Here is a 144179-nt window from a genome sequence, read left to right as displayed (position 1 = left end):
TGACGCATCCAGACTGTGGGCCATGAGTTTGACACCCCTGTATTAAGGCTTGCTCAGATGTAGGGTTTTAAAGAAAAAGAGAGAGAGACAACCTCTAAATGTGCTAACCATACTCCCTATTTTTTGTCCTACATATGAGAACAGAAAACCAAGGCAGCCACCCATGGTTGAGAATCCTGTGCAAGATACCCTCAAGGAATGCTCTTGTCACCCTAAAGTATCTCTGGACCACACCTTTTTAGAGACAACCATCACCGGTGCCACCCACCCACAAGCACATGTAAAACAAAGGAAAATGTATTTTGTCTCCAAGATACTGTCTCTAAGCACAGACATTATCAGAACATGGCAGCAAGCAGGAGCAACATCAGAGTCAAGAGGATTTTAGAAACGGCATACATGGGTCTTGGCAGATGCTCCAGCTGACCTTATGTCAGCCCTGAAGCTACTAATGCTTCTCTTTGCAGCCAAGTGGGCCTCTAAAATCCATTCTAGGTTATCATATAATTATAACAGTATGAAACTATTAAACAATGTCAGATTTGAAGACCCTCCACCCTCTGTGTCCTTGCAGTGCCATGTGGTTAGGAAATCTTAACTTGTTTCAATCTTTCTGTATGATCTCCAGCAACTTCCATTTGTAGGAAGTTCTACCATACCTTGCATTTCTGCTCTTGGATTGCTCCATTACCTAAGAGCAGAGCTGGGGAACTATAGCCCCTTTATGACTTGTGGTCTTCAACTCCCAGAATTCCTGAGCCAGCCAGCCAATCTACAAGTCAAAAAAAGGGCCATAGTTTCCTACCCCTACCTAAGGAACTATGGCTCCCACTGTTTTCCTTTTAGGCTTTCTTACTGCTTTTTTTATTGTTTTAATTGTTTTTAACCTGTAAAAATGAAGTGTTTTAATATTGTGTGTGACCAACCATACGCTAAATAAATAAATAAATATGGCTCCCACTCCTCCCCTCCCCCATATTCCCAGGCTTTTAGTGATGCTTGAAAAGGTAAAACTGCCCCTCCTCTGCATGGCTGCCTATTTATTTCCTTGCTGCAAAACAGCCAAGTAAGGAAATGAAGAGAATCATGATGGACTCCTGGTTAAAATATCCATTGTTCTACTCTTCCATTGGCCAACTAGATAATCCTTCCTTCCTTCTTCTTCTCTCTCTCTCTCTTCTAAATCCCCTAGAGCCACAAGATACAGTCATTCACACAGCAGCACAAAAGAGAAAAAGATGTGTGAGGCCAATGACTGTGTGGAAATGTCCCAAAATCATATTCGCTTTCCTAGATTGAATGGCAAAACCTACCTAGTTGAGCATTCCACTTTAACAACAAATATGGCGATTGGTTAATTCCATCTGCATATTAAGAAGCCGCAGCTTGTGGCTCTGCAGTTGTGTTGAGAGTATGATGGGCCAGGAAAATACACAACATATTTGGTATTCTGAACTGAATCATGAAATGAGCAGCAATCAAAAAATGTGCTTTAAAATGTGTGAGAGGCAGCCCAGATTTTTTGCTGTCACTGAAACAATTGGAGCTGTGTTTGCCCAACATGTTCTATGCAGAGCATTCCAGAAAGATACAGCAAATAATTATGACTACGCAGCAGTTGACTGAGATTATGATGCGTAGAGCTCCCACATGAGGAAATTGAGGTTTCCAAGTCCTCCTTCCCTACATGACATGATCAATGTTGTTCCCATATTTGTGCCACCTGGGTATCCCTTCCTGCAGCACAGCACAACATATTGATTTTGTCAGGGTAAGCAAGAATCTCTCTGCTGAATAACACCTGCTGGTCCTTCTAGCAGTTAAAAAGTCTCTTTGGATTCAAGACACTCACCAACATCTGATAAGGCTGATGGGAGCTAGCACTCAAACAGCTTTTAAATTTAAAAAAAAAAAATGTGTTCCAAACCATAGTTCATGACTGAAGAGGGGGACCGGGTGACGGTTTGGTGATGATGAGGCTGTATAAAAGTGACATTAACAGGGAAGGGACACCACCATATTATGATTTTCATTCATTGTACCAAAGGAATATCTTGCCTTGTCTTGGTGTAGCTGAGTTGCGTTCTATCCAAGCTAGGTAGATTTTGGAGATATCTATAATGCCTAATCCAAATTGGAGCAGATTGAGAGTTATCCAGTTATTCACTTGCTTCCCACTCTTTATGACTTAAAAGACATAATGTCAGTTGCTCCTTTGAGTTCTTGTAAATTCCTGCTTGTATCATCAGTGATAAATCTAGTCACCTTTTGTCTTCTGGCAGCCTCTGACTTTATTCCAAAGTGAATAGCTAAAAGTCTATGGAGATTCTCAGTCATCCAGGTCATGGTTGTCCCAAAGGTGCTTTTTTGCAATTGGATTTTCTTGGGTTTTGTTTTGTTTTTGAAGACGTTTCACTTCTCATCCAATCAGAGCTGAAGGAGCTTCTTAAATGAGAAGTGAAACATCTTCAAAGAAAAAACAAAGTCCAGTTGCCTCCTGAAAAAGCATCTTTGGGACTCTGACTTTATTGGGACTCTCATTTTTCCAAACAAGGGTCTTCTCCACTAACCCTTGCTTTCACATTCTGTGTCCAAAATATTTTAGGCTTTAGCTTCGTCAAGTGTTTCTAGTGAGATGTCTGGTTTTACTTTAGCTAGTATTGAATGATTTGCTCTTTTTTGTAATCCATGATATTCCCAACAATTTTCTTTAGCAACACAATGCAAAGCCATAATTTTTCTTTGTTCAACTTTTCTGACTTTCTAGCTTTCATAGCTATACTGTAGATCAGAAGTCTTCAAACTTGGCAGCTTTAAGACTTGTGGACTTCAGCTATGCTGGCTGGAGAATTCTGGGAGTTGAAGTCCACAAGTCTTAAAGTCCACAAATTTAAAGCTGCCAAGTTTGGGGACCCCTGCTGTAGATAGTCCCAAGTCATGTGCTACCCATTGGATTCAGTGGTCACCATTCATAAAAAAGGAAAAACACTCCTTTTGATGTCTGGTTGCAGCCAGTCCAATGTCAGCTCAAACAGGGCTTACCCATTTTCTATACATGAAAACTGGGCTGGCTGTCTCATGAAACTAAATATTGAGTTAATTATAGTAACTTGGATGGTTTAATGATATTTCTACAGACTCTTTAGAAGTTTCTGTTTCAAGAGCAGTAAATAAACAAACATACATATCAGTTGAATGTATTATAGCTGTCTACTAATTGTGGACAAGAGGCACAACCAGGTAAGACCTTTTAAATTCTGTAAGGGTACATCAACAATTCATTCTAACAACTGCCTTCATGACTGCAGGTATATTACCTGCAAATCAGAGATTCCAAAATAGTGGTGATGATTAAAGACTTACCCTGAATCATTATCCAGGATCAATTCTCATTATTCAGTCATGTAGAAGTGCTATGACACCAGGCATTGCTTTTCTCCTGCATGTTTTCTCAATAGGATAATTACCTGCTGCTTATCTCAGAAGAAGCTTGTCTTCATTAACTCTATGTGGATTGCTAAATAGGATCAAAGTTTCAAGTGAAGACAAATGGTTGGTGAGGCTTAATAATGAGAAGTCATTCATTTACTTGTCTTTCCTTGAACTGAAGTGACAGTGTATGGATGGCTATGTGTTAAGTTGGGCTGTAGAGAAAAAGCTAGAAATCCTGTGGGGGTACTAGCTGCCCTGCGAGCCCATCAGAACCTTTTTCTGGACTTCTAGACATGGCTGCTTGGCTTCTGGCGGAGATTTCAGTCTCCATCTGATGGGTGATGGGGTCCAGCTAAGATCAGAACTTCATAGCTCACATAGCAATTATGGGCTTATCTCAGGTTATCATGGCCCTAAGGTGACACACATGATTGGACACTTGTTAGATCTTTTACTTCAGAAGCTGCTATGTGGTCTAGAGGTAAAGGCAGTGATTGGGAACAGAGGCAACCAGGGCAGGGTCGGAGTCTGCAATGGGATGGTGTAGGTAGGATATGCAGGCATTGTTTTGGGCCAACTCAAGGTAGGTGGCTAGAAATTCAATCAAGAGGGAAAGGTCATCAGCCACAAAGTAGCTGGGTAGATGGGACTGACATTATCACAGCTGCCATTAAAACAGCAGGATGTCAGAAATCAGATCCTGCTCATATCAATTGCCAGTCATTCAGATATCTCCCTGCCATATCCTGCTGTAAATGGTTGCTTACTGCTCTTGCATTCCCATAATTCACTGGTATAAAGATGAGCTTCCCTCTCTCCCACTTCCTTCAAAGAGTAGTTAAAGGACATGATTGTTCTAATTTGCATTAGTGGGTGTGATAAAAGTGACTCAGTATTAATTAATCCAGATGCCCAACTGTATAGTTTGAAATGCAACCATAAATCGAAGAGGGAAAAACATTTTTGTCTCCTGTGGTGGCAAAATTATAACCTGTACCTATTAGAGGGAGGGAGGGACCGCAAAGAAGCTAGCTCAGCCCTTCCTTCCCCATGCTCACTGGTAATCCCTGTGGGAGCCCTTGTTCCTAAATTCCTCCAGGGTGAAGATTGTTGACTTTCTTTTACTGCAGCCCATTCATTTAAACCCATGTGATGTCTTTTCAAGAGAGGCTGCATTGGCCAAAGATTTGTTATGCAGGGCCAGCACCCCCAAAAATGGTGTTCTCCATCCAAGACCCCAAGACTATTCACTCCATGTTGACTTAAGGCAGGGGTCCCCAAACTTGGCAACTTTAAGACTTGTGGACTTCAATGCCCAGAATTTTCTGGGAGTTGGCTGGAGAATTCTGGAAGTTGAAGTCCACAAGTCTTAAAACTGCCAAGTTTGAAGACCTCTGACTTAAGGCCTTCCTGACTTTTGCCTTCTGTTGTCTGATTCCATTCTGAAATCCATGCTACCATGTCTCTTGCTCTTGAGGTTATTCTTACCCTGGATCTGAATGCTGCAGTCAAAACTTGAGGGAGATGGGCAGCCTAAAAACATGAACTATAACTAAGTACATACGTAAGTGGATGGATGGATAGATAGATAGATAGATAGATAGATGATAGATAGATAGATAGATAGTTAGATGGATAGATGGACGGATGGACGGATGGACAGACAGACAGACAGACAGACAGACAGATGTTTTGATCCTCTTTTATGTCCTGCTGTGGGATTTTTATGGTTGTAATGACCAGGGGTAGTAAATTTCATAAATAAACTTTTGGAACCTATTGTTCAATCAAATATTTGGGGGGGGGGGTGGACAGGTGGGAGGAGAAAGGTTGTTTTGTCATGGAGGTTACAGCAGCTACTTAAGGTATAATATGGGAGAAAATTACAAGCATTCAGATTGATTCATTGATTGATTAATTGCATTTATAGCCTGCTGAATTTAATTAGATTTTAGGTGGGTACATGCAAATGAAGTTCTACTCAGCCTTCCCCAACTTGGCCATCATCCAGCTGAGTAGGGATAGCAATTCCCAAATTCTCAGGCAGGAGGAACTAGAATAGTCTTGGGAAGATAATTCTACTTGAGGCTGTAAATTGCTTCTAGGATACAATCAGATTCTGCATGAAGGAAACTAAGCTCTCTGTCTGATTGCTGGGGACTGTCTTTAGCTAGATTTGGTTCAGTGGGGAACATCCTCAATTCAAGGGCTCATTTCTTGTCCTGCAAGGCTTCATAATCATACCTAATTATGCCTTAGGAGTACTGAGATGAAGAAAGAAACATGCAATGGTCGATCCCCTATTTTAAAAATACATATAAAATTCAAGAGTTACTCAACCTACTAGCTTTCTTTGGTGAATCACACAAATTCTTTGACAGTGGAAAACAGAAGTGGAGAGAGAAAAAAAGATCATTTTTATATGAGCGATGCTAGAGATAATGTTAATATGCCAAGGAAAAAGGCAACAGAATACAAATTAGGTGCCTTTACCTAACAGTAAATAGAGAGGCTAATGTAGTATTTTTTTTTCCATGTTATAATGTAGATACTTCTAAGGAGGGATGGGAGATAAATTCTCTATAATGGAACAGAAATAACTTGACATTCAAAACAAATGGAACAAACGGGGGAAAGCAAAATGGACACATTTATCCTGCCAATACTGAGAATGTCGACTTTTACATTTACAAATATGGAGTCTCTTTGCAATAAGATTGCCACTTTTTTTTTCTTTTTTTGTGAAGCTTCGTGACTGACAGACACTCAGATACTGCAGCCCCAAGCTGATTGACTACTGGGCATAAACCATCTGGAAATGAAGCCAGTTTAAGAAATCCATTTCTGAATTTCAATTCCTTCCTCAACTGGATCATAATGATGTACTTATCATGCCATTCCCCCCCCCCTCACAATTGGTGGGTTCCTTGCCTTTCTACACCTTGCATGCTTTCCTGTAGATGAGTCTTGAATAGTCTTTCTCAACCTTGGCAGCTTTCAAGATGGGTGGACTCCAATTCCCAGAATTCCCCATTCTACCCCTTTGAAAGCTGCCAAGATTAAGAGTCCATCTGTCTGTCGTCATCCCCCCTACCCCCACCCCGCATTGAATAAGAAGGATTTGTAATCCCAAGCAATATGATTGATTCTCTGCTGGATTGCCTCGGTGGAATGTTTGGATTACTTGTCTCATATTTTAGCCTCCCCAAAGAACTAGAGAGTGCTGTTAATTGATCTTAACAAGGGACAGATGTGACAAAATTAGACTTGTGTCCTCCAATGCGATGAGCCGGTTCATAGAGGCAACAAACTCCTGAGCCATGTTCAATCCCTCTCCTAAGGAAGGCAAACTGAAATCCATTGCCCCAGCCTTATAATCCTGGGCAGATCTACAGTTAAGTCCGTGATGAGATCAGAAGCTCAGGAAGAGTTGCCACTGGGCAATGGGGAGGGTACAATGAGGATTTCAATTTCACAAAGAAGGCCTTACATCCAAGGGTTCCATTATTTGGTTCCTGAGGGCCAACAAGGGCCAATTTGTTTACTAGGTGGGGTCCATATTAACCTTAAGAATGGGAGCTTTGGACTCACACAAAGCAGCAGGCTTCTCCTGTTCAAGAGATCTTGAGGCTTGACTTTTAGAGTTAGGCCCAGAAGGAGACTTTTTTGAATAAAGTATTACTTGCCAACTTCAAAGACAACCATTTGTCTATGATAAATTACAAACTAGGATCAAAAGAAAGCTCAATTCTTATGAGAACGAATACCAAAAAAAGAGCCCCAGAGGGATTAATATTTGGGAGAAGAGAAAGAGAGAGAGAATTGAAAAGAGAAAGGCTTAGCCTGCAGTCCCAGAAATATGCAATCACCACCTCAGGCCTGAGATGGCTCCTCCAAATGCTTTTTCACGAATTCCAAGCATTGACATGACAAAGAGTGAAAGCTCTTAAATGTGTAATCAGCCATCCTATTAAATTAAATCAAATTAAGCCCAGTTTTTGTCCTGTCTATAGCCACTTTTTGGAGCACTGCCTTTGGTATGTCATTCAAAGTACAAAGTTTTTCTGCCTGAAAATCAAAATGTTGTACGTTCCTAATTTAAAACAAATACCTTACAAGATTTAGATTTTCTGCCAGCATTAAAAAAGCATGCACAAAAACTGAAATACACATGCAGTTATATTTATTAAGCAGGGATATTATTTTAATACAGATTTGAAGGAAGAGAGATTCTTAACAGCCTCCTTCAAATTGATCTTTTATTGCCTACAAAATAACTGACAGCATTTGACATGTCTACCCTGCTATATAGCTAAGATTTTTGGTAGCCCCAGCTTAAGACACCAGATCTCTTCTGTCTTCTTTTCTCAGCTGTTTCCCAGGGCTGCTCCCTGATTTCATTGAAGTGGCCTGAAATAATATAATCTGAAGATCTGGCTGGTTGCCATTACAATAGTGGGGACTATGGAACTATGGAAAAGAATAAGAGGAACAATATGTTTATCATAGGTTGGGAAACCTGTAAGCCTCCTGATGTTGTTGGACCTTTAGTCACATCAGTCATGAACCCTGGCCACATGCTGAGGACCCAGAGAGATGTCTCCAACCATGTATGAAAAAGCGCAAATTCCTTTTAATCTACTTTTTGCAGATCTGGCAGTCCTCACCTGTCAATTCTCCTGTTCCTCCCTATACTCCTTACTACAACTCCCATCTCTCCTCTGCCACCAGCACAAGTGCTCAAACCCATATCTGACCCTCATGTAGCTAGCTAGCTCTCTCTCTCTCTCTTCCTCTCTCTCCCCCTCCCCCTCTCCCTCCCTCCCTTTAATCAGTCAGACTAGACTAGACTGGACTAGACTAGATCGGGTTGGGTTGGGTTGGGTTGGGTTGGGTTGGGTTGGGTTGGGTTGGGATGGGATGGGATAGAATAGAATAGAATAGAATAGAATAGAATAGAATAGAATAGAATAGAATAGAATAGAATAGAATAGAATAGAATAACAAAATTGGAAGGGACCTTCTAGTCCAACCCCCTGCTCAGGCAGGAAACCCTATAAACCCATTTCAGACAAATGGTTGTCCAATTTCTTCTTAAAAACTTCCAGTGTTGGAGCATTACAACTTCGGGAGGCAAGTTGTTTCACTGATTAATTGTTCTAACTATCAAGAAATTTCTTCTTAGTTCTAGTTGCTTCTCTCCTTGATTAGTTTCCATCCATTGCTTCTTGTCCTGTCCTCAGGTACTTAACTCCTGGCAACTGCCTGATCAAGTCCCTGAAATTTTCTTGGCAACATTTCCAGAAGTGGTTCACCATTGCTATCTTCCTAGGGCTCAGAGACAGAGACAGAGACAGACAGAGACAAAGAGAGAGACTATATACCAAACTGACTCTCCTTCCCTCTTAGACTTTAATATTCTGTTCTTTGTAAAAGTTAAAAATGCTCTTTGAACCTGAACTCCATTTCCAGTATTTGGGATCCTTGCTTCTATAATTCTTCTGAATACATGGGTGATTCACAAAGCCTAAGAGTTGCACAGCACCATCAGATCAATCCATCCTTTTGCTTGACTTGCTCAGAGCGATGCCGAGATATTCTTTTCATATATTTTTCTTTCTTCTTTCAATTGCATCCAATTCTCCGAGACTGCCTGAACAACCCCCGCAGTTTTCTTAGCAAAGTTTTTCAGAGTGGTTTGCCATTGCCTTCTTCTTAGGGCTGAGAGAAAGTGATTGGCCCATGGTTATCCAGCCCAAGATGGAACAAAAACTCATAGTCTACGGCAGTGGTGGGTTCCTCCCAGTTCGGCCCGGTTCTCCCGAGCCGGTAGCGGTGACGATATGATGTCACCGAACCGGTTCTGCCCCCCCGCATGCCCCGCACTCCCCCACCTCCCCCCCACGTTATTCTTACCTTTTATTTGGCCCCACCCCCAATTTATTGCTGCCTCCTGAATCCCAGCTGATGGCTAGAGGGGAAAAAACTGTTTAAACTCTTGCCGCCGGGCTTCAAAGGGCCGCCCTACAGCTGATCAGTGTTAAAAGAAAACAAATGAGTAGACCAGTGCCTACAAAAATAAATGGGTAGACCAGTGCCTGCAAAAATACATGAGTAGATCAGTGCCTGCAAAAATAAACGGGTAGATCGGTACAGCTCTGCAAGCAGTTAAAAGCCTGGTAGACCAGTACCTCTGCTAAATTCTAAATAATTGTCACATGACCATCAAGCCATGCCCACAAAATAAGCCACGCCCACAGAACCTGTAGTAAAAAAAAATAGAACCCACCCCTGGTCTACAGGTTTCTTGCGTGGGGCATTAACCACTACATCAATCTGGCTCTTTTCAAATGTTAAGAGAGTTGATTTGCTGGTTTGGCAAGCTTGCCACTTTTGTCAATTTCCCAGTGACGCTTGCATTTGTTTTGCAAAACTATTTCGTTTAAGGAAATCCAAATGGATCCTTTTCCCCCCTTTATTTTGTTTCCAGTGTAAACTGAAGATCTGGTCTCTGGAAAAGAGGAAGCCAATTATTTGCACATTCATTCAGGTCAGATGTTAGGCAGGAACAGGGAAGGAAGATAATGAAAATCATTCCTCATCTGACAAACCAGATTATTCTTTTTATAACACACCACCCAAAAATGTGTAGCTAGCTAGAATGAGTCAGCTGCCTAAGTACCTTGAGGGCAGCTAGTAGGAACAAGGGAACTGGAGGAGAGAGAGAAATGCACAGGACAACAGGGGGGACCCCATTCTTGTGAAGCTGGCTTTACGTAACGGGGAGGATGTTTTTTCCATTGCTAATGATCGAGTCCAATTCAATTTCAGGCCCAGGCAGCTTCCGGGTTTGGATCTGGAAAAAATGGCATGTCTTTTTTTTTTCTTTTCTTTTCTTTTCCCAGTAACAAAATATCTTTTGTCAGCTCTGCAGTAGTTAAACCCTGCCTTTTTGTGAAAAGTTATGTGTTTGGCTTTCCTGGAGATTGTCAAGGTTGCCATGGTAGTGACCTTTTAAATACCAAGGAAAGTTCAAAGATTTGGCAGCCTGCCTTGCTATTTCTAGGTGGCTGCAAGGCAACTCCATAAAAGTTAGGAAGATATTTGGTGTTTCTTTTTTCTATGTTTAGCATCACAGAAGGAGAATCCCTCCAAGTGTAACAATTGATCTTCCATTGGATCTCGTGTAACGCCAATGTCACCTAATAGAAGTTTGCTGACCCCCTCAGTTGGAAACAGCCTTTCTTGGAAGTATCCCACAACTCTGCAGGCTGTGTATTCTGCCGCTGGCACATTGTTTAATATGAATTTACTTTGTCCCACTGGTTTAAATCTCTTGGTTTTTTGTCTTTTGTCCAGTTGCTAGGTCAATAATCGCTCAAGTGCCCTTCTGGTGGCCTTAAAAAACGTAAAACCGTTCTCTATTCCTTCTTATCTTTTGTGCAAGATACATCCAGTTCTTTCAGGCTTAATCTAGTGCTATCAGCAATTGACTGAATCTAATCAGCTAGCTGGTCTCCTTCTTCAACTCTAAGGCTACACCTAGGATTGCAAGTGGCATTTCCTAAGTCAAGGTTATGGCTAATTACACATTGGAAATAAATGCAGATAAAATGGTCTTCTGCAGAGTTTTTGATTCCAGTTTAGTCCTTTAATGAATCTCTTAATCTTTCTCTATCCTTTAATCCTCCGTTTGAAACTATATCTCACCCCTTTCCTTGCCTCATTGAGTTCATATATTCAAACGTATGTGTGATTTTAATACTGCATATGGAATTCAGGCATAGAAGGTGAGGAAAAATTTAGCACGTTTCATCTTCCTAATTGCATAAAGGCTCCCATAATACTTATTTGAAATAGAAATACAGGTAATAGAAATACTCAACTTACAACCACAACTGAACCCAAATTTATGTTGTTATGTGATTTGTTTAATGAGTTTTGCCCCATTTTACAACCTTTTTGTCACATTTGTTAAGTGAATCAGTGCAGTTAAATTAGTAACATGGTTAAGTGAATCTGGTTTCCCCATTGACTTTGCTTGTCAGATGGCCACAAAAGGGGATCACAACCGCCATAAAAGTGAGTCAGTTGTCAAGCATATAAATGTAAATCATATGACCGTGAGGATGCTACAATGGTCATAAGTGTGAAAAATAGTCATAGGTCACTTTTTTTAATTGTTACTTTGAATAATCACCAAACGAACTGTTGTAAGTCAAGGATTACCTGTATTATTGTTATTAATTCTTTTAGTATACTATTATGTTTTGTACATAGTTCAGGTGGACAACTCTTGTTACTCCCAGCAATGGAGACTGTAGTTCTGCTTAAACACCAAGCCAACCCTAAAGAGTACCAAGTTTGGGAAGGTTGAATTAATATATCTGACAGTAATTATATGGTTAATGTTGCTAATATTATTTAATGGTATTATTAACTGTATTTAAGTAAATTGATTCATAAATGTAAATTAAATTGAGCTGGGTATCCATGTGGAACACATGATGAAATATTTGTGATGAGGTCATCATGCAAATAACTGTCAGATATCAGGACTGAGGTATAAGAGGTGTTTATGTTATGACATCACCATGCACCTAATCATTCAGATATCTTTTGGGTCCTTGGTGGTCTCCGAGCTTGGTTGTTTTCTTGCAGACATTTCATCGCCAAACTAGGTAACATTATCAGTGCTAGAAGAGAGAGGGGTTTGTTCTCATTTTATATAATAGTGGCTTGCCCTGTCAGTGTTGGTGAGCGAACCTTGGTGGTTTCTTGATTAGGCTATTACATATTGTTATTTGTCTGAGATGGTAATTCCTTGATTGGGGTATTGTTTACTTCTTAATTGTTGATCTAACATTAATCTTGGTATTAATCTCTGCTAAACTGGGTGTTGATTGGTGGTGAGGAAGTGTTTTGATCTTTTGGTTTCCTCTTTGGCTTTTTTGATTGTCTCTTTTGAATGGCATGTAGATGTTTATCTCTATGTGTCTGTTGATGGCTGATTTGCCTGAGTTCCAGGCTTCTAGGAATTGTCTAGAGGTTTTGGCCTTGGCCTTGGCCTTGGCCTATGGTGCTCACAGTTTCCCAGTTGAAAGTATGGTTTAGTCTGCATGTGTTGTGAAATTAAGGAGTTTTCATCCTATCTTCTGACTGCTAGTTGGTGTGCTCTGCTAGTCTTCTGCCCATTTGTCCTACCTCGTGACTGTTATAGTCCTTATGCTGTATGATGTAACTGATTCCTGTTTTTTTTCTTCTTCTTGGGTAACAGCGTCTTTTGGTTTACATAGGACATTTTGAGGGGCTTTAGTTGATTTGTGTGCTGCTGTGATGCCATGTGGTTGTTGGTTTCTGAGATAGTTTTGATGTATGGCAATGTTATGTTTTTCACAGCTTGTGTTGGTTGCACTATATTGGGTGGAGTAGTCAGGCACGTTTTGATAAAGTTCATGGGTATTCATTTTGTTGGAAGATGTTGTGTAGACAATCTGTTTCCTTTTTCTGATGTTTAGGGTTGCTGCAGTATGTTTGTGCTTGTCTAAATAGTGTTCTTGCGCAGCTTCTCTTGTGGGAAGTATTCAGACATCATTGCTATGAACCTTGTAGGGTATCCCCATTTTTGGGTGTTCGCCATTGTTACGCTACTAAGAGATTTATATATCTATCTATACATATCATGTCAAAGTTAAGCCATCCAATAACCTCTGGATGATGTAGTGTATAAAAGATCTAAAAGCATCAAGTTGCCTTTTCCTGCATTATGCATTGTAGTGCTTTAGGGCTATGCCCTCCCCTCCCCTCCTCCCCTCCACCAAGAACAGAGCTGCCTAGCTCAGCTAGGATGCTTCCTTTCCTGATCTCCTTCAACCGTATACACCATATGACTCACAAAGCCTAAGAACTGCACAGCACCATCAAATCAATCCATCCTTTTGCTTGACTTGCTCAGAGCTGTGCTGAGATACCCTTTTCATATATATATATTTTTCTTCCTTCCTTCAAATGTATCCAATTATCAGACACTGCCTGGACAATCCCTGCAGTTTTCTTTGCAAGGTTTTTCAGAAGTGGTTTGCCTTTGTCTCCTTCCTAGGGCTGAAAGAAAGTGTAAACTCACCCAGCTGGCTTTTTGCCTAGAGCAAAACTAGAACACACTGTCTCCCAGTTTCTAGTCTGATGCTTTAACCACTACACCAAACTTGCTCTAGGCTTCTTCTTAATACTATTCAATAAGCCACTGTGAGATGAATAAGGGCAACACACTATAATTAAACACAGAGAGCTCCCATAACTGCGACACAGGTACTCTTTATTAAGAACTCAATGTCCCTCTTTAAGTCTAAAAGCCATACAATAATCTTATTACCACAGTTTATTTTCTTAACTAGTTTCCAAAGCGGAACTTCAGACAGAATGTAAATAATCACTAATCCTTTCCTCCACTTCTAGCCTGAGTTTAAAGCTTGGAAAACTCAGGAAAATGTTGCTATGAGCCTCCCAATGGATAAATATGCATAAGCAGCATATTCAAAACAGAGGCAAAAGAACAGCATGATGGTGTCCAATTATTTAGACAGAAAGACAATTATACCTCATCAATTCCAGGGTTTATTAGGTCTTAATTAATTAGGTAGTGTTTGGATACCATGGCTGTGTTGTGGAGTTAAAAATAATGATGTAAATACGTACAGGTAGTCCTCGACTTACAACCAGCATTGAGCCCAAAATTTCTGTTGCTAAGTGAAACATTTGTTGAGTTTTGTCTCGTAACTGTTTCTCACAACAGTTGTTAAGTGAATCACTGCAGTTGTTAAGTTAGTAGCATGGTTGTTAAGTGAATCTGGCTTCCCCATTGACTTTGGGTGTCAGAAAGTCAGAAAAGATGGTCGCATTGATTCCGGGACACTGCAGCTGTCATAAATATCAATCAGTTGCAAAGCATCCTAATTTTAATCACGTGACCAAGAGGAGTGACTGCAACATTCGTAAGTGTGAAAAACGGTCATCAGTCACTTTTTTCAGTGCCGTTGTAACTTGGAACGGTCACTAAATGAACTGTTGTAAGTTGAGGACTACCTATATTATATTTTTAAATAACCTACTTTTCTTTCAGGATGGATCCCATGATGGCATACAAGTGATGTCCAGGTACTCTGCCTTTCACTGGACAGGTTCAAGATCACTTAGCATTTATAGGGTGCATGCTGATCCATGTGGCTTGACTCCTTCTTAGATTCTGAGACTGTGCTTAGGAACAAGGATTGTGTTTGAGGAGTCTAGAGACATTAAAAGGATGGGTTCTTGCTCAAATTCCCTGCTCTTGGTTGGGTCCTCAGGGAAGCTATAATTAATGTCCACTTCAATACCAGCTTCAATCATCTTCAGTGTATTACCTGAGTTGTCCAGGGTGATCACAACAGGTTGTATTTGCATCGTGTAAGAAAAGGTCATCACCACTCGAGAGGTGGTGAAAATGTAAGAGGCAACCTAAGACTAATTCATGCAAGGAAATCACATTCTTGAACACTGAAGCAAGTATGGTAGTCCTACTCCAAATATTTAGATCCAGGCAAGCTCTAACAAGCATAAACTGTAAGTCTTAGTAGTTCACCACTGATTCAACAGTTGAAAAAATATCCTCTAATATCTTTTTCCTCAGAAGTTATTTTATTTCAGCCCAGCACCTCCACGTTCAGAGAAAGAGTATCAAAACCAAACTTAATGCTCCTCACTAACCAGATTTGAAAAGTCCACAAGTGTTTTTTTAAACCTTTTAACAAAATGAGAGTTAATTTTAAAAAGAGTTTTACCAGAGAATGACCTTTTAACAATTTTTATATGAGAACATTAAATGTTTTCATTTGTAAGAAACTTCCTCAAAAGCATATTCTGAACTTCAGTAGCCATCATGCTTGGAAAGAGTGGGTGGAATATTATTTGTTTTCAGGTTTATGAACCTGACAGATTTGTGATTATCATATTTGCAACAGCCTTGACAGTTAAAAATGAAAGTTAATTTTAGAAGGTCAAATTTCAGCATGTAAATTAAACTTTTAAGCAATACTAAAATACTTCAGGGCCCAATTTCAATCTTTCTTAAAATAGAGAAATATCTGTTTAAAGAAGCTGAGTTTTCAGCACCTATGAACTTCTACTCTAGATTCACTCATTAGGGAGTTGAAAATCAGAACATTATATACAGTTATTCTATATAGCTCATCATTATATACAGCTCATCACCACATTATGTAAGCTGAAAGCACCAAAGGTAGCTAGCATGGCTATAGCACACAAATACTGTAAGAATGAAGTCCAAAATGAAGAAGAAAACCAAGTGAATTCAAATAGGCTGTTTGAGAAATGACAGTTGTGCCCTTGTAGCAATTCATGCCCATCTCTTACTTAAAAGACTTTGTGTATTGATCATAGCTAATAAGAAGTATTAGCTATAATTAATATGCAAAGTGATTTCAAGGAAAGATCATGTCTGTCAGGTGGAACTTTGATGAGGATAATAAATATACGTACCGTGTTTCCCCAAAAATGAGATCCTGTCTAATATTTTTTTGAACCCTGAAATAAGCGCTTGACTTTATTGCCATGCACTCAAAAGCCCGATTGGGCTTATTATCAGGGGATGTCTTGTTTTGGGGAAAACGGTATTTATTCAGCAATCTTATCAAACTTGATATCTCTCAGAGATGTTTGATCAACTTCCATAACTCCTAATCAGGCTGATATGGGCTGAATCAAGACAATAGTGCAGCACATTTTGCCAAAAAAGGCATTGGTCATTAAAAGAAGTAAAATGTGCACCTAAATTTGTGAAATTATGCATTTTGGATACCAACTGTAAAAGAAGAAGCTACTGTATATGTTAGGAAGAACTTTCCACAGAAAAGACATAGTATGTAAATTGCAAATGACAATAGAATGAAGTTTCTAGAAGATAGATAGACGAGAGATAACAGAAGAGATAGAGAGATGATAGATTAGATATAGATAGATGATAGACAGACAGATAGATGATAGATGATAGATAGATAGATAGATAGATAGATAGATAGATAGATAGATAGAATAATGATGAAGAAGAAGAAGAGGAGGAGGAGGAGGAGAGGAAGAAGAAGAAGAAGAAGAAGAAGAAGAAGAAGAAGAAGAAGAAGAAGAAGAAGAAGAAGAAGAAGAAGAAGAAGAAGAAGAAGAAAAAGAAGAAGAGGAGGAGGAGGAGGAGGAGGAAGAAGAAGAAGGAAGAAGAGGAAGAGGAGGAAGAAGAAGGAGAAGGAGAAGGAGAAGGAGGAGAAGGAGTAGGAGAAGGAGAAAAGAGAGAAATATAGGGGGGAAAGAGAGAGAGAGAGAGAGATTCCTACTTGATCATCTCTCCCAGTTCCTTGAGCTGGATCAGAAGTTGTATAAGTTTGCCCAGATAGCCTTTCAGAGAGCTGAATGAAAAGGAGACATTCTCTCTAGTGTAACTTGTTTTTAATCAGAAAAAGGACCATTTAAATCCTCCACAAATGTGGAACTTAGGTTCCCAATAGGGACATGGGCAGAGATGATATAGCTAGCTAGCTAAGCCAAATTTTAATTGGTTTTACACACTGTGCAGTTTGTCCTTTTGTTTCTGGATTTTTCCATTATGTTTTGTGACAAAGAGCCTCATTTTCATTAGCATGCATGCCCACGTGAAGAGCTGCTTTATAAGCAGAACATTTCTCTCTCCCCTTACATGAATTTTGCTGGATTCAGTCATTGTTGACTCAACCTTTTGCACCATAATTAACACAAAGCAGGGTTAGGGTGAGGAAAAGAGGATCTTAGGTACAAACACAATAGAATGGAGTGTCAGCTTCCGTGACCTCTCCTGTAAAGTAAGAATCTTCAGGACCATGCATGGAAATGTTATTTAAAGGACTGCATTTAGTTTTTAAATTATTTTTATACTGCAGCTCTGCTCACAGGACCATAAGGAAATTTTTAAACATAATAATGAAAACCAAAAGGTGGAACCCACTATTAGCTTTGTTAGATGTAAATGCCTTATTCTCTAATGTGTAAATAGTGTATATAAGAACATCAAGGGTTAATTCATTCTTTGATTCCTAATGTATTCATGACTCATCACTTATTCTCATGACTCCACCCCCTGTGTATATAAGGAGCTACCCTCCACAGTTTCCCTGCTTCTATCTGTGAATATTCAGTGAATATAGAATGCCTTTATGTAAATAAAAAGAGTTGTATTTGAACTCTTAATTCTCTAATGATTTATTGAGTCCGATCCAGAAAAACATCGCAACAATCTGGTAGCAGAGGATGGTTTGATTGACTCAATAAGAACTTAAACATGTCTAAAAGAGATAGGCCCAACACCAGGGCATACAGCAAAGAGATGGAAGAAGATCAAGAAATAATAGATGAACAAAAAGAAAAGGAATTGAAAAGCAGTCCTCTCGGGTCTGAGATATTAAAACTGCTAAGACTCAAAGCAAAAATCAAAAACGTCATAAAAAGCGAAGGAATGACAAAAGGAAAAGAAATTCACGCAAATGAAAATAAGGACTCGAAAACGACTTCCAAGATGAGCGAAACTGAACCAATCAAAGGACAAAATTCAAAATCTCTGGCGCGAAAAGATCCTCTCAATGCTGAAAACAAAAAAGAAAGACTTTATAACTCAGAAGAATCAGACACGGAAATTGAAGAAACACCAACAGAGATACAAATAGAATCAGCAATAAAAACACTCCTTAATATATTTGGGCCAAAACTAAAAATCACCAGGGAATCGCCGAAGAAGCAAGCGAACGAACCGATGCCTCAGGACCTGCACGCCTACACCCCAACTTCAAGAGCGACGACACCAGAGCCCAGAGAACCTTGCCGATTCCGCCCTACACCAAGGACAGAAGCAAGCGACATAGCTCACAAGAGAAAGAAAAGAACAGCCGTCGTCACCAGGACCCCAAAGACCGAGCCAGAAACCGACTCATCCGAAGAGGAGACGAGCGAGCAAGCGGCGGTGGAGAGAACCTTCCACGACGGAGACAAAGAAAGAATGAGCAACGCGCATGCGCGAAGTCAAGAAAACAACCCGGGAAGATTCGAACTCATGAGGGAACCACACAGACTCGTTGCTGACATCCCTACACCATTCTGCAATTTTCTGCATTTGCAAGACCACGAGCTGCCTCAGGTTGTAAGTAACGGCCAAAGTAATATAGGAAACTTGCCTAGTGACTTCCCAAAGTTAAGGGTTGATGGTATTAATCTACAAGAATGGTATCAGCAGCTTCAGGTTATTTTCATGAAAGAGAACTTATTATTTTTTATCACTAATCCTCCAAGAAGACCTTGGACTTTAAAAATAGATAGATTACACCATAGAGCCTTTTTTCTAATAATAGCCAGTATATCTCCTGCAATGTATTATAGCATCAAATCAAATCTGACTGTTTCAGAAATTATTCAATGTATGTTTAATTTGTTCCACAGCGACAGTGTAGCCACTACAACAAGAATGTCCAAAGAATTCTTTTCATCTAGAGTAAAACCAGGGGTTTCTATAAGTGAGCATTTAATATGTTTAAACAAAATAAGGGCTGAACTGCATTTAAGGGGAGAAGTTATTTCAGACCAAACAATGAAAAGTGTTATTATTAACTCACTTGACTCATCATGGGACAATTTCATGTCACATCTTGATACCATTAACTTAGGATATTTATCCATAGAAAGTCTATCCAACAAATTGATAGCTGAAGACAATTCGAGAAAAAATCGATCTAACAATCACACAGAACATAGACCTGTTAGGAAAATAGCTTTCCAAGAAAAATATAATGAAACATATAGATGCCATAATTGTGGGTCCAAAGAACATAATAGAAGAGATTGCCCCAGATTTTCAAAAGAAAGGCACAGACCAGAATACATGGACAGACACAATCATAGACAGCCTTCTATAGAAAGGCATAGATATAGGAGTCCACCAAATTATAGAGAAAATAGAGGGGGCAGAGAAAGCTCAAGAGATAAAAAATCTGATTCACTGAATGGACTAAATAAACATGACAATACAAAACCCCAGCAAAGTGAAAATAATAATTGGCTCATCGATTCTGGAGCTACAAACCATACCACTAACAATAAAGATATATTGTCTTCTTTTACAGAAGATAAGTTTGTAATAAAAGTAGCCAATCAAGAAAAGGTTCAAGTACTAGGCAGAGGGAATGTAATTTTGTCTGGTTTAGGAAAAATAGAGGGGGTATTGTTAATACCCGAAATACCTCATAACATATTGAGTGCCATAAAACTAAGTAGGGACTCTGGTATTAATATAACTTTCTCAAAGGGAGAAGCAATCCTAGAGAAAAACAAAAGTAAAATAGGTACTGTGATAATTAAAGGGGGCTTGCCCTACCTCATAACAAAAGAAGAATGGCTACATAATATTGATTCAAATGTTGAAGAATGTATAGAAATAGATGATGAAAATATTAGCAATAGTGACGATGATGATTGTATAATATCACATGATCAGAATGATGCACCCAACATAAAAAAACCAAAGATAGGTAAACCAATCCATGATGAGTGTGCTCACATCTTACATAGGAAGTTAGGCCATGCCAGCTTTCCTGTAGTACAAAAAATGACTGAACACGCAGAAGGTGTCAAAATAAAAAATTGTGAAAACTATTTGGAATGCTCAGTATGTAAGTCTACAAAACTAAAAACTAGCCCCAGACCAAAAAAATCTGCCAGATCGACTAACAAAATTTTTGACTTAGTACACATGGACCTAGTAGGACCACTTACTCCATCAATCACATATAGAAAACGTTATTTTCTAACAATAGTGGATGATTATAGCCGTTATGGTTTTGTTTACACATTGAAACATAAAGATGAGACTTTTCAAAAATTTAAGGAATTTTATAAACGCATAGAGACACAACATAATATTAGAATAAAGCAAATTATGACAGATAGAAGATGTGAATTCATGTCTAAAGAATTCTCTCAATGGCTAAAGGATAGAGGAATGCTACATTACACTTCCAGTCCATTTTCTGCGTTCCAGAACGGAATTGCAGAAAGGAAAAATTCCACACTACAAACTATGATTAGATGTACATTAGAGGATGCTGGCTTAAGTAAACAATTTTGGTCAGAGGCATTACACTATTCAAATTATACACAAAATAGGACCTGGTCCAGTATTATAAATAAAACACCATACGAAGTGATGTATAATAGAAAACCAAAATTGGCACATATGCATATTTTTGGAGTCACTGCAGACGTACACATACCCAAACAATTGAGAAGAAAGGGAGAAAATGTATCCAGAAGACTTAGATTCATGGGATATGAAACTGGTACAAAAGGATATAGATTCATTGATGGCAATAATAAATTTATAGTTTCCAGAACAGCCGTGTTCCATGAACAGGCCAACTGGTCTAAATTACATTTAAATGAAATATTCCCAAATAAACACATAGAAACAAAATATCATAAGGAAGGAACTGTAGATAAACAAAATATTAACAAACATGAAAACAAGACCAAAACCTGGACAAATAGCCAGTACAAAATAAAAACTGATACACTAACAAAAAAGGAGGCAAGATATATGCATGACAACAATAGTAAACCAGAAAGAACAATTAGGAACAACAGGAACAAGATGCCAGATAAATATAAAGATTACGTAATGAATGTAAATAGTGAACCAATAACACCTAATACGTACGAGGAAGTACTGAAGCTTCCTCGCGAAGAAAAAGAGAAATGGGAACTAGCCATGAAAAAGGAAATGGAAAGTTTGAAAGGATTAAATGTGTTTACTCCCACAACTGCACCTAAGGACAAAACTATTATTGGTACCAGGTGGATATATAAAATTAAAAATTTGGAAGGAGGCAATAACCTGTACAAAGCTAGATTAGTTGCCCAAGGTTACGCACAAAAATATCCAGAGGACTATACAGACACATATTCCCCTACTGTGAGGACAGAGAGTGTCAAAACAGCTTTGGTGGTAGCATCAGCACTTAACCTTGATGTATTTCAATATGATATACAGACTGCATACCTACACGCAGAGTTAGATAAAGAAATCTATGTAAGGGCCCCTCACAGCCAATACACAAATAAAAATGAAACTTGGTTGTTAAACAAAAGCTTATATGGATTGAAACAATCCGGTAAAAGATGGTATGATTGTTTGGTAAAGGTGCTCAAGACTATGGATTTTAACACCACATCTGCTGATAATTGTTTTTTTGTCAAAAAGAATGATGACTGTATTGAGTTTGTATTGATTTATGTAGACGATATTTTATATATTGGAAAACATAAAGGAAGAAGAGAAATTTTTGTGAACAAGCTGAATGAACATTTTTCACTAAAATCTTTAGGTAAAGTAAATAAGTATCTTGGTGTACAGATCAGTAAAACAAAAAAAGGGTTCCAGCTTACTCAAAAGGATAAAATTGTAGAACTTCTAAACAAATGTAATTTGAACAATGCTAAAACATGTGATACCCCCATGCAAACTGACTTTCTCAGAAATACTGATGAATCATCTCCTGAATTTAAGGATAACACATTTTATAGATCAATCATAGGTTCACTTCTTTATATATCTAATTGGACTAGGCCAGATATAGCCTTACCACTTAATTTACTGTCCAGATATGTCAGTAAACCAACAATGTACCATTGGGAAGCTGTCAAAAGGATTTTGAGGTACCTGAAAGGCACTTTAGATTTTTGCCTTATATTAGAACCAAATGGCAACAAGGAACCAAGACTCATATGTTATGCAGATGCGGATTGGGCAGGAGACACATCTTGCAGAAAAAGTACATCAGGTTATATTTTCTTTTTAAATGATTGTCCAATTTATTGGTACACCGGCAAACAAGAACTGGTAGCTACTTCAACTACAGAAGCAGAATATGTCTGTTTATCCAAATCTGCAAATAACCTTGTGTGGTTTAATGACTTAATTTCAGAAGTTTGGAAGAAACCTATTTTACCTTTTATCATAAATGAGGATAACAAAGCAGCCATTGAAATCTCCAGATCTGATGCTATTGGACAAAGGTCCAGACATATAGATATAAAGTTTAAACATGTAAGACAATTATCTCAAGACGGTTTTATAAAAGCTGTGCATTGTGATACTTCGGAACAGATAGCTGACATTTTAACAAAGCCTTTACCATCCAAACAACATAAATATTTAACTTCCAAATTGCATGTATTGTATTGTCCCGAATCTGAATGTAATTGGTGTTGTGTAAATAATCGGCATTTAGAGGGGGATTTGTTAGATGTAAATGCCTTATTCTCTAATGTGTAAATAGTGTATATAAGAACATCAAGGGTTAATTCATTCTTTGATTCCTAATGTATTCATGACTCATCACTTATTCTCATGACTCCACCCCCTGTGTATATAAGGAGCTACCCTCCACAGTTTCCCTGCTTCTATCTGTGAATATTCAGTGAATATAGAATGCCTTTATGTAAATAAAAAGAGTTGTATTTGAACTCTTAATTCTCTAATGATTTATTGAGTCTGATCCAGAAAAACATCGCAACAAGCTTATCATAAACCATAATTAAATAAAAATAAAGATATTTTGCTACATACCAAATAATGAACAGAATAGCCTAATCTCTTTGTAGGCTCCTATCAAAAAGACCATGTGTTGTGTTCAATCTAGCTCGATGACGATGATAATGATGATGATGATGATGATACATTACAAATCCTTAGAAACAAATAATAAATCACCATCTGGTGTCTTCCAGGTGTCCTGAACTACAATTTCTATAATTCCATCCAAGGCCAGCTTGGTGATCATCGGTTGGGGTCATTGTCATAAAAAATGTAGGTTCATATCAAAATAGGTGGTTTCATATAAGCTTGTCCATATTAGAATCTCAAATTGGGCCTGGAAGCAAATGTGTAACCAGTGTAACTAAGATGGGTATAATAATGTCTGCAGAATTTACAGTAGACAAACCTGCACTTGTTGAAGTTCTGGCTTCAATGACAGATGCATGCAGTGCATGTTGCAGACATCTGAATAAGTATTAACCATGGCATGAATCAGTGTAGCTAGATTAGTTTACTCAAGGATGTGATACAGTTGTCATTCAAGCCAAAATTGGGCCAAAGGACTTCTGATCATAGCTGCCACTTTCACTTCCAGGAGCAATGCCTGTTATAGAACACTTGAATTTCATACTCACATTTTCAGAAATGCAGAAAAACTGAGTCCCAGACCCAGACTTAGGCTGCCTATAGTTCAGCAGAATTTTTGCCTTTTCAAGACTGAGGAAATTCTCCTGGCCTACATTTCCATTGCTATCTTTAAGTTCTCACATCATAAAATCTTATCTTGGTTGGCTTTGGTTTATCATTTGTATGAATCCATCTACTGTGGCATGTAAAGCATGATTTTTGATTTAGCACTATATATGAATTCAGTCATAGTTGCTTATTCAAGAATGTATGATAAATGTAAAACATGAATGAGGAGACAATGAGCCCAGCCAAATTTTCCACCGCTATTTGTCATCAATTGAAAATAAGACTGAAAACACTGCCTAATGATAAAATTTTATTCAATCCTTGGAATAATATCTCTCTTGCCTTCTTGTTGCTGATTTTAAAAAAAACCAAGAGAACTAAAACAGATGTTTGAGGTATGCAGCCATGCTGTAGGCCAATAGCCCAAGAGATCAACCACCATCTGGACTGGCTATTAAAAGGACAGTATAAATGCAAAAGGCTATTTTAGTTCCATTGGAACTAATTATATAAAATAAATAGCTTTTTGTGGAAACCAAAATTATTGTGTCTACTGTAAATCATAACAACGGTTAGAGATTTTATTATTTAAATTGGACATTAGTGGGGACTAAAGATTCCAGGCATAATTTAAAAAATGCTTTTGGTTTTTATTAGGATTGGGATTTAGGAAATGACATAAAACACGATAACTTTTGAAATATTTGAAAGGAGAAATATTTGAGGAAGGGGGCCAGAAATGAGTAGCCACAATATGAACAATATTAGTAATGAAGTCCGCTACTTTGGATAGACTATGTCTAAAGGATATTAATGAAGAAATAATAGATATGAAAAAAATCTTCCTTGATGAAGAAATAATAGAATCAGAAATATTGAATTTAAAAAGTATGGATTACAAGACAGAGAAGACAATTAAACTGGGAATGCAAGTGACAGAGCAAGAGAATGGTCTGAATAAGGACTCTTTACTGAACATCCTAAAAAAAAAGCTGGTTGAAGTTTTAAAAATTAAAGGGGAAATACAAAAGATAAACCAAGTCAATTTCCTGGATAATGTGTTTTTACTGGATTTACAAAAGAGGCTCATTGGTCTCAAAGAAGCCTTTGTGATGGGACAAAGAATTGAAGAGAGATCAAAATCCTACAATATTTGAATGAATTAAAGAGTAAGATTTTTAGAAGTAAAGGAAATATAAAGATAATTCATTTGATCAAGGTTGGACATATTTTTATGATATGAAAATCATGCATCTTATGGATTTCCTTATGGATAAGGGATGGGTTATGGGAAAAAAAATCTCTATTTATAAGTTTAATGAGGGTGACGACCTAGCAAATTTGTTTATACTGTTGTGATAAAGTTTGGAAGTCACTTCTTTATATGTTTCTTTTCTTTTTCTTCAACTCATGCTTTCTGGGGTTTTTTTTTTTTCTTTTTTAAAAAAATTGCTTTCACTTTTTCACCTTTTACTCTCTTTTTACTTTCCTTTCTCTCTGAGTTTAGTTTTAGTTTTTGTTACGAAACTGTAATTAAATGTTCAAATACATAGGGGAAAAACAAGTTATATTATGATAGATTTGCACAGCATTGCTGCTACTTTTCCCTTGCCTTATTTATTTATTTATTTATTTATTTATTTATTTATTTATTTATTTATTTATTTATTTATTGGTTCGATTTATATGCCGCCCTTCTCCGGAGACTCAGGGCGGCTTACAATGCGTTAAGCAATAGCCTTCATACTTTTGTATATATCTGCTTGGTACCGCTTTCGGCCCCCCTAAGCAGTGTTCTTTTTATACAAAGTCAGCTTATTGCCCCCACAATCCGGGTCCTCATTTTACCTACCTTGGAAGGATGGAAGGCTGAGTCAACCTTGAGCCTGGTGAGATTTGAACTTGCAGTAATTACAGGCAGCTGGCAGCTAAGTGCTACTTAACAGCACTTTAGTCTGCTGCGCCACCAAGGCTCCTAAAGGAAACCCAACTCCTTAAAGGAAACCCAAATGTGTTCTCTCCAGAACAGATGCTTAGGCATTTATTTGTGTTTTCTATTAAAGCTCTAGTAGGAGGGAGAAACTAGATGTTTTAATTTCTTAGAAAAACACTCAGATCCTGCATCTGCTTACTGACACAAGTATGCAAGAAATATGCAAAACCGCTCCTATGTTCAGAAGATATTATGAAGATCCCATATTACTTCAGAAGCTTAGCTCTCGGGTTTATTTTTCTGAAATGTTTGTCTGGAAATCCCAAGATGGCCCCTTTGCAGGAGAATTTACATCCTATGGTGAAAAAGTATATTCATGGGATGCCAAAATGAAACAGTTGGCCTTCTGACAGCTCATGTAACAAGAGGAGTCTGCATATAGATCTGGTTGCCATTCCACCATCTAGTTAGGTAAGATCTTTGGGGGACCATCTGCACCATCTTTGTGAAGGATAAATGATTCAGCAATGCAAGATGGAACTTAGCTGGCTTCCTGTGAGCTGCTCCTAGAAGATTTATGAGTTTGCTGAGGGACCACATGTAAAACACAATCCCGAGTCCTGCTCATTAAAAGCATGTAACACTTTCCAGACTGTGTAAAGCAGCCCCCAATACACCGCAAAATGTTGCTACAATAGCCAAAGTGCTAAACTGATGCATGAACCTTTTCCTACAGCAACTCTAGTGCTTGCCCATTTCTGATGCTGGTTGTAAGGATCCCTAAACAGTTGAGAGCTAGGCTGCTTGTAAGATTTTTTTTTTTCTAGGTGAAGGTACCACCATCCTTTAAGATAAGTTGCAGAGCTTCTCTTTTGTGGGCCAGGACCTGCTGCTCTGAATGCTTTGCTCCTTTTTTTTAAGTCATCCATTCATGAAAGTTGGGCAGGTAAAGAAAAGAAGAATGAATAAAAATAGGGAGGCTTTGGAAGGGCAGTTGCTTTATCATCTGTTAAAAATATGTTTACCAAAAAAAAAAACTTGTAGTGGCCCAAGGGCTCTCTTGTAGCATCTTTCAAAGAATCATTAAAAGAGCATTCATCTTTGTGTTCCTTGATCTCTCACTATCATCAACCAAAGACTGTGGTTAGGGGACACTGACTTATGATAGTTCTTCTCATTGTGGCCAGTTTCAGTCAATGTTGACTGGCGAAGAGATCATTTACTCAGTCTCTCTTCTGTGGGGTGCCACAGGGTCCTACTCAGTGGTGGGCTTCAAAACTTTTTACTACCGGTTCTGTAGGTGTGGCTTGGTGGGCGTGGCATGACTTGGTGGGCATGGCTTGGGCATGGCAGAGGAAGGATACTATAAAATCTCCATTCCCATTCCACTCCAGGGGAAGGTTATTGCAAAATCCCCATTTCCTCCCTATCAGCTGGGACTTGGGAGGCAGAGAATAGATGGGGGTGGGGCCAGCCAGAATATTTACTACCAGTTCTCCGAACTACTCAAAATTTCGGCTACCGGTTCTCCAGAACCTGCTGAAACCCACTTCTGGTCTTCCCATTTTTATCCAACTCCTACATGAAACCACTAGGTGAAATCATCTGCCAGTTTGGGCTTCTATATAATCGGTATACTGATGATACCCAAGTAAATCTTTCAACCCTGGGCCAACCAAGTGAGGCTGTTGAGGTTCTTTCCCAGGAGGCTGTGCAGGTTTGGGTGGAAAACTATCTCCAACTCAATCTTATCAAGAGCGAGTGACTATGGTTGTTTGAGCCATCTAGATCTGGGGATGTTCCAAATGTAACTTGGCTCCAGAATTCTGGAGCTGAAGTCCACAGGTCGTAAAGTTGCCATAGTTGCCCAACCCTGGTATAGATTATCTTTGTCTTGCTTTCCAGCTCTAAAATTTTATGATTCTTTGTTTTTATTGTTCCATGATTAACAGCAATGAGAAAGAAAGCATGACCTGTCAGAATTTCCTGCACCGAGGGTAAAGATAATCTCCTTCTTGACCTGCAGTCTATCAGTAACTAAAAATACCTCTATTAAATGTGCTTCAGGCTGCTAAATTTCACCTTCTGATTGCTGGTCTTGGTCATTTGTCAGACTCAATGCTTTTAGAGGGTTGTTAATTTATTTTATAATGTAGCTTTAATAGATTTATGCTTTTTGTCTCCAGCGTTCAATGTCTTCTTGTTATTATTATAAATAATCATGAAATAAAGATGGTGATGATAATAAAGATGATGATAAAGATGATAATAAATAAGGAGATCAGGCTTGGTACAGTAATAGCCATATTGTTGAAAAATAAAATTCCCCTACTGCAAGAGGCAGTCCATCTATTTGTTTCACCTTTTCTATTTGTTTCCTTTCTGTTGTCTATTGTCCTTTCTATTTGTTTCATCTTACAACCTTATGCTTAGAGAGGGCAGGCTACAGCATCAATGCATGGAAAAGTTGGTGCAATAGGAAACAGGAAATCTGGCCAGAGAATTTCAGAGAGCAACCAGGCAGATCCACACAATGTTCTTGGCTTTCACAAAAAGAAGCACCATTACTGATTGCCTCATATACTTAATGGCTCTGACATAACCAATAAGACATTTAAAAACCTATCCTTCCCCCATGTTACTTTTTAACAGTCAAGTTAGCTAAGGTACATAACTCCACTGTAGAAACCTATGATCCCTAAGTAGTACCCTAAGAGGCAGCCAGCAAAGAAGTCTCCCTATTGTTTCATACAACCTGTATAACAGGAGTTGTGAGGTTCTTCATCTCTAGAGATTTGTAAGAAAGGAATGGACAATTACCTCTAGAAATGTGTTTTGCTTTCTCTGCACATTGCAGTATCTTGGATGATTGATTGATTCCCAGTGACTCTGGTCCATTCCAATTGCAAAATTCTACAATTTCTACAAATTTTGAAACTCAATAGTAGGTGGCCATATCCATACCTGGTTTATGCTTGGATGGGAGGTCTGAAGAAAACACTTTAGGCTTCAGAAGAAAGCAATGGGAAACCACTTCTATAGAGTTGTCAAAGAAAACACTTCATGGTTGTATCTTGGAATTACCAAGAATAATGATAATTCCTCTCTTTAAAACTTTAAAAGATTGTGATATTTTATTCATCCTTTTAGAGGACACAAATACCTGCAACTTCTCAAACAACTGCAGAGGGTATTTATCTCAATAGAAAAGCTAGAGAGAAACATGCCACAATACTGTACTAATTTTCTGAGTTTCAAGCACAAGCTTTTCTCTGTCAATTATATGTGAGTTGAAATAGCAACTTTTGAAATGTGGGCATTTGTTGTACAGGAGGGTGAAGTATTGCAAGTAACTTGTAATAATATAGTTTAATATACAATGTGTTCCATAAATGACTGAATGGACTCTGTCTAATTTGAATGCCTCGTGCAATTAAGTGCCCTCCTAAGTACTTAGATTGCCCATTTGTGCCTTCTACCTAAACTTCTGACTGGGGGAAAACTTGAACCATAATTTGTTGAATAGATTGAGACCAGCTGGACTTAAATAGCATGCTAAGCCAAAACCAAACAAACCACATTTTGCTTGAGCACACAGCATGTGATCCCTGCAGCCTTCAGTCTTCTGAGAGAGTGATCCAAAAAGCAGAAATACAGGCTGCCTTCAGCCAACACCAAGCTAATATTGCCAGGCATAGTAGAGAGCGATGCATTCTAATTTAGGGATACAAAGAGGCAGAGCCAGCAAATGAAGGTGGCATGTTGTGTACAAAACCGTAAGAGTGCCATCTCGTGTTCAACAAGCTGAGAAGTAGCTGCAACAGCTCAGATGGTTTTTTCCCTTGTATCCTTTTGTTGCCCACAGAATCTCAATTCTTTTGCACTAGTACCAACAACACACTTATACAAAGGCAAGGTGAAAGAAAGGTTTCAGTCCATTGGTGGCTTACTGGCAATTTTAAGGTGAGCACCTGATATTTAGTCAAAGGATTAGGAATTGTCAGCCTTACAAGGTAGACCAGACCAAGAAATAGATGCTACATAGATCTAAAACTATCTTTATTAAGATTGGCTATAAACCTTCCAATCTGAATATGCTTCTCCTCCTTCCTCTTTTATATTCATGTGAAATAGGGGCGGGGGCATCTGGTTGTTTTTGTAACTCTTCCCCCACCCCCACCCCAGTGCCTGGGCTTTTGCAATGTTTATCTGCCCATTGCCTTGGTAATAGATCTTCCAACTTTCTATCAAAGTCGTCTTCTTTACTCTATAATTGAATCAACAGGATCTTAGCTGGTTTTTACTATATTTAGATATTTAGAATTGCCAATAACTTAATATGGAGTATTTAAGACAACACATCTGCTTGCTTCATAATTTGGGGAGAAATGTTTAATACAGATTTATTATTTTTTTAAAAAAAGCAAAATTGGGCAGCCTACTTTTGTCCTAACAAAACTGTAAATTTAATTGGCGGGGGAGGCCATTCCGTGAGAAAGGCAGTTGTACAGATACTATTTCTAAAATTCAAAGGAACATTATTACTATCATTGTTTATAGACTGCTTCCCATTTCTTTGTAATATTTAGTAAAATTGCATACCAAATTTAATGCGATGAAGGACGAAAGCCAAAGCAAAATGAAAAGGATTCTTACAGAAAGAACACCTGGATCATTAGAAGTTGGTAATCATATTTCCCTTGAATATTTGAGCAATCCTTCACCTAGGTTTAATGGTGATTAGCTTTAATTTGATTTGTGTACCTATTTTTGTAAACACTAGTATATGTATGTAAGTGGGGTAAGAGAGAGAAAGAGAGATCATATTAAGTCAATTCTCAGAGGCATTTGGCTGGTAAACCAAATGTAGACATGGTATGTCATTCAGAAATTATAGTGCCCCATATAGAAAACACAGAAATTACCAAGTAAGATTATTGTATGCACTTGGAAATGGCTAAACTGCTCAGTTTGATGAGGAAAAAAAACCAATGTAGGTTGTTTTGTTTTTTTTACAAGAGTGGAATCCTTTTATGGAGTTTTTGTTCAAAGAAGAAAAGATGAAATCAATGATTTATGGATTTGGGGATTAAAAGGGTCAAAGAAGAAGGGGAATAAGCTGGCATTTCTTTCTTGATAGAAAGGCAGAAGTCATAAGTCTGTTTTCTTTTTCCTACTTTCTATTTTTTAAAAAAATATTTTAATTTAGATACAGAGTGGTGTGATTGAAGCTTCGCTATTTTTATGTCCTACCAATATGCAGTGCAAGTTCAAAACCAGAGGTATTATATAAATTAGGCAACAAATGGTCCCAACAATCCATCAAGTAAGCCAGGGGTGGGTTCTACTTACCTTTACTACTGGTTCGCAACGGGGCCGTGTGTGCTTCTACGCATGCACAGAAGCTTCTGCACATGTGCAGAAGCTTCCTGATGATGTCAGGGTCGGTGGGCAGAGCCTCCCGCTGGTTTTGCTACCGGTTCTATAGAACTAGTCCGAACCGGGGGCAACCCACCACTGAAGTAAGCCCTTCAAAATGAAAAATACCTGAATAGGTAATAATGAGGGCATATTAATTTATCTTCAAAAAGTTGCACTATTTTAAGAGCAAAAATACTAATAGTCATAATAATGCCAATAAGATATAGAGATAAGATAGCGATTCTTAAACTTTGCAGTGCCACAAACCACAAAAATTTGTAACTGATATTCTTCCCTACCTTGATATCACAAATTCACGTATCTCCCCGAAATTATTCTATTTAAAGTTAAACCAAAAATGTGGTTTGGAATGTGAGACTGACAAGAAAAACCTTCCATAAAAATAATTTGCTTAGAGCTGGCTAGCATTTCTTGATCAGAAAAGGTCAAATTACATGGTCTGGATGAGTTTACTTGCCAAACTGAAAAAGGATGATGAATGTGTATTTAGAAAGACTCCTCCCCCCCCTTATTTTACTTCTCCCTTTCTCTTTTTGACATTGTGAAAGTGGTACATGGATAATTTCAGCAATGTGAAGCAATGTTTTCCTAATTAACAGGCACTGGCTGCAGTCCTAATTATATCAGCTCCACTTCTCCTTAGAAGTGAGTTGATCTAATGCAGCTTGAATCTCTAAATAGGCATATTTGTACTCTACAAAAATCTGGGGGGAACATTCATTTATTAACTTCAATTATGCATATCAATTTGTTTTGATGCACACATTTCTCTCTGTGTTGATACTTGTTTCGGTGCTTAACTTCTGTACTTTCAATATATTTAGAACTAAGATATAAACTAATGCCTTGCCTAGAGAAGCTGGTTGCCACAAAGCCTGGTGTGGTCCCATTAAGGGCTTTGATTTAGCCTGTGTACACAAAGCCCGATCCCTGTCAGATGTGCTCCAGGTTTTCCTGGCTGTTCTCATCCTAGTCAAACACTTAATTACTATGCCTACCCCACACGTTGCCCAACAAACCATGTCATAATGGGCAGACTTAGCCTAAAAGATACTGCTTAAGATGGCTCTGGAGCCCTTTAGAATTGAAGGGCTGAAGTCTGTTCAGCGTATACCAGGCTGTGCACCTCCCAGTTTCCAGGAATTCCTTAAATACAGGGTAGTCATCGCAGGCAAGACTCAGCTGCTTTCAAGGACTTCTGACAAGATATCTAGCTGTGTCCCACCTACCCACTTTTAATCTTAAAAAGACATTTTTGAAAATTGTATCTACAAACTAAAAGTACAATCTAAGAAGAAAAACTACCTTATGTTTTATACTTACCAATAGTCACTAGTTTACCAATAAACTCACTATTATTATGAACAATACAGTATGTTAGCAATAGCATTTGGACTTAGATACTGCTTCACAGCATTCTCTAAGCAGTTTACAGAGCATCTTGCCCCCAACAATCTGGGTCTTCATTCTATCAACCTTGGAAAGATGGAAGGTTGAGTCAGCCTTGAGCCAGTCAGGATCAAACTCCTGACAGTGGGCAGAATTGGCCTGCAATACTGCGTTCTAACTATTGCACCACCAGGGCTCTTTATAATATTATTGTAAGATGTCATAGAATCCTTGCCATAGTAGTTGCCAAAGTAACATATTGCTGCACTCTTTTATTAGTGGAAAGTAATGCCATTTCCAAAACAGATAGATTGCACATTTTCAACAATACCTTCACAACTGGAATAGTATTAGTGTTCCAGTTTCTTCTTTTAGCCACCCCTCATGCTCGATATAACCGTAATTGATAAATAGCCAAAAGTAGGTATACATTTCCTAATTTTGTATACATGATGAGGGCTAGCTGCAAGAAGCGTGGTAGAAGCTGAATGAAATGCTGATTCAGAATGTGGTGGTTGTAAAAAGAAAAAAAAAAGACAAATTACATCCTGTAATTATCCTGTATTAAGAGAGAGATCAAAAATAAATTGCTAATACTGTAACTTGTAGGACTATTTTGGCTGCTGTACCTCAGCCCTGGATATTGTAGCTTGGAAAATATGCCAAAAATGATGTAAGGAATGAGATCTGCCTTACAGGAAAGAATATGTGGTTAAACACTTTTAGCTTTGAACACAACTTGGGCTGGATAACAGAGATATTTACAAAACAATTGCATAGCAGGGATAAATTACAAACCCTTGCATATCTTCCTCTCTGTTGGGGTCAAATTCAGTTGGAGGATTTTATAAGGGTAGAAAAAAGATGGCTGTAGGGAAACAGCAGGCCTGACCTCCTCTCTTCAAACTGAGCCTCTGGGACTTGTGGCCCTACAAATGTTCCGGAACTGAATCTCCCAGTATAGCCCACCATCAACCATGCTGGCTGGGCTGCTGGGATCTGTAGTTAGCTCAACATCATCTAAAAGGGTGCTCCAGAAGATGCTAGTGATTTTAAATTATAGTCCATTTTTTAAAAATTAAATGCATTGTGTCATGTCTCACAATCTTCACACCTCAGTCAACAGAGAAAAGAAAAAATGTATTTTATTTCCAAATGCCCAACATTTTAATTTCAAAAGAAGTCAAGCTCCTGAACAGATGAAATTAAATCAAGAAATCAGAACTTACTTTCAGTTCTTAGGCTTGAACTGCTAGTCTTTAAGGTGGGTTTCGGTGCCAATGCTTTATCAGTGAGCATTAAAAATGTTGAAAGAAACACCCAGTGTTACTGATTTTTCTATTCCAGCTTCATCCTTTAGGAAAATCCTATTCATTTTTAGCTCAATAATCATTTTAATATTTTGCACATATGCAAAAAAAAAAGTGGGAATTGAAAACAAAGGCAATGATACTTTAAAAAAAAATGCTGAAGTGCCTTTAAGAATGAGAAAAAATTGGGGGAATAAGCATAATTATTTAAAAAGTCATGAATAGTGAAAATGTTATCTGGAAACAAAGTAAATGCTTTGTTATAATTCAGTATTCAGGAAGTCAATGGCTACACTAAATTTAGTGTAAATCTAACATTACTATTCAGATTTTATACCAGTTATTATGCAGACATCTTTACTATTTTTATAGATTCAAATGCAAGTTTTCTAAAAACATATATGCATATTTTATAATAATTTATTATAAAATTTTGTGCAAATACGTGAAGCATAAATCTGACATGGGATCTATTTAGCTATAAAATCTGTTCTTACTCAGCTTCTTCTTGGCAAAATATCATACTGGTTATCCAGAATTACAATTTTAGAGAATTAAAGAAATAAACTTGAACCTATTTTCCAACTCTTTATAAAAATACTGCATTGCCTAGAGCTGTGATGGTGAACCTATGGCACGCGTGCCCAAGGTGGCATGCAGAGCCATCTTTCCAGGCATGCAAGCTGTCGCTCAATTCACCTGCAGCTGTGCATGCACGTGCGTCCCAGGTGGTGTTTGGGCCTCCGGTGCGCATGTGCGCAATTCAGGGGACCCAGCTGGTCTTCGGAGCTCTCCTGCACACATGTGCATTTGCGCTTATGCGCAAGAGTACTTGCACACTGCACATGCATGCGTAGACAGCGTTTGCGTGCATGTATTGCACATGCATGCGCAGAAGGTACGATTGCATGTGAAGCACATGGGGGGAGCCGTGCAAAACCTGTGCACATGTGCAGATGGTGCAATTGTGCGTGCAGTGCATGGGGAGAGCCGTGCAAAAGCTGCATGCATGTAGATGGTGTGGTTGCACGTGGAGCACGCGGAGGGCATGCACGGAAGTTGTGTGCATGCAGAAATGGTGCGGTTGCATGCATAGTGCACATGGGAGCCGAATGTTAGCGCAGATAGCATGCACGCAAAGCGCATACCTGTTCAGCACTCGGTGAGTAAAAGGTTCGCCACCACTGGCCTAGAGACTTTGCTTTAAGAATACCATTTTTCCCTGAAGGGGGAAGTAGGTGGCAAATAGTCACTTTCTTCACTAGCGTATTTCATTTTGAGCATAGCAAGCAATGGTGGTGGGTTTCTACCAGTTCGCACCAGTTCAGGTGAACCGGTAGTGGTAATTTGGCCTGGGTCGCCGAACCAGTAGCAACTTGTTTGCTGGCCATGTCTCTGAATTGGTTGCCTGGTCGCTGCTTGCTCGCCCCGCCCACCCTCTCGATGCTCGCTCACCCTGCCTAACACTTGTACATCCCGCCACCCCGCCCCACCCACTCACTCCTCACTTCTACTGTGTGAATCCTTGCTTGCAGCTTGCCTGCCTGAAGCGCTGCGCCGCAACTGGGTGGCTCTGATCTGCCTGCCAGGTAAACCTGCGAGCTAGCTAGCTGCCCCTGCCCCCCAACACCACCCCAGCCTGCCTCCCCTACTCCCTTCTCCGTGGTCCGCAGCCCTGCCATGCTTCCCTGCCTTCCACATAGCCTTCCCAGTGGTCCCCATGGCCAGGCCTACTTGCGAAAGCCTCCCCTACTCCCTTCCCCGCGGCCCAGAGCCTTCCCAGTATCCCTGTGGCCAGCTTGCGAAGACAGGCAAGAGGGTCTGGCCACAGGGACCACCGGGAAGACTGCGTGGAAGGCAGGCAAGCATGTTGGGGCCGCCCAGCTGGGGGGAAGGGAGCTAGCAGTCTACTCCCTTCCCCATGGCCCTGCTATGCTTGCTTGCCTTCCATGCGGCCTTCCCAGCGGTCCCCCATGCCTGCTTGCCTTCCAAGGCCGGGTCACACATCCAGCCCGTAATGGGAGATGCGCTGCTTCCAGCCTGGCTGGTGGGCAGGGGGCCCTTCGGGGAGACGCAGCCTCTGTGCTGGGGCTGAGAGGGGCGGTGCCGGCAGCGGTGCTGCGCGAGGGCAGGTGGATGTCCCAGGGCTGCTGCACATCCTCCTTCTTGGCCTTAACATGTGTGAGCAAACACGCACACTATGAGGTGTATGCACCATGAGGTGTGTGTGACTGTGCGTGTTTGCTCTGTGATACGAGGCCAAGGAGGAGAAGACTTGGTCGAATTTTGGAAGAACTTTGCTCAAGACTGCTTGTATACTCTCCCAATGATGGGTTTGGTGGTGATCTAAGGAAATGTCTTCCAGCTCTTCAAGATCAACTTTAAGAATGCCGAGAAGCCAAGAGCAAAAGTAGCGGCGGCGGGGATAACAGGGGCATGTGTGTGTGTGTGTGTGTGTGTGTGTGTGTCCCTCTGCAAGGAGTGTGAAGGGAGGCAGACACCACACCTCTGAGGAAAAGAGGTGTTGTGACTCCGACTCCCAAGCCTGTCCTCATGGAGTAAGAGGACTCAGAAGGCGAGGGGGAGGAACTGACAAGGCCTCCCTCTCCAGGACCCTCCTCTCTGGCAATGCCTCAGGTTCCATCTGAAGGCCAGGAGGAAGGCATTTCGGAGCACCCATTGATAGAGAGTGATAATGATGAATCCTGTCTTGATCCCAGGCAGCGTCGGAGGGAGAAGCGTGTGCAGCAAAGGAAGAGGCGTGGGAGGGCCAGGGATTGAGTTGAGTCACTGAGCCATGCCCCACAAGGGATAAAAGGGGGCGTGATTGCTCGCCAGGCTTTGTGACAGACAAAAGTTTAAACTCTAAAGAGTCACATCGTGAATCCTGCACTTCGGCTCAGATATCTTTTGGACTGAACTCTTGTGGATAATTTGTCGCTTTGGAAACGGACTGCAGATAAGGCCTTTCCTGCTTTTTGGGAGTACTAATTGGACTTGGCAGGCATTTTACAGTTAGCTGCCAGAACTCTCGTCTGCCAGGAATTCTGGTCTGTTTATACAATAAATTATTGACAGGCGTGTTTGATATTGCATTTGTCTGTGTGAGGATGGGGGACAGAACAAGAGGAGACACTGGCGATCGACGAGAGCAAAAGTAACAGCAGCGGGGGCAAAAGGGGCGTGTGTTCTCCCCCTCCACAAGGACTTGGAGACAGACATCGCACCTCTGAAGAAAAGAGGCAGCGAAACCCTGGCTGTCACCCGGAAGGGGACCGTGGAGAGACAGATCACATGCCCATCGCCCTTGCTATTTTTGCTCTCGGCTTCTCGGCACAGTGTCTGCCTCCCTTCACACTCCTTGCGCACACTGGGAGCGCCAAACTGGAGCGGGAAAGCGTGCACGGGAGCAAGGGTGCACGAAGTTGGCCACTGTGGGGCGAGCGCCTTGGTTTTCCCTCTTGCTTCTCACAGTCGCCCTGAGCTGAGCCAGTGCGGTTCTTTACTTGGGCAGTCCCAAGTGACCACACCAGCAACAAGCAGCGCTGCAACAAAGTACAATATGATTTGGCAGCGCAGAAATTGTTCCATAAAAAATAGTGCATCTCCGAGGGGCTTCTGGCAAAAAAAAAAAAAAAAAAAAAAACACCCCAAAACAAAACCCAGACTTGCAGCAACAGTTTGGAGCTTGTTGAACATTCCTCCGCCCCAGCCATGTGTTTTCCAGTCCGAGCTGCTCAGCAGGCAGGCTTAGTAGCAGACTCGGCAGGCAGGCTTTTATTTTGTCAGCCGAAGGGGTGGGGAGGTACGTAGGAAATCGCCCTGTCCCTGCAGCATCAGTCATGTGACTGAGTGGGCATGGCCAACTCAATGTCACTCACAGCAAGGTGCCGCCCCACCTTGCCGTGACGTTGAGTTGGCCACACCCTCAGTTACACGACCCCACCAAGCCATACCCACCAAACCACGACCACAGAACCAGCAGTATAAAAATTTGAATCCCACCACTGATAGCAAGGATTACTGCATTAACTTGATTGTCATAGATAATTTGCCAGAAACAATAATTCCTTTTGAGACTGGGTAGAAAGAAGAACTATTTTTTTGAAAATTATTGTATTCTTTCTCAGAATCCTATCACAAAATAAGCAAACTATTCAAAGCCTTATACTTTTTTCCCAGGCATCACTGAGTCAAAACTTATGGAAGTTACTAGAATGCAGTAATGGTAAGCATACGGAAAGATGTTTTATCTCTTTGATAAATTAACAGCAAGCTGATTTGCAATGGTAGAGCTAAAACCACTTCTCAGTTATAGATTATCTATTTTTGAACATATTTCTGAAGTAGGCTATCTTACCATCAGCTTAGGTGGTAAGAAACTATCATCTACAAAGAGCGAGATAACTTTTGTGGTTAGAAGAGGCTAATAACTTTAAAACCAAGCATCCGTACTTTAATCTACTAGTCTTTTCAAAGTCTACCTAATCCAAAAATACACAATATTCTAGTGGCCTGAGTTAGTACCCTTCACATTCCTTTAGAAAGCAAAACCACAAAAGATTGGAAATGATAAAGTGCACAGGGGTGTGTCACATTCATGAGAGTGCTACAATATACTAGTTTTTAAAGAAAAGATTGGAAGCTTTTCTTTAAAAATCAGTACTAAGTCTTGTTTACAACTTATATTAATTTTAAACTGTTCCCACCCTTTGCCACCAAAATGACAAGAAACAATGGTGACAACTTTTGGCAAATGTGATCAGAGGGCGCTAGACAAGGGAGGAAAACTGGGAGTCCTATGTGACTTAAGGATCCCCATCTCTGACCTAAGCAATGCAAATCAACTTGCACAAACTTTTGAGTCATCAAATTCACAAGAAAGCTTTAGATAAATAACTCTCAACTTTATCTGTTACAGGCTTGTTCTGAGGAGGCTTCCTGGAAAAAAGACAAAATACAAATAATTATAAACCATAGATGACTGGTTCATTTGTTAATTAAAATATATCCTATGAATAAAAAAAGAATTAAGTGTCATGGGCTTTCAAATAAGTTATATCGTTATTTACATTTATAGTTCATGTAAGGAAATTACGTACTAATAAAAGTTTGGAAAATTTCAAAGATGACTTTAGAATCTCTTTTCCCACCCCACCCTATTCCTTTCAACTTGAAAACATGTTTATTTCTGTCCTTTTTCAACATTAAAATTAGGACAATTTCACTGTTTCAAATTAGGTTTAGGTAAATTTGGAGTTGTGAAGAAGTTTCTCCAGTCCCAGAAAGTCTTATGTTCTTTAATACATGACATGTATTATTTTAATTTTTAAAAAGTTATTTTTCCCATGTATAAATTACATATAAATTATAAATGTGACCAGAGATATAAGAAACACACCAAAACAAGAATGCTTTTCATATACATATTTATATATTTCATGTACAAAGTTACATTCTGAACCCCCCAAGGATTCAATAATAAATACTGAAATAATTTCACTGCTATATGAGCTTATCAGCTCACAGAAAAGAAGCCTCAAGTTTAAACAGACAGCAGGTTTAATGCTGCAGTATTGATCTCAAGGTTACAGAGGAAAGTAAAATTCAGCATAAAGTGTCTAGACAACATTTTCAAAAAGTTAATGACCATAAAATGTTTTAAAACATGTTTAAAAGATAGAGAAGTGTGCAGAAATGACATAGTTAGAGAGAAGTATTTAGCGTTCAATGTTTTGAAGTGCAAAACAAAGGTTGTTACAATATGGCATAACCCTGTTAAGAAAATAAAGTTAGCATCCACAAAGAAGTGTGTTCTTCACTGTCGTTTTTTTTTTTTTTTTTACAAACTTGGGATCTTTACAAAATCCTTTATGCACAGGGTCAACTGTAAGCGTGCCAAGTCAGTTTCAGTCCTTTGGTAGCTTTCATAATACTCACATGGAAATAAATATTTAATTAAACATTATTTTCAGGACGCCATGTTCTTTAGAACAGTTAGCATATTAGAAGATTATAAAACATTTTAGTTACTAAGGCAGCCTATGATAAAGTGTCTACACTCTGCCAGCTCTAACTGATCCAATGCAGGAAGACCTTGCAAGAAATGAACTAAATGGCAGAATACATAAATGTATTATCTTTTACCATGCAAAACACATTTACCCAAACAAATCATGTGCTGCATTTTTTTTTTGTGCTTGAAATGCTCTCTCAAATGATTAACAAAGCTGTTAACTATCAAGAGATTCATTCCTACTTCTGATTTTAGAACTATGATTACATTAAACATATGTCACTCTCAAAACAGATTTGTTAAGCAATCATTTGGGTGCTTGAACTTTAGCAAATTTTTATCATCTACAGTTTAGAGTGTGCTGAAATAGGGAGTGTGTAAGTATAAGTGAAAAGGATCTTCTACATCCATCTTTTAAAACTGTAATTCTTTAGGACAGGGAATAAATTTTAAAATGGAGGTTGAAAAATGGTGCTCTTCCCTCACTTGCACTAATACAAGGGTTGATCTCTCTGGTGGATTCCTGTCTTTTCTGCTGTGAATGACCATTGCCTGAGTGAGGACAGAATGGCAATTTACCATCTGGAAAGTCATTAAATATCATCACCCAGTTGCATTTTTTGTCTGAGCAAAGAAACAGAAACAGCTCACCAATGGTTTTAAAATGAAAATGCTGGACAAAATTGAAAACCAATATATGTGCATTTCATTCCTTTTTCCAAAAACTATTCCACCACTCATGAAAAGTCAGGACGACGTTTCCAAAAACTCTCCTCCAAGTAAGATGCCTTGAAAGGCAAAGGGTAACAAAGTTAATGGAACTGGCTGTCTTTTGGATATCTAGAATTATGAACTGCATGAATGGTTTCTACTACTCTGAGGATAGGACAAAATCTTAAGAATCTATCTTCTATGGGCAAAGCTCATCTGTGCCTTAGAGGCACATATGGTGAAGCTTTCGTCAACTCACCAGAACATCTTTCCCAAATTGACTATTAAACTTTCCTAAGATGGAAAAGTGCGAAAGATGCGACATAAATGTGAGTTTGGTATGGATGTATATGAGTGTAGCAGAGGCAATTTCTGAGGGGGAAAAAAATCCATATCCTCTTAATTCTTCTTACAGTTTTTCCATCAGTGTTCCTTTTATTAAATTCTTAAACTCAGTTCAGCAACTGAAATTTTTAAGTCTACTGTGATCAGATTATATTGGAGGGCAAAATGTGAAGGTATTAAACATTCAACAATTCTCAGTTATTTTTAGCCACATATTTTGTGGTTAAAATACATACCTACCAGAATGCATTCGTTGTGTACAAAATAGGGTGCTTAAAAAGTATTTATACATATAAAACTATAATCAATACATCTGAAGGGAAATTTATTAACTTTTCATCAGATAAGATTATAGTTTCTTTTATTAAAAAGCTGCCTAAATAAATATTTACACAATAGACCTCAGTTTAATGTGATTTTAAAAAGGTGTGTGGGTATGTGTGGGTGTGTATATATTAAATACATGTTTCCTTGAGAGATGACAAACTGCTCCTATTGCATAAAAAGGTTTAGGCAGTTTTTCATGAAAATTCCTGGTTTTAAATGTTGGCATTTCAAATTTAGAAATGCTTCCATTCTGTCACGTAGATAATAGCAACTCCCATCTAACTGGAAGAGCTAGAGTCTCTTAATGGACATAAGCTGAATGTTAGTATGTTCACTCCTATTTTATAACAAGAAAAATATTGAGAACCTGTTTATCCTCTGAGTGATTAAAACTGTAGCATTTAATGTAGCTTTACTATCAGTTGGATAGCAAATGAATATACTCAGTCCAAAACTTTAAATGTGAAATGATAGAATACGTTGCATGACAGTATCTTTCCAATTCCTCAGATTTACAGATGGGCAACTCAGATTTTATACACTGGTGTTCATTCATTAAAATTAGTGAATACACCACTTTATTAAGTCCATCAAGGAACATACTGTACAGACCTTTCTTTTGAATGGCATTTGTAGGCTGATAATATGGATTGAAACTTATTTGAGGTTATTTCTCATTCATCGTCACTGCTAGTTTGCTCACCACTTACGAGCCCTTCTATATCCCATGGCAAGAGCTGGATTCCCCAAGATCCAATAAATAGGAGCACACAAAGGTAGCCTATCTTCTGCTCAAGGAGTATTTAAGGAAGATGCTTTGATCTAAGAATGGCCTTTTGAGATTAAACTGGATGTTTCCAAGCTACGTTAAATAAGGAAACAGGGAAAAGTATTCCCCCCTTAAAATACCACATTTTTCATTTATTCAGGATAGCTGTACTGATTTTTGGTGTTATTAGCAACTTTAAAAAAAAAAAAAAACTTCCGCAACTAAATGTCTGGTAAATTTTTAGCTCAAGGATATCAATATAAACAAAGGTCCACAAAATTGGTAGGATTCAGAAATGAAAAAGCAAAGTCTTCTAACTTACTTTAACCATCATTTGAGGTGTTCAGTGAATCCCGTATATTACATATATCTTGATGCTTTCGAAATACTACCAAGAATATTAATTTTCTGTTTTACTCTTATGCAAATGAATTTAAAACAGTTCAAAATATAAATGTAAATGCGTTGTAGAAAGTAGTGGGGGGGGAGAATTGTGTTACAGATTGCAATGGGGCCTATAAGGTGCATTTAGGAGACAAAATATGGCATTTATCTGCTTGGGAAGACCAATTTATTCTCACTTTGTAACACTGATGCAGTAAAACAGCATGAGCTGGTTCCTGTGTTAAGGTTTGAGAGGTTTATGATATAAAGTCAAATGACAAAGAAACGTTCAAATTGTATGCAGTGAAACGGGTTCCACAGAAACAAAACAAAACTGAAGACATGCAAAAGCTTTTGCAGTCTCAAGCCATTTTCCACTGGAGCTTATTCACTGCCACACATAACCTGCCACACTATCAGATGGCTCCTCTCAGCTTTGGCAACGGAAGGCTCAATTGGTAATGCTTCTCCAAGGAGTTCGGATTCACCAACTTCATCACCTGAAAGAAAGAATATTTCAGTTCATAATATAAGTGAATTAGAAAGAATTATACTCCCTGCCACCCGCCCATCCCCAAAGCTGTTATGCTTTAGTGTCAGTTTGAGATGAAGGGGAGATAACTATCCCTCATTCCAGAAAATGCAAAATTTTCAAAAGATATTGAATTGTAGCTAGAAGAAATTGCTTCATGGCCTTTTCCTTTTGTATAATAATATAGCTAAAGAACAGAAACAAGGTCAGTTGTGAAATAATGCCAGAAATTTCCCTTTAATTAAAATGGATACTTGCCAGGAAGTATCTTGGCATTAATCCATGCAACCATTCTGAAGAAAGTGCAACAGTTAAGATACAAACAATTCTAATCAATACAATGCATTCAATACAATGCATTTATAAACTAGGAAGGGGAAAGGTCCAAATTCCAAGTAACTAAAGACTTGAATAACTGGGAATTTTTTTGTCATAATGTAGGAGTGGAAACCCATGGCCCATGTGTTGCTGCTACTATCCCAGCTTTCCTCACCATTGGCCAACCTGACTGAGCTCCTGGGAAATGCAGCTGACTAGTATCTGGAGGTCCTCAGGTTCTCATCTTGGCATTACATAGAACTATGGCAATGAGAAAGTACGGGTAGTACTCAACTTACAACTGATTGTTTAATGACTGTTCAAAATTATGATGGCTCAGAAAGAATGCTTTACAATTTATAAAGCACTTCCAGCTGTCATAAAACATCCCTCCAAGTCATGTGATCAAGATCTTGGCAATCTGTTTGCACTTACGAACAGTTGCTAAGTGCCTTGTGATCATGTGATTGCCATTTGCAATCTTCTCTGCCAGCTCCCCCAGAAAGTCAATGGAGAAAGTTGCAAGCTGTTGCCTGCCAAAGGATTTCTCCTCCACTCCATGCACATAGGAGGGGAGAGGAACTCCTGTGCTGGGCTGAAAAGCTGTAGCAAAGAGCTTCTTGATCCCTCCTATGTTTCTCCAGGCCATAAGTTCCCTCCCATAAAGAAGGGAGCCGTTTCACTCCATCCGCTTAATGACCCAGTTGCTTAACAACTGCAACCAACAGCCAAAATTACAGTCATTGAGGGAAGTAGTCATATGGGAATCACACTTAACAATCACTTTACTCAAAGACAGAGCTTCTGATCTCAATTGTGGTTGTAGACAATATAGAGTTTTCATTTTACTGAACACACCCAATATAGAGTTTTCATTACTATCATTACTTTCATTACACTTTACTAAAAAACAGAATTATTTAATAGGATTTTGCATAAAGGAAGGTGTAGCTATACTCGTGAGGCTAGATCAGTTTTCAATGGTCCAGAGTTTTATGACCCTAAAAAATTAGTTACAATTTGAAAACAGTCAAACTATGGGGAGCAATTATATATCTCTCCTTTTAGTGGCATTATTACCTGACAGGAACAGATTTTTCTCCTTCTAAAAAGAAAACATTTTTTTGAAAATCTGGCCCGCCCACAAGGTCCAAGATACATATTTAATTTTCTGTCAGTACAAAGAGAGTTGGCTTTTTAAAACAAAAAACAAACACCCCCCTCAAATTAAGACACCCTCACACCTAATTCAAATGCTATCTTATTGAGCATTATTTTAATGGGTGCCCATTAAAAATGAAAATGAAATAAAAAATATTTGGATATTTGATATTTTATGTAATTATTGGATTAGATTACCAGAATGTAATATTTTATGTAGTAGTAGTAGTAGTAGTAGTAATAATAATAATAATAATAATAATAATAATAATAATAATAATTCTTTTTTTGAAAGTTGAAGTTCTTACCCATCCTGAAGTCAATGTATCCTTCTCCTCCACTTATCACGAGTATTGATTTTAAAGGAGTCTGGCTATTGGGTTCCTGTGCAGAGACTGTAGTTCTTTCACCAGATAATTCTGAGCTTCCACCCACTTCGGGACAAATCACCTGACCTAGAAGTGGACAAAGTATTGGCGTTACTTTTTTGTAACAGCAAATTAGCAATGCCAAATTGATTAAATGGATCTTTGCGAAAGAGAGCCTTAATGTACTTCCCCCAAAACTCCTCACAATACCAAAAGCAGAAAAAGGAATGACTTTTCTCCATTTCACTTTCCAAAGCTACTTGGCTTTTGTAGCTGGAAAGAAAATTTAGCGCCATTTTGGAGGAATAAATGATCTATTTTAAGAACAGTGACCACGGGCTGCACATTAACTATGAGAGCACTCAACTCTTTCCATCAATTAGCAAAATGCCCTGTCCTGGGAATTAGATTAAATTCCCGGTGCTGAGTGCCCTCAAATTTGTGCTTGAAGGTTGGAGAATACTTCAGAACACACCTGAATGTAGAGAGGGGGGGGGGAGGAATGAGGTATCAGAGAAAATATATGTCTTATCTGTGGAAATTGGCTGCCATGGCCTTCATATACTTCAAAGCCCAAAGCGTTTCTGCATTGCAAATAGCAAGACAAATACAAAATGGTTTTGAGGTATGACTGAAAGAATATTTTCCAACCAGATTTGACCGACTCAATCCATATATTCCAAGACAAGCTGCTACTGTCTTTACACTTTTACAAGGCAAACCGACTGAACTATTAGACATTGTTTCTTAATTGGTATGTGAGGGTTTTTTTTTGCTTACCAAGGACTCGACACACCACAACACAGCAGATCTGTACATATACTGCTCATCACAGGTTATGTCCTGGTAGTTGACTGCCTGTTAACAGTTGTCAATCTCCAAATATCACCTCCCACTTCCCCATCTGCTTGCTGTCTTCTTATCTCCTTTTCTCCTACACATCCACACACTCTCTCTCTTAGTGTTTGCATTTGTAAACTAAGGGTTTGGGTGGGATGAGGCTGCCCCTGCATCTCAAATTTCTGGCCCTTTGGGAAAAAGCACAAGCTGCGCTGAACCTCGGGGAAGTGGGAGTGAGGAGTGTTTCTATCTGGCGGCAGCAGCTGCTTGTCAAACCACAGAATCCCAGCTACACTTCCTCACATGGAGGCCCTATATTATGGAGTAGTCTCCCCTTGGAGATTTAACAGATCCCTACATTGCTGATCTTCTGCAAGTTTCTAAAACTTAAAATTATGTTAGAGAGCCTTTGGAGGCTACTAGATGATCCTATTATGAATTTCTGTGGCTGTTTGATTGGTATTCTTAGCCATTTGTAACTTTGCACTATGTAAGTTTTACTTTAAAAATTTCTTTTAAGATTGTACAGTGAACCACCACGAAAGGAGGACAGCAATCAGGCTATCATCCTTGTACTAGCTCTTATCCTGATAAGATAGACATGGTATCTCTCCCAGAGTAATATAAAATATCTGGATTAGATTTAATGAAATGGAAGTAATGCTGTGAATGCCAGCTTTCAGGTTGCTACAACAGTTTGTGATTTATGGTTATTGTAATTAAACATATTTCTTACTAAGTCTAAGAACATATGTTGTATACACATTAAAACTGTGGCACTGGTGTGAAAAAGAAGAGATTCAGCAAAATGCATGAGCAAGTATCTTAAGGTTATCCTAACACACGTGGTAACAGTAATAGCAGTTTGATAGTTCAAATAGTGCAGCAGTAGCAAAACACTTTCTTTGTATTAAATCAATTGCCTCCTATAAGTGAATAAAACATAAGCTGAAAATCTTGTCAATGTTTTAAAAACCTCTTACCTACATTCTACTAATCCTTTCCTTGATGGTCTTTCCAATGATTCAAAGTTTCTATTTTAAATATTCTGTCTCATAATGACCACATACTTTCCAATGTTCCAGAATCTCCATATGTTGTTACTCTGAGATTGGCTCACATAATACTACCAGCTTAGCGTATTGTGCGAATCCAGATGGTTAACTTACAATACAACGTACCTTGCTAACCCCCCAAAAATTATTAACTCAGTAAACCAAGGTTAAGCACTAACTAGGATGATACACAAACACAGCCTAAGCATCAGGTTAAAATTTAATTCATATTTAAAGCCTCTTATATCATTTATAACTTTGTGTCAATTTCCTACCCTGCCACTATTGTTCATCCTATTACTGAAGTTCCCCTACATGGTGCCTCATCCTGTTGGTTTTCATTCACTGATACTACTTATGCTTATAATTGAATAGGTGCAGTATCTTCAAGATAGATAAGTGCAACTCCTTTCTTTTTCTGATACCACGAGTTCTCTGATTATTTTACTAAAGTCTGAGGCAAGTTGCCATGTGCCATGACAATTGTGGGAGTAAAGGATCCTTCCTTATGTGGAAGTATTAAGGGGGGGGGGGGGTTTCTACACTTGCAAGTGCTTTCCCTCCATAAGTGCTTGAAAACACTCTAGAAAAACCTTCCCAAAAACATACAAGACACCCTGTTTATATTTGAGTATCGTGTGACTTTCAACTAACTGCGTGGCTGCTGTCCCAAACTATTCTCCTATCTGTAGCTCCTCCTATAACATGCAGTTTGCTGAAGCTTTTTGAATATGCAACCACTGCTGGTTTCAGCATCTTATCTGAAGCAACGCCAAATATCAGAAGTAAGTATTTTCTCTGGATGAGCCAAGAAAGAAAAGATAGAAAACTGTGCTTCTATAAAGAAATTCCTCTTATGAAACCTTGAGAACACTAATGTACAACAATTTCTCCACAATGGATGGACTGTAAAAGAACTCTATGATGGATTCCAGAAGAAACCAAGTCACCTATTTAAATGAAAGGCTAAAGGATACAATTATACACAAAGCTTACCAGGTACTGCAACAAAAAACTTAACGGCATCACGATGCCCATGGAAACAAAGCTGCGCGTGTGCCATTGAACAATAAGGAATGAAGGTTCCAGGGGTCACTTTGTCACTGTTTTCATCTCCATACACACGTATTACATTGCCGGGACGGTTGCCAGAGCTTGCTGCTGCTTTGTTAGCTACAACGAGAGAAATAAAACATTTTCTAGTGAAATGGCAAGTTGTAAAAAATAAATTAAGGAACCTTGTGATATCCAATCTAGAAGCTAAAGCAAACTCAGGTAAATAAAATAAAAAGGGCAACAAAATGCCAATTCAAGGCAAAGCTAGAAAGAAATAAAAGATAGCATGCTTAGTTGTTGGAAGTACCTCCAGGAAAAAAAAAATGGAGAAGCTTGCTAGTCGAGCATAACCACACATTTTGTTATTTCAAAGGTTCAGGGTGAACAACGCTGAACAGGTTGTTTCAAACTCCCTAAAACAACTAAGTGTAATACAGAAATATTCAAAATATTAAACAAAGGGTTTGGGTTTTTTTTAGAAGAGGAATTCTTAGGGCAACCATGCTAATGGTTGTAGCAAATATCAGAGTAGAGTGTGACACCTTTAGTTTAAATACATTTACTCTACCATCTTTCTGTGAATAAACACAGCCTCTTTTAAAAAGAAGCCTTCCTTGGAAGTTATGAATCTTGGACTTCCTAAAGCCAACAATACAATTATAGGGGATGAGGAAGAGACAAGAAGATGATGTTGGCTAATACATTTTTCAAATACTGTGTTCCTCTGCCAATTTTTTTTAACTTGTAATTTTTGCCCTTTTTTCATGCTAGACCGACAGAACTGTCTCCATTTTGAACAGTGCTAGAAGAAAGAAAGAAAGAAATGTGATATGCAACAAAAGAAAAATGGTGTGGATTAATGACAGCTACAATGTTATGGTGTCACAAATGAGGCTGGAAGAAAAACAAGAAGCCAGCATGAAAAGTTCAGCTGCAACAAAATACAAGGCCACTAAACTGTTGAGTAGGATTGGTGGTCATTCAGCAAACATAAAATACTGCAATGCAGGTAACTGCAAGTGGAAATACAGCTTAGGAACAAAGGGGAGGGGGTGAATTTTAGAAAAGTGGGAACAGCCTTCAACGGGCTATTAGAGAAGCCTGAGAATACAGGGGAGGTTCGGGATCAGCACTTACCCCTCAGCCCCAGTAAACGTCCCTGGTGGAGGATTACAGCTAAAGTAAGAAAGGAGGAGAGGGGAAAATGGGTAGTTGTGACAGCAAAGGAGAAGGATTAATCAGAACCCACAATTTGTGTTCTGCTATTTGAAAAGAGCTTCATGGGCGAGCTCCTACTAGCAAAGGCACAGTAAGATTATTAGAACAAACACACTGTTTCTTTGTAGGAAGAATATGGGCAAAACAAATAGCAAAATGTTATTATTACTGTTGTTTTATTGCTACAGCTACTTGCTACCTATTGTTATACTGTCTTTCCCCTTTCCCTCTTTCTTTTTAAACAGATGCCAAGGTAGAGAGAGGGGCCATGGTCAAATTCAGTCCCCAACCCCCCAAAATTTTGGGCATGGCCCCAGACTATCAAAAAATGTCACTAAATTGTGTGTGTTAATATGTCAGAAAAGGGGAAGTTTTAGGTACATGACTAGAGAATATTATGATTTAAGGTTTTTTTTTATTTAAAATATAATCAAAAGGAAATTAGATGGCATTTTTATTTTAGCCCCAGCTACTAATGGTTTGGGCAGAACAACCATCAAAAGCCAAATGTACCTCTTGGTTGAGAAAAACTGTGCATGCTCCCCTCCCCACACCTCAAGATAATAAAAGAAAAACTATCCACTTCTTGAAAGGGGGAGGAACATCCAGATAGTGAGCACTATCTGTCAAATGTTAATTTGTCTGCTGGTCAAGCAGGATCCAGAGTATCCAGCTTGTATAACCAGCAGCGAAACGATAGCTTGTTAGAGAGATAAATACTTACCTAATTATATGCTGTTCCACCAAGGCTTTCATAGTACCTCTTAAAGGAGGATACTAAAAGTTTGTGTCTTATGGAAAACTGGTGGTGAATAGTTGCTTTTTTCCAGATTACAAGCCATTTCTAGACAGCGTAATAAGGAGGGCATACAAACCCCAATAGGAAGAATTTATTTTATTTATTTATTTTTGGTGAATGTGAAAAAGAATTTTCACCATTTAAATATATGCATTATTTGAAGTATTTCTGTTTATTGAAGACACATAAGCCAAACCAGACATTTAATGAATGATCAATGAATGGTATGCATGGAAAACAATGCACATGGTACTCAAGCAATTAATATGAAAAAAGTTCATCATTATTAATTTTCTTAACAAGGTAGTATTTACTATATAGCAATGCTCTATAATGATCTATTTCATCATGCTCTCTCTCTATATTGCAGAAAATAATATAGAAAAACTTCTATCTGACACCAGTATTAACAAAACTGGATGTTTCCCAATGTGGAAACCCTAAACAGAAGAATCTGGATAAAAAGACTATGGACTTTTAATGCACAATTTAAAACTAACAATTTAAATAAAATAGAATTTTATAACTATATGTATACCATTCATGCATTCAAAAAAAAAAAGTAAATAAAAATATAGAATTCATTAAAATTAAAGTGCTGCTCTTGGCACTTATGCTCAGAACAAAAGCTATCCCACCCCCTATTTTTTCCAGCTGCATTATGGGGTTGGAAGAGCAACAGGGGAGAAAAAAGACAGCTGCAAAGTCTATCCAACTAAAAAGAAGAGAAGGAAACAAAGCAAACATTAAAGTAGTAGGCTACAGAAGAGAGGTTGTGGAAAGAAACCGAACTGGAACAAAGTTGTTAAATAAGTGTTCCCTATAACCATTTATTTGTAAAAAATTTTTTAAATAATCTCCTTTAATGCATTTAATCTTAACATATTTAGTCTCATGCTATCTTTTAAGGCAATTTTAATATATATTCTTTCTGAATTGAAGATCGTGACTCTTAATTATCAAATCAACAGAATAGAACTGAGGTCCTCCTACACATATTTTACCCAGAACAAGGCCACATTTCAGTACTATTAACATGCAGAAAATTCTGGTTGCCAGACCTTATGCTCCCACAAGCAAAATTCTTATGTATTTGATTTTTGCCCCGTCTTTATTACTTTATAAGTATCTCAAGATGGTGGACATATGTAATATTCCTTCTTCCTCCAATTTCCCCCACACATAGCTCTGGGAGGTGGGTTGGGCTGCGAGAGAATCACTGACCCAACATCAGCCAGTCAGCTTTCATGGTTTTTAACTCTCAGTTCAACCTTCTTGTATTCTAAAACTGCATGAATTTCTGTCCCATCATTAAGTCCTTACCAAGATTTAGTTTTAGTGAGTTAAGCTGCCTGACAGAGAAGAAACCAAAAAATCCCTGTAGAGTCCCAATTGACTGGCTGATTGATTTTTTTTACAGTTTACGTGATGCTCCAATCTGAAGATGCTGAGAGGCTTATAAAATAGATTACACGTCATTCTGAGCATGGTTGGAAGAACACTGAATATTGGTCTATATTTCACATTTGGTATAAAATTGCTGGCAATCTTGGATACCCCGCTCATTCTTATAAACTTACTTTCTGTTAATGGTATTGAGATGATGACTCCATTTCCTGTCCCAACCCATAAACGATTGCAAGATACCATCAGAGCTGTGATTCTCACAAATGAAAACCCCAGTTTTCCTGTACCTGAAACAAGTATGCAGCATTCATTAAAATATATTAAAAAAACACAAATCTTCAGAGATCTATGAAATGTTTATATCTAGCTCATTTTGTAAACAAGAAAACCAGCTTTGAAAACTCTTTAAATAACAAAGAATCTAAAACCCATGTAGAGTCTAAAACCAGTTATTCAGTTGCTATTTTGTAAAGAAAAGAATTATATTCACACAAAGGGCAGACAGAAATCCAATACAATCTTCTACTGACTCTAGTTTTTTCTTCAACCTGCTGGTCCTAGTACCATCCCCACCAATGCTGTTCATGGATTCCCTGATCCTGCAGAGTATCTTCCAGGGAACAGCACAAAGTGCAGCAAGAAATAAAATATGGCAAGCTCAAATGTAGTTATGTAGCTCAACTTTTCCCAACCTGCCCAGTTTCTGATCTGTTAGGGCTACGCTGATTCAGAATATAAGAGTTACCAGGACTGTAGCTGAATATTCTAGAGTAAATGGTACAGATGTTGCAGTTGCTGGGATTAGTATATTATCTGCAATATAATATAATATAAACAGTATATTACATAATATGTTGTGCATGTGCACACCTGTACATGCATGCATATACCTGAAAGCAGATATATACCAAAGTAAGAAACTGTTTTGCAATCACTTTTTTCTTTCATTCATTGTAAACTTCTTTACAAAGAAGTATAAAATGAATGTACAGTGTATACTATTAGTTTTCGAATAAAATTATTATATCTTGAAATAGATCTATACTAGTCTCCCTTTATTTCTTTATCAGCGAAATATAAATTTTATCTATATCTATATCTATATCTATATCTATATCTATATCTAATCTATATCTATCTATCTATCTATCTATCTATCTATCTATCTATCTATCTATCTATCTATCAAGGTAAATGTCCAAGTTTCCCTTTTCTCTATTTTTTCAATGAGAGATTTCTTCATCTTAAAAAGATGTTTTCTTTTACTTCTTGAGAAATGATGCTGTTGTCAGTATCCTGCCTAGTATTCTTAAAAAATTTAAAACATTATCTACGCAAGGAATTTACTTCATCCAAAACAAAAACAACCTCCCCTCCAAGGCATGGGACTTACCTAGCATTTTGCTTACGTAAGGCTCAATGTCAACATCTTGTAGGTGCTGGTAAGTGTGCGCATGGTAAAGCCGGAGGGTTGAATCTAAACGAATGGACACCCACACTCCATCTCCCACCCATGCCAGCTGTCTCACTTGGCTCTCCTTCCTTGGGTGGGCATCAAATGATTTCTAAGAGAAAATTATGGCTCAGTTGCACTTTTTAACAAAAAAAATTCTCCACACTCCTATTTGCCCTTTAAAATACACTCAAGTGTCTAAGAGTCTTCATTAAATAATAACACATGAACACATAATTTTTTCTCTCTCTCTCTTTATATTGTGAAAAGATTTTCAATACAAGTCTTCTCATCCCTTGATTAGTATCTATTGTTAGTTATCTTCTGAGTTCCAAAAATGCTATTTTTAAAATGCTCATGCTAATGTCTCATTTTGTTCCATATGTTTGGTCTTCAGTGATATTTTCTCTATACTGTATATACTCATTTCCTTTTAAACTTCCCCTTTTCTATGTTAGTTCTCATTTGGTGCTCTCGTCTATGGAGATTCTCAGTCATCCAGGTCATGATTATCCCAAAGGTGCTTTTCAAGTGGTAACTGGACTTTGTTTTTCTTTGAAGATGTTTCATTTTTCATCCAAGAAACTTCTTCAGCTCTGACTGGATGGTGAGGAATGGAAGGATTTATATTCCTTGCAGACAGCTGATCATTTGCATTCTTTTAGGGAGTCACTGAGGCCACTTGGAGGTGGCCTCAACAACTTACTTGAGGACACAGATAAATCTCCAAGTGGCCTCAACAACTCTCTAAAAAGAATGCACATGACCAGCTGTTTGCAAGGAATATAATCCTTCCATTCCCCATCATCCAGTCAGAGCTGAAGAAACTTCTTGGATGAGACGCGAAATGTCTTCAAAGAAAAACCAGAAAGTCCAGTTGCAACTTGAAAAAGCACCTTTGAGATTTGGTGTCTCCTCTCTCCCCCTCATCATGATAAGATCAAAGGGCGTAGAACAGGTAAAGCTGACTGTTACAGGGAGGAGCAATGGAGCTTTGCTATCCTTAAAGCAGCAGGATAATAATCAGGATCTAACATATCTTTCCAGTTTCAATATCACTACTGGATCACTATTCTGTGTTTATTACTCCTCAAGACAGACCTAAAGTTGTGACTATGGGCAACATACGTATATCAACGTGGAAGACACTGAAAAGTAGAGGAGAAACCAGATCTCTACTCCTTTTTTTAAATGAAAAAAAATTGTCATTTGATATTGGAGGAAAAAAGAAGCAAGAAACAAAGTATGAATAAGGAAATGTTAATCGGTTGTTTTCATTTCATACCTTTATGTTTTGTCTCATTACAAACCAGGCACTATTATACTGTGCCAAAGGTTCCAGAATTGGGCTTCAAAAACGAATATTAAAAAATCTGCTCCAAGCAGAAGTTTATTTAAAATTGTTTTAAGTGAGTAGAAGGCTTCTGGATATTAAGCAGTAATAAAACTGAAGGTATGTGGTCTATGGAAAGGGATGTACTAAGATTTAAGGAGCAAATATAGAGAAGGAATCTCTGCTATACCTGGAACAGTACACAAGCCATTGTAAACACTGAAGGAGGAACACTTTTCACACTAAAAGACGTTTACTGAATAAGCTGCATAATTATTCAAGAGGTTAATTGGGGCCCTTAGATTCAAGCAATATAGTGGCTGTTTATACTGGCTGTCAGTATTTTTCCTGGTTCTCTGACTTAAGTAGCAAAGAGAACAACAATCAATCCAGTCTGAGGAAAAAAATTGTTTTCACTTGCCTCTATTTTCATTGCTTTTGGCTGAACCACATAAATTTTATTTCTGTACCCACACCAGACTTTATCGTGCACCACAGTCATACATCGGATTGAATGATGAGGCCGGCCAAGATCTAAGAGATGGTAATTTGTCAAATCCCATTGTCCATCTACAAAGAAAGAAACAGTTAAGGAAGTCAGAAAAACTAATTTACAAAAATGTATGTGAATATGTATTATATACTCACATACTTCTAATTTTTAATACTTTTAGATGCAACTGTATTTTAAAATCACATAATTGATGAATTAGATGATGGCAACAGCTACATTATATCTCTTCCCCCGCCTCCCCCCCCAAAAAAACACACACACATACTTTAAAGTTAGTTCCCATTCTCATGGCTTTCCAGACGCCATAAGACTCATTTAAAAATATTGTTCTTTTGGAAGACTTTGGAAATTGGAGCTATATAGAACACCCAGTTTCAAGAATGTTACATCAATTATAATTTTTTAAACTGCATTTGTTTTGTGTTTTATTGCATGGGACATTGGTAACTATTGTTTTTATATACCACTTAGAGCCACCATGACTGAATTGCTTTATAAATTGTATTCATAAATAAATTTGCAATGAATGAAGCACTGAGTGAAACATTATTGGTAATAGTACTTCAAATTACAAATCGAATAGATCATCTCTGAAAATACACAAGGTTTCTAATGCATACATCTTTCAGAATCAGATTAATAGTGTAAAATACATGATAGTCTAATATATTGGAATAAAGCACTTACCAACTCCTCTATGAAATATTGCTAAGGTTCCATCGGCTAGTGCAACTAGTACTATTCCTTTTACATGTCTAAATAAAAGAAAGGGGTAGAAGTTATATTTACTACAGTTAACAGCAGTAAACTGTTTATTGATTCTATTCAACTTGCATTTACACATTCAGATACAGTCAAGCTTCTTCTCCTTTAAACCCTATGCTGTAGGAATCCATAAGGCAGGCCATCTGTAAAAGACATACGAGTATTGGGGAAGGAGTCTCTCTATAAAAATCATATCAACAATTAGCTAACATACTGAGTCAAATGTACTCAAAGGGCCTTCAGTTTTTGAAGTATTTTTATTGGTCAAACATATGAAAACTTTGATCCAATATTTAAAAAGGAGAATGTATTGAAAAGTTTTCATGTTCTACATTTTATCCTGTTGGCCTCCCATAAGGGCCTGAAGCTCCAATAAGGGGCTGTTACTTTGGGAGTGGCTGACAAGATAGAGATGATTCTCACCCCCAGGCTACTCATCATCTTGGGTTTTAACTTTTAATCTTTTTATTCTAATTTTAATTGCTTTTTAGCACTTTGTAATTTTTTTATTATATTGTAAGCTGCCCAGAGTTGCTGTATTAGTGAGATAAGTGGCATAGACATTTAACAAATAAATAAACGGTGGGGAACTGTGGCAGTAAACTAATATTGATAGAAGGGGCAAACCTTAGGGACAAGATAAAGCAATGAATTAAATACATGCAAGCTTGTTGTGTACATAAAAAGTGCACATAATTCATTTATATGAATTTCAGTCTCATCCTGAAATTATATAGCTTTTACGATAGAACACTTGCTCAACCAGGAAGAAGACTTAAATAAACCTAAAATGTCTATATGCAGTGTAGGATCACTCAGCATACAGGGAACATTTAATCTCTCACATCATCATATCAGAAAATATGGCTGAGCATTTTTTAAACATTTTTGAATAGGCATCCTCTCCCAACAATTAAATATATCTACGATTGATCCTTATTAATATATTCATGATCAAAAGCACACCTCTTTGTCATTTATTACCACCTCAATATTCATTTTCTCAAAAATAAAAATGTAAGCAGTTAAACAAAAATGCATATTCTAAAAGTAATTTTCACTCCACATGAATTAATTTTAAATTAGGGAAGTGCAAATTAATTTGTAACTACTTACACTATACTGAGTATTGAATCTTTAAGTTTAATTGCATGAACACATTTTCTCCACTGAGCCACTGAAGAATGAACATATAAACTGCAACAATAAAATTAAAATAAGTTAGAGAGCCATGTTAACATTGAAGAACAGCAGTATCACTTAGTGGTAGTTTTAAAAAATTACAATAGTAGAAGACAGGCTATAAGTTGACTTAAACATTACTTATCTACAGAAATGTTTCTCAACTTTGGCAACTTTAAGACATGTGGACCTTAACTCCCAGAATTCCTTAGCCAGCATGGTTCAAATATGGATTCTCTAGTTGTCTTGGGTCTTCAGGGGTAGGTTTGTCTAAGCTTCCATTTTACTGATGATACGTATTAATTCAATACAACCAAAGCAGTGATGAACATATCATGAGCACCTTCTACCTAATCCATAGTTCAACCAGATTGCATACTGTATATGTGTGTCCCTATTCTGTCCAATACAATTGGTTTAGTCCCTAATCAGGAAAGACTGCAGTGTTCTTTTTTCGTTTTAGATCTGGAATTCATATTTCCTCAGACACACTTTTTCCAGCCGTGACTCAGAAGCAAAGGAAATAAGAAAGCAAGACATATTTATTTTACAAAGTGGAAAATTGTTAAAGTTTATGTGTTAAAGAAGAGGAAGAAGCTAACTCTGTTCTGAGCAAAAAACAGGGAAGGGCTTGGGATGAACAACAATCTATCACTTCAACCAAAATATTGGAGATGTGATTGCTTAGATGCTACATATTATCATGTGTGGTGGACTTGTAAGAAAGTGAAGGCTTTTTGGATAAAAATTTGGTGGGTTATGCAGAATGTTTTGAAGAAAAAAATTCAGTTTTCTCCACAATTGTTTTTATTGGGTATAGTTAAGGGTTTTACACTGGGTGAAACAAAGTTGATATTGTACATGATAACAGCAGCGAGATTACTGATAGGTCAATACTGGAAAAATGAAGCTACGCCCACTATTGAGGAATGGACTTTGAAGATGGCCAGCTTTGCAGAGATGGCAAAGATTTCAGCATATTTAAAAGATCGCTCACAAGAGACTTATGAATGGGAGTGGAAAAAGTGGATAGATTATGTGCAGAATAAATATCAAACTAGGAAGTATCAGATAGCTTTTAACTGAAAGTATTACATAAAGATAGAAATATTTGAATTTTGTGAAGATGTGAAAAATATACAGGGGGTGGAGGGGTTCAAGTTTAATAAAAAGGGGATTTTGATTTGGATTATATTCTGTGGAAGTCCGGGGGGGAGGGGTGGGTTAGGGGGGGTCAGGGAGGGTTAGGGAGGTTAGGGAAGGTTGGGGGGGGGAAATGGGGAGAAAATGTAATTGTAAAACTTTTCCAATAAAAAAAAAATAGAAAAAAAAATAACAATCTATCACTGAAATACAGTATACATGACTTGTAACTTTCCTAGTTGATGACAGGATGATAGCTTTTTTCTGACTGCCTTTCTCCTTCTGCCTTCACATCAGTGCACCAGGCTATCCTATGTTTTCTTTTTTTCCCTCAAAAAGAACCACAGCATAAATAGTAACTCTTATCTAAATCTTATTTCCAGGCATCAGCTTTAATTAGCTGAGTCTCACATCATAAGCAGCCCAATGAATGACTAGGGATAAGCTCCAATTAGTATCCATTAACTGAAAATCTCATCTGGAATTTGTAACAAATAGTCAAAAATAGGTATTTAGCAATGGTACAAAACTTCAAATATAAAAAGTGCCTAAGGTCAAAACATCTGGTTTGATACCATTCCAACCTTGTCTGAGAGAGAAAACTGTTTTGAGCTTCCCAAATTGTCCAGAGTCCCCAATTTCAAACAACTCTACGAAACACCAACCTTTAGTATTCTAATGCCAAAAACATAACTATTAACAAAAATACAAAAAAAGGCTTACCATCCGTTCTGTGCTCCCAGCCACATAGTAGGTAAAAGGCTACTCATTTTTTGCGCTTCTTCCCTCACAAGATCCTGCTCATTTGGTAATTCAGCAACATCTTTAAACAACTCAGAATCACTGCTGAAAAGAGAAGAAAAAGTCAAAAAGATAAAAAGCATGAAAAAAAGACTCCCAGAATCTAAAACAATTCTACAACATATTAAGTCAAGTGTTTGTGTTTTGAGGTTATTAACTCTATGGAGAGTTATAAGAATTCTTATAACTACCATCTGATGTAATATTTTAACAGTTTCTCTGAAAATTCTCATTTCAGAAACTTAATCTACAGCATGAATATGTTTTTAAAACGGGATCTTACCGTTTTTTCCCTATCATCACAAAACAGCTACATTAGCCAACAACAAAATTTGATAAAGGGACTATGCTTAAGAGAGACATTAGCAGTTGACAACAAACCAAATACAGCTTTCAATCCTAAAATCACAGAACTGTCACCAACAGTTTATATCTATTTCATTGTCTTTCTGAAAAAAATGCAATCTCTAGTGTAGAATGGAAATACTAGGAAGTGAATTCCAGTTTGCTATTTTCCTAGTACAAAATGCCCCCTTTCCCAAACTACCAATTATTCAACATCCTACAAAAGAGGAAGTTATTGGAATGGATACACATTATGCAGGGGGCAAGGACAATCCGAAAACAGTATGTTTTTCTGACTATCCTAAGATCTTTGAGCTGGGCTATAGTGCCGGAATAACACTGGTTGTTCTGACAAACAATCTATTGAGGGAGCATAACAAGAAAAATATATCCTTACATGTGCTCCTTGATCTTTTTCTTTTTTTTAACACCATTAATCGTAGTATCTTAGAGGGCTGGAAATTAGTAGCCCAGTTCCAAAAACAGGTTTCAGTCATGGTACTGGGGAAGTCGCTAAATAGCCTTCTTCCCCCCCCCCCCACCCCACCCCTTGGTGTTCCTACATCTGTATGGACATTTCTGGATCGGGACGCCTTGCGCACGGTCACTCATGCCCTAGTTACCTCCCGTATGGACTACTGTAATGCTCTCTACATGGGGCTCCCCTTGAAAAGCACCCGGAGGCTCCAACTGGTCCAGAACGTCGCCGCGCGGGTGATTATGGGCGCAGCTCGTTACGCCCATGTAACACCTCTCCTACGTGAGCTGCACTGGCTCCCGGTGGTCTTCCGGGTGCGATTCAAGGTGTTAGTTATCACCTTTAAAGCGCTCCATGGCTTAGGACCTGGGTACCTACGAGACCGTCTTTTGCCACCAATAGCCTCCCACCGACCAGTTCGTTCTCACAGGGAGGGACTACTCAGGGTACCGTCAGTCAAATTATGTCGACTGGCGACTCCCAGGGGGAGGGCCTTCTCTGTGGGGGCTCCAACCCTTTGGAATGAACTGCCCCCGGAGATACGGAATATCCCTGATCTCCGTGCTTTCCGCCGTGCCCTCAAGACCCTGATGTTCCAACAGGCGGGGCTAAACATACGAACATGTGAATGATTTTTTAAATGTTATCTAATTCTGGGTTTTATTTGATTGACCAAACTAAGTAATTATTTTAATTAGCAATTTTATGATGTTTGTGTGTCTATATTTTTCTTGACTGTACACCACCTTGAGTCCTACGGGAGAAAGGCGGTATAGAAATATAATAAATAATAATAATAATAATAATAGTGGAAGTAATCACCTCTAGTGAGTGACTAGGTGCCATTTTTACATAGAGAATAGGCAAGTCTACTGAAACTCTTGTGTTCATTTCTGCTTGGACTGAACTGCAGCCTGGCTAAGCTGCATCCAGAAAACCCAAGGGTCTGGGACTGGGTTAGGGTTCTCCATCAGAAAGAAAGGACTCTTCCTGTTCTTCATGGAGTTGTTTTTCCCCACCCCTTGGGGTGCTCTTTGTCCCTCTATTGTATAACTCAGCTCAGCACAATTTGGAATACAGAATTGAAATTTCCCATATTACAAATCAATGGTGCCAGGTTTTTAGAACTATTAAATAGCTTTCATTTGATTTTAAAACTTTCCAACGCATGTTTAAAAAAGAATGGTTATTGTCTGTCCCATAATGGAAATGTAACTTTGAAGGTACATTAATGAATAAGCTTTGGTGAGGACCCAGATTGTTGGGGAAAATATGCTGACTCTGTAAACCGCTTAGCGAGGACTGTAAAGCCCTGTGCTATTGCTATTGGTCATATCCAATGGCAGTCTCCTTTTCCTAGATATTATTACCATGATGAACCAGGTCCTTGGGAGGATGGTAATGCTTAAAATAATTAATGTACTGTTAAACTATGTATCTCCTTGGTATTTTACAGTATTTTACAGTATTGGAAAATATCATTCTACAGGATCAAGATTTAATTTGTTGATAAATTTGTAGCAATTTGTTGTTTAAAAGTATGCATCAATTTGTATAAAGATGTAATTAGTATTTTAGTACTATTAGAAAAAGGCATGTTTTATATAGCTATTTTTAATTTTTTTAAAACCATGTCAGCTCATCAAGTTTTTTAATTTAAACTTTTATTTAGTTTTGTTTGAATTGCTTACTCTACATTCACAAGTTTTGCATTTTATTTCTACCCTTATTTATTGGGTTTATAAAATCACTAAAACATATATTAAAAGCCAGCCAATGATAATGAGTGCGTATTTCCAGCTGCAAGTGATACACTAATTATGTCCTTTCTGGGAGACCAAAACCGGTTAGAACTGACCACCTCTTACTCAGATTATTGTAGCATATTCAATGTGGGATAAGAAGAACAACAGCCAGGCTTCTATCCAAAGCTTAACACACCAATTCTAGCCAAAGTACTCTGGCTCCCATTAGATAGCTGAGTTAAATTCACATTCCTTATTATTACATATAAATAAATAAATAAAGAGCTTGGGCTCTGCTTATTTGAAATGGCTTTCCTCATATGCAGTTTTCGGGAAGCTATGGTCTTTGTTTGGGGATATTATGTGAAGACCTAACTTGAATGCTGGAAAAGACGGAAGGAAAGAGAAGACGACAGCTAGCAGCATGGTGGATAGACTTAATTACAGTGACAGTAAGTGAAACAGTAAGACAGTAACCACTGGAAGACCCGGAAGATCTGGAAGAACAAGTTAGGGACAGATCATCATAAAATCTATCTATGAAGTTGCTAAAAACTGATAGTAACTAGATGACACATAATCAATCAATGATCTTTGATCAGAAGTCTTCTTCCGCACATAGCATCTCACTGGGTGGAGGCCTAGCTTAACTGTAAACTACTAGGACCAGGGCATTCTCAGTGGTAGCCCTGGCCCTGTGGAACCAATTTGTCTCAATGTTATGCCATATTAAATATGAAGATATATATGAATTTTTCACTGTAGGATTTCTGTTAATTTAATAATATTGGAATATTTTCATTAAAAAAGATCAGCACATCATTTTACTTAATGCACCATTATAGAAATGGAAATTTTGGCTGACCAGCTTTTCTTTGGATACTAATTACTTTAAGACTCTTTAAGCATGAAACACTGAGCCTGAATTCCTAAAATATTTGAACTGGACATGCCACAAAAGATTTTTTAAAAAGTGGGTGGAAAGGTCAGTAATTGGCTTACTCATCCATCCCTCTCCAATAGATAGTCAATTTCCTCTCATATTCTTAGGTAGGGCAAAAGAGCAACTTTGCAACATATGTTTAGAACCAGCTAGCAGAGATAGAAACTTGTACAGAGAAAAGACCACATACAACAGAAGAAATATTGAATGAATGCGAATATATGTGTCCCAGGATAATCTTGCAGGATCCAATCTGGGTTGGTCACTGGGACCAGAGACTTATGTCTTCTGAGCTTTCAGACTCATGCTGGAGCCCATCCTCAGGGAACTTCTCTCTAGCAGAGTGTGTCAGAAGAAATAGTTTACTGAGTGAGGATCAGATACTCTGCACCCACTGTGGAAAAAGGATTATCTCAGAAGTATAGCACCATATTTTCCTATAGCAGAAGATGGTATCCATAGTTGGAACTTCCTACAGAGGTCCCAATGCAGTAGGAGCTAGTTGTGGAACATTTTCAACTAAAACACCACCTGCAGTGGAATCCTTTTGCTAAAGGAAGCATCAGTGATCATCTCTACAATAACTTACTGGCTTCTTACAAAAAAGAAACTGAGAACCACATGATCATTTTATATTGTTCAGAAGATGATTACTAGAGTAGCTGACATGGCTATGTTCAGTGTGGCACAGACCATTATTTCTACTGGCTAACTGAATTTCATAGAAGGAGGACAGAGTAGGTACAAATGGTAACCGCTGTCAATAATCCCTTTCAATTTAAGGAAACTTTCTGAAAAAAAGAAGAAAATTTTTGAGGAACAGTGATTCTTCATCCTGGTTGTTATAATTGCAGATGTCCAGCTTCTGCCACTGTTTTTTCAGATGAGTGTGCAGATGCTAAATGAAGATCCAGTTATCAGAAGAAAGTTTAACAGACATTAGGGCATAAATTCTCTTTGTATGCCAACAGGATATACTCAGATAGCAGATTTTAAAGATCTTAAGAAAACCATTTTCCAAGTCAGAGCCACTGTATAAATGGTCTGAATGTGTCACAGATCAGGGATTTTAAGAACAGGTGTAACTCTCATAAGAGTAATTGGCATATACATGAAGACTTCAATAAAAGGCATGTGAAATAGCTTGATGTGGGAGTGTGTGGATAAAGACCATCTTTTAGCTTCTGCAAAAACTGGTGACAATATTGAGAATTTCCATTTTAATGAGCTCAATTACGGGCATTGATCCAGTCCAGACTGAAGAAAGACAAGCTCCTGAGGAACCAAGATGCAGAGGGACCGAATCCTCTTTGTCCTGCTCCAAACACAAAAGGAACATTTGTCAAATTAACATATATAGACTGTAGACATTCCAGGAAGCAAACAATAACCTTTAAGATGACCACTGGCCTAATCCACTGGCATAATTCTGGATGAAGCATGGCTCCATCAATCACAGATAGAGGAAGAATCTGGAAGAATCCTCAGATGTCTTATCTTCTATGGGAATTGAGGATGACTCGATTATCCCAAAGGACACTGTATGGTATTTCAAGTCTCTCCTGCTATTATCAAAAAATCATAGAGTAAATGAGAAGATCAGCCATCTAGACCTTGGAGAACTGGTACTTGAAGAGTACAGCCTCAGTGTCATCAGAATACTCTAAGGGGAAAAGGAAGTTGTTGGCCTCTCTGGAGACACTGGAGTGATCAGAAAGAATAGAACTAAGATAAAAGTAGAGGGTTCCTGTGACAACTTGTGTACCAAGGGGATTGCTGTCTTTTCTATTGTTAAGGACATGAACAAAGATGGTCTTGGCTACCGAAGTTAGAGAGAAGACTACCCCAAGCTAGATATCTTCCTCCACTGAACAAAACAAGCATGCTGAAATGCACCATGCAATTGGTTCTACTGGTTCTTCCCATCAGAAGAAACAGCAGAACTAGGAAGGCTTATCTCATGCTAACTGAAATCTCTGCTTGCCATTCCAATATAAGACAAGAATTAGAACTCATAAACAAATCATGACTTCATATTCCAATTTGTTAGGAAAAGAAAACGGCTGGGATCCCGGTACATGAATAACATTATAAAAAATGGACAGCAAGAAGAAGGAATTTAAATAAATACATTCATGACCATTCATATAAAGCAAGTATTTCAACTTGCTACTTTTGTTCTGACTCTGAATAACATGTAAAGACTGCCAAAGATTCTCTCTTTGCAAAATGATGTGTTAAGCCTGAAGTATTCAAATAACCAATTCATATGTGTTTGGTATTTTTATATTATTTCATTTGTATTTATTTTATTGTTTTGTATTGTGAGCAGCACAATATTATTTATTAAGATGGTGTGTGTGTGTGTGTGTGTGTGTGTGTGTGTGTGTGTGTGTGTGTATCCTAAATAAATATTGGAAGTTATTTATATACTAATGCCATGCTTACCTGTGCCATTTAAAATCTGAGTGCTGCAACTACGTGAATCACAGAATAATTTGCTTATTTCCTTACTTACTTAGGCTAAAATGTCACTGTAATTAATGGAGCAGCTTACAAATTCCTCTCCAATAAGAGTATCGCAAAGAGTACATTAAAATGGCAAAAGAAACAAGCAACACATTACAAGTGCAGTGAACTTTATGCCAAGGAATGCACATATACCAATCAGGGTGGATAAAAATCAATGATTTTTTTTTTAAAAAAATCAAAAATATCAGATTTTTTTGATTTAAATCAGATTTTTTTGATTTTTATCAAATTTATTTTAATAAAAAACTTTTGGGGTAAAATCTATTGTAAGATAGTTTTCTATTTAAGATACATAAATAATTTAGTTTATTCAGCATGAAATGGAGCTTAGTTATGTAGCATGAGGCTGTATATTCTGCAACACTGGGACTATTGGTAAATCAACAGTGGGTCAAAGGAGTAGCAGAGATGACAGTTGCTCTTTAAAAATTATGATTTAAATCAAGTTGATTTAAATCAAGCCTTTTTACTAGTGATTTAAATCATGATTTAAATTGTGATTTAAATCAACTTGATTTAAATCAAATCCACCTTGATATCAATGCATACTAAAGCAGGGCGCCTCCTTTTTCCCAATAATGCTTCACTCCAAATTCTTTGAACAGTCAGGGTTGAATAACTTTCTGAAAGTTAACAGAAAAGAATGTAGTCTAATCAGTGGTGGGATTAAATTTTTTTAACAACCTGTTCTGTGGGCGTGGCTTAGTTGGGGGTGTGGCTAGCTGGTCATGTGACTGGGTGGGCATGGCTAGCTGGTCATGTGACCGGGTAGGCGTGGCTAGCTGGTCATGTGACCGGGTGGGCGTGCCTATGTGCATAGGGACTACTCAGAGGGCTGAAAAAAGTCATTTCTGACTGATCCTTGCACTTTTGACCGGTCCTCGCACTTACAACCATCCTCACATTTATGCCCATTGCTGCATTCTTAACAACCGTGTCAATCATTTCACCACTACTTCTCTTCACCACGGTGACAAGATAGGGTGCAAAACGTAAAATGTGAGGACAGTCGTAAGTTCAAGGACTGGTCAAAAGTGTGAGGACCGGTCAGAAATAACTTTTTCAGCCCTCTGAGTAGTCCATATGCACATAGGGACTACTCAGAGGGCTGAAAAAAGTCATTTCTGACTGGTCCTCGCACTTTTGACCAGTCCTCGCATTTATGACCATCCTCACATTTATGCCCGTTGCGGCATTCTTAACAACCGTGTCAGTCATTTCACCACTATTTCTCTTCACCATGGTGACAAGATAGGGTGCAAAACGTAAAATGTGAGGACAGTCGTAAGTTCAAGGACTGGTCAAAAGTGTGAGGACCGGTCAGAAATAACTTTTTCAGCCCTCTGAGTAGTCCATATGCACAGAGGGACTACCCAGAGGGCTGAAAAAAGTGATTTCTGACAGGTCCTCGCACTTTTGACTGGTCATCATTTATGCCATCATTTATCTTCTAGTCCAGAGATCTCCAACCTTGGCAACTTTAAGCCTGGCAGACTTCAACTCCCAAAATTCCCCAGCCAGCTATGCCGGCTAGAGAATTCTGGGAGTTGAAGTGCACAAGTCTTAAAGCTGCCAAGTTTGAAGACCTCTGAGCTAGGGCTTTGGGGCCAGCCTTTTGGGGAGGGGGTCCCATTCGGAGAGACCCCCCTGCCTCTCAAGAAGCATAGGCCCAGACAGAGAAAGTTGCCAAGGTTGGTGATCTCTGGACTAGAAGACCTCCAAAGGTCCCTTCCAACTCTGTAATTCTGGTATTGGCAAGCAAGCACAGTTAAGCTACTTAAATCCTCCAGAGTAGGGGTCCCCAACATTTTGGACCTCAGGGACCACCAAGTTCATAATTTTAAATTTCGCGGACTACTAATACGAATCCAGCGTGCCGCTTGCTGAAGCACCTGGACTCCCAGTGACAGGATAGGATCCTTCAGGCACTCTCCCCCCTCTTTCTCTCTCTCTCCCCCCCTCTCATTCTCTCTTTCTCTCCCCCCTCTTTCTCTCTCCCCCACTTTCTCTCTCTCTCCTCCCCCTCTTTCTCTCTCTCTCCCACTCTTTCTCTCATTCTCTTTCTCTCCCCCCTCATTCTTTCTCTCCCCCCTTTCTCTCTCCCTCTCTCCCCCTTTCTCTCATTCTCTTTCTCTCCCCCCTCTCTCTACCACTCTTTCCCTCATTCTTACTCTCTCCCTTCTCTTATTCTCTCTCCTCCTTTCTCTCCCCCTTTCTCTCTCCCCCTCTCATTCTTTCTCTCCCCTTCTCTCTCCCTCTCATTCTTTCTCTCCCCCTTCTCTCTCCCCCACTCTTTCTCTTTCTCTCTCCCCCTTTCTCTTTCTCTCCCCCTTTCTCTCATTCTTTCTCTCTCCCGCCCCTTCTCTCTCTCCCCCACTCTTTCTCTCTCCCACCTCTTTCTCTCTCTCTCTCTCTCTCCCCCCCTCTTTCTCTCATTCTCTTTCTCTCCCCCCCCTTTCTCTTTCTCTCTCTTCCCCACTCTCCCCCACTTTCTCTCTCTCATTCTCTTGCAGGGGGCCGATCTGGTGTCTGCAATGAAGAGCAAAATCCAGCTTCTTCTCTCTGCTGTAAGTGCAGCATTAGGATTCCGTCTTGGTATATTTGCGGCACAAGGCAGCCCTTGTTTCCTGCTGACTTGGAGCGGTAAACAGCGTCTGGTTTGGGGAGCAGCCGGATTTTGCTCTCCATTGCTCTCTCGGCCCCCTGCAAGCTCTCATCTCTTGAGAAGCCCAACCAAAGTTTCCCGCACCACTTCAGGGAGCACTCCTCGAGAGACGAGAGCTTGCAGGGGGCCGAGAGAGCAATGGAGCGCAAAATCTGGCTGCTCCCCGAACCAGACACTGTTTACCGCTCCGAGTCCCAAGCGGCAGGAGATAAGGGCTGCCTTGTGCCGCAAATATACCAAGGTGGAATCCTGATGCCACACTTACAGCGGAGAGAAGAAGCCGGATTTTGCTCTTCATTGCAGACACCAGATCGTATTGCACCACCTGCAAAAATGCAAAAATTTCCAAATGTAGCCCTGCCCTCTAACAGCCCTCCTGATGTTCAACTGTTTTCTCTCAAGGAGGATACTTGGCCATCTTCATGCTTGAAAGGATTCTACAGTGTAACAGCAGATGTCTCCCACCTTGGCAGCTTTCAGACTTGTGGACTTCAACTCCCAGAATTCTCCACAATTCCCCAGAATGGGCTAGGCGGGAGTTGAAGTCCATAGGTTGTAAAAGAGCCACAATTGCCCAGCTGTGGACTAGGGTAGGCTGACGCCGTGCGGGTGGGAGGCGGGGCAGGGCGAGGGGCAGGCAAGCCAGCAATTTAACAAATGGTTCGGTGTGCTGCGAGGCCAATAAATTGCAAAAAACACCGAACCGTTTGTTAAATTACTGGCTCGCCCACCCCTCGCCCCGCCCCCACTATTTATTGGCAAGGGGCGGGGCGAGCCAGCAATTTAACAAACGGTTCAGCCGAACTGCCTAGAACCGGCAGAATCCCACCACTGAGTCTAATCAAGGAATGGAGCAGGAATCCAGTTCCAAAGAACTGAGATTGCGAAAGCTTGCCCTACTCGCCCCACCACCAATTCATGCAGATGACATTTTCTTGAAGAGATCCAAAGGCAGACCACTCTTCCAGATTTTATTGGATGGGGAGGAACCATCCAATAAGTATTTCCATCAATCGCTTCATATTGCTAGTAGAAAATAAGCATACCTAGACTGGAAAGCTGGAGAACCTTCCACAGTATCTTGGACTCCCAAAGGATCTGTGAAGACATGCTCTGTGTAAACGCCACTTTGCGCAATATCTGCTACTTCTTCTCCCAAGCCAGCACTGACTTCTGTTGCTTCAGTTGCTTCCTCTGCTGTCTGAATATGCTCATCTACTGCATCATTTTCAGCTGTAACATCTGAGTAAATTTTTCAATTATAGGTGAACTTGAATGATCATTCAGCTCCCTGCTGTTATGAAGCATGCATGACTTTAAGTATATTAATTAGTAATTCCTCTGCAGTTTCTTCAAACACTCCCTTCTGTTTTCTCCACTAAGAAGCTGTACTTAAATTAAGATACAGGAAGCATGATAGTGAGGAGATAAGTGAGGAATTCTCCCATCTTATCTACTTCTATATAACATCAGTATATACATTCTCGATCCCTGCCCTCAGAACAACATTTTGCACCCATAAATTGAATTGGATTAAAAATATGACACTATCTACTCCAAGAGGTTATAGACTCTTCCCAATTGAAAGTAGCCTTCTTTGTGAATTTAGCAGTGAACATAGAATTATTTCATCATTATATACAACCTATTTTAATTTTCCAGTTCACTGGTGACTGCCCTTATTTTTTTAATTTGATTTATACACCCTATTCTATTCAAGCAAATATTTAAGGCAGCTATTTATTAATAGAATCTACTTTTCCTTCCAAGCTGAATCACACTAAAAGACAGTGATAATTAGTCCTAACATAATTCATCCAGAAACAAAGGGCAAGCTACTACCTCAGTACAAAGGCTTTTTGGAAGGCAATGCTTAATACGATTAGCATTTTGTAAAAGTACTTTTATGCGCACTTTCATCCCCGTCTTTCCAACCAGAAATCAGAAATTGTTAAAACTAGCCATTGATTATTGTTGACTTTAAATTTTAAAAAAATTATTTTGGGAAATAAGACAATTTTAAACTATTATTTAGGAACCAGGCTTTTTTCTGGAAAGAATTATTAAGTTAATGGCAGCTTTGGGTGTTGCAATCAAACTCAAGTCCTATTCAGTCACACACTTCTTGAAATATTAAAAGAAGCATGGAGAAATGTTTTTATCCCACCCACAAAGTTGAACTGCTTTTTCCACATTCGCTGAAGTGAATTATTAGCATAATTTCTGAAATACAGAAAGTCCTATCTACAGCTTCCAGTATAAAGCCAGGTTAAGATTAACTGAAAATAGGAATTAAAGTTTTGGTTTGTCTTTTTACTGTTGCAGGAGTACCAAGCCTAAGGCTTAAGCACATAACAATAAATGCTTATATCAGCATCAGTATACAGGTAGTCTTTGACCTACAACAGATCGTTCAGGGAACATTCAAAATTATGACGACACTGAAAAAAGTGACTGTTTTTACACTTGCAACCATTGCAGCATCCCCATGGCCACATGTTCAAAATTCAGACACTTGGCAACTGGCTCATATTTATTACTATTACAGCGTCCCAGGGTCATGTGATCACTTTTTGGGACCTTCTGGCAAGCAATGTCAATGGGGAAGCCAGATTCACTTAACAACTGTGTTACTAACTTAACAACTACACTGGTTCATTTAACAACTATGGCAAGAAAGATCATAAAATGGGGCAAAACTCGCTTAACAAATGTTTGACTTAGCAACAGAAACTTTGGGCTCAAATTGTGGTTGTAGGTTGAGGACTACCTGTTTATCAGAATTATATCTAATATAATAATAAGTAAAGAGGACATATGGAAATGACACTGTCCTCTACACCCCAACCTCTGATTGTAGACTAAAATGTAACTGGTTTGTACGATTAATGTGTTGTGATATTAATGTAAGTGGATCTTAGAATATTATAAAACAGTATTTTTTCCTGAATTTTCTAAAAGAAAATGCAGGAAATCTTCAGCTAGAAATCCCGGGGGCAGTTAGAAATAAAATTGACTTGTGGAATGAATATAATGCTAAATAATAATGTATTTGTTTTCTTAGTTGCACTAAACTATGTTTTAGAAGCTGAGTAGGAAGAGACCTCCTACTTGACTAGCAGCATTGTCAGTTTGATTGGGAAATCAAAACTAAAATATTGGATGATGGCAACCACTTCCATATTGTTGCTGAGGACACTACATCAATATACCTACAGGTTGGTAGGAGCGTAACCCAACATAAAAGAGAGTTAACCTCTTCTTCACAGAAGTTTTTATACCTGGCTGTTTGTTTATCTCAGGCGAAGCAGCATTGGCACTGTGGGTAGCAGCAGAACTTGTAATGCCTTCAGCTGTGCATCCAACTACTGTGATTCCTCCTAACAGACTGTCTGCTTCTGCTGAACTATTGCTATTTATGCTGCCACTCAAGGATGACTTATCCACTACCCCAGAGTCTGGTTCCTGTGATCCTTCTTCTCCTGTAGGGTAGTCAGTCTCTCGAGCCCCTAAAAGAAAATGTTACACTTGTCAGGTTGATTATTGTTATTGTCCAACAGAAGGGAACAGCTCAGGGTTGAACTGTGGAGTCCTAGGTGCTCTCTGAGACATAAACCACATTTACATGCCATCCAAAAGAAAGAAGAACAAAGCTAAGAAACAACACATCCTTTCCAGCAGCCAACAGGGATTAATACCAGACAAACTATCAAGCAGAATACTCTAATCACGAAAATTACCAAAGAGAGAACCACACTCCAACCAACACAGTATCTTGATTTGAACCTCAAAGTGTACTGGCAAACAACACAGATCAAGAAACAGAGGTATAACATGCTTCTGATCGAGGAGAGTACAAAACTGTCTACACTTCTGCATTTTTATTATTTAATTAATTATTAATTTGACACTATGTATTTTAATCGTATCACCAATGTAAATAGATTACAATCAACTACGTTGATTGATGCAGCTACTTCAAAGCTATTTTAAGTTTCAGAAAATTAAAATATTTTAATTAATAGGTTTGAAAGGCAATTGCTTATAATTCCACAATTCATACAAACTCCTAACTGCTTACAATTTTACTCCTATTCCCATCACAAAAGTCAACAATGTATATGTATTCCTATCTCAGAATGAAACTCCACCTGCCAGATAAAGTAGCATAAATAAATGAAGTACCAAATACAGGTATTGGTTCTTTGAAATAACTTGCTGTTTTTACCAGAACTCAAGTCTTAGAAATACAGTATTCAGAATAGATTTTGTGTTTATAAAATCTCAAGATTTTTCAAATAGATTTTACGTATTTTTTCCTGAGCCACAACAGAAACTGTTGGCTTCTCTAACAGAATTTAGCCATCTAAGATTTTTGCAATTTACCAAGTTAGTTATATATTATGTAGGCACTTCTAACAGTCAAAACTATCCAAAAGAAAGATTAATAGCTAATTTGCAAATGTTGTCTGAGAATGACTCTACCCTTTAGCTGAATTTAATCAAAGCCGGGGTCTCCAGCTTTGTCAAAACAAGTGGAAAAGAATCCTTATTAACTTAAAACAATTGTTACACTGTGTCTCTTACCTGGTACACTAGCTATACAAAGTACATGCGAATTGCAAACAATGAAACTGTCTAGGATGTTTCCTGGCTGGTTAGCATCTATAATGATAACTTTTGTAGCAGAATGGGTACTCGTACAGATCCAAACAAGGCTTGATAGTTCTTCTCGGTTTCTGAGCTCTTTTTGCTGGTCCTGTATAGGGAAAACCAAGACCAACCAAGGTAAATATATAATTGTGTCACACATGATGTGTTGTAAAGTGTGCAATAACAATCTCTGTTTTATGATGATAGGGCAGTAACACCTGGTTGCCAGATACATATTTGAAATTTGCATCTGAATTAAGGAGGTGTTAATAAGATGCAATAACTGGAGTTGAACACCCAATAAATTTAAATAAATAACATTACTGTATTGCTACTTCCATAATCCTCGCCTCAAATATGTACTTTCCTGAGACTGCACCCCAGCTCTGTGAGTCCAGGAAAAGGTACAACTTCTTTAAGGCAGTGATAATAAGTGCTTGAGTGTACTTACTTCCCCTCTGAAACACTTTTTTTCCTTTCAATTTTGAGTAGCTGCATATTTCTAATGAGTGTATGACCCCGAGACCCTGCAATCATCACAAATACATGCCAGTTGCCAAATTTTGATCACGTGACCGTGGGGATGCTGTGACAGACATAAGGGAGAGGATCAATTTTTTTTTCTGTGCTGTTGTAATTTTGAATGGTCGCTAAACAAATGGTTGTAAGCCAAGGACTACCTGTAATAGCTTAGCAGGCAACACAGAAAGTGCTTCTTAAATCGTTTGCAGCAGCTTGCAAATAAAGAAGAGAGATGCAAATGCCACAGTAGATTAATTAGTTCCCTTTTGAAATGTGTCAGGTGGTTGCTGAATGTGTTTAGTTGCAGAGAGTGTGAAATACTCCTTAGTTACCCAAAATGAGCAAAAGCCTGGAAGCACGAGTGTATTCTGCACTCCCTGACCAGTTTTCAAAGAGGAGGATTTGACAGGGAACAATTTCCTAGCTACCAGAGAGACCCAAGTTCATTTCTCCCCATATAAGAACTTCAATGACAGGAGAAGGGAGTTAAAGAGACCGATCCGCAGATATACTTCCAACTATAATTCACACTAACCAAAGTGATGACTTTGATTACTTCCCTCTCGATAAATCCAATGGAAGGAAATATGTTTTTATTTGTCATTAAAGGGAAAAAAATAGGGGGAGAGAAAAATATGCACCTATTCTTAACTTCTTTTCTAGCAAGCTTTTCTGAAATAATGATTCAACTGCCTGCTATGTAAAGCTAACTGTCAAGGGCAAAGAATCAGGACCATTCATAAGGTTGTAGCATAGAAAATTTATTCAAGCCTATATCAAGAATCTGGTCAAACTAAAGTTGAACATTAAATCGACGCCGTATAAGGGCCAATGGAATTCAGGAGACATTAGGCTTGGAGTGCTTGTGGGAATCCACAAACTGATGATGCACTTAACTCTGCGCCCGCCCCCGCCCCCCCCCCCCCCCCAAAGCTCTGCATCCCTTTTCTCCTACACAAACCACTTCAAATTCAGGACTATAAACTAAAATATTGTCAACTACAACACAAAGCAGAATTTATTTGCATTTTGAATCTACCTCTAGCATTACCTTGAGTTCTTGATCCAATCTATCCAAGCTATTTTGAGATGCACTTCTCGGTTTGCCGCCATCCATGTCTGTAGCTGCAATATCATTGTAGAAGACACTGGCACCAACTACTGAACCACCATCCCGTGTCTTCCCTCCAGATAAATTCGCTCCTACAGCACACCATAGCTTTAATGACAAGAGAGCTTGATAAACATTTTATCAAATTAAGCTTTATGAAATGCAATAAGATAACAATGCTTTAAGTACAGCCTGTTCCTGAATTTAATAATCAGTACCCTCAACCATCATAAGATCATGAATCATGTACCTTGACTACAAGCCAGCCTGACATTTAGAAACAATTGCTATAATCCAGGGTCATCGTGGATCCAATAACCAGGCATTGAGGGTAGAAACAAGGGCCAGGCAAGTGAGACCACTTTCAAATAGCATACCCAATATCCCTAAGTACATCCTTCCATCTCCCCCCACCCCCCCAATTATTTATACTCTAAGGAATAAAGGCAAATGTAATACTGATTTGATATGAGATTTCCTGCCATACTTATTTCTGTTCATTACTGTCATGATGTTTCAGTCTACTGTCTCAATCCCAACTCTGATCATGCACGTGTTTAATGGACTTCTGTACCCACCTGACACATAACAAATCAGTTCACCCCTCCCAAGTAATCCAACAATCTCCCAGCTATTTTGGCATTTGTTTACAGTATATGAGAGGAGACAAAGAAAACAAAAACTCATCTACCTTCATGGAGGTATCCTTTTCATCAAGTGGTCTCAGATAAACAGGCACAGGCAAATTCCTCATCCTGCTGTCACCCTGAGCACCACCATTTATAATCTAAAGAATGAAAGAAAAGGTAACACTGATTTTGATATGAGGGTGCAAGCCAACAGTGAGTTACAGTAATTCTTTCTATCATCCAGGAAGACAGGAATTCTGACTGCATGTCTTCCTATCAGACCCTTGAAACACAAAGAAGAGGAGATTGAACCAGGAAGAGTTTTCTGCTACAAATGTGAAAGTCCATTCCTGATCAATTACTGTAGCTTACGTTTGGAAGCTTCCATCTCAGAAAAGCAGAAACACCTCGATGACCAATTCCCACTCTCTGTTTAATTTAAGTCTTGGTAAATGAAAGAAGACTTGCAGTACTCTTTTTCCAAAGGCCTTCACAGTGAGATAAGGTGACCAAACTGTAGCATTTACTGAAAATACTTGATATAATCCACAAATATATTTCATGAACCATCCCTTAGCGATGTTACAAACAGAAATTCTACTTTATTACTCTAATAGTTTCAATGTCTTTCTGCCTGATGTAACTTCCAGAAGAAGCCCTTATCATCCTTAGTGGCACAACTGGAGACTTGGGTAAGGCCACGAGGGAAGACTATTGTATACTCCCAAACAGCAGCATGTAATATAAGGTAGATTAATATGTGACTCATTTTAGAAAATTCTTCAGGTATACCATATTTTTCGGTGTATAAGACGCATCTTTTTACTCCCAAAAAGGGGGTGAAAATCTGGGTGCGTCTTATACACCGAATGCAGCCCAGCCCACCTGCCGGCCCCCACCCTTCGGCCATTTTCAGCCAGTTCCAGGTGGCAGGGATCTGGGTCGGGGCACAGCCTGAGGAACAACCCTCCCTCTTTGGGACGGTGTGGGGAGGGAAATCTGCCCAGCAGCTTTGGGGGACAAGGCGGGTGCCACGATTTGCAGCTGGTCACCCCTCTGGCCGCGCTGACTTCACTCCCCAGCAATGTGAGGAGCCGCCGCTACCACTGCCTAACCCTCTCTGCGCCCAGGAGCCAAGCCGAACTGAATGGGAGCCCCTAAAGGGAAACGTTCCTCCTTTCCAGCCATCGCTGCCCGGATTCCAAAATGCAAACCTCAAGAGTCACGCTTCAGGTGGCAGCCAGTTCCCCGTAGGCGGCAGCGCTACAATCTCCTCTCCGAATCCAAAGCACTTCCCAGTTCCCCGCTGCACATTGCAGGGGAACTGGCTGCCACCTGAAGCGCGACTCTTGAGGTTTGCATTTTGGAATCCGGGCAGCGATGGCTGGAAAGGAGGAACGTTTCCCTTTAGAGGCTCCCATTCAGCTCGGCTTGGCTCCTGGGCGCAGAGAGGGTTAGGCGGCGGCGGCGGCGGCTCCTCACATTGCTGGGGAGTGAAGTCAGCGCAGCCAGAGGGGTGACCAGCCGCAAATCGTGGCACCCACCTTGTTCCCCAAAGCTGCTGGGCAGATTTCCCCCCCCCCCACCGTCCCAAAGAGGGAGGGTTGTTCCTCAGGCTGTGCTCTGTCCCTCCCCCCCAGAGCATGCTAGGGGTCTCTTTGGGGGAAAGCGAGTAGTCCCTGCACCTCTCGCTTGCAGGAGGAAGAGGAGGGTGGCGCCACCTTAAATGCTGGTAGGCAGAGGTAAAATACTTTTTTCCTTGTTTTCCTCCCCCAAAATTAAGGTGTGTTTTATACTCCGGTGTGTCTTATACACCGAAAAATATGGTAGGTAATTGTGGTTTTTAACTTATCTGAATTATAGTGAAACGATATACATAGTACCTATGGGCTTCAAAGCCTGGATTAAGGACAGCATGTTCAAGCTAAAGGAAATCTTTGAGGACCATCTAGGAATTATTCTGTGCTTGCTGAATTCTAATGAAGCATTTTCAATAACCTATTTAATATATTTAGCCTACTCTAATGTTATGAGGATATGACTTTCAAACGCCAAATAGCTAGGCACAAGTATTTTGAATCTCAGCAGACCCTAGGCGCCAGATGATTCATGAGTCTATTTCCCCCATGTGAAAGATCTCTGACAGATTCTATAGCCCATAGGAATCTTCTAAAATTACAGTCATTCATTTAGCTCTGAGCTAAGAAGTGTTCAAAGTATATACAGGCCTCTTTGATCTCTGTTGAATACTTTGAGGGAAATATATAAGTCTTGTGATTTGCTGGGCTGTAATGAAATCTAGGTTTTGATAGCTAAAGCATCTCTAGGAAATCAGGAGTGGCTGAGCAGTTAAAAGTTTAATTTCCTAGGTAAATTATTAATGGATTTGGAAAGTTAGTGATGACCTTGAGCCATTTATTGATGTACAAGGAATTATTGGAAATATTGCCTCTGCCTACCCAGTGCCCATTACTACCATGTATTCTGTTCCACACTGGAAGCAGTAATACCTGGGAGACTTTTGTAAAGGAAGTTTGAGGGGAAGATAACACAATTTAAACCTTAAAACAAAGTTTTGTCCTTATTATTCTCACTGCCAGAGGCTACTGTAATAGAGAATGAAGTTATGCCTATGGAAAACTGCCCACAGAAACAATGTGGCTTAACTACTATAGTAGAGATATCAGCCTCTCAATAAACTGAATCAGACAAAACTGATGCACCTGCATTGTTCAAATGAGACTTCCAAAGACATTAAAATTTATTTGTGGGAAATGTTCATCCATTCTCACAAATATAAAAGCTTATGGGCATTTTCCTTTTGTTAGCTTTTCAATCTCAACATAAAGAACTTTAGCTCCCAAACCCCTCTGCCTAATTCTTTCTAATTAGGTGTACACCTTGGTGGACAGAAAAGTCCAGTGTTTCTAAATAATCTATCCCACTGTATTGAAAAATAAAAATAGTTACAACTACTTGTATACAACTATCCAAGTTAAATCAAGTTATTTTCCAAAGCGTCAAACCACACCCAAGCCTTATGACTACAATAACATCCCTAATACGGTAAGATTTTTAACAGCAATATAAGGTCTCTTGTCAAGATTTCCCCTTTGTGGAGGAAGTATGGAATGGTGATGCTGAAATTACAATGGCAATATTGTGACAGGAATCAATGTCCTAATCCCATCTTCTCTGAAGCAACAAGAATTCCAAACAAGACAAAAGAAGTGATAACCACAACGGTAGCAAACCTCAGACTAAGCACACTATGCCAACATTCTGCATATTCACCTCTTTTTGTTTTGACCTCCTTTCACATTTCTATAATATCTATCACATGTTGACAGAGTTAGCCTTCTTTCACAAGGCAGCAATAAAGTGCTATTACTCAATGCAGGAGTTGGCAGAAAAAGATGATACCTTTAAATAATAACTGCACTTTGAATATCTAATCTGTATGGCAATAAAGAAAAATGAGTGTTCTGCTCAATTGATAACCTAGAGGGAAGAAGGACAGAGGTTAGTGGAAAATATTTCCTTTAGTGCCAAGCAACTGGCAGCACAAGATCCATGTGTCATATGCTCTCAGTTCCTTGGTCCCATAGAATCATCACTCCTTGGACAGAAGAAAGGGCCCCAAGGGAAGCAAGCTACAGAGCTACTTTGAAATAGATCAGCATCTCTATGGTACAATTACCCGCTCCATTTTGCTACAGAAGTGCTACAGTTACTAAGTGGCAGCAGGGAAAGATTTCTACAGTTGTTCAGTAATATTCCAGAAGACTGTTGAACATGAATCAAGAAGATCCCCATGGCCAAAATGTTGCAGAGAATGGTGTCCCCCACATCAGACCTGCCAGCTAATTACAACCCCACAGACCACTGACCTCCCAAGGCTCCTTAGGATAACAGCCTAGGCCAGGGCTGTCAAACTCCCAGCCTACGGCCCGGATGCGTCACATGCTGGCCACACCAATGCCAGTTTAACGAAGAGGGGGAAAGTTCTGATATGTCACATGACGCCATAACTTTTGCACCCCTGGCCTAGGCTATCCTGTGTTGCAGTAAAAAGAAACAATTCTTTCATGCAGGCAGGGAGACAAGACGAGATGAGGGCTGTCTTGTGATGACATGTCTTCAATAGACAATTAGTGGGGCATTTTCCCATGACAGTATCTACAACAAACACTTAGCTTCTACTTGATTTTTCGAGGCATGGATTACATTGTCATTTCTTTATAACAACCAGAATAGGTTCCATTTGTTTTCTCACTTTGAAAAGATTAGGCTCTTTTTGTTAAACTATTTTATATTTGTAGACTTAGTAACATTTTAAACCAAATAGCCCAAAGATTTAAAATAATGAGATGATCTTAAGATAACTAAATTAAGTAACAGCAAGTTCAAGCACTGTGAGAAAAAGAATGAAAGAAACAGAACTCTTGTCTATAAGAAGACAGAAATAGAAATAAAGATACAAACTGTAGCCAAATCTATTGCATGTCTCCTAACGTCCCAAAGGGTCTTCAACTGAAGAAGCTTCTTGGATGAGAAGCGAAATGTCTTCAAAGAAAAACCAGAAAGTCCAATTGCCTCTTGAAAAAGCACCTTTAGGACAACCATGACCTGTATAACTGAGAATCTCCATAGATGTCTCCTAATGTCACACATTTTCTTTATTTTACATTAAGACATGCCTGACATCCTATAGATAAGATACACACAACTACATCCTATTTTTGATGGATTTGACGCAATACAAATATATTAAAACTCTCAGGCATATGAAAGTTAATTGATACTTTTTTTTTAAAATAAAAAGACCGAGGGATAGATATGTTTCTATCCAGACTGGTAAAGTACTATTATTTTTTAAAAAAGTCTTTCACATCCCTATCTAAGAATATCCTAAGAGAGAGAGAATGGGAGAGAGATCTATAGTTCTCAAAACATATGAAATACACAAGTTGCAGGGATGTTTTCCATTTTTTCAAAGTGCAGTAACAATGTTCAATTACAAAAAAAAACCCCTCAAATAGTAGGCTACCCTATCAGGGGTGAGATTCAGCCTATTCGGACCAGTTCGGGCAAGCCAGTTGCTCCAACGATCAGCTGAGAGCGAACCGGTTTGCTCCGATGATCATGTGGGCCCACCCACCCATGCGCTATACTGACCTTTATTTTCTTTTTTTGAAGCCCAGCTGATAGGCGTGGCAGAGCGGATCGCTGCACCTCAGCTGTTTTACTCACCGGGGCTGCAGTCTAAGGTAAGTTTTAGACCGGTTTTGAAATGAACCATGCATGCGCAAAGTGCACGCTCAGCGAACCAGTTGTTACACTGGTTGAATCCCACCACTGCACCCCACTCTTCTTACAGTTTAATATTTTATTTATTTTGTTCTGAACAGCATTATGCTTAAAATAGAAATGTTGCCTTTTCATACAAAGGCTCTAAAAACCTAACTCCCTTCATTAAAATATTTGGGGATTTCATGTAAGAAATGCACAAGATTACTACTCCACAATAATACACCATTATGCATTTTAGTAAAAAATCTTTAGTTCATAACCAACCATTTAGCATCAGTTCTTAACTAACCATTTAGCAGCAAAGTAGCACTGTTTTCCCATTTATGCCCTGTGGTACATTGCAACTCCCAGGATTTTCCTTGCTGCAGGAGGCAAGAGGCTTAAAAAGCCCTTTCAGTCCTAGTACAGTACCAGGAGGAGGAAAGTGGTAAATATTCCCAGCCAAACCCAACTGATTGAGATTTTCTTCTTTATTTTTGCCAATACTTAAAAACCTCCATTACCCTTTCAAACTGGTTGTTAATTTTTCATGGCTATTAAGTTTTATATAATCATTTGTTTCAGTTCATAGCTTTATTTTATTTAATGAGTGTGTCTGCATAGTGACATAACATGTAGCCCTAAATCCTCAAACTATTGTGTTTTTCCATCTTTGATTTATAAGCAGAAATGCTTTCAGTGATTCCCTTATGGAACAATAATATCTAAACAATAAAGAACAGATCATAGCAAAGTTGAGTTTACCTCTCCTGTGCTAGGTAGGTAATATCTAACACAATACCTGTTTGTATTTCTGAGGAAGACTCCAGCCAAAAGCTTGCACTCGGCCATCTTCTTTCTGAACATGAGCCTTCACTTGGCGATACTGTTCTCTTTTTTGCTCTCTTCGTGAGGCCATACTGGCCTCAGACCTAGACCACAGGAAACACTTTTTTTAAAAAAGATCCAGATAATTCTATTCGCTTCCATATTGTTAAAAATAGCATTTCAGATATCCAGATTTAGTGAATGCAAAAGCAGGTATTCTTTAAAGTTACTATATTTACCCAAATAGTACTCCTGAATTTAAGATAATTCTCCCCTAAAACAAATTATAAAAAAGAAAATAATACTTTGTCTCAATTATTGTATTATCAATGAATCTAAAATATCTCCATTTTACACGAAATCACTTGAGGAAAAAAATAAGACTTTTATTGGGGTAAATATAATAATATTTAAATAACACCAGACTGAAAGAGATCGTATTTTCTTATTATATAGAGTAGCAACAACTGCTGTAGCAAAAATTACTTTCACTGAACATTAAATCAACTTCCGCTAATCTAGACAACATATTATTGTATTTTTAGTAAAAGTTCATTTCTGAAGCACGAGGAACATTTTTTTCCAAGCTTTTTAAAGCTACAAAATTAATTTGCATGGCAGCAGGCTGAATTTTTTATTTCAATAAAAGTACCCTCAACTGATCTGCGGGAAACCTAGTTTTATGTTTTATAGTTTTATGCTCTTAATTTATTTTACAAAGTTGCATTTTAATATGAAGATCTTTCAAGGTACCTAAATTGCTATGAAATACACACAAAAAAGATCTTTCTGACATGGCATGTTGTTAACTATTATGGGTATGCTATAAATTGGAAGACTGATATTCCCCTCCTAAGTAGGATTGCCCCTCTTCTGTTTTGTCTAATATTTCGATATCCACATTATGATTGGAAGCTGGAAATGATGACAGCCAGTATATCCCTTAGCAACTGCTAAGTATTTAAACTTGATCTGATAGAACTTGTCAACTTACCTACCTTAGAAAGGATGGAAGGCTGAGTCAACCTTGAGCCTGGCAAGATTCGAACCTGCAGTATAATTGCAGGCAGCTGGTCTTAATAACCAGTTTAATAACAGGGTGCCTTAGACCACTGTACTACCAAGGCTACCATTTAATTTGAGTCTCAGATTAAAATTTGGTTTTGGGTGCCATTTATTTAGTAATTTCAGTCCCACATGAAAATTTGATCTTGGTGCCATTCATTTATTTTAACTAATATTAAATTTAATTTCAGTCCCACATGAAAATTTGATCTTGGTGCCATTCATTTATTTTAACTAATATTAAATTTAATTTCAGTCCCACATGAAAATTTGGTCTTAGTGCCATTCATTTCTTTGCTGTAAACTAGTTTACATTTTTGAGAACAGCCTGCAGCACACCATTTGAGTACCACACAAGGCCTGAAAAAAAACCCTACCTCTGACTGACCTAAAGCTTAAATTATTGAACCCACATTTCAAAACTATATAAAAGCTTTAATTAGTACAGAGTCACAGATAGGTTTCCAGAAACATATTGTCCCTTCTATATGTCCATGAGCCCCCTACTCTTTTTTCAAAGTATTGTGCATGATCTGTCTTGCCCGACTTACCCCCAGAATATGTTGGGGCACACAGGAAGTTGATGGTTTCTTAAAAACTTTTTGTGTGCTCCAATGGAATCACTGAGATTCCATTAGGTAAGAAAGCTGGAGAGAAGGAAGAAATTTAACAGATACATTTCAAATTTGCAGAGAACTACTGGGCAATTTCTGAAAATTAAAGAAGGGCTTAACTTGTTCCTGCAAATGTTTCATCAAAGGAATGTGAGCCATGTCCCTCTCCACCATAAATTACACCTACAAGTGTCTGTCAGATTGATGCAAACACAAATAACATTGTTCTTACAGAGGCTGAGTTATTTATGCCTGTATTGCACTTTCTCATTTACTGTATAAAAGATAACACTTTGGGTGCTTGTGATCTCCTTTTCATAAAACTGCTGTCTGTGCAAACGATATGCAAAGTAGACGCTATACATAGAAGAAGTGTTCAAAAGAAAAAAGAAAAAACAGTTAAAATAATTTGGGGAATTTTTTTAGTATGTTATGCTAGGTTTAAGTATGACAACAAAGGTTATACTTTAGAGAGGCTGAATGAATATAATTGTTGACTACATTCTTTGGGCTTATGCAATACTCAGAACAATATTCAGCACACTTGTTAATAGAAATGCTGGTGGCAATAGAATTCCTAGAAATTATCAGATTAGTTTTTTCCATCATAAAGAATTCTATTGTTTTGCATGACTTCAGAAAGAAGATGCTTTCTGTCAACTGAAACATAGAGAAAAGTCTCTCTCCATCAGAGAATCGATTGCACAAGCAGACTAGTCTGGAAAAAAATGTTCTTTATGTTAGCTCATCTTGAGTTCTTTTATGTTTTGAAAAACCACCATCACCACTGTTTTGAATTATGGTTGCAAAATTGCAAGAAATATAGCCTTTGAGAGACTTAAAGGACTATAATCCTTTAAGAGAAGACCCACTAGCCTTTTCAGTGTTACATTCTGGGCCAGGTGCAGTTTCAAGATGTAGCTTGAATTGCAGTAATCCAGTCTAGAGGTAATAAGACATATATCACCACATCTAGATTTGACCTCAAGAAGACACACAATTAAGTGCAACAAGGTCAAGCTAGGCAGAAGCACTGACACCACCTCTGCATCCAACACAAATATGAGTCCAGGTATTCCCAGAGTGCAAAGTCCAATCATCAGAAATATATTGACTATGGTCTTTATATATTTAAATTCTGCCTACAAATATTTTTACTCTATAAAGAAAACAGAACTTACTCTTCGCTGAGGAAATCAAAAGCTTTTGACTTGTCACTTGGTAGTTGAGATAAGGTGCTGCTTCTTTTCTTGACTGAAGGAGTAATGTGTGAGGTTGGTGCATTGTACTTAACATTAACTGGTGGTTCTGGTTTCTTAGCAGTATTGCCCGATGAACTGAATAATCTGCTAAAACTGGAAGGGAAAAAAGCAAAAGCACTTGAATACGTAAGTACAGACAGCCTCTTGACCATCGGAGTTTTACATGTACGTGCGCATTGAACACAGTGCCTTACACAAAGCAGGGCAGAAAAGAAGAGCCATTCACTGCTCAGTACAGCCACACCATTAGAAGATAGCTACAAAGCTCATCAGAATTAACCCATATGCTTTCAAGTAAAAAATGTTTTGAGGATAGCTAAAGGCTAGCCAAATGTGGTTCTACAAGAAGGAATGGTTTTTTCTAGGGATGCACAAAAAGATGATGCCACATATCAAATATGACAAGGCTCTGGTCCCTGATAATTAAGGTAGTACTCAGATTATGGCCATTTGAAGGTCTGACAGCACTGAAAAAATAGACATAAAATGGGTCTTTGCACTTATAAGGATTGCAAGCTCCCTGTAGTCATGTGATCAAAACTTGGGTGCTTGGCAACTGGCCCACATTTATGATAGTTGAAATGTCCCGCAGTCCTGTTCTACTGCCCTGAGCAAATTGCTTCAGCTTCAACCCTTCCCACCTATCTCCTCTACCCAGAATCTCTGCCCTTTGGCTGCGCTGCACAGCATGGCCAAGATGAAGAGGCCACTATATTCCGGCATTGCTGTCTCCCGCTGACATTCATGGTCTAATCTCCTCTCTGTTGGGATTGCCAATATCAGCTGGCCTCAAGTAGAGGCTCTGCTGGAATGGGGCTTACCTCTCCTCTTACCACCACCTCCCCAATCGCCAGGCTTCTATAGTGGGCTTGCCCCAACTTCAGCAGTCTCAGCCAGGACTACCGTAAAGGTTTTTTTTAGTTTCCCTTAATATTTTTGTATGTTTGTATATTTATATATGTGTGTGTGTGTGTGTATGTGTGTGTGTGTGTGTGTGTGTGTGTGTATAGTAGGCTTTATCAGACCTTTAAGCAGTATTATGTTGTCTGCTGCAAGACTTAAGGGAGACTAGAATAGATCTATTTCTGCCTTATTTGTCTTCATCGGCTAGCCACACCCTCATTTTATGACTCCTCCCTGTAACGGTCAAATATTTATTTTGTTCATTTTTTCGTAGGTCTATATGTGCATTACTGTTTTAGCCAGGGTTAATGCTGCTTAAATGTCTGATAAAAGCCTAGAAAATAGTGATTTGGGATGTCACTTAACTATGGCTATACAAACATCTTGATTTACGCAGGAAAAACCCTGGCTAAAACAGTAATGCACGTGTGTGTGTGTGTGTGTGTGTGTGTGTGTGTGTGTGTGTAAACTTTAGTGCATTTCTAGCAATCAAACTATTAACATGAATATTATAAAACTATTAACATTCATATGATGTAGAAAATGGGGAAACACAATATATCATTGACCATTTTCTAGTATGATAGTCTTGGTTGATTACTAAGATAACAAGGGGAAGATCAGCTCTGTATCCCAAGAGTGGCAGAGTGCTGACTTGCAGTTCTTCACAGCGTATCTTCTTCTGGGTGGCACATGCACTTCAGAATGCACTCAACCTATGAAATTCATGACCTGCCCACTGTTACATCTTTTAGGTTCCTATTGAAGATTGCTCCCTTCACCCATTTCCTCTTGTTTCTTTCCCCTACTTTTTCAATAAATATTGTTTTCATCTCTTTTAATAACACAGACTACCCAAAAGATGCCCAATTAAACTAAAATCAGGGGGAATATACCCAAACATAGTGGATTATCATGTTCATAAATCAGTCTTGGTAGTAGGGATTTTTTTATATCAGTCCAATACCACAGCAGAAGGTAAGAACAGACAACATGAGCAGCAATAAAAGTATTATGAAGACACAAACCTGCAGGATTCTGAATCTTTAGCAGCTGAGCCCTGCAATTTTGCCAGTTCGTAACATTTTCATCAACCAAATAATCCTAAATTATTCCTCACAAAAATAAAATAAAAGCTCTGAGGACACAGGACAGTCATGCAATCTCTCATGTACAATTTTAGTAATTATAGCTTTAGTATTAAACAGACCAAAAAGCAAAAATCTGAACTCCCCTCAAACAGATATGGTGAACTGAAATCAGTAGGTATACAAACAACATGGTTTTAAACTGCCACAATTAGAGAAAGACAATTATGTTTCGCTGCTAAGCGCATAATAAATGTTTCGGGATGCATCTTACAATATAATTCAGCTTTAACATCTTACCTGTCTGGCATACTAGACAATAAAAGAAAATAATGGGTAGTCATTACTAATTAAAAGTCCCTAAATGAGTAATAATATTATTTTTAATAAATACAAGTATTTGTATCTCAATACTTACAACTGCCAAAGACTCGATCTCTTCTTCTCCTGCATAGCTGGATTTTCTCTTGATGCCCTAAAGAAAAAAAATAAAAAGCCCAGATTATAACATCTCTCACATCTGAGCATTTCATACAGTGGGAAACATGTTGGCATTTTATAAGTAAATCCACAATAACAGTTTTCCAAATTCTGAAACAGAATTTGAGATTTAGACTAAAAAAACACCACAGCTGTACATGAGGATGACATTATTTAAGAAAATCAGCATTTGTGCACTGTTGTATCCTCTCTTAAATTCAATTGTATCTCCTATGAAAATAAAAGTAATTGCAACCATTCGATACAATAACTAATTCACAACAATAAGAAATAATCACCTGTACAGGTTGAAAGTATACCTTCTACATGACAGCAAACTGAATTTGTTTTGCTGCAATATGTAACTGAAGATTTTTCTCATGCATAATAATTCAATCTACTCATAAAAACGAATTATTTTGTTTTCTGTAAAAACTAACTACAAAACAGTAATCTATCAGGCCACTAGATGGCAACAAAATAGGGATGATGAATATAGTTTACCTTAAATAGAAGTTTTTTTAAAAAATTAGCTCAAACTAATTGGAGAAAGCCAATTTGGTGCAGGGTTAAGGCAGGGGTATCAAACTCACTTTATCACAGTGGCATCACGTGACATATCGGGGCTTTTCCCCCACTTTGCTAAACTGGGCGTGGCAGATCCAGTCAGTGGGCCGAGAGTTTGACAGCCCTGGTTTAAGGCATCAGGCTACAAACTTGGAGATCATGAGTTCTAGTTCTGCCTTATGCACAAAGCTGGCTCAGTGAACTTGGGACGTCAGTCCCTCTCATCCCTAAGAAGCAAATTTCTAAGATCTTACCAAGAAAACCACAAGGGTTTATCCAGGCAGTCACCAAGAATCAACACTGACTTGAAGACAGTATTCACACACAACTGCTCACAACTGTTCACACTTTTTTTAAAAAAATACATGCTCAGAAAGGAGCTAAGAAAAGCCAAATAGAACTGGTGGAAAGGCAGCCCAGCATGCCTACTGCCAAAAATGGATGGTCTTATATATTTAGTAAGTGGGACAGATGTTTAATCCACATATTTATCATAGAATCATGGAAACGGAAGGACATTTAGGTCACCAAATCTATCCCTTGCTCAGTGCAGGGATTTAAATTAAGGCCTCATAGATAGATCTCTGCATAGCCTTCACTTGAGCACATTCAATGAAGAGGAACCACCACCTCTTTGAATTGTTTATCATGCAAGTTTTTTCCTAAATTAATCTGAAGGCCTATGAATTACACACACACACACACACACACACACACACACACGGCCAGCAGCAAATGATCTATGCTCTGAAAATTATAATGCATGTTCAACAATATGCAACAAGGCCAAAGTCAGCCAAATGTACAACAGGACCTAGAGAGGTTTATAGTCTACTATTTAACTGCCTCCATGTCAAGTTCGTTTACACCAGAAGCACAGTTGTAATCAGTAATATATTCCTAGAGTGATCATGTCATCTGTCTTACTGCAATTAGAATACCAACTTGGCCAGTTTTAACTCTGAAACAGATTTCATTCAGAAATAGCAACCTGGCATTAGGTCAATTTTCTATGAGTGGCATGCTGCTTCCCAGTGGTATCCCTACCAAGAAACAGCTGTTACGAAACTAGTCCACTCCCACAGCAGAAACTGGATCAAACTTCGAAGTACCAAGTACCACATCCATGTTAGCTTTCCAGTTATTCCTTTTTTTCTTTCCCTTACTTTCCCATTCTGCTTTTCTTTTTCATGCTTTGACCTTTTCTGCTGCTCCTGCAACAACTTTCTTGCTTCTTGTTCTTTCCTTCTTCCATCTCAACAGAATACATAAAATAATAAAACCCATTTTTTCCCCTCTGTACTACACCTATGCTGTTTTTCATAGTTCATTTCTGAAGTGAAAGCCAGTCTGGTATAGTGGTTAAGACACCAGGCTGGAAACTTGGAGTCTGTGAGTTCTACACATGGAGACCTTCTTAGGCAAAGTTTACCCAACTGGGTAACTTTGGGTCAGTCACTCTGTCTCTCAGCTCTAGGAAGGTGATCATGGCAAACTACATCTGAAATCTTATCAAGACTTAACTGAAGGGACCTGTCCAGGTAGTCGCCAGGACTAAACGGTGACTTAAAGGCAGTGGTGGGATTCAGCCGGTTCGCACCAGTTAGGGAGAACTGGTTGTTAACTTTCTGAGCAGTTTGGCAAACTGGTTGTTGGAAGAAATCATAGGGCAGAGAACCGGTTGTTAAATTACTTGAATCCCACCACTGCTTAAAGGGTATGCATGCACACTGATGTGCACACACAAACACACACATTTCTGAAGGCCTTTAGAACAGTCCTTAAAAATAGCCAAAGCAAATGAGGAGAGATGCCTATAAAACCTGGATCATTTTATCTGTTCTCTTGCAACAAGTTTCCACATGCCATTTGTTATTGTTGGATGCTTCTTAATTCATTTTCTTAAAACCTTAACAAAAATTAATCTTGTCCACTGATGGAAACTTGCCTACAAAAAATAATTAATCTTAAACTAGTTTATATCTATAAAAGCACCACAAAAACATGTGTCATAATAATTCTGTTAACCTTTAACAGTGCTATTTTTTTAAATAAATTCCTTTTGTGAAATGTTTATGTAAAAAAAAAACAAATATAGTAAAGAATTGTTTTTAGAAAGAAGCATTTTTCTCATGCATAGTAAACAAAATGTATATGACTTGTTTAATTGGTCTACAATATTACCAAAAATTGCACTTGCCTTATCATCTCAGTCCATCGCACTGCTTCTTGAAGCTCCATTAGCCTTTCTTTGTACTGATTTCGTTCCATGAGAACCCGGGCCATCTCAACACGTGTGAATCGTTTTCTCTGAGCAGTAGGAATATCACTCTGCAGAGTTGAAAAGATACCAAGCATGCTTAATCAAGTAGACTAGGAAGCACAAAAGCCTATCATATACAGTTTTTATAGTACAGGTAGTCCTCGACTTACAACCACAACCTACAGTCCCAAATTTCCGTTGCTAAGCAAGACAGTTGTTAAGTGAGTTTTGTCCCATTTTACAACCTTTCTTGCCACAGCTGTTAAGTGAATCTGACTTCCCTATTGACTTTTGCTTGTCAGAGGGTCGCAAAAAGTGATCATATGATTCAGGACACTGCATCCATCATAAATACATGTCAGTTGTCAAGCATCTGAATTTTGATTATGTGACCATGGGGATGCTGTAATAGTTAAGTATAAAAAACAGTCATAAGTCACTTTTCAGTGCTGTTGTAACTTCAAATGGTCACTAAACAAATGGTTGCAGATTGAGGACTACTAGTTCAGAGCTTTACAGGTAAGTGTGAATACTGACAGCAGTGAGGGGAAAAGGGCCTCATGACCAGTTTTGGCCCAAATGGAGAAAAACACGTTAATTGAAAATCTTTCAGAATCTCTCTGATTTCCCCCCACCCCCACCCCCTCACACCTCCCAACAGAGTATGTTACAGGATTGGCATACACAAGCAACCTGTAAACTCACATTTCTCTACAATAATGCCACAGAAAACTAGGAGATTCAACCCAACCATAGTACTGTAAGAATAAGAGAAAATGTAGATTCAATGTTATTAGTATGAATACATACATCATCCTCTTCCTTTGATTTTTGCCTTGCTTCTTCAGCTTCTGCACGGGCTCTAAACAAGAGGAATTAATCAAATTAGTCCAAGAGTTCTTCTAGGAAACTCACTGTAACACATTCAAGAATTTTATGCTCACTTTCTAAGCTCTTCCTCCAATTCCTTATTCTTCTCTTCAAGCTTTTGTTTGGCTAGTTTTACAGCTTCCAATTCTCCTTTCAGTACATCCTTCTCACATGTCAGTTCATCAACTTTTGCTATTAAGTCATTCTTCACCACATTCAAGGCATTTCTAGAACACAGATGATTGCAATTAAATCACTTCTAACAATATTAATTGATAGAAATAATGTCACTCACAACTCTATCTTCATCACAGCAACATATATAATAAATACATAAAGTACATGCATATAATAAATACAATAAGCAAAAATAAAAATCTGATTTTACTTTTTTATAATCTATTATTTTGCTAAGTGAAGCCTATATACTTCAGAAAGGTCTTTTCAACAAAAAACTGGTACAATCTAATGTTCTGAAGTAAAAACCTCATTTCCAGTTACCATGTATTTTTCACAAAATTCTATGCATGTATACATGTGCCATTACACACAAGACTTAGGACTGGGGTTACCAACCTGGGGTGCGAGATGATATTCCAAGGGGTGCAAAAACTTGGGTTTAGAAGTTTCAAAATTATAGAATATATGCATAATTATATGCAAATTATATGCATATGATTATTTATTTTTGTAATGGGTGCAAGAATATATCAGCAGCATTCTAGGGGTGCGGGATATAGAAAAGGTTGGGAACCCCTGACTTGGGGAAAATTATTATATCCTTTATCAGACAGTAACTCATGGATATGCAACATCATGTTTAATTAAAGAAACAGGTTAATGCAGTGATGGCTAACCTTTTTGCCATTGCGTGCCAAAAGCGAGGGGAGCACATGGGTGTCGCGCACACGCGTGCCCACACCCATAATTCAATGCCCCCCCACGCATGCACGTGCGAAACCCCCCCACACACGTGCAACCCCTGCTTTTAGCACGTGATGGCACGGTGGGCCCGATAGGCCTGTTTTTCCCCCACCCCAGGCTCCAGAGGCTTTCTTGGAGCCTGATGAGGGCGAAAACGCTTTCCCCATTGCCCCGGAGGCCCTCTGGAGACTGGAAATGGCCCATTTCCCGACTTCAGGTGGGCCCAGAAGGCCTGAAAATCAGCTGGCCAACGCGCACATGTGCGCTGGAGCTGAGCTAGGGCAACACTCGCGTGCCCACAGATATGGCTCTGCGTGTCACATGTGGCACTCGTGCCATAGGTTCACCATCACGGGGTTAGTGTATCTAAAAACGGAGAAATTATTACTCACTTGGTTTCGAGTAGTTGTGTATTTTCTAGGATAAGGTTTTCAACTTCACGACCCATTCCTTTCAAAACCATAGAGAATAAACAAACATTAAAAGACAGATATGTGCTTTAACAACTGCAAGTTTTAATAACTGCACTGATCAGCATATTCAGCATGTGCTCTGGAGCTCACAATTCTACCACACAAGTAAGACATCTTACTTGTCTTACTAATTCATTGCCATGGAATTTTCCTACCATCTGATATAAATGTTTACGGATTTGTATCCTCACTAAAATGAAATAATTTCACAAGCAGAGATGTTCTGTGATCAGAGCACTTCGAACATAACCACTGATCAGAAAAGAGTTTTCAGATATAAAGTATTTTGCTCTTAGGTTGTAAATGAATCCAATATGGAGTTCAGTTTTGAAACCCAAAGGAGCGAGGCAAAATACTTTCAGTCCAAGCGCATAAAACAAAATAAATTCTATCTCATTTGGTAACCACAGTAACACAACAGGAAAACTTTATATTATGTAATCTCATACTCAAATAGGTGATACCACGAGAAATACTGAATATAAGAAGCTCAAATGATAGAAAGCCCTTGCAAATGTTCCTCAAATGAGATGATGCCTTACCAAAGAAATCATGGTCTTTAAAGCCCATGCATCCCATGAAGAGCAAAAGGAAGAAGAAATATGTAATGAGAACAGTAAAAATGAAGTACAGAACAGTGAAGGCTGAGAATTTGAAACATGGGTGATTTCAGGGTAAAGCCAGCATTAAATGGCTACAGCAAGATATGTAGAGCAGCAAGACAAACAGTTAAAAGAGAGCCGTTTCTAGATCAAGGATCCATCCAATCCAGCCTCCCACTTTCTTAGAGAAGCTACCAGAGATCTCTCCAAATATCACAACAGGCCTGAAAGGGAGAATATCCCATCCCCAATAAGTAGTATTCAGAAATACTGGTAAAACCAGCTCGCATTTCACTATCAGAGCTGATAATAGCAGCTATTGCTATCTTTAATGCAAATGAATTTAGAAGTGAAATATGGATTACCCATCCTCTTTTGTTTTTCCCTCAATAACCTCCTTTAGGATTTTTTAAATAAATGTGGCATTTAAATGACTGAAATGGTACTCAGTTTAATGAGATGATTCCAAGTATTTTCCCACAAAAAACAGCCCTCATCAAGTCATTACAAACCTAATCAACTAAACCATGCTTACTTTTTTTAAACATTGTACCATTCCAATTCTTCTAAAGTAAAAAATATTTAAAACTTTTCTTGTAGAACATGCTCTTAACCATAACAGATTCCTTTATTTTTACTTTTTTTTTCCCTCCATTGTATCAAAATTGCATATATTTTAATGGAACGCAAGATAGAGAAAACTACACATTACTACAAGAACTATCTTTTGAAAGGGTGCAATATAATATGAACATGTCTGATGTTTGACTTTTAATTGGGCCTTTTTATACAAATCTAATCATAGGTTAATCATTTTGGGTTGTTAACTAGCAGTTATCCATATATCCACCTATCCACATTTAATATACTGTAGGTGGCTTCATAAAATGTGGGTAACGGTAGGGAAATGCTTGGTATTACTGCATATACATGAAATGATGGGAAATGAGACCGATAAGTGCAGGTAGTACTAGCTTGACGACCAGTCTCTTAGCAACTGTTCGAAGTTACGACAGACCCACCTGCCAAAAATCATTTATGACCCTGTTCCGAAGTTATGGCTGCTACAGCAGCTCCACAGTCATTTGTTCTTATGACTGACCTCAGAAATGCTGCAGTGGCCTCCCCTTTGCCTATCTTCCCTCATCCTGCCCCACTGGGTCCCTACAGACCCTGGGCCTGTTTTCCCCTCCACAGGCCCACATAGGGCTTGGGCCTCCTTCCCAACTCAATCACCCACTGCACACTTACCTCTGGAAGATCTCTGTGGCTCCAACCTCGTGGTGGGGAAAGAGGGCAAGCCACTCCATCCCTCAGTGTCCCTGGGTCCCAGAAGGGGCCACCATTTTCTGAGCAGCCGCCAAGGAACTCTGGCTGCATCCAAATGGTAGGCACTTCCAGCATGCACCCATGTGACCCAGGGACAAAACGTTCTGCTCTGTGCAGCATTGTGGAAAGCTTGTGGCCACACTGAAGCAGCAGCCACTTCTAGGACACAGTCATGCGGCCCATAGATGAAACAGTCTGCTCTGCTTCCCTAACCCACACAGTGCTGCAGAAAGCTCCGTTAGGAAAACACAACAGACTGCTTCATCACTGGGCCGCATGGCTGTGTCTCTAAAGTAGCTGCCATTTTGGAGCAGCTACAAATCCACAAGTCTGGAGCTCTGGATATCTTTGAAAGGTAGGTGCACAATGAGTGACAGATGGTGGGGAGGAGAGGTAGGGCCTGGCAGGATGGGGAGCAGGCCAAAGGTCTATAGCAGCCAGTGTGGACGGGAAAGGCTTGTGGGGACCCGGGGAAAGAGTAGTCCAAAGGCTATGGGAACCCCTAATGTTGGGAAGCAGAGCACAGAGTTTCTGAGGGAGTGGGGAAAACCTTGGGGGAGTCTGAGGCAGGTGAGTCTGGGCCTATGCTAGGTCTACTAAAGCTTTCCTCACTTCTAGACACCTCAAGCTCCACTTCATGTCTGTATCAGGGAGAGCAGGGGTGGGGGTGATTAAGGAAGGTGAACTCACTTAATGACTGTTAGATTGTTGCAACATGAGAGGCAATGGGACTACCTGTGCATCATTTATTTAAGGCTTAAATAAAGCTACTTCCCTCACCAAAAGTCTTGCCTACACTTCAAAGTACAAAACTTTAAATAACTTCTAGAGCAAATGGGCTATTTGGTATTTATTATGCTTGTACACCAGAAATTTCCCTCAGGGAACAGGGAAATTCTTGCAGGGAGGGTATTCTGTGAGCACCCTGCAATCATGCAGAAAGTTAGCTGAGCAAGGCAAAAATAAACTTTTGAAATTCTTACGCATTTAGTACAATTTATTTCAATATCTGATGTTTTAATACAAGGGTGTCAAACTGGCGGCCCGCAGGCTAGATGCATCATGCGCAAACCCATCCTAGCTCCGCAAAAGGAAAAAACGTCGCAAAACTTCACATGACGGCAACTTGACGCCGCAAGTTTGACACCCGTGTTTGACAAGCAGACTGCACTATGGAAAAAATATAAACAAAGGGACAGAAGTTTGTTTGTTTGATAGGACACACTCAAAGTACTGCTCAAGTCTATAGATTGAAAAAAAATTCTGTGCTTTCTGTGTGGGAAGCAGGAACACTCTGTGTCCATTCTGTCAGGGTAGTATAAACACATACTATTCTTTTTGTCCTCCAACTAGCTAGCATTTGTAGTTTTCATCCTACAACATGGTTCCTGTTTGTGTAAGTTTCAAAGATTAGAAAACAGCCTTTCGTCCTGCATGAAGAGCTCAACGAATAATGAAAATGGTTTCAGAAAGATTACTCCTTGCCATATGTTTATTCCCAATCATTTCCCCCAGTTGCTGTTTGCACTGGCAGGATTTGGATCAGTACCATAGAAAGGAAGACTATTTTTAATGAATAGTCAAAGTTTGGGTTTTTAGAATACTTCAGTTTCGAAGAAGGAACTGTTTCAATTATGTGAACAACACTTTTAACTGTTGGTATTCCGAGTAGAGAATAATTATCAGGCAAAACAAATTAAAAAGCACTAAGCAGGATAAAGACAAAACAAATTGCAAAACAGACATTATGAAAGCAACAGCCAAGAATGCAGAACTTCAAAACAATCACTTTCAAATATATAAGAAGGATACACACCAGAATATTCTCCTGGGTACGCAGCCCAAGAGAAAGCAAATTGGAGAATACCATTTAACTAATGTTGCAAAAGCATGCCAAAATACAGCACAGTAAACTACTAATACAAAACATTTCATATAAATTGTGTTCCCTCAGATTGAGTACAGCTGGGCTTCTGTAGAAATACATTATGCATATTGGTAGCTCTACTTACACATACTATCAAAAAAATAAAACAAAAACAAATCTATGTAGTACATGGTTACAACTGAGCAAAATTGTTGATCACCTTAATACTGCATTAATTATCTATTTAAATACTGTATACCCTTAAAATTACCTATTTTGGTATAAATGTGAAATTGTTGCAGCCTCTAACATATCCCTTTTTTATGCTTTTACTACAGCCATTTCTCCTCTCTTCAAAGCCATTCCCCACTTTTCTAAACAGCAATAACATAACTGTGACCATACTAATAAGGTGCCACTATGAAGTGCCTTTTTGAAAGCTTATATCTACTATAGGAGTAACCTTAATGGCTCAAAAATCTAATTTTTTAAAAAATGCAGAAACAGTGTGGGAATAACACAAAGTGACTGCTAGTAGAATGAGATAAATTATAAAACATTGGAAGTATCTCCTATTCACTTCTGCGTTTTATTTTAAGCAAACAGAGCCAGGGGCGAGGAGCTAAATTACAGAGAGAACTGGAAAAGAGAAAGAGGAAGAAAGGAAATTTAGTATTTTTCTGGTGGAAAAGAGAGAGGAAGAAAGGAAATTTAGTATTTTTCTGTATTTTTCTCCCTTCAAACTAACATAGATATATACTTTCAAATGAATAGAGGAAATTGTGTTCTTTGCATGAATTTTGTAGTGGGAGATGTTCCTCCACCAAGAAATATTTGAAGAAGGAACAACTCACATACATCCCAGTTGTACAACAAAAGTCATGTTACTTCAAAAAAAAAAACAAAAAAAAAAAAACAACAACCAACACCTGACATTTTAAAGCATGTTAAACATGTATTTATCTTATTCCCTCTGATGCTGCCAACTCCAAATACAATGGACATCTGACAACACACCAGGCAATACAGGTAGTCCTCGACTTACAACAGTTCATTTAGCGACAGTTCATTTAGCGAAGTTAGAACCTCATTGAAAAAAGTGGCTTATGAGCATTTTTCACAATTATGACTTCATCCCCATGGTTATGTGATTTACATTCAGATGCTTGACAATCGACTCACATTTATGACGGCTGCAGTGTCCCAGAGTCATGCGACCATCTTTTGCCACATTCTGACAGGCAAAGTCAATGGGAAAGCCAGATTCACTTAACAACTGTGGCAAGAAAGGTCGTAAAATGGGGCAAAACTCATTTAACAAATGTTTCACTTAGCAACATAAATTTTGGGCTCAATTGTGGTCATAAGTCGAGGACTACCTGTATAAAACAATGTAAGAAATAACAACAAAAAAGAATCTAGAAAAAAAGAAAAAGGAGCAAGATAGCAAACCTAGCAGATATCCCAAATATCCCATTAATGTCTATTTAATGATTAAATAGAACATTAACTTTTATTTAATGAGGGGGTTTCAGCCACCCCAGCTCAAAGCCTGAGAGAACAACCAGGTTTTTAGGGCACACCCCACTTCAAGGTAATTACTGTACTAATGTCAAAATCACTTTTTTTTAAACTTTAAAACAGGGGAAACCTTACCTTCCCCGTTAATTCCTAGATAGAAAAGGCATCTAGGAAATTCTTTTATAGCTAAAAAGTTACAGATTTCCTAAAACAAATTCCTCCTTTCTCTTCTGCCTATCCTCCAAAAGATTCCTCACCCACATAAATAAAACCAGACTGGAGGAGGTGGGAGGGAGACTGAATGGTAAGGTTGAAGAAATGTAAAGTATTAGGGATGTTCATCTAACATACATTAATAGCAACTGAAAGTATAATGATGCAATGGAAGGTTTAAGAAAATCTCACCACAGTGAAATAAACAATATGGTTTATACCATCATTGCCCACTATTTTGATTGGCCAAAAGATTGGTTCCTAATGGGAACCCTTTTTTAATGAATAAGTACAGGCATAAATATGATTTGTGTGGTAAACATTTAAACAAATGACAACATTAAAGGTAAATAGTGAATGTTTTCAACTCTATTTACTAGACGAATTATGTATGGAAATATCTTGAGTACTTTTTCCTCACAATTCTATCCTTGAACTATTCTGTAAATTGCTTTCACCATTTCTAAACAGTTTTTTAAAAAATACTCACCCAGCAAGTCTGCTCCTTCATCCACATCCCCAATCAGACCAGAGCCAGCAGAAGATAGTTCTTCAAAGAGTGATTCTGTGTTACGATCAAATGCTTTGTTCTCTATGCCTTTGGTAGGAGTGCTACACAATAAAAATCGAATGTAGGAGGGAGAAGAATTAAATCTTTTTTTAAAAAAATATTTCTCCAGTCTACATTTCAGTGTACAAATGTGCACACTTTCTAAATCTTCAAGGATTAGACAATGTGAATTCTGCTCCATAAACAATTATGCCACAATTAATGGTTTATTATTTAAGAAAGCTAAAGCAAAAACAATGCATTCAGCAATCACCCTTCCCTTCCCCCTTTCCTTTCCTTTCCTTTCTCTCTCTTTTCCCAGTAGGATGCAGAAATATCAGGCACATTAATCAGGCACTATTTTCTCCTCCACAACACTGATGTTCACATAGTTACAAGCTCTTCTGATTCACTTGTCTTTCTTCCTGACAGTTTTGTATCCACATTGTCACCATAACAGGTTAGCCATTTTTGTTTCTTAACACATGCAACCCCCCACACACACACACACACACTGTAATCTCTTTCTCTATGCTAAGCAGGTGGAAATGAGAAGCAGCGTAATAATCTGACATCCTGTTACCCTTAGGAGGAGATATTGAGTGATGGCTACTGCGCACATACTGTTTTGCCGTTCATGGTAGATCAAAGGTTTTTGGGCCAGAGCGTCAATGGAAAATCTGAGTGCCACAGAATGCCTGAACGCTACTATTGACTGCAAAGTATTGATGAAGAGATTGGTCATATGCCATAACAGCAACAAAACAGCTACAACAACTCTCTTGTAATATTTGTATTTTTCCTAAAATATCTGGTGAAAATTGCTGGCAAAATACCTTGAACCTTTATATCCACTAAGATCTTTATCCATATCCAACTCTGGAGTGGATTCAATGATTGCCTGAACTTCAGATTTGTCATCATTTTCATTAGCTCCTTCAAAAGAAATAGGTAAATATTGTCAAAAACAAGGAATATGAAATATAAGGAAGCATACATAGGATCTCCCCTAATTTTATTCTCAAAATATAATCTTGTGAATTAGGTAAGAATGGGAGAGAATGACACTGTGAGCTTCATGATCAAGTAAGAACTAAAATTTAGCTTTGCCTGGTCTGAGTCCAACACATAAAATCACTACACTACACCAGCCACTGTATCAATGAACAAGATTATTCATTTCCAAAATTAATGGCCACTTCTCACAGAACATCTTTTCTAAATGTGAAAAACTTTAGTAACACATTCTGTCATATAGAAAATAATATTTTACCAGCATAAAGATCCTTAATTGTGACAATTTAGTCTTAGTTGATCATATACTAAATCTGAGAGCAGTTGTTATTTAATCTCATAGTCTGTAAATACACTGAAGTATGCTTGTGATCAATAAGGCCACCTTCACACGACTTTCCTGCTGCTTTCTATATGCGGATGTCTTCCTATGAGGAATACAAGTAGCACTCTAAATATTTATTAATTCTGGAACCTGTAGGCATACTGTGGATTTTAAATGACCCAAACTATTAAATTACTCAAAATGTGAATAATCTAGAAACTTACCAATGGATACATTTCTTGTTTCCTGGGCTACCTGCACTTCAATGTGCTTGCTTATGTCCAATTTCTGGTTCCATAAATCAGAATTCTTTGCAAGGCCTTCCTTGTCTTCATGCAGGGGAAACTCCGCAGACGTAAGCACATCTGAAGCAGCAGTTAAGATTGGTGTAGTAGATTTGGATCCTGCTTGGCTAACATCAGAAATTTCATCCTAAAGTATGAAGAAGTTTGGAGTAATTACAGAATTTATATGGCATATTCCCTAACCCTGAATTAATACTTAACTACTTGAAGCCAGATATTTTACTGTGTTTTCCAGCTAAAAGGTGCATGTTACTTTGTGCAAAAGCAATTTCACTTTAAAAATTTCTCTTAATGGAGATGCCACCCAATTATATTCAAGGTACCAACCTCGATACAAAATACACTTTTCTCATATTCAATAATACTTCAATACTAACTAAGCATTTAAGTCTTCTTTAATTAACTGTTAGCTCTTCGAGGTCCAGACAAAAAGCACAACTATGAGTGCCTACACTATCTTTACAATAAACTTACATTAACAGAATCTTGCAAGATTTATCCTCCTTTTTACTCTCTGGTAAACTAGGGAAAATACTTTCTGAAATGCTTTCCAGCCCCACCCTTCTGTGGACTGAGAATTTTTTTACATGATATAAATTGCCATGTCTGCAGCTCTTCTTCCTGTTTCTCAAGATCTTTTCCACATACCATTCCATTAACCCACCTCAAGTCAACCTACAATATGTCCTTTTCAAAGTTTCATCCTCTTCAACCATGTTTTCCTTCAGGAGGCCTCTATCCCAATGCCAAGAAGTTCAACTTCTCATTAGCTATACACCCCCTTGTTCCTAAAAATCATATTCAGCTGTTCAATGACTGGTGCGGCTGAAAAATTACACAAGCAAGAAGGGAGGTGGGATTTATAGAAATCAGGTTGTTGTTTTTTTAATTTTTGAAACAATATTTTATTAGCAATAGCCCTTAGACTTATATACTGCTTCATAGTGCTTTAGAGCACTTTCTACGCCGTTTACAAATGTCGGCATATTGCCAACAATCTGGGTCCTCATTTTATCAAGCTCGGAAGGATGGAAGGCTGAGTCAACCTTGAGCCGGTGAAGATCAAATATCTGGCAGTGAGCAGAGTTAGCCTGCAATACTGCATTCTAACCATCGCACCATCACAGTTCCTATTGTACCAGTTTGCCAAAGGAAATGCACAAGAGATATATGCCCATAAAATTTCACTTCTCTTTTACTTTCCATAGGAAAGTATATGTTGTTAACATCATTAGACTAATAAGTACTAGATTAATGTATCCATAATTTTAAAATATGCAGAATTAATCAGTGTATACGTATTTAAATAATTTAAACAATTTACATATTGTCTTATGCTACTTTAATACATCATTTATTTTACATGTCGTACATTCAGAGTATAAAAAAAGAAAGATGTAATTGTTTGGATTGATGATGGTTTTATGTTTTGTTTTTGTTTTAAAATAAAAAATTGTTTTCAAAAAAAAAAGATGCAAATGGTAGTCATATAAAATCAATGAATGAATAAATAAATAAATAAATAAAGCATCTGTGTTAATTAACAATGTATTCCAAGCCTCATTCTTCCTCTCAGTACAATGAATATAAACAATTTAAACTGTTTATAAGCATCTGAGCAAATTTTAATTGTTTGACCATTTTAACTGACACTAGCAATTTGTATCAACAGCCCAGTAATATTTATAATTTCCTTTTATATTTCATTTTCATTTGTACCAACCTATATAAGATGGTTGTACCCCACCCTGTTTAGGTTCATTATTGTAAACTATCAAATTCAATGTATACTGACATAGTTCTAGTCTCCATCATTACACCATCTCATAAAGGAGAAATCTCTCCTACATAGATGTTTGCCCATTATGTTCTGCTTTCTTGGACAAGGTATTCTAAAATTATCTTCTACTCAAGCAAAACACTTCTAGAAATAGTTTTAACTTTGCTGCTAAGAGTGACATTCCTAAATCCACCAACCCCTCCTCCGAAAATCCAGCAAAGATACCCTGACTTATTTATCTGTCAATTTATCAAAAGAAAAAAAACTGTAGTTTTATTCCATAAATCCAGAGTGAAATGAAGTTCCACTTTGCCTAAAGATTTCCCAGCTTCTGTATTCTAGCCACATCGTGAAAAGAATGCAGCACTTAGACTATTGACCTTAGCAGTCAAAAAGCTCCCAACAAAAAGCCTAGTTACCAACAGAAACAGAACTTGCAGGCCTTTGTTTGAAAGGTTACGCTGAAATTTCTAATTGCAAAGTGACCATTCATTTTAAAAACTGCAATTGCTGATCTGCTGCTGCTGCTCTTAAAGTATCAGGCTATCTGGACAAATTTAAATTAATGTTTCAGTCAAAGGTGCTAAGTGCTATTAAGAAAATTATGATTACATCACTCTAAGACCTTAAGTGTTCAAGATCTTATATTATCATTTGTGCTTCTCCTTAATGCAATTTTCAGTCGCACATGAAAGAAGGGATTACCATTCAGTATGTGCAGGCAAAATTAAGTAGTTATTACAATGTTAAACTAAAGGAGTGGAAAATAGAATTTAAACCTCATTCATCCATGAAGCTTCTAAGTGACCTGTAAGCAGTTACACTTTTTCAATCTAAACCATCTCATATGGTAGCTGTTCAGAAGCTACCCGGAGTCTTCTGGAGTTGGCTGCCATGTGTTGGGGATTTTCTCAGTTTACTTTGCAGTATTTAGAATATCAATGAATTTAAATATTTCAGATATCCAGTGTCCAGAAAAAGTGGCAATGATTATCCTTCACCAGAATGTCCAGAAAAAGTGCAAAAGATTATCCTTCACCAGACAATCTAAAGTGCATGTAATCCACATAGCTCTACGTTTAAATATGTAAGAGTTAACTTTTTCATTAGCTTCATTGACCCATAACCCAAGGTGTACCAAACAATGTATCAAGTTTAACTTGAAGCTTTAGGGCTATAATTCTGAAGTGAAGAATTATATGTAATTAATAACCAATTCATGTGAATAGATTCATATTATAGCCTCATTCAGGGCTATATTATAATAAATGCTTGCTCGGTGGATACCATACAGTCTAGAAGAAAGGGTATCAGTTAAGTCCCACCAGAAAATACAGTGAGTATCATGGCATTACTGATTTAAGGAGTAAAGTTCTTTAAGAAATTTCATTGATCACAACAACATTTATATTTTTAGCCAGCACAAAATTAATTATTTTGATACAATTATTGCTATAAATTAGTTATCCAAGCAACAAGCTTTCTTTTAGATAAAAAATATACACTTGGTTTTCTGCTTTGTCCTTATGTTTTTTTTTTCCCAACACACGTCTTCCCATAGGAAATCTTTAAAAACAAAACCATAATCATGCTAATAATCAAAATATGAAAACAGTAAATATTAATATTAATAATTCCTAAAAGCCCTACAAGAGATTCTACCCAACTGCAAGCTTAGAAAACAGTATGTCTAAAAAAATTAGAAAATTCTGTCTTTCCACATTCCCAAGTGCTATCAGCCTTTCAATAAACTATACATTAGAAGAAAAGGGAACTTACCTTTAACTCACCTGGAATGAGTTTCAAAAATTTGTGCACTAAGAAAAGACAATTGGAAGTTTAGCTTTTGCTCACACACATACATCCTAAGGAAAAGATTAATAATTTTTTTCACTGTGAAAATTAAAATAGCTCCTTCACCTTGAGGCTGGTGCGGGAACGAGGCTGACTTAGTTCACGGAACTTCCAACTATCTGATCCAGGAGTTTCCACTGATCCCCTCTGAGTATCAGGAGTAAGAAGCGCATCTCCTGGAGGGAGCGGAAATATACCCAATGATATAGGAGGCTCCTTTCTGTAGATAAGGGGACAATATCATATGTTATAATTTCTTACACATTCTCAATTTTTGAAACTTAAAATGTTAAAATCATGTTTATCATTTTAAAGGGATTCAAGATAAATACTCTCTTACGCTGCTTTACATATGGGCAGTAGACAATGTATATATTAATTCATTTAAGGCCATATTAGTAATGTATTTTCCAGAGACAAAGCTAATATCAACACCTGTGGTTAGAAAATCTTGCTAGAGAGAAGATATTACTCAGCAATATTGTAAAGATACTTTCTGGGAAAGGAAGCCATACAAATAGTTAGACCAAGAGATGCAAAAGCTAGTTACAACAACAAAACAAATAATGTTGTAATTGTAAACTTAATTGGTTTACAAGATTTTCTCAGTTTGTAAAGTAATATCAGTGAGAAACCCGATTTCAATCAAGGTATTCCTGCCTATTTAAATTAAAATTAGAGTTTATGGAAGATAATACAGGCTATCTTTCCTTTGGAGAAGCTGCCAACTTATTAAGTATCATTTGGGACTAGATAATAAAAGGATCCTCGTTTCCATATGGAATAATAATTAATTAAAAACCTTGGCTACCACACAGAGACATTCATGATTTCAGAGAATGTTTAACAAATATTGACTACAGTCAAACCAGCACATTTTGACTATTCAATTGATTAGTATGCTGGTCCTACACAGCCATTCACCAGACTTGCCCTGTACTCTATAAAAGCTTTTATTCACACTGTATCACCAGCCAAGTTTCCCACAGAAAGGATGGCTCCAAGTGGAACAAGATCAAGAAACACTGCTTCAGATTTCTATAGTGTTTTAGACTGGCACTCCTGTGTAGGACATCTATAGCTGCAGGCAGCCATCTCCATTGCTATTACTGCAAGGTCTATGTCACATCTATCATACTACAGGGTTTTGCCCCAAAGATAATGACTCCTCCCCTGCAGCATTTGGTTATTCTAAGGAAATACCGTTTGCACATGCAAAACAACCAATGTGCTTATTAGCATATGGGCTAAAATGAGAAACCAAGGTGGGCTGACATGTGGCCAGGTGTAGTGCGGGAGGAAAAGATAGTTACATATCAGCAGTGAATCATTTGTGCCACGAACAATGGGAGATGACCAGAAAAAGTCTCTTTGGTTAAACAAATCAACACAAAGTAAAATACCAGGTCAGGCAGTTAAATAAAAGGAGTAACTGAGGAGTAACTACAATCAGCCAACATCTGCACTACAGGTTATGTGCCAATTATTTATTTATTGGTTCGATTTACATCAGATCATATTGTACATCAGATCATATGTGCTGGCTTCCTCTCAGGGCCCTGATTAGGTTGACAGTGCCCACCGGTGGCTTGTGTATGATTATGTTCTGCCATTGATTTCTGCTTACCACCAAAGTGAGAGGATAGGGAGGCTGGGAAAGAGGGGGCTCATGGGTGTAAGCAAGCAAGAGGGAAGGGGGTTGCAGTGTGTGGAAGCAAAGAAATGTTGGGGAGTGACTTGTGACCTTTCCTGCTGACTTCTCCATTGATTTTGCTTCTGGGAAGTGCCAGCAGAGAAGGTTGGCAACAGCGATCACCCAATTGTGGGATGCTGCAATGACTGGAACCTTGAGAATGGGTCATAAACCCCTTTGTTCAGAGCCATCATACCTTCAGTCACTGAACAAATCGTTGTAACTCAAGGAAGACATGAATTGTCTTCATTTTTAAAAAATATTTTTAATATTAGCCATTTTTAAACATTGTGAGCAATCATAAGAAGCTTTTGATGAGAAAAGTAAATGTTTCCAGATGACCCCAAATTATACTTACATGAAACTCAGAAATCAGGTAAAACTATGTTTTGGTTTAAGATAAATGTTTTTTCATTTTAAAAGATCTTCAATTAGTAGCCAGGCAATGACCTAAAAGAATTTCCTACTTCTGACCTGAACAGAATTTGAATTATTACCTTTGCTATTTTCATTTTTGTATACATTACGAATGTATAAATAATGCAAATGCAAATAGATACACAAGCACCAGAACTTATTAATGCTAAGAAAATGTATGGAATCCAGACTTTTCTGAATGTGCCATCTAGACATGATTAAAACAAGATAATTCAGTTAAATGTTGGCAATTCACATACATACTATGGCTATGCAGTAGCTCCAATTCAATTCTAAAAATTGTTTGGAAGCACTCGGGGGCACAAACTCTTGCTTACAACTCTTTAACATAACTGCATCTTCTCATGGTACCAGATGTCAGCTTCAGAAGACAGTTGTGCAATCCCAAGAAAAATCAGTTTCTTTAAAAAGTTGCAGGAGATGCTATTTCTATGCTGCTGCACATTCCAAAACATCTTTCTGAATGGAAACCAAAGTATGGCAGAGTCTTAACATACAGTATTTCGCTAATTCATCAAAATGCAACTGCACTGCATTTGATTGCACATAAAAAGTAGTCCATGAAACAAAAATATTCATACATGCAGTCATCTATTTTCCATCTGATTTCTGTACAATATTTTCTAATAGTACCTATCTCTGAAACCCCTTGTTTCACAAGAAAAGCCAAGAGAATGCACTGATTTATTTGAATAGTTTGTATATGTTTAGTTATTAAATACCCAATCGTAATTGTTTATCAGACATCAGATAACTATTACAAAAATCTATCTGAATAGATACACACACATACATAGTTCACCATCAGCAACAACGTACATGGTGTGGCTACTACATGTCTTCCATACAGCTTTAATATAGGAAAATTTCCAGTCTGCAATTATGCTGCTATTATGTATCATGTGAAAAGAGTGTGGAAAGATATACACATTAAGCAAAGCCATGGCATGTTTAAATCATCTTTATTGAGCAACATTCACACATTGTAACAAGCCATAACATGGGGCATTTATATCTGTTAAGTTGTTTTACAAAATTTAATGCTAGAACAATGTAAAACACACTTCATGTAGCGTATTAGTGTGAACAAAACACTTCTCAAACCCCTGAGGCAGCTGCATCTTCTGAAGGCCAACCTAGCAATTTTGAGCGCTTTCCCGGGTTTTCCATGTACATTCTGCTCAGTCTGTCATCTAAACAAAGCAGCTGAATGCAGAAAAGGCACAAAGAACAACCTAAGCCACAATTCTTCAAGGAGAACTTCACTTGTACAAAATATATTTTGTTCCGCGTGTCTTTGAATGCTTTGCACAGCTCTAATTCAATCTTCCCACTTGGACTCTTTTGAATTCCACAGCTTCAATTTATCATTCTCCTCTAGTTTCAAAGTTTCCACTTGATCTTGAAATATGTCTTGTCAATGGAAAGGACACAGCCACTCTTTTTTTATTGAGGAGATAGAGCTTATAAGCAATCTGTTTTTAACAGAATATATGAAGATGCTCATATATTCCACTGTAATGGTACCAAATCTTTTTTTTTTTAAATCACTCATCATTTCAACTGGCCTACCCTGAAATAATTTTTTACATTCTGCCGAGAAACAAACACTAATGGAGACTGTTTAATTTCAATTTTTTAAATATTTTGTTAAATTTATTTGAAACCCATCTTGCCGTGGGGCTACTCCGGGCATCTTACAACAGTAAAATGGAGAAAAAATTATTTTAAAAAATCAAATGTTGAGTAGGAATGGTCAAGTAAGTGCAAATGCAATATAACCCATGGAAAGATGCTACCAGTTCTATACATGTGTGCTTAAATCCACCATTGTACTCCAGTTATATTAGCTACACTGTAAAGGGGTGAGGGGAAGTTCTACCCCTCTACTTTCTATTTTCAGCTATAGTATGAATGAAAGAACATTCAGATCCTTTATTCATTGTGTGAATACCACATCTGAAAACTCTCAATCAATTCTTCACAATTGGTCAGATTCCTCACTGTCTTGCAAAACCAGATAAAAGGTAACCCTTAGCTACTGAAAACATGAATACTAATATTTGCAATCTTCTACAAAATATCCGCCTACAATTTAAGACCCCAGTTAATGGATAAACTTTATTTTGCATCCAAAAGTTTATATATCTATATATTATAATTTAAATTAGAATTTAAAACTAATTATTTAAAACTATATACATATATACTGTATATACAGATATACAGATACACACACACACACACACACACACACATAAATATATATATATTTGTAGAAACATATACATTAAACAACTTTTTGTAAACATTTTTGACAAAACAAAAAGATCCATCTGTAATAAAATTTAACTTCATTTTGTATCCTTCAAACTTTCTATGGCCTTTTACTTTTAAATTAAATCTCCTTAGACTGGATTATCAGAATCTCCTGATTATGTTAAGACTTCTCTCCCCCTTGATCTTCCAGGGAAATATGAAAATCCTAATACCCCACAAGAGGTTTGTAGAAGTTCTTATGAGACAAGGCAATCCGACAAAATACATTGATCCACTTACATTAACTCTCCTGTAAAAGCCATGTATGCTGTTTGCTGTACTTTTATGTAACAGCAGAATTCAAATTGATAAGAATTGGATCAACGGATTCCACCAAATATGCATTATGTAGGTAAAATTTCATTAGAGAAAGGTTCCAGATAGAAACAAGTTTTACTGAATTGTGGATATCAGACTGTAATGCTTGATTTTGATTTGCTAGCCATACCTTAATATTCATGCAATTATGCATGCAACCAATGTAGATATTTGATTTTTAAGAAATAGAAGTTTTCAAGCAGCAATATTAAACAATGTTGCTATAAAAGTAGTTTGATAAATCCAGACAAACAATCTGCAACTCAGTACTCTGGGGTGAAAAAAAATATTACTAGATACAGGTTTAAAAAGTATACATTTATATCCTATTTTTCACATTATAATATACCTAAATGCATGCCCACAATCTATTTAGAGAAATAAAAAGCAATTATTCAATTTGAATAATCTGTGTTGAAGAATTAATCCCAGGCATTTATACAAGATTTTTGAGAGCAAAACACAAACTGAATAAACGAAGGGCTGCTACAGAAAGCTTTTTGAAGTTGCTAATTGCCTGAAAGAGCTAATGGATTTTCTCAAGAAGCAACTGATTTTGTAATCTCAAACAAAGCATCAAATTCACATCCCATCTTTACAATAGTAAATTGTACATTTTCTACAAAATATCAAATTGCGATTTGAAAATGGCTCTTCAAATCAGCATCACCCCACCATTTCCCGCTTTCCACTCCTACTCAAGAGAGGAGAAATAACATGGTAGGCTAAGAACAAAGAATTTTTTTTTTTTTTAAAAAAGCAAAGGTTCCAGGGTCAGAATACCTGAGAATCCTTGGTAAATTCTGCGTCAGAGCTGGCACACCAGTGGATATAGAAAAGTGCACAAGCAGCAAAACGGAAAGAGACACTAAAATCGCTGAATTAATGACCACCGCCCCGCCAACGAAGCCAAATACAAATAGCAGCATGCATCCAGGACTCATGGCGCTGCGCTGGCATGGTGAAATGCAAGAACCGAGGCTACGCAGGGGACAAGAGAGTATCTTTGTAGTAAAAGTCTGTCATTGAGCTGCTGCCACAGAAACAATGCCATCGACAGCCGCTTTCCACTATCTTCTGCAGCAGCTCCAAAGCAAAATGACATCACCTCGCTCTCCTCCCCCACCTACAAAGAAAAAAGCAATCCGAGCGGCTTCTCTTTGCTTCAGCATCTATGCAGCAACCTAAGGATACAAGCAAGCTTGTTGGCAGTTTCCTCCACCCCCTACGCTGAACCTTTGCAGCTTGGCTCCACTTGATTGGACGGGAAGCTCAGGCGCCTCCATAATGTAGACAAAGCTTTAGTTGGAGATGTCCTTTCATGAAAATGTGCACAATAGTATAAAAATGGAAATGAGATTCAGTTATTTCACACCCCTAATTGCATATCCTTTGGTCGTTCTTCATCTCCATTGGAGAAGGGAAAGAAAAATCCTGCTACACGAAATGTAGATAAGAATGAGTTTTAAACCTAAAACAGTGTCAACAAGGCAATTTTCCCATTAAAATAATGTTCATTCCTCCTGCAAAACTTTTACAGTCTTTCTTATATTCCAGCAAAAATATAATTGTGATTATTCATTATTCAAGATAAAAAAACAAAGGTTTGAAACAAAACTGAATAGGTTTTACTCAGGCAAAAATCAATGAAGCTTACCTAATTCTACTGTGCATGATGGGCTCTGGTTGTTCACCTCCTGTCAATTGATGAAATTTTGCTCTTTCCAAATGTTCCATGTAATTATGAATCATCTGTTATTAAAAGGAGGGAGGATAAAAGAGTTTAAACTGTTTCATACCTATTTAAGCTATTTTTTAAATTATTTTCTTTCAATTCCCCAATGTTCCACCTATCAAGAAACTACTATTTCAGACTATATAAATCATCCCATGCATCAAAAACTATCATCATAATACATTAATTTGTTCTAAAGTTATTTTCCCCTTCCAATATACAACTTTATCTTAATTTACATTAATACAAGTGTTCCTTTTTTTTTTTTTTACACTTCCACACATTTATAAAATTATACAATTTCAGCAACATGAGACAAATATACACTGTCACCCAAGTGCAAACCAAGAGAACCAGTAGAAGCCCCATCCATGATCGAGTGGAAAAGATACCTTGATAAACTGAGAAAACTTCACATATTTGTTTGGGGAAGGATGGGTGGTTGGAGAAGGTTACACTGGTGCCCAGTTCTGATGCAATGGGAACCATGATTCCTCATTATGTGAAAGGGTTGTGGAAGATTCTGTGAGGAAATAAGAAGTTTTTGCATCTTCTTTTCACTACAGAAGAATTACCTGCAAATAACTAAATTTGGGGAACCGAAAACAAGTCTCAACAAAAAGGTTTCAGATCCAACCTTTTCAGAAACCATAATTAAACCAGTAACTTGACTTCTAAACACAAGAGGAGATACGGTTCCAACTCCCTTTATTATGAGAAGGGGAATGGGATAGCAAAGTAGCTTCTGATTACATCTGAACTGAGCCAGAGAAGTTGACACTGTTTTTCATTTGGCACATTTAATATCCCACCCTTATTTTAAATTTATAGTATATTTTTAAAAGATTGGCAACTAAGCGCACATGCTCAGAGCAATGTATCTGATAGGTTATGAATTTTAATATATTGTGTCAGCATGCCATTTATACTACAATGAGGGACAGAAGGATATTGCTCTCACGCCCTTGTGGTTTTTCCATTGTTGAAAATGAGATGTTGATCTCTCTTGGTCTGGACTAGGTGAAGATCTTGGTTCAATTATTCTGTAGACTACAGCTGACTAAGGTTTTATTGCATTGTATCTTACAGGAAAAAAATAAGGGGAAAGAGTAAGACAGTTGCAGAATCCATTCATAATGAGTTTAGTATATTAATCATTGACAGGAATCCATCCAATTCTACTATTTGTGTCACAATAAACTACTTCCAGATCAATTTCACATAAATGTGTTTTCTAAGATTCCTATTGTAGAATTAGAATTAATTGGAAATAGAATCTAGAATTAAAAAGTGCATGCTTAAGCATTTTAATATACCAACAATCAATTGAGGTACTTTTTTATCTGAGTAAATTAAACACATATACCAAGGGTTTTACCAAGGGTTAGACAGGCAGATCTGTCTATTTACATCACTCCACAAATAGTTGGAAGCTATGTCACGCTATCGGTCAAGCACCCGATAAGACAGCTTCTAGCAAAGGCTTTTTAATTTCAGATAAAATATCACATTTCTAAAATGTGTGGAAAAATATTCCCCATATCTTCAGAATCAAAGTAGGATCAGATGATGCACAGAAAAGGACTCATGCATGTTTACATGATTTCATAAAGATGGATCGCTTATTAAACATTATTTCAACAATTGTAACATTAAAATAGAAATATTTTCATAGGTAATTAATTACTCCCTTCACAGATAAACCAATTACAGATACAAGTAAATTATAATTAGTACAAATATCTCTTTTTGAGTTCTACTATCTATAGCTAAGCCTACCATCATGTCATATTGCATTGTGGTCATTTGACATATCAAAAGGATCTTCATGAACATTTCAGATTAAGCAAAATAACATGAGAGGCCACATTAATAATGTGGAAGTGAAATAATAAAAAAAAATTGCAACTGTATGCAATTAATTCACAAAGAATTAGCATTATTTCTAATCTGTGACCTGTATTTTTGTAACTGGATAATATAAAACTTTTATGTGACTTACAAATACTCTGAATAATAATAATTTGCTTTTTTAAAAAATAAAAAAAGAATGAAAATCAGGCATCATTGGTATTTTTATATTATTGCTTATATAATCATAAAAGAAATTAAACCTTACTATTAAAAATTGAGTTATTAAAAATATGTGTTTATTATTTCTGATATATACTTCTTTAGCTGACTGACCAAGAACTGGCTTTATAGTTTCCTTTGCAGTGTTTTCAGAAATAGTTTGCCATGGTCTGTTATTCTGTTATGCTCTTTTTCCTAGCGTGAGACTGACTGACCCAAAGTCACCCAACTGGCTTTGTTTCTACGGGCAGAATTAGAATTCATGGTCTCCTGATTTCTATTCTAGCCAGCTGCCTTTATCCATTACAGTATACTGACTCTCTTTACAGGCATAGAGCAGTACATACATGAAAGATTTAAGACTTTCTCTTGGCAAAGGGAGACATTAATTGCTGCTTGTTAACATTTCTTGGTAATGATTGGGATTAATCATTGCTTTACTTTCTATTCATACTTTCCATTTCCAAATTGGCACTCAAGGTAGCTTCATCAATCAGTACATATTAAACAGAAAGATTCCGAGGGTTCTAAGAGGTACTTTTGATTAAGTTACAGTGAAATCTGTTGCCGTTTCTTCTTAAGTATGTTTTACAGCACTTAATGTTCTCCATCATGTTTGAGAATACTTCTGTTTACCAGGCACCAAAAATACTTCAGCTACAGATGAGCCACAAGAAATTACCGTACTATATTTCAAGATATAGGGTTTTTTTAATCCCTTAGAAAAAAGCAGATCCAGCTGCCTCAGATCAAGCAACCTATATATTAGGATTAAATTTTCTGGATATCTAAAGGTAATGGCATAAATCCTAAAGGACCATTATCTTTAATCTTCACAAATTGACTTTTCTAGCATACAGTGACACACTACTGAAAACCTTTTTATTTGATACATCTATGTTAAGTTCCTCAACCTGCTGATGAATATAGGCAAGTTTTAACTAAAATACTTAGGATTGTACATGTTACAATGCTTTTTGTGTGGTCCATAATCTATTTGATACTTTGAACACAAATATGTTTTCAATCCAGTACAGGTAGTCCCCGACTTACAACTGTTCATTTAGTGACAGTTTGAAGTTACAACAGCACTAAAAAAAAGTGACTCAGGACTGTTTTTCACACTTACAACAGTGAAGCATCCTTGTGATCACATAATCAAAATTCAGATGCTTGGCAACTGAGTCATATTTATGATGGTTGCAGTGTCCTGGGGTTCATGTGATACCCTTTTGTGACCTTCTGACAAGCAAAGTCAATGGGGATGCCAGATTCACTTAACAACTGTGTCACTAACTAAACAACTGCAGTGATTCATTTAATAATTGTGGCAAGGCAGGTCGTAAAATGAGGCAAAATTCATTTAACAAATTTTTCACTTAGCAACAGAAATTTTAGGCTCAATTGTAGTCGTAAATTGAGGACTATGTAGCTTGTTTCAGAATTATCAAACAATGTAATGGATTTAATTAAGTTAACAATTTTTTTAAAATTTGATTTATATGCCGCCCTTCTCCGAAGACTCAGGGTGGCTTACAATTGTTAAGCATTGGGGGTATTTGTGCAAGAAACACATTAAGCAGCAGTAATGTATACAGATGTAATTTTAATTTCTTCTTTGTATATATCCCCAAGTATTATGATGTAATAAATATCATATAAATATATTCTACAGAAAATTTCCACTCAGAAATCAGACTATTTTCTAAATTATGAAATCATATATTGAGGCTGGCCTTTATTAAATGCTTACTTCACAGAAAAAATACTGTGTTTCCCCGAAAATAAGACATCTCCTGATAATAATCCCAATCGGGCTTTTGAGCACAAATGCTAAAATAAGCCCCCTCCCTGAAAATAAGCCCTCCCTACAAATATTTAAACGCATGCGAAGCCAGTCCCTGTCATTTCCTCTGGTTGGGTTAGTGAGACAGAGCTGGAAATCAGGTAAAATGACAAGAGGAGCACCGAATTGCTCCACGTGCCCCAAAATAATAAGACCTCCCCGAAAATAAGGCAAAGTGCTTATTTCAGGGTTCAAAAAATATAAAACAGGGAAACACGATAGGAAGCATTTTATCATTATAATCAGATCTTTCCTGTGCCAGAGATATTACACCTGTAAGAAAAATTAGGCATTTTATAAGAACTAATATGATTACTAATACCAGCTCCTTTCAAATAGGTTTATGTAATCATTTTGAATGCAATTCTTATTTCTCAGTGAATAACATGCTTCCTAAACTAAATTTAAGAATATCTGGCGGGCTAGGCATAGCTACAATTCTTTCATAAATGAGAGATTGTGATATGAACAGAACTCAAACCCATTCAGAGAGCAATAAACAATAACAATAAACTCTTGATCGAGATTTACAACACACATATATAGTAGTTAATTGGTATATAACAGTTAATTGGGAACACACCAAGTCTCTAAGGAAAAATAAAAATAATTTAATGTTGGTGAACCATCAATACCATTAAGTGAGCATATGACATACTCAAGGTATGTCATATGTTAACAGACAGTACTCTAGACCAGGGGTGTCAAAGTCAAGGATCTGGCCTGCAGAGTGCTAAGATCTGGCCCACGGGGGCCCCCTGAAAACAGCAAAGGACCGGCCTGCGGTGCTTCTGCCAGCGAAAACTGAGTTCTGTTTTTGGCTGCAACAGCCTCTTACAGCCCTCTGTCAGCGAAAATGGAGCTCAGCTTCCTGAGCTCTGTTTTCACTGGTGGAGCGCTCAGGCCACCACAGGTATCCCCGACATGAGTAACGTCGAGCTGGCCATGCCCACCATGGCCACGTCCACTGGGCCTCCTGAGTTCAAACACAACCCTGATGCAGCCCTCAATGAAATCGAGTTTGACACCCCTGCTCTAGACTATAAATGCAGAGTGCTGCAGAGAGAAAAAGATGGAATTATTTCCTATTATTCAAGATTTGATGAGGGCAGAACACAGGAATCAAATGCACAAGAAAGGTTTAATACTGCACTTTACAGATTTCTTCTCTGTTTATATTGTCTGTACAATTCCCTGTGACTGTGGCCTGGCTATTAATTCACAGATATGCATATATACACTTCATTTGATAATCATGACTGATATCATATGTGAATTTCTCCCACTACTTTCCCATAGTTACGTTTTTTTTAGCTTGTAACCTTTAAAGACATTCTCTATCTCAGTTTTATCAATGTACAACATTCATCACCAGCACTGTATAGAAGCATTGAATTAACCCACTTTGGGAGACAACTATTGCTTGAAAAGCAGGAATACAAATTCCCACATACTATCTCCAAGATTCAAAAAGTGATCAGAAGCCCCCCTCCAAAAATCAATACATAAAGATCTATATACGTAGCTTTATTTCAATCTTTAACTTAATATTGTTCTTTGCATCTTTATATTTCTTTTTCTTTGTCCATCTCAATTATTCTGCAGTTTGACAATGGTATACATAAACATCCAAGGAAAAAAACCCGATTGCACTGGCCACAATTATCATCAGTAGTACTTCACAGTAATTTTTGCGTCAAGACATTCACTACTTGACAAATATAATCTGGGTAAATGTAGTCCTTGGTTTAAGACCATAAATGGGATTGGAACCACCAAGGCAGTGATTGGACCTGATTTTACGATCTTTTTGCTGCAGTCATTAAGTGAATCACACAGTTGTTAAGGGTTCCCACATTGACTTTGCTTGTTGGAAGCTCCAACAAGCAAAGGGAAGGCTGGGAAGGCTACAAATGGCAATCAAATATACAACTACAATAACTATATGCTGATTGCCAAGAACCCAAATTTTAATCATGTGGGGATACTGCAAGGAGCAGTCGTAAGTCACTTTTTTCACACTGTCATAATTTCAAACAATTGCTAAACAAATGGCCATAAATCAATGATTATGTAATCCAAAACCCCTGCTAATCTTTTATTCAGATTATACTTTGGTTGGGCATTAGCCAGATTACATTCAATGACATTGCCTTAAAAAGCATGCATATCTAATATTTTTACCACAAGAAAATATGGGTTTAAGTGGCATAAATCAGGCAAACCTTGACAAAAAATATAAACATCTGAGAAGCTTGTTAGTGAAACAGGGGGTGGGCTTCCAAAGTTCATGGGATCATCGTTTCTATCATCCAGAGTTGTTTCAGAGTCAGATGGCATACAAGATGATAAGGATGATCTGTAATGGTCATTATAACTGAAAAGAGTCCAGCTCAACAGACTGTTCTTCTCATTACTTTTTTAGGCAATTGAAGATAAATTTCTCATCTCAATTGATCAGTTGGCAATAAAGGAACTACCTACCTTTCTCAATCATCTACCAATCTTTCCCATGAATTCTCCCTTGCCATATTCAATCATGTCAACAACCTTGTGTCTGAACTCAAATCATGTGTTGTCAATATACCATCTATTTCTACCCTAACCCATCAGCAATATTCAAGACCCACCAATGCCTTCCAAAAGCAAAGAATCAAAGCCTTATGAGATTTTTCAGAAAATGCTGATAGAGATTTAATATACTTGGTACTTTTAAGCACAAGTCCCTGAGTTCACTAATTACATAGAGGCACTATTCAAGGTAATACCTAGTTACCTACCTCTGTATGCCTTGAATGAAGAGCATTGTATTCCTTCTTTAGTTCCGCTTCCCTCTCCTCCAATCTACTAACTGAAAAAGAAAATAATTCATTCAGTTTACTATTTTCAACAATAGAAACAAAAGATGTTTACCTCAACCTAGTTTTTACAAATCCAAGCTATCAATTCAAATACTATTTTGATCTATTTTCAGGGGGGGGGGGGGATATTCTTGCTTGCTTATTGCTCTTAACACAATCCAAGAAGGCCAAAGTTGGGGGGAAATGTGATCATGAAATTTTTATATAATGCAATAGAAATTATACAGAAAAACAAGGACTTTGCGCATATTGCCAGGACCACATTGCTACAAAATCCTACAGTTACGTTTTATTATTCCCCCACCATATTAGTTTAATATTAGAAATATAAAAATGAGAAACCTAAAACAGAATCACATTAACAAATTAGCAAAGTATCATTAGCCAGCTATGTATGTTTTTAAGCATGGGGAAGTAGAAAACAATAAAACAGATTATAGTAAGTTTGCTCAGCAGTACTGTATTTTTCGAAGTATAAGACCCAGCTTAGTTTTTGGGGAGGAAAATGGGGGGGGGGGGGAATCTGCCTACCAGGTATTCATCTGGCTAGTGTTCTTAGTCTGGTAAGCTTGCTGTTTTGTTATCCCCTGCTTGGAGATAGTTTGCTGTTTTGTTATCCCCTGCTTGGAGATAAAAAAACACCTTCTAAAGCACAACTGATCTTTGGAGAGAGAAGCAATGAGAAAAGCAAACCACGGAGATCGCTTCACTCGCTAATGCCGCGTTAGGGCTGAACAAAATTTCACATCTGAGAGTCAGAGGAAGCAGGCAAAGGCTTCACCTGCTAGCGCCTCTTTAGAGCTGAAAAAAAGTTTCACAGCTGAGAGTCGGAGGGAGAAGGCAAAGCATAGAAAATCGCTTCACTGAAAAAAAGCTTAGCACGGAGATAACTTCACTCGCTAGCATCGCTAGCGCCTTGTTAGGGCTGAAAAAAGCTTCAAAAAACTACATTCGGAGTATAAGACACACTCAAATTTTCAGCCTCTTTTAGGAGGGAAAAAAGTGCGTCTTATACTCCAAAAAATACGAAACATCATTGGTTATTGTTTTAAAGAAGAGCTTAGCAGCATCTAAGCACATAGCAAATATTAAACTTATCTACTTTATACCACCCTGATTAACTATACAAGGGAAAGCAATATTCCACCTAAGCTTTCTAGCATATTTCATTTTAATCTCAGTAGAGAAGATATATAATCTCAATGTCCTCTCAACTGAGCCATTTGTCAACTATACTTCTGCTCCATCTAGTGGATTACTTTATTGCTATTATGGGAACATACATGGTGTCAATAATTAAAGGTAGTACTTTGGATTCTTTTGCCTCCTGAACAAACAGGGACCTTCTCCAGATTTGATTGTAGCAAATTCATATAGCAGGAGTTTTTTAGACACAGTATATTGCTGCCTAATGCTCTCTATCAGTTTTCTTTCAACATCTAAGAGAATAGGTCTTTAATATACTTCATCCACAGCTAAGTAATTGCAAACTCAAGGCATTATCTGACAACAGATGGTCAACATGAAAAAAATTATTCAAATACAAAGACATGGATAATTTGTGGTATTATTGTATGAACAATAAAGTCAAAATATAGCCTTCTCCACATGATTGATTACATTTCTCAACAGGCTTATCAAGTTTACCAAATTATTATCCTGTAGAACATTTGGACTGTCCAATATATCTGGTAGAGACACCAGGCTGGGAAAGATTGACCTATAGTTTAAGGTTTTTTTAAAAAAAAAACCTTAATGGAAATAACTGGAACATATTTACACACACACACACACACACAATAATTGCAGAACAGCGCATGATACATTATTTTTAATCATTGATCAAAAAGCAGACTATGCCTCAAGGATATTCCTGATACAAAGAGAATCATAGCCTAATCATAGCCTAACATTAATCTGCTAATATATTTGAAGTTAATTGAGAAATTAAAAACACTGAAGCTCAGACCCTAGAGCCCCTAGGGCCTAGAGCCGTGATGGCGAACCTATAGCACACGTGCCACAGGTGGCACATGGAGACATATTAATGGGCATGCGAGCGTTGCCCTAGGTCAGCTCCAGAGCACACATTTTCGGGCCTTCTCAACCCACCGGAAGAACTGTCCTCAACTTCTGAAAATGTAGACTTGAAAAAAGACACTAGGGAAGAAACAAAATGGCAGCCCTACGATACAGAAGTCAAAACAGAAGCTGCTGAATAAGGTATAAACCAGAGGTGGGCTGCTGCCGCTTCAGATTGGTTCAGGCGAACTGATTGTTACGATTCTGTGCAGTACGGCGAACCAGCAAATCCCACCACTGGCTGACCCCAACTGCCGTGTGCCGCTCTACCCCACCCTGCCCTATCTCAATTCGCCGGTGGCTAAAGTCACGCCCACACCCAGCTACTCTCTGGCTCGCTCACCCAGACCATGTGGCCCAGCTGATCTCCGCGCCTCACTCACTTGCCTGCCTTTGCTGCGACAGACCACACCGGCCACATGGCCCAGATGATCTCTATGCCTCACCCACTTGGGGGAATACAGAGAGGCCCGGCTGCCTTTCGGGCCTGGCTCTCATCATCCTTCCACCTGCATGCCGCCCGCTCACCCTTCGCCTCGGATCGCGGCGCGGGGGACGTGCCAGTCCCTGGCTCTGGCCTTCCCCGGGGCCTCCGCCCACATGCCCCCCGCATGCCCCCCTCTGGCCTCAAACTACAGTCCCCCGGACTGAAGAAAATTATCTAGCCTACGGCCTGCTGTGCTCAGCCAAAGGGCCGCGGGGGACAGCACGGGCACGGGAGGGGGCATGTGCGCAGGGGGCACAAAGCGGTTGGGTAAGGTTCTTGCCTGTAAGAAGTCCCATCTGGAAAGCGCTGCAGCGGAGAGAAGCAACCGGATTGCATCTCCGGCATCTCTCAGATCTTGCAGCCGCTTCTTCCGGCCCTTGGTGTTGGGCGAGCCTCAGTCGCTTGCGGAGACGCTCCATGTGCTCTCCGGGTCGGCAGCTGTTTCTCTCTACTACTGCTCTTGCTGGGAGGTGTCTTGTGCAGCACAGCAAAATTTAGCAGCCATGAGCTGCTGCTTTGGGTCCTCTTAAGTCCCATCCAGAAAGTGCTGCGGGCCTGCAGCAGAGAGAAACAGCATTCAACCTGGCTTCTTCTCTCTGCCACAGCACTTTCCGGATGGGACTTAGAGAAAAGTGGTGGCTCACAGCTGCTAAATTTCACTGTGCTGCGCAAGACACTCTCCCAGCAAGAGCAGCAGCGGAGAGAAACAGCTGCCAACCTGGAGAGCACATGGAGCATTTCCCCGAGTGCCTAAGACATGCCCAGCACCAACAAAGGCTGCAAGAAGTGGCTGTGAGATCAAGCAACATCTTGATGGGTGGGAGGCTTGAGAGAAAATTCCTCCTCTGAGGGCTGCCCACCCGGAGCACCACCGCCACCACTCTGGAGCTCGCCCTTGGGACGGATCAGTAAGTTCCTGCTTTGCTCCCTGGGAAGGGCTCCATCGTGGAGGGCTCTGTGCCCAGACCAGGCACTTTCTCTCAGGCCTCCTGTTTGCAGTCGCGGGAGGAGGAACTATGTGGCGGGGAAGGCTGCCTGCAGTTCTTGCAGCCAAAGCCGGGATGTCTGTGAACTTGCGTATGTATGAGGTCTTCTGCCTTGAGCAGAAGGTTGAACTATAAGATCTCCAAGGTACCTTCTAGCCTGTGGTTCTAATGTCTCCAAAACAAGGGAATTTGCTTAAATTTTGTGTGTGTGTGTGTGTGTGTGTGTGTGTGTGTGTGTGAGAGAGAGAGAGAGAGAGAGAGAGAGAGGGGGGGGGGGGAGGGAGGGAGGGAGGTGGCTTCTTACGGGTGCATTTTGGAGAAGTATCAAGAGAAATGGTAAAAGGGCAATCATTTTGGGATTAAATTCCAAATGAAATTGGGTCTTCAGGGTAAGGAGACACGAAGAACTTTCAACTGCAGGTTTCTAAAAATCTTATTAAAATGAATGTCTAGAGGCAGCTCTTTTAACTCATTAATCCAGAGGGAGCAAAAGAGATAGGCTATCTCTTAGTCAAAGAAGCGACGTCGAGTTAGCCCAGCCAGTCATTAGGGCAGAGAACCAGTTGTTAAAAAATTTGAAGCCCACCACTGGTACAAACCTGCAAAATTGGCCCGTTGACATGGCAGAACCCATCAGACATCAAAGGGTAAATCAACAGCCTGTTTTAGCTGCCCCTAAACTGTACTTGCTAAGAGGTACATGAAGAAAAGTGAGGCCATTGTTTGTTTCCATCTGGCAGAAAACTACATGGAGTCTCCCCACTGCTACCATCTAAACAAAAATTCTATACAAAGGCTCATCTGTCCAATTTAAAATGGAAGACATTTCAATAATGCTTATACAAACTTCTTTGGTCAAAACAATAAATCATTTTATGATTTAACCTATAGTAAGTACTCTGTGCCACATTAATAACGTAAAGGTTTTTTTTCTTCTGAAATTCCTTAAAATATTTCACACTTTTATTTATTTATTTATTTATTTATTTATTTATTTATTTATTTATTTGATTTGATTTGATTTGATTTGATTTGATTTGATTTTTATAACGTCCTTCTCCAACAGGACTCAGGGCAGTGAACAGCCAAGATAAAACATAACATATAAAATTTAAAAAACAGTTTAAAAGACATTAAATAATTTCGGCCCTCAATTTAAAACAACCCAGTTAAAACCAATTTCAAATTAAAACCGAAAGGATGGGATCAAGCCAGCCCGGCCAGATGAAATAGATGTGTTTTCAGGGCCCGACGAAAAGTCCTGAGGTCTAGTATCGTGCGTATCTCTGGGGATAGGTCGTTCCAGAGGGCAAGTGCCGCCACAGAGAAGGCTCTCCCCCGGGGGTCGCCAGCCGACACTGTCTGGCGGACGGCACCCTGAGAATGCCCTCTCTGTGCGAGCGAACTGGCCGGTGGGAGGCTATTGGCGGCAGAAGGTGGTCTTGTAGATGGCCCGGCCCTAAGCCATGGAGCGCTTTAAAGGTGGTCACCAACACCTTGAAGCACACCCAGAAGACCACCGGAAGCCAGTGCAGCTCGCGCAGGAGAGATGTCACATGGGAGCGCCCCGTCGCTCCCATAATCCCCCGTGCGGCTTCATTCTGGACCAACTGGAGCCTCTGGGTGCACCCCAAGGGGAGCCCCATGTAGAGAGCATTGCAGTAGTCCACCCGGGAAGTGACGAGTGCCTGAGTGACCATGCGTAGGGAGTCCGGATCCAGAAAGGGACGCAACTGGCGTATCAGGCAGACCTGATAAAAAGCCCCCCTGGCCACAGCTGTCATATGCTCTTCTAGACAGCCATGCATCCAGGACGCCCAAGTTGCGAGCCCTCTCCATGGGGGCCAGTGATTCACCCCAATGACCAGCGATGGCACCAGCTGGCTATATTGGGACGCCGGAAGCCACAGCCACTCGGTCTTGGAAGGGTTGAGTCGGAGCCTGTTTCTCCCCATCCAGGCCAGCACGGCCTCCAGGCACCGGGACATCACTTCAAGGGCATTGTTGGGGGGGCCTGGGGTGGAGATGTACAGCTGAGTGTCATCAGCGTATTGATGGAACTCCATCCTAAAGCCACGGATGATCTCACCCAGCGGCTTTACATAAATGTTGAACAGAAGGGGCGAGAGGACCGATCCTTGCGGCACCCCACAAACAAGGCGCCTCGGGGTCGACCGCTGCCCCCCTGCCAACACAGATTGCGACCGGTCAGAGAGGTAGGAGGAGAACCACCACAAAACGGTGCCCCCCACCCCCAACCCCTCCAACCGGTGCAACATGATACCACGGTCGATGGTATCAAAAGCCGCTGAGAGATCTAACAGGACCAGGATAGAGGAACAACCCCTATCCCGAGCCCTCCAGAGATCATCCACAAACGCGACCAATGCCGTTTCCGTGCTGTGCCCAGGCCTGAAGCCGGACTGGAGCGGGTCTAGATAGACAGCTTCATCCAGGTACTGGGGAAGCTGCCGCGCCACCACACTCTCAACAACCTTCGCAATAAAACGAAGGTTGGAGACTGGACGATAGTTAGCCAGAACAGCTGGATCCAGAGAGGGCTTCTTGAGGAGGGGCCTCACCACCGCTTCTTTCAAGGCGGCCGGTAGGACACCCTCGCTCAAAGAAGCATTAATAATCCTCTGGAGCCAGCCTCGTGTAACCTCCCGGGAAGCCAGAACCAACCAGGAGGGACACGGGTCCAATAAACATGTGGTCGCGTTCAGCCATCCCAGAATCCTGTCCACGTCCTCGGGAGCCACAGGATCAAACTCTTCCCAGATAACACTCCCAAAACCTGCCTCAATCATCCCGTTCGGACTTACGCAGTCAGAGGCCAGGCCTTCCCGAATCTGAGCGATCTTGTCATACAGATACTGCACAAAATCCTCAGCTCGACCCTGCAAGGGATCATCCCGCGCTCCCAGATGGAGGAGGGAGTGGGTCACCCTAAACAGGGCAGCTGGGCGATTATCTGATGACACAATAAGGGCGGCAAAATAGCTAGATTTTGCCGCTTTTATCGCCACTAGGTAGGTCTTAATATGAGACCTCACCAGTGTTCAGTCGGATTTGGAACGGCTGGTCCTCCAACCGCTCTCCAGGCGTCTTTTCCGGCGCTTCATCTCCCTCAGCTCCTCGGAGAACCAAGGAGCTAGGTGAGTTCGGTGCCAGGTCAGAGGCTGCAAAGGCACGACGCAGTCCAAAGCCCCGGCAGCCACACTGTCCCAGGCGGCCACCAGGTCTTCAGCCGAGTCATGAGCCAGAGTCTCAGGAAATGGCCCAAGCTCCATCTGGAACCTATCAGGATCCATCAGGCGCCTGGGGCAGAACCACCTAGTCGGTCCCACCTCCCTGTGGTGGGGTGTAGCAGTTAGAAAGTCAAGTCAAAGGAGCGAGTGGTCAGACCATGACAAGGGTTCGATGACTATATCCCCTGTATCAAGGCCACTCAACCACTGACTAGAGATAAAAACTAAGTCCAGAGTGTGCCCGCCCGTGTTAGTAGGGCCATGAATTAACTGAGTCAGGTCCATGGCCGTCATAGAAGCCATGAACTCCCGAGCCACCTCAGACGTTTCACCGATGGATGGCAGGATGGGGGTATCAACTGCTACCTCGGCTATGACGTTCAGCAGCTCAGGCAGGGCCGTTGCCACGTGGCAGGGAGCCAGGTACGTGATCAACAAGCCCATCTGCACTCCACAGCCCCACTTCACAAGAAGTGACTCACATCCGGCTATCTGTGGAACAGTGGTCTCCCTCGGATCAAGACCTTCCTTTATAATAACTGCCACCCCCCAGCCCCTGCCCTGAGCTCTCGGCTGGTGGAATGCACGGAAGCCTGGTGGGCACATATCTACAAGGGGAACTCCCCCCTCCTGGCCCAACCAGGTCTCTGTAATACCTGCCAGGTCCGCTCCCCCCTCCTGAATAAGATCGCAAATGAGGGGGGCTTTATTTACCATGGACCTGGCATTGCACAGCAACAGCTGAAGGCTCGGGCCCTGACAGTCTGAACAGCCTGGGGAACAAGAAGGGCTATGGGGACCGGGGCATGCCACCGCTCAGAGATAGCGAGTGCGTGCCCCCATCACATGATATGGCCCCCTGCTCCCGCCATATCTGCCCCTCCCACTCAGGGTATTGATGGAAAAGCCCTCAGCAGAATGAACTCTAATGTCCCCCTTACCCCTGGAATCTGCACCCTCCGTGGCCCGACTGGCAGCTGGGCCAGACCCCTCCCCCCATGGGTTAACCCCCAAATCCACACAACCCTCCCGCCCCCTAGAACCCCTTAAAAATCTATCTAAAAATTTCCCCAGAAAACCCCTCAATCCCCTTTTTGCAACATGCCACCTCTCGGGGTGCCAAAGCCCATCATAAAGGTAGGCCCTCGATAGAGTGGAGGGCCACACCTGTCAGAGGGGGGAAATCTCGCAGAATAAGAAGCTCCGCTGGCGAATACATCTAAATAATCGGGGGAAGCCCACGGCCAGGGGGTTGCTCGAGTTGGTCCAAATTCCGGAAAAGGGATATCCAGTCAGGTCCAAGTCAATAAACTCCACTGCTCTCTCACAGCAGTGGATGGAGTCCCAAGCCATTTTGGGGCCAGATGTCGACACCAGCTGCCCTCTCACGAAATCTGGGAAGGGCCAAGAACCACAGTCATCGTCCGACTCCATACCAGACTTGAAATCCAGGGTATATCTCTCTACAATTGGGAAGCATTGATGACAACCACCAATCTACAGGACCACGGGCCAGGAAGAGACTCCAGTGGCTGCACCTTAGGCGAATCAGGAGGCCATAAAAAAGTCCATGGGAGGCAGATGTCACATTGTCCAGAGGCCACCTCCAGATGATAAATAGCCTCACAGAGGCTAATAGACCACACGAGGCACAGAAGACCTGGCCAGAGATCTTTCACGGCCAATGGGGTCAACAATGCCTCTAACTCACCCCCATCCACATGAGGGAGGGGGGAGAGCCTCTGGAACGATCAGGGGTGAGCCCTCTCCAAGTGGGTCACCCCCCCCATGGCCGCAACAGGCAACTTTGTTAGCATAGTTGGTATAATGGTCAGAGTGCCCCTCGCTCTCCCAATGCAGGCCTCCTGTCCCACTTCGCCCTCTCTGATGTCATCCCCCGCAGCCGTTTGTCCCAGCGTCGCAGCCAGTGCCATCGATGTCGCCAGCCCTCCAAAGTCGCCTCCATCCACTGCTGGGTCTCGCAGGAACTCCTGCCATCCCCACGGATTCCCCTGGAGCGCCAACGAGGGGCAGCATCGCCGACGCCGTCGCTGCCGTTCCGCCAGCCCGGCGGCCGCAGGGCAACGCCGAGGCCGCTCTCACCCGGCTGCAAAGCCGCAGCATAGCTGCCTCCGCCCTCATCCTGGCCGTCGCATCCTGGAGAGCAACGAGCTCTCAAGATATCAGAAGAAACCAGTGGGAAGCTCCCCTCACTGGGCATGGGGCATAACTAGCTGGTCCGGCCCCGAAACCCCCCAAAAGCCGGGAATATTCCCCCCGGCATCGCCGCCGCACAGCTGAGAGCGGCCATCTTGGACATGCGCAGAAGAGGAAGTCTCCTCCCAGCATAACGTAGGCAAACATAACATGATTATACATAAAATGGCTTTTTTTCGAAGTATTTAATCCACAAATACTGAATTAAACCTTCAACTGAAAGGATCCCAGAACAGCTTATAAAGAACAGCAAGAGTACTTAGTCATATTTAGATCCCCTCCAACACATGCAGTAAACCACTCTTTGCAATCAAAAATGACCTATCAAGCAAATACTTATTGGCAATACAGCAAACGATGACTGTATTTTTTGCCTTTTCTGCAAGCTCTTTTAAAAATGGCAGTCCCGTTTATACTTGAACTAACTGGCCAAACATTTTTTTTTCTTCCCCAATACTCTCCTTTTTGGTGAAAGCAATGGTTTGACAGCATCAGAACCTCTGCAAAAAGAATGGATTAAAAAAAAAAATCCTGCCCAACCACTTTGGTAAAAACAGAATAGGAGCAAAGAATGAAGAGCCTGTAGTACAGTGGACTAAAGCACTGTTATTAACATCTGCTGCCTGCAATTACTGCAAGTTCAAATCTCACCAGGCTCAAGGTTGACTCAGCCTTCCATCCTTTCAAAGGTAGGTGAAATGAGGATTGTGGGGGCAATAAGCTGACTTTGTATAAATATACAAAAGTATGAAGGCTATTGCTTAACGCATTGTAAATTTTGTAAATTAAAGCAAAAAATTGTAAATTAAAGCAAAAAAAAAAAAAAAAAGCAGCCAGCAGACAAAAGAAGACCCTGCACGTACTCAAATTATATTCCACATCATAAAGTAACTTCACTTAAAGCAAGGGATGAGTTGATTAACTCTGCTTTAGCCATATTCTGATTTTTTAAAAAAATCAGTTCATCACCCTAAACTAAAGCACAGTGCAAATTAGCATGTCATATGACGATACCCAACATAAAGGCAAGAATACAGAAAATCAGCCTTGTTCTGTTGAACGCACAGAAGATTGAACAGCTGCTCACACTACACTTTGCTCTTTAGTTCTGAATAACTCCTCCTTAACAGCTGCTGTATGCATTTCTCCTACCAGACAATAGCTATGTAGGCACAGAATTATGGAAAGGCAGCATTTTAGCAAATTCTACCTTTAAATGAACAAGTTATATCATTTTGCTCTCATTGCTAAGATAAACAACTAACCTAGTTCAAAATGGTTCTTATCTTAGGTATGATTTCATACATACATATGTATGATTATGTATGACCCATCATCTTAAATTTGTACACTTGCTTTGTTTTTTCCTTAAAAAAAGAATGTTTTTTTCTTTGTAATGATTGCTGGATTATGTGCCATCAGATCAGTACTGAATTTCGACTACCACATAGATTGATTTTCTCCAGGACAGTCTGTCCCCAGTTTGGTCCTTCTAGTCTTCCAAATGTACACTTGTCAGTAATGTAATCATGTCCATCCCCCCTTGCTTCTGACTTTCCTTTCTTTCCTCTTTTCCTCTTTTTCTTTCCATCTTTCCCAGAATTATCTCTGTTTATGCCTATGCATTAATATTACAACATCTTCATTTTATTGTAATTTCTTTGACTACTGTGAGCCATCCAAAGCCACTGAGGATTGGATGACATGCATGTTTCATTTATTATGCTTGGGTGCATAGTTAGACAGATGTTTAGACTGAATTTAGCATTTTTGTCCACTATTACCAAGGATTTAGGGTAATCAGATGTTGTCCTTTAATATTATTAGTGGTATCGTCGGAGTATGTAAGTTGTTCCAAATAAAGCTGCCTTTTGCTGACAATTTTGTCAATGCTGATAGTATTCAAGGGTGCTCCAGATGTTTTGGGATTGCACCCAAGGCACCTATTACTATCGTATTTCTCAAAAAAGAAGTCTGGGTCTTATTTTCTTTTGACACCCCCCCCCCAAAACGGCTAGGCTTTCTTTTTGGAGGGTTCTAATTATTGACTCACCTTGCGGCGGTGGCACTAACGGCCCCGCCCAGCAGGAGCCGACTGCTGGCCCACTTCTTCTGCAGCCGCTTGCTGCCACTCGCACGCATTGCCCTGGCCTCTGTTTTGTCTTTAGATGCCTGCCGGAAGGCATCTCAAGGTGAAACGGAGGCCATGGCGATGCGTGCGAGTGGCGGCAAGCAGCCACAGAAGAAGTGGCTGCAAAAGGAGGAGACACAGATGTTGGGGTGTGCAAGGCCTGGTAAGTAGGGCAGCTCCACCCCCCCATCCCTACCCTAGCTTATTTTTTAACCTGTGTGCCAGGGTGGGCGGGGTCTTAATTAGGGCTAATTTTGTGGGTGGGACTTAATTTGATCGCATGCGCTCAAATGGGCGGCTTTTTTTCAAGGTGGGTCATCTTTTTGGAGAAACACAGTATTTGTATTATCTTTTGCCACAGTCATTCTACTTCCTTTTGCAGCGCTTGTATTTCGTGATTTTCTCTTTTCTCTTCTCTTCTCTTCTGCTCTCTCCAGGTACTGCAATGTCCACTATCCAGATTTTTTTGTCTTTCCTATTGACAATTATTAAGTCTGAGGTATTGAGGCAGGTGCTCGTCTATTTGAATTCTATAATTACAGACCACTTCTTCATTTTCTATTAATTTGTCTATTTTATAGTCCACCAGTTCTTGCTTGCAGGCCAGCACTATTTCTTGCAGACATTCCAATGCATTATTGTTATTTTGTCATGCCTTTGTTTCTAATCAGCCTCTGCAATCTTGCAGCAGCTAACTATATGTGATCCACTGTTTCTCCAGCTTCTTTGCAAAGGCAACATTTGTTGTCTGTTGCCATCTCCTCAATTCTGGTTTTATATGCATTTGCTCTTAAGGCTTGGTCTTCTGCAGCCAGAATTAATCCCTTTTGTCTCCTCCTTCAACTTTCCTGCTTGTTGGGAGGAAAATCCATCTGGTTCAGTTCCAAGGTGGGAGAAAGACACTAGAAATAACATGGAGGCTGATTGGAAAGGAAGACTTTGTTTATTGATGAGCAGAACCAACACGCACACAGCATGCGGTTCTGGGACAGCTGACAAATTGGTTTGCTTTTACATGGGCTTTTATACAGTTCTTTTACAGCATTTTGTAATCTGGAGACTTGCTTTGTGTGTTTTTATTATTTGATTAGTTTTACTTGTTTTGCAAAGGCTCATAATGGGTCTTAATTATCACTTCCTTAGTCCTAATCCCGTCAGGCATGTGAATTTGATTTTATCTTGTTATCTAGCCTCCAGCCTGCCTTTCATAATGGACAGGTATTGTTTCCACTTTTTTTCAATGAAAGGGGTTAAGATCATGTCCTGTCCTTAATCCCATCACCTGGAGGTGAAGGTGTTTTGTTTGTTAATAGGCACGTTAAGAAAGACTGGGGCTGTTTTCTGCCTCTAAGAGCATGTTTCTCCATTTCTCCTTTGGGGAAATATAATATTCTGCCTCTTTTAATATTCCCCAAAATATTTCATTCTTTGGGGCGGGGAGGGGGTTGTTTCCCACATACTCCTGGCTAATGTCAGGTCTTTTTTTGTTCTCTGATATGATTCTTACTGAATCTTATTTTGTTAATTTCCAGACTGATTCTCAAACTTACGTTCAAAGCAAATGCAATTCAGAATATTAACTATTCTAAACTGAAATTATCAGGACACCGATAAAGCACTCTTTCCATCCTTTTTGTCTGAAATAGTAAAATATACTGTTCGAAGTGCTAAATACAGTGCACCTACCTTGATTCCTCATACGTCTTTTTTTTTTAAGCATAGATTTCAGGCCAGCTATACATTGCATACTTACAACTCTCACTAGCCAGGATTACACTTCAGGATTTGTTCCTTTGGGTGACAAAGAAAATGTCAAGGTTTGGCTACTATAACAAGCTTTTACTTTTTTGTGGTTAGGCTAGTCTCTCATCTAAGCCCAAAGAACAAGTAGAAAAAATAGACTCCATGCATGACGCTTAGCAAGATTCCCAACTGACTGGCATGCAAACACAATCAATGCGTGTGAACCCAGGACATCCGAAAAGAACATCACACGTTTTATTTCTTGTGTTATCTACAATTTTGTATAAATAAATGAAATGGTAATACTAGCATTCAAGAGCATTAACAACAACAATGCTGGTAAAAGAAAGACTCCCGCAAGATAAATAACCAAACAGCATAGCAGGAATTATTCATTTACATTATATGCATTATTTAGTGACTAAAGAACTTTATAAATCTGGGAAAGAGTAGGTGGACATTTTTAAGATAAATTACACAGAACTATCTTCTTTTAAGTTATTTTAAGTTTAAGTATAACAATAATATTTATAGTGAGAGATTGCTATACAATCCAAATTCATCTTTATTTTACCATATTTTTCGGAGTATGACGCACCAGAGTATAAGAGGGCCTTAGTTTTTGGGGAGAAAAATAAGAAAAAAGCTGATTGGTGGGTGGATCAGCCTCCCAGAATACCCCCAATCAGCTGTTCCCAGAGGTGAATTTTAGCAACAGGTTCATTCCTTGGTTGTGAGCCCTGTGCCTTGCTTTTTTTTACCTCTGAAAGCCTCCGAAACAGAGCTTCAGAAAAAAAAGGCTTTTTTTCTGAAGTTCTGTTTCGAAGCCTTTTTTCTGAAGCTTCTTTCAGAGGCTTTTATTCTGAAGGACTATCTATACTCTGTTCATTCTCCTTTCTTTGGTATTGATACATAGATTAACCTCTTCCGTTCTGTTGGTTATTGTGTCATTCTCCAGATTTGTTAGCATAGTTTGGTTAAAACCTTTACTGATTCTTCTTTTGTTGCTTGCCGTATTATTTTAGATAAAAGCCTTTCAGAGCCTTTTTTTCTGAAGCTTCATTCAGAGGCTTCTTTCAGCCTCTGAAATCTCCGTTTGCGAGGCTGGGTGGGGCTACATTCGGAGTATAAGACACACACAGATTTTCATCCTCTTTTGGGGGGGTGGAAGGCGTGTCTTATACTCTGAAAAATACGGCTAATATGGCTTAACTGAAAATAAAGTGACATTATTCTTACTCTTAATTTATAGATCTTCATATGTCTTTAAATTAAGAATACATATAGCTCTGAGAAATGAAAATTTAAACCAAACTGCGTATTTCCTAAAGAAAAATACTCCTTTACAAAAATAAATCAGAGGAAGGTCTAGACGCCAAGTGATTAAGCAGCTTAGAGTAGGCAGTTACAGTAGTACTCTATGTTTATACAAATGACCTGGGACACTAGAAATTACAGGAAGATAAAGTTCTCAAACATACAAAATTTAAGAAAAATCTAATGCAGGTGGACTAAACAGAAAATTTCTAACAGCAGGAGAGATTAGAGAGGAAAGGATTAACAAGGGCGAAAGGAGGCACATAGTGTGAAATACACAGAGCTGTCTGCCTAACACACTTGTGGCTGCTGGTGCCAGGGCATTGCTTTCAATGTGTATTCCCTATAGTGCGCCCACTTACTTTTTTGTAATCCCTTCCTCCCCAATGAATGTAAATGTAAAACAGAATCCTCTTCTTGTAATTATTCCAGCCCAGGAGGGCATTCACCTAATGGGCTTCTGGGGGAAGCCAGCCATCTGAGGACAGGCAAATGATGCTGGCTATTTGCAGCTTCTACAAAGGAACAGAAGTGGATCAGTTCCCCTTGATCTTCTGATGTGAAACTGCCCAAGCTGTTTCTCCTTACAATCGTTCCTTTTTCACATGAAGAGACCACAAGACAGTTATCTCGGGTGGAGGGGAGGGGAGATGGGGGAATTCATCATTTTGCTCCAGCCGCATATTGGAGCCTTTTGAGGACACTAGGTTTGTGCACTTCTCTTGCTAACTATTTTTAGAAATCGTCAATTAATTTAAGGAAGTAATTCTTTTCATTAAGCTAAACATACCCAATTCCTGCAACCTGTGTGTGTGTGTGTGTGTGTGTGTGGTCATACCAAAAGACCAGTTAAAGTGACACTAACACTTCATTTGATCTTGATTTTATCGCTCTATTAATGCAGCCTAGGATTGCATTGGCTTTTTTGGCAGCTGCAGCATGCTGCTGGTTCATAGTTGAGTGACTGTCTAGTAGGACTCCAAGATCCCTCTCGCAGTTATTGATGTTGAGCCAGGTACCACCTATTCTATACTTGTGCATTTGGAGTTTTTTGCCTAAATGTAAAATCTTGCTTTTCTCTACACTGAATTTCATCCTTTTAGATAAGGCCTGTCAGATCCACCATCTTCAGCTTGGCACCACACTTGTGTCCTGCCATCAAAGGACTGGGGGAGATAGTATTGGGGGGGAGGGGGGTGACAAATTGGCAGCAGTAAACCTGTATGCATTTTTGTGTGGGAATTCGGGAGTGGGATGACAGCTGAAGAAAAGCTAATCACAGTGGGACCGGTTTGTGCCAAGGTATCTTCAAGGCCGTTTGCCCTGAGTGTGAAAAGTTACCAGCCCAAACACCTCCATGTATCCAAAACATCCAGGCGACATCACATTGTGTGGGTCTGGACAGGTCATGGGGGGAGGGAAGGGACTGAAGGAAATAGCCTTGTCTTCTTGCACGGGAAACTCAGATTCCGTCTGACTTTCCTGCATCCAGCATCTCTTAGCAAAATTACCTTTCACTTCAACCAAATGGGTTGAAGTGGGTTTTTGTTCCCTAAGCGATCAGACTGGCCCAATGTTCAAGTCTGTCAAGATCCTTCTATAATTTCTGCTTATCTTTTGGAGTAATGGCTACTCCTGCCAGCTTGATGTCATCTGAAAATTTGATGAGTCCCTCTTCTATCCCCTTGTCTAAGTCATTGATGAAGATATCGAAGAGTATCAGGCCTAAAGCAGAGCCTTGGGGTCCCCCACTACATATTTCCCACCATGTAGATGTAGTTCCATTAAGGATTACATATTGAGTGTGGTTGGCCAGCCAGTTACAAATCCATCTGGTGGTGATGCTGTCTAACCTACATTTTTCTAGCTTATCAAGTTATAGTTTGTGATCAACTTTATCAAATATCTTACTGAAGTCCAAATAAATTATTTCCACAGCATTTGGCTGGTCCACTAATTTTGTCACTTTGTCAAATAATGCAAAAAAAATTGTCTGGCATGATCTGTTTCTGACAAATCCATGTTGGTTTCTAGTGATGACTTTATCTCTAGGTATTCACCAATATGTTGCTTGATTATTTCATACTTAAACTGGTTTTACATTTAACTTTTTCCCTCTAAAGTAAGGAAATTTGGAGAGTTTTTTTTAAAGGAGAAATTCTTTCTTTCTGCCATGCTTAACTTTAGTTTTTTATTTGTATTTGGATACTGGAATTACTTTATACTTGTGAAATGTGGTTGTATGTAATGTAGCTAAGAAGGGATGATATTAAGGAACTCTTTATACTTGCCACAAAGTGAGTGAGGAGTAATTTTCCAGGACAGGAATTCTTTATATATTTATTTCTTATGTAATTTTTTTTTTTTTTTTTTTTTTTTTTTTGCTTTCTTGGATTCTATTATCTTTTATTGTTTTATTTTCAGTTTCAAGCTGGAAACACAATCATACGATATCCTTTTTTTTAAATTTTATTATATTTTTATTGTTAAAGAATAACAAAAAGGAAAAAAAATCAATACAAAAAATCAATAGTAAGGAAAGAAAAAAAAAATTTCCCCCAACGTGCTATACAAACGGAAAGGAAGTTTTAGGAACTTGAAGTCTTCAATTCTTCCAGAAATCTCTTTGATAAATCATACGATATCCTACCTAATGAAGGAGTCATGAGCCAGGAGTAAAGATATGCACAGCATTTTGAGGTCAAAACATTCTGTCCCTAAATATCTTTTTCCAACCTCATCAAAAAAAAAAAAAATTCTGAACTTGCAATACTGCCAGAAAAAAAATCAGAATAGGGTATTTGAGGTTGGAACATTTCATCTTTGAAGTATTTTGCACAGTTCTAGATAGTGGACTCATATGAAATGTTTAAGCATTTATAAATCACAAGATAAGCAAACACTGGATTGCACCCAATCTACTATTTTCTAAGAATCTACCTTAGGTATCCAAAAGCACTGTTAGAAGTTCAGATTATATTTCAGGTTGATGCTTTACAAGCTTCTAGGTTCATTAAATGAAAATAAACGAAAACATTAAATTAGGAAAGATAAATAACTTTGAAAGTACAAGAAAAATTGTCAGCAGTCACACTTTCACTTCAGGTGACCAAATATCCAAGATTAATATCCTTAAAGTCCAATAACTGGCTGCTGGAGGGTGGGATGGGAGAAACCTTCAGATTACAAAGAATTTAATTTGTCTGATAAAACTATTTCTGAATATAATGTATCAAAGTACTTTTTTTAAATATAGGCATACTCTATAAAAAATATAATAATTTGAATAGCTACTGCAGAAAAGTACATATCAAGATTGACATTTTTTCTATTATTATTTGTACTCTTTCTGAAACTTTTAGCTATTTCCGTGAGAAATAATTTTTTAAAATCTCCAATATATGATTTTGGAGATCTCCTTACATTTAATGTAGAATTATTATGGAATAATAATAAAGAATTTTAGCACTAAATTTCCTGGAACATTTTAAGAAGATTTTGAATCATTTTAACTTGAAAATATCAAGTTATGGGTAATAGAATCTACTTGAATTTAGCTGATCTAAACTAAGTCAAATCTGGTTAGCGTGACTACAAGTATATCCCAAGTGAGACTACAAGTATTTTCCAAATTTGATTCATAAGAGTGAATGGGGATTTATGAACAATCTTAAACATGTTTACCTATAAATAAGTCTCAGCAAGTATTATGGAACTTTTCCCCAGACAAATCTTTGCCTCTTAATCCTTCTTAATATTTCAACCTGTTGCAGATCTAGAATGATTGTTATACAATTATTTTAGATCAGGGGTGTCAAACTCGATTTCATTGAGGGCCGTATCAGGATTGTGTTTGACCTTGGAGGGGTGGGGTGGGTGTGGCCAGGGTGGGCGTGGCCAGCTCAACGTCACTTGTGTCGGGGGTGTCTGTGGTGGCCAAGTGCTAAGGCAGGATTTCCTTCAGAACCTCCCTCACTCTCATTATAATCTCCTTCCTTCCTTTTACTTCCTTCCTTCCTTTTCTTCTTTTTCCTTCCCTCTTCATTCTACTTTCTTCTTCCTTCCCCTCTTCCGTTATTTTTCTTTCCTTGCTCTCTTCCCATCTTCCCATCCTTTTCTTTCCTCTTTCCCTTTCTCCTTTCCTGTCCCTTCTTGCATGCCCAAATGCAAAAGGGGAAACATTTCTCCTTTTGTTTTGTTTTTAATTTGTTTTGATAGCCCTCTGCCAGAGAAAATGGGGCCCAGGAAGCCTGCAGGTGGCCCTCCCAAGTTCTCTTTTCATTGAGAGGCACTATGGGTCGGTTCTTTGCTGTTTCCAGGGTGACTCCGCGGGCCAGATCTAAGCACCCCGCGGGCCACATCTGGCCCTCAAGCCTTGAGTTTGATACTCCTGTTTTAGATGGACAAATCACTCCAACAGTTAGTTGAATATCTTTCACAAAGCTCTCCACTCAGCTATTACAAAAAAATTAACTAGGTTAGTAACTACATGGATTATACTAGTTAATACAAAATAAAGTACATATGCATGTGTATTTGTTTGTGTACATATGTATATGCTTTTTTTTTAATTGTTTTAATTTTAAAACAATTTAATTTTAAATTATGGGTTTTAATATAGGGGTGTTTTAACTGTGGGCCAAATTAATTTAATTGGATTTTAATATTGTTTTAAATTTTGTATTTTTTGTATTTTATCTGTTGGCTGTTCATCGCCCCGAGTCCTTCGGGAGAAGGGCGGTATACAAATATAATCATCATCATCATCATCATCATCATCATCATAATATGCATTGAGATGAGTGGCTACACAAATTTATAAATAAACAAAACAACACAACTAGGGAATCATTTTGGTATAAAGCTCTTTCATGATTTTCATTCCAAAATATAAATGAATTGTGTGAGTAATTTAAAAGGACTTAGTTAAAATTTACACATATTTCTTACTTACTTTGATCAGCATAATTTTTTGCTTTTAGTTCAAGTTGCCGAGTTTGTGATTCTAAAGCTTCTACTCGTATCTGTATCTCTTTTTTTTCTTGTTCTTGAGAATCTTCAAATTCAATAAATTTCTGTGTCAAAAGAAAATGTATTTATGAGTATATTTAAATATTTTATATATTTAAATACCCTGTAGAAGCTGTTTAACCTCTTTTCCAAACCATTTTAGCAGCACAAGCAAAACAAATACACATTTTTCTATCCAACTCTATACTATATTAGAGGATACAATCTGATTCTTCTGGGGATAATTTTTATCCTATCTATGTTAGAATATGGGATATGACTCTAGCCTGTGCTGGCTGCAACTGGACCGTGTTATTTTGGCTCAGAAATTAAACCGAGTTTATTTTGGTCAAAACTGTGATGAAAGGGCTACTAAAGGCTATATTAGAATTTTTAAAAGAAATCCAGAAAGAAAGCAATAGCAAATAGCAAACCACTTCCATACTGTTGCTAACAAAACTACTGGGATGTTTCCATGCAGTCATCAGGAATAAAGTTAAACTTGCAGGAGATTCTACTTTTACCATACAGGTATTGTTATAAACATTAACAACATCATTTCTCCCTATATCTATTCCAAAGAATCCACAACAAACCAAGATTTTGAAAATGTACACTGGGATGGAGAATCCAATTTAACAGTCTACTCTGTTGACAGAGAGACACAGCTGACACATCTTAGCTTCCTACAGATGCTCTTAGATAAAGTCCACAGACTAAGCTATTTAAGTAATCCTTTGAGTCTTGAAGTTTTTAAGAGATTATTCAGTGTTTAACAGTGAGTTTTTAATCCATTTATCCTGAGCCTCCCTGATAATCCAAACGAAATTTCAAAATAGAACATAAACTTTTTATTCTTAATAAAATAGCAATTCAAACAATTTAAAGTATTCAAAGTAGTTAAATCATGTAGTACCTCAGTTTTAGGTCTATTTAGTATTCTTATGCATAAATATGGTACTGAATATTCATATCCTAAAGCTAAAATCTCCCAAGCAACCTAATTTTAAAATAAAAGCAAACACAGATATATCAAGCATATATTAAGGGCAGAAAAGAACACTCTACAAGTGGCATCACCGGATATGTTAAGGAAACATTTCTTAACACCAAATTACAGAAGTAATATTACACTAGCCATGTAATATTGCACTAAAGATATATACTCTCTTGTCCAAGGTATTCTTGACACAGAAAACAACAATTACGAATGAATATATACAAATAATTTTATTTAGATTGGATAAATTTTTCTTCCAGTCAAGAGACTTATGTGCGTACACAGTTCAGTGTTGATGATTAGAACATACACTGCTTTCTGGCCATTTCAAAACATCTCAGATAAAACTATTTTTAGCTCTATCAATATCAGAAAGCTTGTTTAAAAAATGTTACACACAAATCACATGTAAATCATAAGCTAATCAGATTGCTTTCTCAAAATGTTTAGTACAAATTATATCTGACAGAAAAGATAACACTAATGATAGAAAAAAGCCAAGTGCACTACTTAAAATAGTTTTACCCACTTCTTTAGCCAAAAGAATCCTTACAAATACCATGTGATACATACTGCCTTCAGGCACTAAAGAAACAGTGATAAAGATAAACATATTCTTGACTGAGACATAACTGACAAGAGTTATGATATCTCTTTTACTTCAGATGCTACCATAAAGTAATAGCATTACTGCCATAAATAACGAGAAATAAAAAATTAAAATGCTTAACTAAGGTAGCATAAAAATCCTGCTAGACTTTATACAATACCTTGTCACCTTCTTAGATACTTCCTCCACTCCACATAATACTCCCAAACAGATTTAGAAAAAGCTAGTTTTCTCAAGAGATTTCAGAAGGTGAGAGGAAGGTAAGAGAAGTGAGGATTTCAGCTTGTCAACAGTCTCTGCAGAGCTACTAGAAGGATACCACTAGCTATGGACTGTCACAGTAATTACAATTACTGTTGTAATTTCTTACAACAAACAATATGCCACAGTAGTGATTGCATTCAGAATTGTTCAAATAAATACAAAGATGCGAAACTACTTAATGTCAAGTCAGAACATTAATGCATCTAACTTGCTACAATGATTCTACACATCAATAACCCTAAAGTGTCTAACAGGTTTTTTTCCTAGTCTTATTACTCAACTCCTGCTTAACTGGGGTTTAAGCAAAGCAAATGTTTTAAGTTCCACGGATAAGTAGCAAATAATTATTATTCAATAAAAAGTCCATTTCTACTCACATTACTGTCAAATGCATATATGAAAATAAATTTAACTCTTCATTTCATCAATGCATTTATATAAGTAATGTTGTGACTCCTTATAATTTAGTAACTCACAGCCAAAATCACCATAATCATTTCTGCACTCATCGTGACTAAAATAAGTGTCAAGGTTCATCTACAGATCTTGAGCTAAATATTGACACATTTGTTTCTGATGACAGTATCTATCCTAATTTATCATTCATTCTCAATATTATTTGCTTCTTCTTAAGCAGCAATATCAAGCCTTTTAACAAATTAATCCCCAGACTCCTGGGACTGTCCTATCCTGCCCACAAGTCAAAAGAAAAATTTCCCCTAAGGTATGGAAGAAATACCACCATCACAGTACTTATAGTTTAAATGCTCTTCAAAATATGAAACACTATAAAAGTTCTCAAATCAGAGCATCACAGTTTTGAGGAATCAGACTGAGAGTTCTAGTCCTGACCTAGGCATGAAAGCCAGCTGGATCACCTTGGGGCCGTCACACTCTCAGACCAATCCATCTCACAAGGTTGCTGTTGTGGAGAAAACAGGAGGAGAAGGAGGAAGTATTATATGTGTTTGTGTTTGCCCTTGAGTTATTTATACAAAATAATAAAGATTGTATTAAATAAATGAATAAATACATTCTGAATGCAGCAGGTGAATTTAGAATGCCACGCATCAACAGCATGGCTTGATTAAAGAACTTACCTAAAATACTCAATTGTGCTTTTGTTTAATGAAAAGCAACTTTCAATGTTACAGGTGGAAGAATTGCATAAGGAAGGGTTAGTTATTTTTTTTCTCTTTCATCTATTTAAAATTCAAAATTTCATTTATATATAAACAGATATATATACCAGTATAAAGATAGCAAGATAAAATTAGTTTTTTTTTCTAAATTAATTGTATTTAAAATCATGGCACCTACCTTTTAAAAATTCAGCATGACAGAAAAAGCATTATATTACTAGCAATTGTTTTTTCTCACATAGTGCATCCTATCTATAATTTTTAGTATCAAATGTGTTGTAAAAAACTAATTTAATCTCACTTCTGATATTTAGCATCTTGGAACTTCGTGAGAAAAAAAAATGTTTTCCTACATTATCTGTTGCTTCAAAGTTTTCGTTCTCCAGTTTCTTAAGACCACAACTTTCTACACGTCATAAATTCTCTACAAGAATGGATTTATTGAGGCCTACCACCGCATAACGAGCATATGACAACTACCACACAACTAAAATTACTGCCCCAGGGCATGAAAGTGTTGAAAGCAATAAACGGAGCCTTTCAGAAGTTCACCCTTTTCTACAAACCATTGCGTCATAAGATACAGCTGGCAAGGATCCTGTGTTAACAGCGGCCAATCAGCTTCCTCTGGAAGGATCACAAGCAAAAGCAATCAAAGCATCTCCTTCAAATCAACAGTAGCCTTTACCCCAACGGTGGGACCAGCAGCTCTGCCACAAGGCCTCCGCTACAAGAGTCACACCCATCCTCGACTGCTCATGGGTTTTTCTATTCTAAACACACTTTTTTTGTTATCCAGCTCTCCATGCAATGACAATAGCCAACTTCCACTTTGGCTGTGGAAGTCCATCCCAGGCAAGCAAGCACCAGCAAGCCCACTCTATTACTGTACACCATCCATTTGGCTCCTTCAAATCCTCTCCCCACCAAACTTTTGGCCACCAGGCCGTCGTTCCCGTGTCCCTGTAAGCCTCTCTTGAGATCCTCCGGCGCTGCCAACATCATCCGCACGACCACCGCGCCCCCAAATCGTCGTCGCCCCCTCCCTCCCTGCCCTCGCCTCCTCCTACGCACCTCCTCGGCCTGTTTACGCAGCGCCTTCTCCCGCTCGTACTGGGTGAGGAGCTGCTCGTTGTCGTCCCGCAGCAGCTCCAACTCTACGCTGGTTTCCTGGCTGTGCGCACAAACCGAGTCCAGGTTCTCCAGCACGGCCACCACCAGCGGCATCAGTTCGGCCACCACCTCCTCGTCGTATCGCCCGATGAGACGCTCGAACTCGCGGTAGATAGAGCCCGCCAGACCAGACACCCGCTCTGACATCATGGCCGGGCCGGGACCGCCCGGATCCTCCTGGTACACCACGCCGTCCGCCAGTTCCATGGTCTCGGAGCAAGGAGCCGGCCGGGCGCCCAAGGCCGGAGGCGAAGAACCCGCAGGAGATGCAGCGCCTCCCTCCGCAACGGAATCTGGACGGGAAGGAAGCCTGGGTGAAAGGCGCGCGGCGCTGACCTCACCCACGGCGCCGAAGCGGAGGGAGGGGACGCGGGGCAGTGGCGTCAAAAGTGGGCGGAGCTTTACCCAAGCCTCGAATTCTCCAGGCTTCGAGAGTGAGGAGGGTGGGTGGGGCTTAGAGCTGCTGACGTGCCATGGAAAAGAAACTAGGGCGGGGCGGCGCACTTGGTTGTCTGGGGGGCTGGGAGGGGAGGGGGTTGAGCAGGCGGTGCTGCGGTTTGTGTGGATGATTCAGGGAGTAAATTGGTGGGTAATTTATTCCGATTGCACCACCCCGTTTATCCCACCTTTATCCCTGTTAGATGTAAATGCCTTATTCTCTAATGTGTAAATAGTGTATATAAGAACATCAAGAGTTAACTTATTCTATGGTCCCTAATGTATTCATGACTCATAACCCATCTTCATGACTCCACCCTCTATGTATATAAGGAGCTTCTCTCCACAGGCTCCCTGCTTCTATCTATGAATATTCAGCGAATATAGAATGCCTTTGTGTAAATAAAAGGAGTTATATTTGAACTCTTAATTCTTTAATAATTTATTGAGTCTGATCCAGAAAATATCGCAACAATCTGGTAGCAGAGGATGGTTGGATTGACTCAATAAGAACATAAACATGTTTAAAAGAAATAGACCCAATACCAGGGCATACAGCAAAGAAATGGAAGAAGATCAAGAAATAATAAATGAATCCACAAACGCAATTTCGGGAGAACCTGAAGAATATACATCAGAAGATGAGGAAATAACAAATGAAGACGATGAACAAGAAGAAGACGAAATAGAAAACAACGAACTCAGGTCAGAAATACTAAAAATCTTAAAGAGCCAAAAGAGTGATGAGAATCTTGTCGCGGAACTCCAAAATGTTCTAAGAAACAACGGAGCAGCGAGAGAGGAGCACATCACTACTAAAAAATCAAAAGACTTAAAAATAGCAAGTGATATGCTTACAGAAAAGAATACAACGAAGAGGGAGAGCAGCGATCCCGCGCGAAATTTTGAATGGCAGCCATCTTGGTTCCAACTGACCCCCAAGATGAACGAAACTGAACCAATCAGAAAGCTAGATTCGAAATATTTGGCGCGAAAAGCCCTACTCGATATAGAAAATGAAAAAGAAAAAACACATACTTCAGAAGAATCAGAAACAGAGAATGAAGAAGACCCATTAGACGTACAAGTAAAATCAGCAATGAAAACGCTTTTCGCTGCATTTGGGCCAAAATTAAAAATCACCAGGGAATCGCCGAAGAAGCAAGCGAACAAACCGATGCCTCGAGACCTGCACGCCTCCACCCCAACTTCAAGAGCGACGACGCCAGAGCCCAGGGAACCTTGCCGATTCCTTCCTACTCCAAAAACAGAAGCAAGCGACATATCCAGAAAGAGAAAGAAAAGGACGATCGCAGTTACCAGGACACCAAAAACCGAGCCAGAGACCGACTCATCGGGAGAGGAGCCGAGCGAGCAAGCGGCAATGGAGAGAACCTTCCACGACGGAGTCAAGGGCAGAATGAGCAGTGCGCATGCGCGAAGTCAGGAAAACAATCCGGGAAGATTTGAATTCGTAAAGGAACCACACAGACTCGTTGCTGACATCCCTACACCATTCTGCGAATTTCTGCACTTGCAAGACCACGAACTGCCTCAGGTTGTAAGTAATGGTCAAAATAACACAGGAAACTTGCCTAGTGACTTCCCAAAGTTAAGAATTGATGGTATTAATCTACAAGAATGGTACCAGCAGCTTCAGGTTATTTTCATGAAAGAGAACTTATTATTTTTTATCACTAATCCTCCAAGAAGACCTTGGACTTTAAAAATAGATAGATTACACCATAGAGCCTTTTTTCTAATAATAGCCAGCATATCTCCTGCAATGTATTATAGCATCAAATCTAATCTGACTGTTTCAGAAATTGTTCAATATATGTTTAATTTATTCCACAGTGACAGTGTAGCCACTACAACAAGGATGTCCAAGGAATTCTTTTCATCTAGAGTAAAACCAGGGGTTTCTATAAGTGAGCATTTAATATGTTTAAACAAAATAAGGGCTGAACTGCATTTAAGGGGAGAAGTTATTTCAGACCAAACAATGAAAAGTGTTATTATTAACTCTCTTGACCCATCATGGGATAATTTCATGTCACATCTAGATACCATTAACTTAGGATATTTGTCAATAGAAAGTCTATCCAACAAATTGATAGCTGAAGACAATTCGAGAAAAAATCGATCTAACAATCACTCAGAACTTAGACCTGTTAGGAAAGTAGCTTTCCAAGAAAAATATAATGAAACATATAGATGCCATAATTGTGGGTCCAAAGAACATAACAGAAGAGATTGTCCCAGATTCTCAAAAGAAAGGCACAGACCAGAATACATGAACAAACACAATCATAGACAGTCTTCTATAGAAAGGCATAGATATAGAAGCCCACCAAATTATAGAGAAAATAGAGGGGGCAGAGAAAACTTAAGAGATAAAAAATCTGGTTCACTAAATGGATTAAATAAACATGACAATACAAAATCCCAACAAAATGAAAATAATAATTGGCTCATCGATTCTGGGGCCACAAATCATACCACTAACAATAAAGATATACTGTCTTCTTTTACAGAAGATAAATTTGTAATAAAAGTAGCCAATCAAGAAAAGGTTCAAGTACTAGGCAGAGGAAATGTAATTTTATCTGGTTTAGGAAAAATAGAGGGGGTATTGTTAATACCCGAAATACCTCATAACATATTGAGTGCCATAAAACTAAGTAAAGACTCTGATATCAATATAACTTTCTCAAAGGGAGAAGCAATCCTAGAGAAAAACAAAAATAAAATAGGCACTGTGATGATTAAAGGGGGCTTGCCCTACCTCATAACAAAAGAAGAATGGTTACATAATATTGATTCAAATGTTAAAGAATGTATGGAAATAGATGATGAAAATGTTAGCAATAGTGACAATGATGATTGTATGATACCACATGATCAGAATGACGTACCCAACATAAAGAAACCAAAGATAGGTAAACCAATCCATGATGAGTGTGCTCACATCTTACATAGGAAGTTAGGCCATGCCAGTTTTCCTGTAGTACAAAAAATGACTGAACACGCAGAAGGTGTCAAAATAAAAAATTGTGAAAATTATTTGGAATGCTCAGTATGTAAGTCTACAAAACTAAAAACTAGCCCTAGACCAAAAAAATCTGCCAGATCAACTAACAAAATTTTTGATTTAGTACACATGGACCTAGTAGGACCACTTACTCCATCAATCACATATAGAAAACGTTATTTTCTAACAATAGTGGATGATTATAGTCGTTATGGTTTTGTTTACACATTGAAACATAAAGATGAGACTTTTCAAAAATTTAAGGAATTTTATAAGCGCATAGAAACACAGCATAATATTAGAATAAAGCAAATTATGACAGATAGAGGATGTGAATTTATGTCTAGAGAATTCTCTCAATGGCTAAAGGATAGAGGAATGCTACATTACACTTCCAGTCCATTTTCTGCATTCCAGAACGGAATTGCAGAAAGGAAAAATTCCACACTACAAACTATGATTAGATGTACATTAGAGGATGCTGGCTTAAGTAAACAATTTTGGTCAGAGGCATTACACTATTCAAATTATACACAAAATAGAACCTGGTCCAGTATTATAAATAAAACACCATACGAAGTAATGTATAATAGAAAACCAAAATTAGCACACATGCACATTTTTGGGGTCACTGCAGACGTACACATACCCAAACAATTGAGAAGAAAGGGAGAAAATGTATCCAGGAGACTTAGATTCATGGGGTACGAAACTGGTACAAAAGGATATAGATTCATTGATGGCAATAATAAATTTATAGTTTCCAGAACAGCCGTGTTCCATGAACAGGCCAACTGGTCTAAATTACATTTAAATGAAATATTTCCTAATCAACACATAGAAACAAAATATCACAAGGAAGGAACTGTAGATAAACAAAATACAAATAAACATGAAAATAAGACCAAAACCTGGACAAATAGCCAGTACAAAATAAAAACTGATACACTAACAAAAAAGGAAGCAAGATACATGCATGACAACAATAGTAAACCAGAAAGAACAATTAGGAACAACAGGAACAAAATGCCAGACAAATATAAAGATTACGTAATGAATGTAAATAATGAACCAATAACACCCAATACGTACGAAGAAGTACTAAAACTTCCTCGTGAAGAAAAAGAGAAATGGGAACTAGCCATGAAAAAGGAAATGGAAAGTTTAAAAGGATTAAATGTATTCACTCCCACAATCGCACCTAAAGACAAAACTGTTATTGGTACTAGGTGGATATATAAAATTAAAAATTTGGAAGGAGGTAATAATCTGTACAAAGCTAGATTAGTTGCCCAAGGCTACGCACAAAAATACCCAGAGGACTATACAGACACATATTCTCCTACTGTGAGGACAGAGAGTGTCAAAACAGCTTTGGTGGTAGCATCAGCACTTAACCTTGATGTATTTCAATATGATATACAAACTGCATACTTACATGCAGAGTTAGATAAAGAAATCTATGTAAGGGCCCCTCACAGCCAATACACAAATAAAAATGAAACTTGGTTGTTAAACAAAAGCTTATATGGATTGAAACAATCCGGTAAAAGATGGTATGATTGTTTGGTAAAGGTGCTCAAGACTATGGGTTTTAGCGCCACATCTGCTGATAATTGTTTTTTTGTCAAAAGGGATAATGATTGTATAGAATTTGTATTGATTTATGTAGACGACATTTTATATATTGGAAAACACAAAGAAAGTAGAGAAATCTTTGTGAACAAGTTGAATGAACACTTTTCCCTAAAGTCTTTGGGTAAGGTAAATAAATATCTTGGTGTACAGATCAGCAAAACAAAAAAGGGTTTCCAACTTACTCAAAAAGATAAAATTGTAGAACTTCTAAACAAATGTAATTTAAATAATGCTAAGACATGTGATACTCCCATGCAGACTGACTTCCTCAGAAATACTGATGAATCATCTCCTGAATTTAAGGACAACACATTTTATAGATCAATCATAGGTTCACTTCTTTACATATCTAATTGGACTAGGCCAGATATAGCTTTACCACTTAATTTACTGTCCAGATATGTCAGTAAA

General features: G+C 38.8%; 1 protein-coding gene across 7 annotated transcripts; it reads right to left on the bottom strand.

The window, feature by feature from the left end:
* Positions 1-39265: 39265 nt before the first annotated feature.
* SPAG9 (sperm associated antigen 9) lies at positions 39266-139045 on the bottom strand. 7 transcript variants are annotated; one of them, XM_034412965.3, is made up of 30 exons: positions 138560-139045; positions 134414-134534; positions 115165-115235; positions 108388-108482; positions 102029-102182; positions 98248-98455; positions 97521-97620; positions 96625-96746; positions 90522-90579; positions 89280-89432; positions 89146-89197; positions 88273-88403; positions 85444-85500; positions 82954-83127; positions 80068-80197; positions 74036-74131; positions 73285-73452; positions 71646-71817; positions 70340-70567; positions 68105-68300; positions 58273-58395; positions 56341-56421; positions 55147-55214; positions 54367-54515; positions 52553-52724; positions 51333-51446; positions 48873-48911; positions 47676-47852; positions 44725-44871; positions 39266-42905 (listed from the first exon to the last, which is right to left on the bottom strand). In XM_034412965.3, the coding sequence occupies exons 1-30, from the start codon at positions 138863-138865 to the stop codon at positions 42790-42792; spliced, it is 3978 nt and encodes a 1325-aa protein (XP_034268856.2). In that variant the 5' UTR covers positions 138866-139045; the 3' UTR covers positions 39266-42789. The 7 variants fall into 7 exon arrangements, with proteins under 7 accessions (XP_034268856.2, XP_060544713.2, XP_034268860.2 ...); XM_060688730.2 differs by having other exon boundaries at positions 58273-58392; positions 138560-139034; XM_034412969.3 differs by lacking the exon at positions 48873-48911 and having other exon boundaries at positions 138560-139034.
* Between the last annotated feature and the right edge of the window lie 5134 nt (positions 139046-144179).

This window comes from Pantherophis guttatus, chromosome 2, assembly GCF_059756535.1.
Source record: "Pantherophis guttatus breed Tessera chromosome 2, ASM5975653v1, whole genome shotgun sequence".
Classification (NCBI taxonomy): Eukaryota; Metazoa; Chordata; class Lepidosauria; order Squamata; family Colubridae; genus Pantherophis; species Pantherophis guttatus.
This window is presented reverse-complemented; position numbering and strand designations above follow the sequence as displayed.

Bases quoted from the DNA above. Each gene is read 5' to 3' on its own strand.
- SPAG9 (XM_034412965.3), bottom strand. From the start codon at position 138,865: ATGGAACTGGCGGACGGCGTGGTGTACCAGGAGGATCCGGGCGGTCCC. The intron at 80,198-82,953 runs GTAAGTTCTGTT...CCTGTGGTCTAG, and splicing joins TTTGATTTCCTCAGCGAAGA to GTCTGAGGCCAGTATGGCCT. The intron at 55,215-56,340 runs GTAAGTAGTTAC...TCTTTTATTTAG, and splicing joins GATTCAATACTCAGTATAGT to ACATGTAAAAGGAATAGTAC.